Source organism: Quercus lobata, chromosome 9 (genome assembly GCF_001633185.2).
Source record: "Quercus lobata isolate SW786 chromosome 9, ValleyOak3.0 Primary Assembly, whole genome shotgun sequence".
In the NCBI taxonomy this organism is placed as follows: domain Eukaryota; kingdom Viridiplantae; phylum Streptophyta; class Magnoliopsida; order Fagales; family Fagaceae; genus Quercus; species Quercus lobata.
In genome coordinates, this window is record NC_044912.1 from 47,321,992 (window position 1) to 47,466,170 (window position 144,179).

General features: G+C 33.7%; 7 protein-coding genes and 1 pseudogene across 13 annotated transcripts; 3 read left to right on the forward strand and 5 right to left on the reverse strand.

Moving 5' to 3' along the window:
* Positions 1-7,522: 7,522 nt before the first annotated feature.
* LOC115959362 (NEDD4-binding protein 2-like) lies at positions 7,523-14,811 on the forward strand. Its single transcript, XM_031077727.1, has 3 exons — positions 7,523-7,649; positions 10,970-11,093; positions 11,218-14,811. Exons 2-3 carry the CDS (start codon positions 11,011-11,013, stop codon positions 11,636-11,638), a joined length of 504 nt encoding a protein of 167 aa, XP_030933587.1. The 5' UTR covers positions 7,523-7,649; positions 10,970-11,010; the 3' UTR covers positions 11,639-14,811.
* Positions 14,812-14,948: 137 nt separating this feature from the next.
* LOC115961884 lies at positions 14,949-23,234 on the reverse strand (annotated as a pseudogene).
* LOC115959360 (TMV resistance protein N-like) lies at positions 18,963-33,087 on the reverse strand. 6 transcript variants are annotated; one of them, XM_031077726.1, is made up of 6 exons: positions 32,495-33,087; positions 26,923-28,006; positions 26,526-26,801; positions 24,223-24,313; positions 22,782-22,909; positions 18,963-19,049 (listed from the first exon to the last, which is right to left on the reverse strand). In XM_031077726.1, exons 1-5 carry the CDS (start codon positions 33,010-33,012, stop codon positions 22,803-22,805), a joined length of 2,076 nt encoding a protein of 691 aa, XP_030933586.1. In that variant the 5' UTR covers positions 33,013-33,087; the 3' UTR covers positions 18,963-19,049; positions 22,782-22,802. The 6 variants fall into 6 exon arrangements, with proteins under 6 accessions (XP_030933586.1, XP_030933585.1, XP_030933584.1 ...); XM_031077725.1 differs by having other exon boundaries at positions 19,022-19,102; XM_031077724.1 differs by lacking the exon at positions 18,963-19,049 and having other exon boundaries at positions 20,492-22,909.
* Positions 33,088-47,683: 14,596 nt separating this feature from the next.
* LOC115962141 (uncharacterized CRM domain-containing protein At3g25440, chloroplastic-like) lies at positions 47,684-52,330 on the forward strand. Its single transcript, XM_031081028.1, has 4 exons — positions 47,684-47,879; positions 48,344-48,665; positions 50,281-50,688; positions 51,711-52,330. Exons 1-4 carry the CDS (start codon positions 47,755-47,757, stop codon positions 52,245-52,247), a joined length of 1,392 nt encoding a protein of 463 aa, XP_030936888.1. The 5' UTR covers positions 47,684-47,754; the 3' UTR covers positions 52,248-52,330.
* A 1,314-nt stretch (positions 52,331-53,644) lies between these two features.
* On the reverse strand, positions 53,645-60,890 carry LOC115959176 (protein FAR1-RELATED SEQUENCE 8-like). Its single transcript, XM_031077489.1, has 3 exons — positions 60,627-60,890; positions 57,358-57,958; positions 53,645-54,160 (listed from the first exon to the last, which is right to left on the reverse strand). The coding sequence occupies exons 2-3, from the start codon at positions 57,910-57,912 to the stop codon at positions 53,948-53,950; spliced, it is 768 nt and encodes a 255-aa protein (XP_030933349.1). The 5' UTR covers positions 57,913-57,958; positions 60,627-60,890; the 3' UTR covers positions 53,645-53,947.
* Positions 60,891-63,400: 2,510 nt separating this feature from the next.
* LOC115960535 (protein FAR1-RELATED SEQUENCE 5-like) lies at positions 63,401-68,962 on the reverse strand. Its single transcript, XM_031079468.1, has 3 exons — positions 68,780-68,962; positions 64,382-64,803; positions 63,401-63,740 (listed from the first exon to the last, which is right to left on the reverse strand). Coding segments are annotated over exons 1-3 (627 nt in total). The 5' UTR covers positions 68,781-68,962; the 3' UTR covers positions 63,401-63,536.
* Positions 68,963-73,853: 4,891 nt separating this feature from the next.
* Positions 73,854-84,914, forward strand: LOC115959411 (protein FAR1-RELATED SEQUENCE 5-like). Of its 2 annotated transcripts, XM_031077779.1 has the most exons (3): positions 73,865-73,985; positions 74,620-75,071; positions 84,610-84,914. In XM_031077779.1, coding segments are annotated over exons 1-3 (654 nt in total). In that variant the 5' UTR covers positions 73,865-73,984; the 3' UTR covers positions 84,811-84,914. The 2 variants fall into 2 exon arrangements, 1 of the variants encoding a protein (XP_030933639.1); XR_004084865.1 differs by lacking the exon at positions 84,610-84,914 and having other exon boundaries at positions 73,854-73,985; positions 74,581-74,711.
* A 4,526-nt stretch (positions 84,915-89,440) lies between these two features.
* On the reverse strand, positions 89,441-92,408 carry LOC115961885 (UPF0481 protein At3g47200-like). The gene is made up of 2 exons (XM_031080787.1): positions 92,391-92,408; positions 89,441-90,874 (listed from the first exon to the last, which is right to left on the reverse strand). The coding sequence occupies exons 1-2, from the start codon at positions 92,406-92,408 to the stop codon at positions 89,441-89,443; spliced, it is 1,452 nt and encodes a 483-aa protein (XP_030936647.1).
* Between the last annotated feature and the right edge of the window lie 51,771 nt (positions 92,409-144,179).

The following is a 144,179-nucleotide window of genomic DNA, read 5'->3' on the forward strand; positions in this document are numbered from 1 at the left end:
AATTTTATCCTTGAGTTTATCTAATTATTAAATCGCTCTAGCAATTAAATAAGATAATTATTTTTCAAATAAAAAAAATTAATCAATCGCATAAAAAAGAAAGAAACAAATCTCCAAATTGCTCTCATGCAAGTGAAAAGTGACCATAGGAATAATTATTTCAATTTAAATCCTAGCATTTTTATAATAAAAAAAAAATTATATCAAGGGAAATACATTTAACATCTAGTATATAAATACTTTACATGAAACCTAAGTTCAAATAAGATATCTTTATTAAATAAAAAATAAATAAATAAATAAATAAAGATAATAAAATTCCTTCTTATGTCCAAAAGTAGGATAGAAAGAACCCTCAAAGATAACAATATAGCCATAGTCTTCCTCTGCATCCTGAAATATTGCAACCTCTACAATTCCTACATTGAAATGAAACACCAAAACATTTTCCTTTCTCAGACTTTGAAGCTTCAATTAGGAACAAAGTTTGCCAGAAAATAGTTATTTAAAAAAAAAAAAAAAAAAAGTATCCTTCAGTTTTCAAATGTACATAATGGTGCTTTCTTCCTAATTCATATCCAAATTTATGTCAAAATAACCTCTGCCTCCACGCAATAAGTTATGGAGAGGTCATGCAAATAAGAAATTGAATAATTAATAAAATTTCTTAATTTTTGATACTTGGTTGTACCTCTGTTTAGTGGTTTATTGTTAAAATCTTTTACTTACAGGGGAAAAAAAGGAACACTTACCCAATTTTGAACAATATAACAATGTTAATTATGCACCTACAATAAGCCCATGACCCTAACCGCACAATATTAAACTCATCTTTGAATTAAGTTAAGTAAGATTCATATTCTTTTTTGCAAATAATAATGTAGAAGTGACACTTCAAACATTGAGTTGATGAAGGTGTAAATTTCATTTTAAAGAACAAAGATAAATATTAAAAAAAAGTTAAAAAAAAAAAAAAAAAAAAAAGGAGGAGGGAGAAGTTTAAATTGTTGATTTTCATGTCCTGTTAATTTCTCAGTTTAATGACATTTTTTTTTTTTTTGAAAATCAATTTGTAATGACATTATGAAAGTAAAGAAATCTGACACAAAATAACAACAAAGAAAGTACCAAACCCATAAAGAACGATGATTAATGTTTCTAAGCTTTGCAGTGAAGTCTATAAAGGGCAACAATAAGATCAAAATTGGCTTAATCCTATAAAATGAAAAAAAAAAAAAAAATGCATACTAAGTTACTTCAAACAATATATAATTGTATAATTCAAATATCACAAACATATAAAAGAAAGGAAAAAGATTTATCAAGAATGCCTGTTTTAGGCTAGAAATTTATGAACAAAAATTATTACTTTTTTATGGGAAGGACTCTTCTCTACTTTGAAATGTGAAAGAAAGGTTTTGAAGTATTAAAAGTTTCCCATTATTATATGTCAGGCCTCAGTCATTGGCCACGGTTCCAATATGAATAGTTTTGTAACAGTACTATAAAGCAAGTAAATTTTATAATTTTATCATACTGTCTGTTGTGGAAACGATGGTGTTAAGGAGAAGGCCTAAATATTAATTAATTAATAATTCCCCCACTATGTCATCCAAATAATTAATTCATTATTATTATTATTATTATTGTGGACGTCAAAAATAAACATTGTATGAATCATAGTGACTAAGTAGCTGACCTGACAATTAATTTATAAGAAATACGAAGTAGAATTTCAATAATGGGAGATCTAAACAACTGACTAGAAAGGAAGGAGGATCAATAAGACTATTTATTGATATATAAACTGTTTTCCAGAGGTACAAAGAGTTGGAAAGAAAGCTGAAAACCCTTATCGCTATTCAAATATTACAATTTTCTCTCTCTTGTTCTTCCTCAAGTTTTCTCTCTCAATATTTTTCAACCCATTCTCTTGGTGCACCTTCTCCCCTTTTATAGACATCTCTCCCTCCCTTATCTCCCTAGCTGGCTTGCTTCCAGCTAGATTTTGGGAGGATACTTGTCATATCACCCCTCTGTTTTGCCTCCCTTTCATCATGAGATAGGACTTTTGGAGGCTTCTACACTATTCAGGCTAGTCTATCTACATTTAATGTAGAAGAGATTAGATAGAGAACATTTCATTAATGCGGAAGTGCCTGCCCCTGTGGCTCTTATCATTTTAGGATGTTTCTCGAGGCGAGTCTAACAATGGTGGCATCTTGGACCGAAAAGGGGAATTGGATACCTGTGGTCCCTTACATATCTGTCCACTACCTCAGATAAGAGTCTCAGCAGTGATGGCTAACTCGGATCTCCATGGGACATATCCCAGGGAGTTGTCTTTTATTCCTCAAGCACCCTTACTCCTATCCACATTTTTGGGCCTGCCCCATCTCTTAAATTATGATCTTCTGGGCCTATGGGCTTCAACCTGGAATCAAGTTCATCCCCCACAATTATATATATAAAGACACACATGGTCTTCAAATTATTTAAAAAAAAAAAAAAAAAATACTTGACCCAACATAATGAGTCTCTTTAAATATTCTTCACTAAAAAAAGGTCTCTTTAAAAATGTTTATTACTTAAATATGTATTTAATTCAAGAGTAATTGGATTTCCTTAAATTACTCCAATTATTTAACATTTTTTAATAAAAAAATGACACTAAACTAAACATGTAAGTTTTATGTTTTTCCTCTACCATTCTTCTTATTCCATTGTAGTAATTATCTATTAATTTATTTAAAAATACCTATTAATTCACCTAAAAAAAATTAATGGGATTTAATAATATTATATTATCAAAATCAGTTACATGTTAAGATGAAAAAAAAAAAAAAATCTTGACATCACTTCCTTCTCAGCCACTTCCAGCGAATCAAGGTCAACCATGTGTATCGGGAATCGATTAGATGTGCAGACAACCTGGCCAAGGAATGCTGCTCCTTATCAGTTGATTTTGTTGTTTTAGACAGTCCTTATTTTGCTGAACTATGTATAATTTTGGATTTAGATGCTATTGGTTTGTACCCTCTAAAGGCTTTTAGCCATAACTCTGCCTACTTTGGCTGGTTAATCTAGTCCACTATCCTTTTAACCAAAAAAAAAAAAAAAAACTGTTAAAATATACAATAGACACGCTTTAAAAATATTGAACAATAAAAAAACACAATACAAAACAAAACAAAAAAAAAAACAAAAAAACAAAACATATATTAACTTACTTTGTAATTTTTCAGGAACGTGAGTTTTTTTATGGTTTAACTCTTACAATTTCATAATTTAAAACAGTAATAACAATTGTGAATCGAGACTTGCTGTGTTTTCCTCATTAATTTCTCTTTTGTATGCCCAGTACTATTATCCCATTAGATCAGTTCCTTAAAATCCTCCCATTAAATTAATTTAGTGCTTGTGATGCTAACATTAACGGTAGAATTGATGGAGCTCTTCCAATGGATTTGGAAAGTCATTTACATAAGAAAACTTTCTAGCTTTCTTCATAACCTTCAATTGATATATAAATATATATATATATATATATATATATATGTATATTGTGATAAATAAGGATATCTAGATCTATTCGAGTTATTATTTCTTTAGGAATGTGCAGTCGTCCTGTCCCATACACATCTGGTTACAGAGAGGAATCCCTTAGGGATTATCCAAAAAAGTTTCGAACTCAAGATCTTATAGACATCAAGAAATCTTAGAAACCACCTATCTAATCCCTTGGGTTACCTTCAATTGGTTTGAAGAGTGTGAAGTTGGAAGTTTTGGATTTAATAGATAGGGAAATTTTTCTATTTTTCTCCAATTAATGCATTTCTTTTCAATGAACTTGAAAGGAATATATGTTAAGCACACAATGTCACAATCCTTCACTCTAAAATGCTATTATGACATAACCATGAAAGTTTTCATCATCCTTATCGAGTCTATGTGAAGGCAAAGTCAAATAAGTGAAGATGAAGGTAGACTCTTCGTGTGGAAAAGTATGAAGTTTTGCCATGTGAGCAAAAGCGGAGGCACATATAACATTAGAGGGGCCATGGCCCCCCAAAACTATTAAGACCCTTTATAATAGTATATAAAAATAAGCTGCACTTCTTCAAAAATAAGCAGGGCTTTAACAATTGTACCAATTGGCCACCCCAAAAAATTTCATGGAAACCTGTCCTCCCTTTGAAATATGGCAATGACACAACACTCCATTGTTAGTTTTTATGAAACCCCCACCCAAATAAAACAATCGCTTTTAACAAAACCTAATAAATGCCTAGTTGCCATGTGTCCATCTGTTTTATATTTTATAATAAGAATGCTAAAGTGCTATGTATTCTATGTTCAATTTTGAAGTGCATTGTGCACATTGCATTACTTGAACCTATGAGGTTTAATTCGCACACAAAATTGATTTTTTTTTAATAATTATTATCTTTTATTTTATTTTTTTCCTCTAGCTGATATTATCTTTTACTTTTGGATTTAGGTGCTTGATAGGTTGTGCTAACATTGAATTTTTTATTTTATCTTTTTCTAGAAGAAAATTTAGGTTGCAATAGAGATTTATTTATTTGAAGATTTGAAAAGGAAATCTTATAGAATTGATAATGAATAAATTTTATTCTATGAAAGATCAAAGTTGAAGATAACTTTTATAGGAGATGCCATTTTTTTTTTTTTTTTTTTTTTGTGTGTGTGTGTGTGTGTTCATGTTTATAGCAAATTACTCATTTTTATACACTGATTTGAGTTTAGAAATATTATTTGATTTCAATGATCATTGTATATAATATATGTATGAGTTATGACTAACATATGCTTATGTAATTCAGCCCCCAAAATAAAATAAAAAATCCTGCCAATGCCCCTGCATATGTGGCATTTCTTAATAGTATTTTATTTATTTAGGCTTCCAGCTAGACAAATTAAAGTTTACATTTATATCAAAGTCTTAGTTCCTTAAATTAGCTAATTAAGTAAATGCATATATTAATTATCGAAAGTTGTGTAAACATGGCAAAACGGGTTAGAATTTGTTGACTTGACCTAACTCAAAAATACCTGACCTAAACTTGAATTTGTTTACTCAAAGCAAAAACAGGTTGACCCGACCCAACTTGTTTCAACCCATTTTTTGCAGGTCAACCCAATCCAATCCAACCTAACCCATAACTCGAACCATTTTTTAAAACTTTTTTTGGTAAAAAAAATAAAATTGGTTTAATTGTTTGTTGTGAGTTTTAAGAAAATAATTGAGACTTTTACATAACTGTATGTAAATGAATTGAAAAATGAATGATTGAGACATTCTATAATGAGTAAATATTTTTAAACATCAAATAACAAAGTACGTGCCAAAATAATTTGGTTATAGTAGAGTTAAAAACATATATTTAAAATTATAGACATGTATGAGAAACATTCATAAGTGTGAAAAGAGTGAAGCCAAAGTATCAATAAAATCAACATAAATTATGAATGCTTAGGCCTATTTTTTAACAATTCATGTAAAAATAAACGGCTTTTTAAAATAAATTATAATATTTCTTGGAGTATGTGTTGCTCAACAGTGACAAGATATTCATAAAAGAGATCATATATAAATAAGTAAACAATCAAACTTTCATGTATATTATCAAATTGAAATAGAGTGTCAACCACAATTAATAATAGATTATAAAATTACTTTTTAAGAATGTAAAATTTCTTATATGTTTTTTTTTTTGGGTCAAATTATCAATTATCCAATAAGGCATTTGTAATTTTGTTTTATATTTTGGATGTTGATATTTTATAGAAATGAAACTTGTGCATTTGTTTTACTTATCCTTTGTGCTATTTTGTTTTGGTTAGTAATATTAGAATTTGTATAATTTTAAAATTATTAAACAAATAATAATTTGTTTAGCTGAGCTTATTTTTGATATAAATGGTGAATTCAAAGTAATGCATTTAACATCAAGTAATTTGCTTATTGACTTTTCAAATGGCAAATAAATGTTATTTACTTTAAAAAAATATTCATGTGGAAAATATGAGTTAACTCGACCCAACCTACTGCTTGCAACCCAATTGAACTGACCCGTTTCTAACTTGCTTAATATAACACATTTTTTTGACCTCGATTGACCCACAATCCAATTGATTTGACTCGACCTGCCTGTTTGCCATGTCTATAAATATGCGTTAGTTTTTTATATTAAAGGAATTTATATGAATATTTTTATAAATTTTATACAACAAATTATTTTTATTTGGAATAATAATAATTGATTTAGAATATGATATTTTCCTCATGTTTAACTACTTTTAACATTGTTGTATTTATTCTATTTAATTAGAAAGATTATTAATAAAACAAATACATTTATTTTGTTATATTAATTATTTTAATAAGTGAAGTGGTTTAAAAAAAAAAAGTGAAGTAATTATTTAAGTATAATAAATTCTGATGTCATTTTCCTAAGATAAATAGAAAATTACAAAAATTGATTGGTGTCTTATTGTCTTAGTACGATGAATAAGAAATCTGGGGAGTGTACTCGAAACTCTCTATTAAAAAAAAATGACACTAAACCAAAAAAAAAGAAAAAAGAAAAAAGGCAAGTAATAATAAGTAATAATTTTTTTTTGAGAAAAATAATAAGTAATAATTAATGGAAAGGATTAATCTAAACATAAGTCTTATCTTAGGAACTAAAATATTAAATACCATCAATCAAAAAAAAAAAAAATATATATATATATATTAAACCTAAAAAAAATATATATATATATATATATCCTTTTAAAAAAATAAATAATAAATAAATACCCGAAACCGACCGAACTAAGAGATACCATGTAACTATATATTAGTACAGTCCTATTATTTCGCTAAACAGACAAGACTTCATTTTGCTTTTCAAAATTTCAAATTCTCGAATCTCCAACGTCTCCTTTTCCCTCCGCCACCGTCTCCGTCGTTCGCCCCGTCGTCCGCTCTGCCCTTCACTGGTAAGTGTTAAGAACCCTCTCTTTTCTCTGCACTTGGGATAGTCTTCTCTTTATGTTTAATGTTTGTTTGCTAAGAAAATATGTTAAAAAGAAACCCTAAAAACTGACCGAGCACCGATAGTCGCTTTTGGGTTTTTGTTGTTGTATCAGTCTTTTGGGTTTTTGTTGTTGTATCGGTGTTTTGGGTTTTTGTTGTTGTTGTTGTTGTTGTTGTTGTATCGCACTCCATAGCTTTTTATGCTTCCATTAGATGGTACATGTGTTTGATGCGATGGAAGAAAGGGCAATCCAACCCAAAATGTGATGGTAGCATGTGACTTTAGGCCTGTTTGGATTGGTTGGTCAATTGTTGGTTACAATGATATCTTGTGTGTGTGAATCTGAAAGTACTATATGATAAATTTATTTAATTTATAGGGAAATACTAATATACTATCTAGTTGATTCTAGATACCCTATGATAAAATGCTATTTGCAGCCATACAAGGGAGCTAACACACCATCTTGCAGATATTTGACGAAGAAGCGGGGGACTAGAGGATCAAGAGGCATACAAGAAAATTTTATCAAACTACATCACAAGGGTTCAAGCAATAGCCTAGTCATATTGGCATCTTTTGTGGTGCTCCGTGTTTGTGGTTTGAATCTCCTCTCTCACTACTCTACTTAGAGCTTTGCTCTTTGCCATTGTGGCCCCCCGTCTCTTCCTCTCAGGACGTCTGGCTTGGAAAGCAATTGATCATTTGTTGATGTTATTAAGATTGTAATGTAGTTTGACTAGATTTTTTATTGTAATTTTCTCTAAGGCACTATGTTTTCCCTAGTATATACTCTCTTTTGTAAATATTTTATTATCAATATATCTACCGATATGTTACAAGAAAAAGGTAGTGATGAGCAGAAAAAATGAGATCTTTCTCTAGATGATTGTTTTTAGTGAAAACATCTCTGAATTCATTTTTGGGTTGTAATTTTTAGTACTTTTCTTTTTATAGATATATTTTTTAATATCGTGTAGCAATTTAAACATGGATTATTGGTATGTACATGATTTTCTTTTTATTTGAACCAATTTGAGCTAACATTGCATAACACTTAACTCTTGCACTATTGTTTTATGTGTAAATGAGTGTTGCACAAAGCAGCCCACATGTTATCATATGAACAATTCACTAATAAATTTAATGGGTGTTAAATTATTTTATAAAAAAAAAAAGTATACACACACACGAAAGGGGTACATTCAATACTTTAGATGGGTTCCATGTTAAACCATATGGTGGATTTTGTGTATTTTTATTATGTTGCATGCCAAATACCTCATACTTTTTATTTGAGTAATTTCCACAAGTCAGTGGTTATTGCTTGCTTTTAATATAGAAGATGTCATAGAAAGAGATAAACCCAAATTAGTCAATACCCATTTTAGTTTAATAAGAGTAATGAAATGTTTCAATACAATTCAATATTGGTATATCATTTCGAGATTATATTCATAAACTAATATATTTTATTAGACTTGGAAATTAGAACCCAAGTATTCTATAAGAAGTTAATAAATATTCTATTAATTTGGTTCAATATATATTTATTTCCATATAAATATAAGAAGAAGAAGAAGAGTTGGGGTTGGATCATGGTGGTTATCTGTAAGTATTGACAAAAGCAAAAACTTGAAGCCAATGTCATGTCATCAAGGACTCCATTTCCTTTTTTATCCACTATATAGGACTTTTACTCCTCTGGTCCCTTTTCAGAAATCAAAACTTGATGACAAATAATAAGCCTTTCTCATTAGTAATAGTACTATTCTAGTTTCTTTTTTGCATGCAACTTTGATAGAGAATGAGAATTACAAAAACCCAACACTAGTTGGTTGATTCTAGTACTGGAACAATGTAGCAATAAGGAAGAATGCAACAAAAACAGTCATGTTTTGGCTGTTGATTAGCTCAAAAAAAAAAGCTCCACCATTGGCTGACAATAGCTTGATTAAGGATATCTTGTGTTAGTAGGATCCTACACTAACTGATATGGTAACTGATATGGTTTTAGAGAGAGAGAGAGAGAGAGAGAGAGATCAGAAAGTCAGAGAAAGACAAGAAAAGTAGGAAATATCTTATTGTAGGACTAGGAGCACACACTCTTACAGTCTTACCCCCCTCTGGTCCCTGGTCAAAACTCAAAATAAAACTTGATGACAAATAATAAGTCTTTCTCATCAGTAATCATACTTTCTGGTTTGGTTTGCAGTCAACTTTGACAGAGAATGAGAATTACAAAAAACCAACACTAGTTGGTGATTCTAGTACTGGAAGAATGTAGCAATAAGAAAGAATGCTACAAAAACAGTCATGTTTTGGCTGTTAATAGCTCAAAAGGCTCGACCATTGGGCTGACAATAGCTTGATTATCTTGTGTTTGGATCTTGCACTAATTGATATGGTTTTAGAGAGAGACCAGGGAGTTAGAAAGATAAACAAGAAAAGTAAGAGACCTGTTATTGCTTGATTCCTCTATTACTTAAGGATTGTAATGGAAATTTTAGTGCATGAAATTGAGGCCTGATTTTAGACTATTAGTTGACCTGTTGTATAATGCAGCAGAAAGTATGGGCAATTGGATCAGTGTTTCTTATGACTTATCTACTTTCCCTGTTTTGTTCTGTCACTTAAACTGTAATTGGTTCCTCTTTGGAAGTCGGAACTCAAAAGCTGGAAATATTTATTCCCACATCACTGTTGAATTTATTTTCATGGAACAAAAGAGTCTGTGCAAATGTGTAAGTTTGTGTACTTTAAAATGAACTTGCTAGCAATTTGAATGGAAATTTTTTTTAAGAATCTTGAAGCAAATTAATTTTCTGGAACAGTCCCTCCAGAATATTGGAATTTGGTTAACTTAGAAACCTTGTAAGTTCTAAGTGAATAAGTTACTTGTATGTACTAGTCAGTCTATCTTTCTGAATGTTTATTTGCCTATTTGACCTGAATTTGTAATTTCGTGTACTGTTGTTCTGTTTGTTGGGGTTTGCTGATGTGTCTGCAAGTTGTGACTTTGTGTCAATCAAAGTTTTCTGAATTATACCACCCCAAAAAAAAAAAAAAAAAAAAAAAAAAAAAAAAAAAAAAAAAGGAAAAAAAGAAAACAACTTTCAATTGATTAGTAACAAGCTCCTAGCTTTTTGACAGCTCACTAACAACTCACTAGTTAGTCACATGCACATGTGAATTATTATATGTGCTATTAGCAAATTAGTTATTGGCAATATCCTCCATTTGCTATCATCTGGCACACGCATATATCTGATATCTATACACAACCTTAACCAGTGCAAATCTGCACACTGCTGCACTAACTCTTCTGCACTGCGGCATTGCTCCACTTATACAACATTGCTCCAGGCTATAATTATGACTTTAGTACTGCTTTATTGGGATCCAGCACCATATAGCAACCATAGCTTGGCATCACAGCAACTTAACAGTAAAAGTTTCATGACACTTGAATCACTTGAACACTATGCACTTGCAATAGGACACTAACAACTAACATGCTCCCTTGAGCAGCAGCATACACAACACACTGCACACACACGAACTCACTACTGCAGTCACTAACACAGCAAACAGCAGCAAAGCAGAATCAGGGCACTTACACAGTGGCCTCTTAGCCCAATCAGCAGCATCAATAGCACAGCACCAGCACTAAGCATGATAGTAAGCTAAGCTAATGTCTCATAGTAGACACAACCTTAGCACAACAACACATTAGGTTCCTAACATCATTGCAGCTGCAAATAATAATATGGATAAGGCCTGCCAATGACAGCTTTGAAGAGAATAAACAAACAACCAATGTGGAAATGAATTCTACTTCTAATTACTTGTGAAAATAAACTCTAATTCTAATTAATTGCCATGTGAAACTAATTACTTTCCATGTGACAAAATTACAGACAAAAGTTTTTCCCTGTGGAGAACCGGGATCATTGCTGAGATGATGGATACTAGAAAGCTTTCTGAGTGTGAATTGGATGATGTCTACAAGTTCTACAGAAAAGATGCGCAGAAAATGATAAGGTAAGTATGACAACATGTATTTGCATGATAATGATTTTTTTTTTTTTTTTCCTTTTTCCATTTAAGTTTTATGTTATTACATACCACAAAAACTTCTCTTCTCATCTGAGATTATCATTAACAGGACAGTATCCCAGTACTCAAGAGCAGCCAATGATGCATATCGAAGAGGTGATTGTGTTTCCGGTCATCATTACTCATTGATGGCTCAAGAAGCACAATTCGCTGCTAATTGTCTCAACGCTAGGGCAGCCATGGAAATTTTCAAATCCGTGAATAGAACGGACGATTTATGGAGATTGGATTTGCATGGTCTTCATGCAAATGAAGCCATTCGAGCTTTGCAATGCCGTCTGCAACAAATTGAACTATCAGGGCAGAGGCCAAAACCATTAGAGGTCATCACAGGTAGAGGTAAACACAGCCGAGGAGCTCCTGTCATTCCAGCAGCTGTGACGAACTACCTTAAGGAATGCAGATACCGTTTCTATGAATTGCGGGCAGGAGCAATAGCAGTTCAGCCCAAGTTTGTAGAGCTAAAGTGAAGAGATTCTTAGCTAGCGAAACAATTATCTGAGCTGCTGCTAGTTGTGGAGGTTCTTGCTTGAATAATTTATTCTTTGCAAATGATTGTTGCATCTTTGGGAAAGCATCAAGTCTGACTTGTGATGAGATTCTTCGTGTTTTTTACTGTTATGAGAAACTGTTAGGTTGTTAACAGAGCAAAAACCCAAGTTTTCTTCGGTTCAAATGTGCAGAAATCCGACCAGGATTCATTTACAATTCTGTTGGTTGGTCAAGAAACAAACAGTTTTGATCGTTATTTGGGGTTCCAGCTTTTATTGGTCGCTCTAGATGTGCCGCATTTGAAGGTTTAAAATGCCAAGTATTGCTGGGAAGGAAGTTTTGATAAAGTCTGTCATACAAGCCCATCCCTTCTTATGTGTTTCTCCTAACTCCCTGTGAGGTTATGTAAGGAACTCACTTAAATGACAGCTGCTTATTGGTGGGGGCAGAAGCATTCAGAACTGAAGATGCATTGGGCTAAATGGGACAACTTATGTGTTTCTAAACGCAATGGTGGATGGGTTTCAGGGAGCTGCAATCTTTTAATCTTGCTATGTTGGCTAAGCAAGGGTGGAAATTTTTGAATGATCCAGACTCAATCATAGCAAGAATTTGGAAGGCCAAATACAAACCTCAGTGTTCTTTCCTTCAAGCCAAGTTGGGTCATGCTCCATCATATACTTGGTGAAGCGTATTAGCTGGAAGGAAAATACTGAAATAGGGATTGTGTTGGTGGATTGGAAATGGGGAGACTGAAGTTTCAAAGATAGATGGCTTCCTACTGCTGAATCTCATCGGATACTATCACCTGTAGTTACTTTCATGGTGCAGACTGTTATCTTTGTTGGAGTCTCTCAACTCTTCATTCTGAGGCTTCTCCTTAATATGGACCATGATTATGGGGTGATTCTGAAAATGCGACTCACACTGGTCTGGATGGTGCTTCTTCATCAATGAACCAAGTAGTTTCTGAAATTCCTGTTCCAGCAACCGCTACTGATGGTGGTTCTCTGATTGGAGCAGTTGAAAACACTGATGACAGCTGGCTACGGATGATGACAGGGTACTGAGAATGCTCTGGTTGTTTTTTGGGCTCACATATTACTCTGCAACGTATTTTTATGCAAATGAGTTGGAAAATTCTTCTCAGCCTGAGATGAAGCATCCAAAACTTGAAAAAGGAAAAAGATCCCAAGGTTCTGTTTTTATCCAAAACAAACTTCTTGCTATTGCTTTTTCTCTGAATAAGTTGGTCTTTCTGGTGGTTTTGCTTTGTATTGGTCAGCAGACGTGGATCTTACAGTTTCGTCTTATTCTCAGTCTCATGTTGATACTGTTATTAATGATGTTGGAGGTGCTTTGCGCTTTACTGGTTTTTATGGCCAACCAGATTCCTTAAAATATAAGGAAAGTTAGTCGCTGTTAAGGCATTGCATGGAATTCAGTCTTTGCCATTATTATGTGTAGGTGATTGGAAAGAACACTTGGGGCCTCATGAAGCTTTGGAGGTGCTGTTAGACCATCATGGCAATTTAAATCACTTAGGAGAGTGATGCAGGATTGTGCTAAGTTTGAGTTGGACTTTAGAGGCTCCCCTCTCACTTGGTGTAACAATGATTTTGATTCTACATGGACTTGTGCTCACCTTGATAAAGCATTGGCTTTTGCCTCTTGGATTGAGTTGTTTCCTTCTACTGTTGTTGAGCATGTTCCTTCAACTGGTTAAGACCACTCCGTTATTTTTATTCCTCTTGACTCTGGTCCTTCAGCAATGTACAAGGAAGCATTTTAGTTTTGAAATGGCTTGGTTATCTGATCCAAGTTGTGAAGCACTAATTGAGGAGGTGTGGACTTCTGTGAGTGTGATGGGCAGCCCCTTGTATAGAGTTTGCGAATGTTTGTAGGCCTGTAGAAGACATTGGCAGAGACTTCACTTTGGTTATATTTAAAATCAAATTATTACAGGACAACAAGAACTTTTATGCTAGAGATCACTCTCCCAATCCTGTGATTGGTGTGCAAGCTAACACTTTAAAGAAGCAGATTGAAGACTTTTTGGATAAAGAAGAAACAATGAGGTGCCAGTGCTCAAGGATGAGAGACAATATGAGTAGAGCTTATACACGTCCAACCCCATTCAACCAGGTGTATCCCTGATATTGCAGTCTCTCTCTCTCTCTCTCTCTCTCTCTCTCACACACACACACACACACGCACGCACGTGCGCACACACACACATGTATAACATTTTATATGAATTGTATTTTTGTCTCGATGAAAATAATCTAGTCACAGTGCAGACAAAAAATTAATCATTTTACTTTACTAATGAATATCTATGTATAAAAGAAAAATTATAACAGAAAAAGTAATTAAAATAGATTAATAAAGCATAGACTTCCATTCAATTTATTGGCAGAAATCCATGCCCCAATTACAACAATAACCAGAGAGACAAAATTTCAAAATCCACCAACGCAGGATGATTTCTGAGTTACAGGTGTTAGACATGCTTTTGTCATCTTTGCACCTGGTACCATCACAATGTGCTGTACTAATGCTATATATCTCGCTCCTAATATTCTTTTCATCACAAGGCTGTCTGATATCCCATACCACATTCTTTGCCTTATCCTCAATCACCTTACTAAATTGAATCAAAACAACAAAACTCTATTAAGGTTTAGCTTTATCTCAATCTCTTGAAGAACGAGGCCACCCTTCCAGTCACCACCTTTGACCTCCAAAATGCTCATTTCAAGTTCCCCATGATCTTCTCCTGATCCATTGAAGAACTCACCCAACTCAGTCTTCAGCCACCCATCTACTCTCTCCCTGGGATACCTGAGGCCATCCAGCTCCTTGTTTTCTCTAGGCTGTGGCTGTGGTGCTTGAAACACCAGAATGCTGCTGCGGTCACAGTTAAAAAACCCAATTCACATTGGTACTATCTGGTATCGCTGCCCCTGCTCTCTTTCTGCATCCAAATAGACAGTTTGCTTATGAATTTCACCTCCAACCCCATTCAACCAGGTGTATCCCTGATATTGCAGTCTCTCTCTCTCACACATGCGCACACACACAGACATGCATGTATAACATTTTATATGAATTGTATTTTTGTCTCGATGAAAATAATCTAGTCACAGTGCAAACAAAAAATTAATCATTTTACTTTACTAATGAATATCTATATATAAAAGAAAAATTATAACAGAAAAAAGTAATTAAAATAGATTAATAAATCATAGACTTCCATTCAATTTATTGGCAGAAATCCATGCCCCAATTACAACAATAACCACTGACCAGAGAGACAAAATTTCAAAATCCACCCACGCAGGATGATTTCTGAGTTCCAGGTGTTAGACATGCTTTTGTCATCTTTGCACCTAGTACCATCACAATGTGCTGTACTAGTGCTATATATCTCACTCCTAATATTCTTTTCATCACAAGGCTGTCCAATGTCCCATACCACATTCTTTGCCTTATCCTTAATCACCTTACTAAATTGAATCCAAACAACAAAATTCTATTGAGGTTTAGCTTTATCTCAATCCCTTGGAGAATGAGGCCACCCTTCCAGTCACCACCTTTAACCTCCAAAATGCTCATTTCAAGTTCCCCATGATCTTCTCCTGATCCATTGAAGAACTCACCCAACTCAGTCTCCAGCCACCCATCTACTCTCTCCCTGGGATACTTGAGGCCATCCAGCTCCTTGTTTTCTCTAGGCTGTGGCTGTGGTGCTTGAAACACCAGAATGCTGCTGCGGTCACGGTTAAAAAAACCCAATTCACATTGGTAATATCTGGTATCGCTGCCTCTTCTCTCTTTCTGCATCCAAATAGACAGTTTGCTTATGAATTTCACCTCCAACAAGTCCAACCACAGCCACAATAGGTTGGAATTCAAACACATATCACCCTGTAGTTGTCTTGAACACAAGGTAAGCTGTAGACAGTGTGGCCGGGGACAGCATTCAAGTTTTAATCCTGCCATGGATTTCCAGCCAACACACACTGATAAGTTCAGCCACTGTAGGGAGCCTGTTTAATTTGTGCATGTAATTGAAGAAATAAGCTAATCATATATAGCAAGTATGCTGCCTGAGTGGTTTCCTTCTTTGGCTTAAAAATTAAATTTGACAAACCTTTAAAAAAAAATTGTAATACTAAAAAAATCGTACATAAGTCAAATGAACTCAATAAATTGACACAAAACTCTGTCAACAAATTGTGAGTGCTTATAATAATAGTTACATATTATTATTATGATTAGTAAAGCTTTTATGATCAAGTTGTGTGGTTTTTTCTAAGAATGATGATGCAGAAAGTAGGATTTGGTGAGAGCTGGATCAATTTGGTTCCGTGTGTATCTCTACTGCTACATACTTGGTTTTAATCGATGGTTCTCCAAAAGGTTTTTTCAGTTCCAGCAGAGAATTAAGCCAAGGTGACCCTATCTCCCCATATATCTTTCTTCTTTGTGCAGGACTATCAAGCCAAGTAACACAATCTGAGCAATCCAAACAATTATCTGGAGCTGCCGCTAGTTGCAGAGATTCTTGTTTGAATCAATTATTCTTTGCAGACGATTGTGTAATCTTTGGGAAAGCATCACGTCTGACTTGTGATGAGATTCTTCATGTTTTTGACTGTTATGAGAAAATGTCAGGTTGCTAACAGAGCAAAAACCCAAGTTTTCTTCAGTTCAAATATGCAGAATCTGACCGTGATTCATTTACAACTCTGTTGGTTGGTCAATAAACAAATAGTTTTGGTTGTTATTTGGGGTTCCAGCTTTTATTTGTCGCTCTAGACATGCTTCATTTGAAGGTTTAAAATCCCAAGTATTGCTGGGAAGGAAGTTTTGATAAAGTCTGCCATACAAGCCCATCCCTTCTTATGTGTTTCTTCGAACTCCCTTTGAGGTTATTTAAGGAACTCACTCAAATGACAGCTGCTTAGTTGTAGGGGCAGAAGCATTCAAAATTGAAGATGCATTGGGCTAAATGGGACAACTTATGTGTTTCTAAATGCAATGGTGGATTGGGTTTCAGGGAGCTGCAATCTTTTAATCTTGCTATGTTGGCTAGGCAAGGGTGGAAATTTTTAAATGATCCAGAGTCAATCTTAGCAAGAATTTTGAAGGCCAAATACAAACCTCAGTGTTCTTTCCTTCAAGCCAAGTTGGGTCATGCTCCATCATATACTTGGTGAAAGGTATTATCTGGAAGGAAAATATTGAGATAGGGATTGTGTTGGTGGATTGGAAATGGGGAGACTGTATTTTCAAAGGTAAGATGGCTTCCTGCTGCTGAATCTCATTGAATACCATCACCTGTAGTTACTTTCATGGGGCAAAGACTATTGTCTTTGTTTGAGTCTCTCGGCACTTCATTCTGAGGCTTCTCCTTAATATGGACCATCATTACGGGGTGATTCTGAAAATGCGACTCACACTAGTCTGGATGGTGCTTCATCAATGAACCAAGCAGTTTCTGAAATTTTTGTTCCTGCAACCGCTACTGATGGTGGTTCTCTGATTGGAGCAGTTGAAAACACTGATGACAGGGTGGCTATGGATGATGTCAGGGGTACTGAGAATGTTCCAGTTGTTTTTTGGGCTCACATATTACTCTGCAACGTATTTTTATGCAAATGAGTTGGACAATTCTTCTCAGCCTGAGATGAAGCATCCAAAACTTGAAAAAGGAAAAAGATCTGAAGGTTCTTTTTTAATCCAAAACAAACTTCTTGCTATTGATTTTGCTGTGAATAAGTTGGTCTTTATGGTGGCCTTGCTTTGTATTGGTCTGCGGATGTGGATCGTACAGTTTCGTCTTAATCTCGGTCTCATGTTGATACCGTTATCAATGATGTTGGAGGTGCTTTCTTTACTGGTTTTTATGGCCAACCAGATTCCTCAAAACATAAGGAGAGTTAGTCCCTGTTAAGGCATTGCATGGAATTCAGTCTTTGCCATTGTTATGTGCAGGTGATTTTAAAGAACTCTTGGGGCCTCATGAAGCTTTGGAGGTGCTGTTAGACCATCATGGCAATTTAAATTATTTAGGAGAGTAATGGAGGACTGTGCTAAGTCTGAGTTGGACTTTAGAGGCTCCCCTCTCACTTGGTGTAACAATGATTTTGATTCTACATGTACTTGTGCTCGCCTGGATAGAGCATTGGCTTCTGCCTCTTGGATTGAGTTGTTTCCTTCTACTGTTTTTGAGCATGATCCTTCAACTGGTTCAGACCAATCTGTTATTTTTATTCCTCTTGACTCTGGTCCTTCAGCAATGTACAAGGAAGCCTTTTAGTTTTGAAATGGCTTAATTTTCTGATCCAAGTTGTGAAGCACTAATTGAGGAGGTGTGGACTTCTGTGAATGTGATGGGCAGCCCCTTGTATAGAGTTTGTGAACATTTGTAGGCCTGTAGAAGACGTTGGCAGAGACTTGCTTTGGTCATATTTAAAATCAAATTCGTACAGGAGAACAAGAACTTCAGGTTATTGATCATTCTCCCAATCCTTTGATTGGTGTGCATGCTAACACTCTAAAGAAGCAAATTGAAGACTTTTTGGATAAAGAAGAAACAATGTGGTGCCAGTGCTCGAGGGTGAGAGATGATATGAGTAGAGCTTATACACGTCCAACCCTATTCAACCGGGTGTATCCCTGATATTGCAGTCTCTCTCTCTCTCTCTCACACACACATACACACTCACTCACACACACACACACATATATAACATTTTATTTGAATTATATTTTTGTCTTGATGAAAATAATCTAGTCGCAGTGCAAACAAAAAAGTAATCATTTTACTTTACTAATAAATATCTATATATAAAAGAAAAATTATAGCAGAAAAATTAATTAAAATAGATTAATAAAGAATAGACTTCCATTCAATTTACTGGCTGAAATCCATGTTCCAATTACAACAATAAGCAGAGAGACATAAAATTTTAAAATCCACCCATGCAGGATGATTTCTGAGTTACAGGTGTTAGACATGCTTTTGTCATCTTTGCACTTGGTACCATCACAATGTGCTCGTACCCATCTACTCTCTCCTTGGGATACTTGAGGCCATCCAGTTCCTCGTTTTCTCTAGGTTGTGGTTGTGGTGCGTGAAATCCCATAATGCTGCTGTGGCCGCTGTTAAAAAACCCAACTTGTGTTGGTAATATCTGGTATCGCAGCCTCCACCCTCTTTCTGCATCCAAACAGACAGACTGCTTATGAATTTTGCCTCCAACAAGTCCAAGCACGGCCTCAATAGGTTGGAATTCAAATCCATATGATGCTGTAGTTGTCTTGAACTCAAGGTAAGCTGTATACAGTATGGCCAGGGACAGCATACAAGTGTTAATCCTGCCACAGATTTCCAACCGACACACACTGGTGAGTTCAGCCATCTTAGGAACTTGTTTAATTTGTGCATGTAATTGAAGAAATCAGCTAATCATATAGAGCACGTATGCTGCATGAGTAGTTGCCTTCAAAACTTTGAAAAAAAAAAATAACACTTCAGAAAATCGTACAAAAGTTAAATGAACTCTATAAATTGGCACAAAACTCTTTCAACAAATGCTGAGTGCTTATAATAATAGTTACATAATTATATTATTATTATTTTTAATTATGATTAAAGCTTTATGATCATGTTAAGTGGTCTCTTCTAAGAATGATGGTGCAGAAGTTAGGCTTTGGTGAGTGCTGGATCAATTTGGTTCTGGAGTGTATCTCTACTCCTACATACTGGTTTTAATCAATGGTTCTCCCAAAGGACTTTTCAGTTCCAGCAGAGGATTACACCAAGGTGACCTTATCTCCCCATATATCTTTCTTCTTTGTGCAGGACTATCAACCTGATTAACACAATCTTTGCAAGCCAAATGATTATCTGGAGCTGCTGCTAGTTGTGGAGGTCCCTGTTTGAATCATTTACTCTTTGCGGATGCTTGTGTCATCTTTGGGAATGCATCAAGTCCGACCTGTGATGAGGTTCTTCATGTTTTTGGCTGTTATGAGAAACCTTCAGGTTTGGTTGTTAACAAAGCAAAAACCCAAGTTTTCTTCAGTTCAAATGTGCAACAATCTGACTGTGATTTATTTACAACTGTGTTGGTTGGTCAAGAAACAAATAGTTTTGATCGTGATTTGGGGTTCCAGCTTTTATTTGTTGCTCAAGACGTGCTGCATTGAAAGGTATAAAATCCCACATTTGGAGTAGACTATACGGTTGGAAGGAGAAGAATCTGCCTATTGTTGGGAAGGAAGTTTTGATAAAGCCAATCATACAAGCCATCCCTTCCTATGTTATGAGTTTCTTCCAACTCTACCTGTGAGGTTATGCAAGGAACTCACTCAAACAACAGCTGCTTATTGGTGGAGGCAGAAGCATTCAGAACAGAAGATGCATTGGGCTATGGGACAACTTATGTGTTTCTAAACGCAATGGTGGATTGGGTTTCAGGGAGCTGCAATCTTTTAATCTTGTTATGTTGGCTAAGCAAGGGTGGAAATTTTTGGATGATCTAGACTCAATCTTAGTAAAATTTGGAAGAACAAGTAATATCCACACTGTTCTTTCCTTCAAGCCAATTTGGGTCATGCTCCATCATACACTTAGCAGAGTGTATTAGCTGGAAGGAAAATACTGAAACAGGGATTGTGTTGGAGGATTGGAAATGGAGAGACTGTATTTTCAAAGATAGATGGCTTCCTGCTGCTGAATCTCAGCGGACACTAGCACCTGAATTTACTTTCATCCAGAAGCTAAGGTTGCTGAGTTGATAGATATGGACTCTGGAGGCATGATCTTTTAAGGCAGTCATTTATGCCTTATGATATTTAGAATATTCCAAGAGTCCCATATGTTTTGGTATTGTTTGGAGTTGAAGATAGAAGTTCAGGTGCAGGAATTTTTGTCTAATGCTGAATCCTCCTCAAATGGCTTATTGGGCACTAGCTTATGAAATTAGATTTGGAATCTACTCGTGTGTTTGCAAGGGAGCTTAACCAGCAGAAGACAACCTGCAACGTTGAAAGATCCTTATGGAGAATACCTGTGAACATTGAAGGGCTCATCAAGAAATCTATTCATGCATTATGGTCAAACATGCTCAATTGGTTTGGCAGGAGAGAACTTTACAATTGGACCCTGTAACAGGGGATTACCGAGTATCAAGGGATTACACTGGTGGCTCCTGCATGAGCTATTTGATCAATTATGGTCTGATGAGCTGTGTTTGTTCTGCACAATTTTATGGAAAATCTGGACTTTTCGAAACCTGTGCCGAGTGGATGGTCTGTGGTGAGATCATTCTGTCATACTTCCACAAGTAGTTCAGCAGTTTAAGGAATACTTGATAGTTATTCAGACTCAACAACAGCAGACTCACCATTAGATACCGCCCTCTCCAAAGTTTCCTCCATCACAAGGCTACTTAAAGCAAATTTTGCTTGTAACTGTCGTTCAAACTTGAAAGCGGGGTTGGGGATAATTGTTCATGACTATGAGGGATTGGTCCAAGCTGTCTTTTGTTCACCACTTCAAAGCTAAAGGTTGTGAGACATGCCATTTTAGAGAATATTTTTTCAACTACTTGTTGATTTAGATTTAAAATGTAGCATGGAATTTCTTAGTGCTGTAATCAGTTAACTGTGGTAAAGTTGGCTGTTATTGCAGTGTTTTTTAAGTTGTTAGAATCTCTTAGATAAATAGTTTTCAGTCTGTTAAGAGGTAATCTCACTTTGTTGGAAGATATTTTATTGATTACTGTTTCATTTTACTGTGAATTGTATAGTTTTATCAATTAATGAGAATTGTGTGTTTTCTTATGGCTGGATTTGTGGCATCCTGATAATACTCTTTATACCAAGTATGTTTACAGAGTAGTATATGATATCGCAAGTGGTCTTAGGGCAAAAGTTTTTAGTGTATTGGAGGAAAAAAGCTAGGTCTAGAAGCCACTTTTCCCTGATGGACATTGGAGAAGTAGATAGACGGCCTATACCAGCTAAGAAAACCTGGAATCAAGTTCCATTGAGGTTGTCTGAGCTTAATTGGTGGAAGCTAATCTGGTTTTCTACCGGCATTCCTAGACGTGCTTTCTCACTTGGCTTGCTATGAGAAACAAATTATCCACTTGGGATAAACTCTTATAGTGGGGGGTACAAGGGGATATTTCTGTGAATTCTGCAGAAGTTGTATAGAAAGTAAGAGACCTTTTATTTTTTTTAATGCAGTTTGTTAAAAAGAATGTGGAGGAAAGTTATGAAGAGATGCCTCATAGACTCTCTTGAAACAAATTAGAAAAAAAAAAAGTTGTTGAATGGGGCTGGAATGTTTAAAAGTTAAGAGCCATAAAGCTTCCTTATCTAAGTTAGCAATAGGGGAGTGGTATACCATTTATGAAGTGACAGAAATTCCAGAATTTATGAAGGAAATATTTTAAGTGAGGAGAAGTTGAAGAAATGGGAGATCGGTATAAGGATTTCAGCTAGAGGGAATTTCAAAGACTAGCATACATATATCCCTCTGTAATAGCTGGAATAGTATTCCATTATCTTTTCTCCAGGTGAAGCCAGGGAGTCCTTTGTAGTAGTGCTGTGGTATTTCTTGCTACATCTGTTATTTCTCTACTAGGTGATGGTGTGATTGTATTTGATGCCCTAGTAAGAGTCAAGATGTCACTAAGAATAGCTACTTTAAATTTGACTTGATTTTTTTTCTGCTTTAAATTTGTCTGCATCATGTCCAGTTGTCTTGTTGCTACAACTATGCTGGGTGTGGCTTTGTTCTGAGTGTTTTTCTTAATAACATATATTTCATTCATCCTAAAAAGGAAAACCAAGTCCAAGATAATGTAGGTACACAACTTTGTAAAATTTGATCTACAGGAAAGTTAAATAGAGGAAATAAGTAAATTTGGTATAAATTTCTGCTAACTATTGAAGTTTTCATCCTCAACAATTTTTGAAAATGAGGCAATTCTAATGTGAGTTGAAGTCTTGGGGGTGGATGACATGCCAGTAACTTTAAGGAAGAGCTCAAAAGTAATAAAGGCAGTATTGCAAGCAGAGGAAAGGTAATTACACCTCGTGTCTTCAAGCATGGGGTCAATGGGTACTCTTGAGTCTTTTAGGTTGAACTTGCTCATCGCAGATTCTAGTTCTACTGGGTCTTGCTTGACCATTGCAAATTTGCTTGTTTCTTTCTCTATTATCTATAATCATTGACAAATGTGACCCAATTAATTTTTCTAAAGAAATTTATCTAAAGAACCTATTGAGACTAGATTAATTTTTCTATTCTTCTTCCTCTTTTTTTTATTTTTTTTATTTTAATAATTAAAGTTGTTCATATTCAAATGTATATTTTCAAGTAGACATTTATAATTAAAAACTATTTATAACTAAAAAAAAAAATTCTATCTATAAAATTATAACAACTAGAATTAAAAAATTTCAACCATAGATAATAGTACCTGACTTATGAAATGTAGTCCTGTAGCTTTTTAACCATTAAAGTATCATATACTCTTAATCTGCATAAATAAAGACTAATATATTGAAATTTGATAAAACAACACAATACAACTAAAACAAAAACTATCTATTGAATTAGCCAACCAATTACTAAAAAAAATTATGATTGAAATTTTAATGAATCTATATTTTTTTTCATGTTTATGAAAATCAGATTAGATTAGTTGGTTCAACACTTCAACTGAGAATTGGACTTTCAACCAATCCGATAAAAATTGTAAAAATCAGTGGTACAACCGTAAAAACAGCCGGTTCAATTGATAAAAAACTAAAAGCCGAATCTTTTTTGGTTTTTTGACCGATCCAATTTTTAAAATCATGATTTTGGTATTTTTAAATTAATTTTGATCATAACCATATCTACCATTCATAATTAATTATAAATTTATTTAATGTTTTCTTTTCCATAAAACTTTGTTAAAAACCGGTATATCCACACATAAAGCAACAACCAAAGTTTTTTTTTTTTTTTTTTGAGAAACAAGTACCAAAGAAATTAACAAGTTAAAATTTTAATTTATTTTTTAAAAATTTCGTTGTGGACTGTGGACCTATAGACTATATTATTGATAAAACCTATGTTACTGACAATTACTTATGTATCTGTGTAAAGGAGAGTGTGGTATGTAGGTAAAAAATGGTCCACACCCCATTTTACACAAATAAAACTGAAAACACCACTGTCTGTTTGAACAAAATTTTGCTGGCTTAGACGGAGAAGGAGAAAAAGAAATTGTGTGAGAGCTTAACACAAACCATGGAGAGATTTTTCCTCTTCTTTTTTCTTCTGTTTTTTCTTTGATATAAAAATTTATTTTTGATACATTTGAGCTTAATTAATACTCCTACACATTTCAGTAATATATATATATACCTACCCATAAAAAAGATATACCTGTTGGTCCATATATAGGGCCCTTGTTCCAGTTAATGAAAGAAAAAAGCCAATTCACATGAGAGAGAGAGAGAGAGAGAGAGAGAGAGAACAAACCTCTAGGACAAAATAGTCCAAAGTTTCTTCTTCCGGTCTTGATTTTATGACACAAGAGTGGCATGCATATATTGCATTCTCCTATAAACAACTGTAGTAAATATTAGTAAGGTTAAACTTGTTGCACATAAACTATTTTATATATCCTTAAGTCATAATTTCAGTTGCTTTTGAGAGTGTATTTAAACAGTTTGTGTATAATAAACACTGCTATATTAGTATAAACAGATAACACGAAAAAATTAAATTAAATTAAATTAAATTAAAGAGGAGAAAATGGTTACTTACAAAAAAAAATTGAGCTAAAAAATGTTTAGTAGCTAGCCTCTTTCACTCTCCTCACAATCAGTGCTACCAAGCCTACAATGCATAAATTCCCAATCCCAATTCCGAAACACAGATCGAGTCCTTCAATTAGATTATGGAGTTGAGTCGAGTCGAATCTTCTTTGGGTGTAGTGGGCCAGTGGCACGCCTACGTTATTGGAGGTACCTTCTCTGCTAGGTCCAGCCCCTTCCCCATAATAGTCTAGGTATCTTTTTATGAATTGTCTAGACTGAGACTCGGCCTGAATTTGTTTGAGTTGTTCAATGTCATGCTCGTATACCAAATAGGCGGCGCAATTCCAAACCTCCAATCCTGGACTAGTGGTATCAAAAAAACAATTAATTTCACTGATTCCATTAGCATCGCGTTTACTCGATGCTTTTTTCAAGTCCCCATAGAAGTGTGGACAGGGTACATATTCCGTCCATTGGCCATACCATTCACGAACATTATATTTACCAACGACAGAATAATATTCTTGTAACTCTTCAAAATATTCTTTGTTGACCTCAATAACCCAACGAAGTTTACAATCTTTAACATCGTATTCGCCAGGTGGATGGTGCTGGTTGAATCTAAAAGAAGCGCGCATGAAGATTCCCGCAATTTTGTTACATTCATCTGAATGCATTGTTAGAGACACAGAACCCACCTGATTCCAATTGTCATCTAACTTCACATGCAGTTGTGTATATTCTGAAGCCTCCTCATTTTGCTCTATGGCCCATTCCGGAATGTTGACAGCAAATGTCCGTCTGCCTGGTATACAAGGATCCTGAAATATACAAATCACGATGCTTAGAACTTCATAAGAGAGAGAGAGAGAGAGAGAGAGAGAGAGACCTTAATCAAATCACGTCTTAGCATCATTGAAATCATGTCATAATAGCCTTCCTCCGTTATTTTGAAGCAGTTGACAAGATTAAGCACCTTCAGAAAATCATATTCTGGTCTTATTGGTATTGTTTCCAGTGATATACACCCGTCCAAATTAATCCTCCTAATATTTAACGGAAGCCGTGGCAAAGATTGAAGATCCGTACAATCATACAAATAAAGCATATCCAAATTAGTTAGTTGAATGATGCTTTCAGGAATGCAAACAAAATAATTTGCTCCAAGATATAATACTTTTAAAGACGACAAGCAACCGATAACATCGGGAATTACCCAAAGATTGCAGGAAGTTAGCACTAGTTCGGTCAAAGAGCATAAGCCTGATAAAGTATGTAGGAGCTTATTCAATGATTCAGAATATGATAGCCCTACACATCCAAGTAAATTTAGTACTTTGAGCTTTTCCAAGAGACCGATGGAGGAAGGTAGTTCTCTTATAGCAGTACAACTTACATTGAGCACCTCCAAACCTTTAATATTTCCCAAGCTCTCTGGTAGTTTGTCAAGTTTTGAGCAGTCAGACAAATTGAGAGATTTCAAATATATCAAATGACAACTGGCATCAGGAAGACTTGAAAGATTCCTACATTTACTTAGATCCAAATTAATAAGGACAGTTAAATGCTTCACAAATGCTGGTAGATGTTTTATAGGAGTCTCGCTCAAATCAAGTTTGGATAAATGTGACATATTTTCCACACTCTTTGGAAAATTCTTCAATCTTGAACACCCAGAAAGAATAAAAACTTCAAGAGATTCCATGTTTATCTGGTCTGGAAGGCTTTCAAGCCACTTGCAACCATTCAAATCCAATCGAATAAGCCTTTTGAGATTCCAAAGAGACTTATGAATCCTAGACAAAGTTGTACAACGTTGAAGAATCAATTGCTTAAGATTTGGCACTCCACTGAAATCTGGAGTCTCAATCAAGTTTTTAGAGTCACTCAAGTCAATGAGTTTTAACTCGTCTGAAATCTATTATAAAACAACAATAAAATGGAGAAAATTAAACCCTTATAGATATAATTTTTGTTTTTAAAAAAAAAAAAAAAAAGCTTTTGCATTAGTAAAAATCTTACCTTGATTCCTTTCCATAGTCGTTTCATGAGGCTGCAAGGCATAATAAGTTCAACAAGTTCTTTTGGCTCAAAAATTGTTGGCAAAGATTCTGAAGTATATCCATCCCAATGAATATAACGCAACTTACTAGGAAGATAATTGAGACCTTGAGGAAGGTGCACATTACTGAGTTTAAGTAATCTCAAGTTTTTCATGTTTGAGAAAACTTTAGCATTCAATTGTTCCTTATTTTTTGGAGGTGCATTAAGGAATATGCCTGTAACTAAATCTGTTCCCTGGTCATAAAAAACAAATAATAATAATAAGTTTAATACATACAAGATATTAACAAAATCTCATTTGATTAGCATAGATATATACCATCACAAAGTTTAAGATTTTGCCTGATCAACTTACTGTGTTTTCTTTGAGTACATGAAAGACATCCTTAATACTCCAAACCCTACTGCGTCGGCCAGCCTCCTCAATGGATTCACGACGAACAATTACCCTACCCAATTTTTGCAATAAATCATGCATTTGAAGATATCCCCCTGAGATAGTTATAAGAGACTTTTTCAAAAGGACATCTATATCCGTGTCTAGTTGGTCATGGAGAGTTTGTAGTATATTTATTTTGTACTCTCTATTAAAGAAACAAGCAATATCCAGAAATACATTTTTCTCACTTTCCTCTAGGCCATCAAAACTTATTTGAAGCACCTCTAGAATACCTTTTGGAGGATTTTCTTCAATTTTATCTAGGGTGCTTTTCCATAGACCTACATTTCCCTCAGGTAAGGAGGAACCCAAAACTTCGAGAGCTAAAGGAACACCTTTAGCATAATCTATAAACTCCTGGGACAACTCTTCATAACCTTCTAAAGGACTGTCATTCTTGAAGGCTTTTCGACTAAAGAGTTTAAGAGCTTCATTATTGTTTAATTCCTCAATTTGGTATATTTTATCCACTCCAAGTTTGATTAAAAGTTGTTGATCTCTGGTTGTAATAATAATTCTACTTCCAGGACCAAACCAATTTTTATCACCTACTAGTGCTTCTAATTGCTTAGGATGATCCACATCATCAAGAATGATTAGAACCTTTTTATGACTTAATCTTTTCCTTATCTCTTCCCTTCCCCAGTGAACATTTGAAAAATCAATGCTCCTTCCAATCAAGATATCAGAAAGCAATTTTTTTTGTAAAGAAACTAGGCCAGGGCCTCTGCCTTGTTCTCTAACATTGGCAAGAAAGCTGTTGCCTTCAAAATGATTAAGAAATCTTCCATGAACAACTTCTACTAAAGTTGTTTTACCCATTCCACCCATTCCCCAAATTCCCATAAGTAGAGTATCTTTCAATCCCATGTCTAATAAATTCTCCAGTTTCTCCATACGAGAGTTTATTCCAACAAGATCACTGGGAACAATTGAGGATGTTGATTTCAATTTACCAAGTATTTCTCCAACAATCTTTTCAATAACTTTTGCTTGATATCTGCATCGAAGATAAGACAATAAGTTTCCATAAAGAGATAAAAAGGTTCAACAAATGTACAATATTTAGATTCATTCAATAAAGATAATAGAATTCTTTTTCTTTCTGAAATAATTAAAATGCATTACAAATAGACCGAATAACCTTGTGCTACATATTTGGGCTTCTAGCCCAAGTGTTTGCCTTAAACAATTTTTGTCTTTGCTTTTCAATGCAGTTTTCCAGAAAAGTATAAAATGGTAAGCTATTGTTGGAGGCAAAGAGAGAAACTGCAATCATTAGGTGGATACGATCTATGTAGTGTATTAGCAATCTTGATGAAGAACGGTTGAAAAGTGTCAAACACCTTTAAGTATGAATTAATCCACCTTCAAGAGCTTTTAATAGTGACCAATTTCAAAAAATAGTGACCAATTTCACGATTCTTTTATTTGTTGTTAGTATTTCTATGATTTTTTTTCATTTGTTGCAGGTATTTCTAGATGATACCAATTTTGTTACAAAAAATTTACAAACTAAAATGAAAATGAGTGTGATTAACATTATTTCAACAACATAATTATGCCGTTTATCCTCAAAAAAAAAAAAAAATCATAATAAATAAATATTGAGATTACTTTTTGTGATTAATGACATGTCAATCAGTAACTTTTTTTTTTTAGAGTTTAGTTTTCCTCCAGTACTTTTTTAACTAGAATATCTTTCATTTTAATAAGAAATTGTCACATCATCCAATAACAACTACTTGACAATGTATATTTTAAATAATAGGAGATATCTAGTTAAAAAAGTATTAGAAGTAAACTAAATTTTTTTTTTTTCAATTCAATAGTTGGGGTTAGAGTTTTTTTTTTTTTTTTTTGAGAAATAGGGTTAGAGAATTTGAACATTAAAATTTGTACACTCTTTCTTCCTCTTAAAAAAAATATATTGCTTTTTCTAAATGAGTTCTTCTCAACAAAAAAAAAAAATGTCTTCATTAATTGCAAAAATTACACATTTTTCTAATCATAAATTTCTCAAAAAGATTTGAAGGTTCAACAACATTTTTTTTGGGGTCAAAATCATGATTAAATATTTACTGCTTTTCATCTAATTAAGTTTACCTAATTAATATCGTCTTTTTGTTTCCAAAAAAAATAGCATCTTAAATTATTTTAACCTTAAGTTTAAAAATTATCATTTGACAATTACGCACCCTTAATGTGGTGGTCACTCCACAAGTATAAGTACTTGTGAGGTGTGAGAGAGTTTCTCATACATATACACTTAGATTAAGTTAGAGTAGAAATTCTATCTTGTATAAAAAAAAAAATAAAAAAAAAAAATTATTATTAGGATTGAATAATTTTGTAGGCCCAATCACTTTAGTCTTTCCATCTATTGTTGCTAAGACAACCTTGTTCATATCCTTAAATATATATATATATATATATATATATATATATATATTTGGAGAAGAGTGTTAATATCCTTAATTAATACGACATTGTTTCATCAATTTTAGTATTAAAAATTTATTTAAATATTATTGTATTAATTTAACTAAATTAAAGAAAATGAAAAAACGAATATATTAATTACAGTCCCTGGACTCGTAAAGTAATTTTGTTATCGCCAAAAGGAAAACTCCATTTGTTCCGACGGCCCAGTCAGTGCAACCAAAATCTGAAGAGCCCCATGAGAGAGAAAGAGAGAGAGAGATGATTTTAAATTTTTTTTTTTTAAAAAAAATTTTAATAAAGTTTAGCTGTAACTTAAAACTACAACCTTATTCAATAAAAATAGACACATGTCATGATCGTAACGGGTCCGCACTAGACAAAAACCGCACCATTTTAAAAATCTAACCATTGAATTGTATGTTCCTTACCCTGTTAATATACATGTCAAATTTAAAATTAATCGGATATTATTTACTATATAATCTATAAAGTTATATTTTATAGATAATTTTAAACTACAAAAACTTGCAATTTAAACAATTTATTAATGACATAGCAATCGATCTTCAATTTTCTAGAAATTTTGCAAGAAAAGAGGATATAACAAAAAAAATTTAATCCAATGATAGATTTGTCAAAATTTACATCTAATAAAAAAATATTGAATAATGTTGTAACTTAAAGCTACAACTAATTTTGTAGCTAAACTTTGTTAAAAAAAATTATTATTTAATTGTTTTATTTTGAAGATTAGATATTTGGAGGTGGAGATTGTGATTTGTGGTTTGTTTTCTCCGAAGGACTCAGTCTCAGATTTTTGTTCTAATTTTATTTGAAAAGATAAGAGAACGAGAAACAAGTTTTGACTGCACCCAAATCTGATCTCATATCTAATCTTTTAAATATCTTAATTTTGGTTCATTTGGGTTTAGAATAGAAAAAAAAAAGAGGCAAGAGAGAGAAATCAGATTTTGCTTGAATCAAAAATAAAAATTACAGCAGATAAGGATTATTTTTTTATTTTTTTTGTAATGTTGTTAATTTTTTTATGAAATAATTTGGTTAAATTGGTATAAATTGTTATATTTACTTTTAAATAGCAAAACTAGGGTAAGGAGAAAACATACCATCTATCCGCTATATGGGGTGGATGTCTTGCAATATGTGGGCCCCACCACTTTGTGATGCCTACGTGTTATTAGAGGGTTGCTGCATACATTGGATGCGTGCAGGTAAAACTTTCTCCATAATAAGGGTTTAAACAAAACAATGATTGGAAGAACTTTTTTTTTTTTTTTGGTGGAGAAAAATGATTGGAAGAACTTAATATACTGAAATGACAATTTAACAAAGTTATTAGATGTAAACTGAATTTTTGACCATTTATTTTCACTATAATATTGTTTAGAGAGAGTGAGAGAATTGCAAGAACTACCTTAAAACAACTGAAGCTATTTAAAAAAATAAATAAGTAAATAAATAAAGAGTGCTGTCGTGTTAGTGCAATAGGCTCTATGAGAGTTAAGGCTTTTTTTTTTTTTTTTACCTTAAACAAAATGAAATTAATTAATAATAGTTAAATTACAAATTACATCCCTAAAATTTAGAAATGTTTGAATTTTACACTTTAAAGTTTCAAAATATGAATTTTATTCTCTAAAATTCTATTCTATTTGCATTAGTAGTATTTTTATCCATATTTTTCATTAAGTGCCACGTAACCTTGTAATACGTGTTTAGTTTATTTAATAAAATGATGTCATGTCATCTTTATTATACCATGTTATTTTTAATTATTTAATTTTAATAAATTACAAAAATTATGTGACATTATTTTATTAGATAAATTAAACTCGTGTAACAAATTTATGTGACATTTAAAAGAAAATATAGATGGAGGGCTGTTGAGACCATCGGAATAGAACTTCAAAAGGTAAAATCCAAATTTTGAAATTTTTGAGTGTAAAATTCAAACACTCTCAAATTTTGGAAGTTTAGCTTGCAGTTTAGCCATTAAAAATTTAGTGACGAGGAGATTAAAAGTTTTTTTTGAAAATAAATAAGACAATTAGGGAAGAAACTTATATATTTTTCCTATAGCATGATATGGAAGAGTTATACTGCGGTGTGAAAGATGTGTGACAAGACTTAGCCATTGGTTGCAAAAGCAAAGTTTAAAATAAATAAATAAATAAAACTTATATTGTCATCGTCTTCTAAACGTTGTGTAACGAAGGATAAGGTCATAAGGATATCTCTAACTGTCGTGATAACATAGAACGAAGTCACTTTAATAGTTAATTGGTTAAAAAATTAGGAATTGGAACAACATTGTAGGTTGTAGAACATTATAAAATAAATAAATTAAAAAAAGTACAAAAAATTTAATTTTGGGTCCAAAACTTCAATATACTTAAAATTTTTAAATATTTATAATTGCATTTAAAATAAAATAAAAAAATCAAGCCTAGTGGGGCTACGGCTCCCTTGACCTCTTTGTGACTCCACCATTGAATCATCAAGAGTATCTAATACTGTAATTTTTAGTTGAAGCATTCGTCTATTACATACTTGACAAATAAATTTTTTATTTATACTTTTATATATATATATATATATATATTGTGTCAAATAAAATTTTAAAGTCTCACAATTTTATATATCATTAATATATATTATTAATTAAATTTATGCTATAATCTATATTTGAACCCTCCAATATTTACTCAAAAAAAAAACCCTCCAATAAAATTTTGACATATTATATTTTCTTTAAATGTTATAATATATAGTTTCGTCTATTAATGCAATCATTATAAATATTTAATGCTAGAATATATAGTTTAATATATCTACAAACATTTTTTGAAGAATAATATACCTACAAACATGATTATAATAATTATCTTTTAATAATTATTATAATCATCGAAATTTCAATTTTAAACAACCAATATTTTTATTAAAAAATCATATTAATATTAAAAGGTTGGCACTAAAGAACAAAAACATTATTCAGGATACAAAACACAAGAAAACTTACTGATCCCGTAAATCCCATCCAGCAGCATTAGCAACTTTTGTCAAAGCAACTCTCCATTTTTCCACATCTGCAATAGTCTCTTTGAAACGCTCTTCATGTTTAGCAAATGCTTCAGCAAAAGTCCCCGTCTGATTCCTCACATCACTAGGATCCACATAGTGGAAAACCGGTAAAACTGTCAGCTTCTTCATTTCCATGCACTCAACGATGTCTGCTAGTTCAGTCAAGCACCAACTCGACGAAGCATAGTCATTTGAGAGAATAACGATAGCAAATCTTGATTTTTTTATTGCTTTAGAAAGCTCTTCATTAATGGATGTTCCTCGCTCGAGCTGTTCATCATCTCTAAATGTATATATGCTTTTTTTATTCAAAGCAGTGTATAGATGATCTGTAAAAGTTTTGCGGGTCTCGGCCCCTCTGAAACTGAGAAAGGCATCATATTCATAATTGCATCCAGAGGTAGAAGAAGAAGAAGGTGAAGAGGAGGAGGAGCTTTCTGTGACCATCAAAGCCATTGGAAATATACTAGAGATAAACAACAACAACAACAACAACAACAACAAAGGGATATGCAGTAATTAAATATTCAAAAAAAAAAAATTTTGAGGGAAAATTAAATATTCAATTAGCTTTGAAGATTTTTTTTTTTTTTTGAAAATAATTAGCTTTGAAGAATTAAAAACACACAAAGGGAAATAATTTTTTTTTTTTTTGAAGAAAAAGTGGGTGGGGGGCGAGTTGGAATCTAAAGGAAAATAAATTACGGTTTGTGAAATAATTTTCTTTTTTTTTTTGAAGAAAAAGTGGGTGGGGGCCGAGTTGGAATCTAAAGGAAAATAAATTACGGTTTGTGAAATAATTTTCTTTTTTTTTTTTTGAAGAAAAAGTGGGTGGGGGGCGAGTTGGAATCTAAAGGAAAATAAATTACGGTAGAAGAAAGGCTAGAAAGCAGATTTTATGTATATTCTAAATTCAAGAAGGAAGAAAAAGAATTTAAAAAAAAGAAAAAAAAGAGAGATGGATGTGCTTGAAAAGTGAGTTCACAGATTTGCGAAATATTGTGGAGATGACGAAAAGCTCAAAAAAGGTATTAAAATTGCAAGTGACCAGAGAACATCGCCTGTGAATCACACATATTTATACAGTGATTTTCGTGTTTGCTTAGAAAAAGAGAAAAAAGTGAAAAGTGAGAAGTGAGACAGTGGGGTTCGGTATTCACATTATATGTCAACCATTCACACGTATAAAAGGCTGGCTTCCTCGTCGTTTCCTGCTTTTTCCGGTCTTTTCGTCTTTTGCTATGGAGGGGGAAGAGTAGGTAAAATAACGACAATTGACTTGACTGCTAAAAGAAACATAAAAGTAAGCCCTATAAAGAGGATAAGATAAAATAAAAAATAGAAAATCATTATCCAATTCCAATGCTCGTTTGGGAAGCGCAGTAGAAAATCATTATCCAATTCCAAGTGTGCGTTTGGGAAGCGCGTTTTGCGCTTCCCAGGCGCGTTTGCGTTCCTGCTTTTTTTTTTTTTTTTTTTTTTAACAGAAAAGTTTCACTTTTTAATCAATTTTCAATAACATGTGTGTCTTGTATATTGTTTATAAACTCATAAATTTCACTTTTTAATAATTTTTTTATTAAAAATAAGTTTTATAGTACTATTTTTATATTTAAAAATTATTTTACTACCATATTTTTTAGTTTTCAATTTTTAATTTTTAGCTATATCTAAACAAACTTAACCTCTGAGAAATTTTCTAGCAATGACACGCTTCTTCTTCTTTTTTTTTTTTCTTTCTTAAAAAGGAAAAAAACGCATGATTTAATATATATATAATTATATATATATATATAGAGAGAGAGAGAGAGAGAGAAGTGAGACAGAGGGGTTCGGTATTCACATATGTCAATCATTCACACGTATAAAAGGCTGGCTTCCTCGTCGTTTCCTGCTTTTTCCGGTCTTTTCATCTTTTGCTATGGAATGGGAGGAAAGTAGGTAAAATAAAGACAATTGACTTGACTGCTAAAGGAAACATAAAAGTAAGTCACTCTAAAAAAGATAAAATAAAAAAATAAAAAAGAATCACTATCCAATCCCAAGCCTCCTAGAAATTTCGTAGCAATGAGTCATGACATTATTTTATCCTTTTTAGAGTGACTTACTTTTATGTTTCCTCTAGCAGGCGAGTCAATTAAAAAAGTATGTCATTGTTAGGAAATTTGTAGGAGGCTTGGAATTGTGAGTATGTCGTTGTTAGGAAATTTTTAGGAGGAGAGAGAGAGAGAGAGTCAATTAAAAAAGTATGTCATTGTTAGGAAATTTTTAGGAGGCTTGGAATTGTGAGAGAGAGAGAGAGAGAGAGAGTTAGGAAATTTTTGGGAGGCTTGGAATTGAGAGAGAGAGAGAGAGAGAGAGAGATTTTAGTTTATTGTCACATTTTGTCTCTAACTTTTTAGAATCCCATCAATTTAGTTTATATTATTATATATTGGATGAAAATTGATAACATGTCAAATAGTCATAATAAAATTTTAGTGTATCGTCACATTAACAAAAACTAATTTTTTTATCTCAGCCATTAGACGCATCATCAATTTTCATCCAAAAAATAACGATAAAGACTAAATTAACATGGTACCGAAAGATTAAGGATCAAATTGATACAATTGAAATGTTATAAACCAAATACGTAGTATCCTATATATATATATATATATATCCACAAAGAGTACCAGAAAAACCAGTAACAAGTAAATTAACAATTTCAGATTGATCAAGATCATGGTTATTTTGATAAGTAATACCAACCATAGGCATATGACTCATTTTATTAATGATTTCTTGTTCAAACAAACCATCAATATTCCATTCGTAAAGCTTATCAGCGAAAACAGAAAACTGTGTTTGAAAAGATCTTTCTTCAAACTGCATATTAGGAGGAGTGGGTTTTGAATACTAGTTTTTAGTAAAAGATATGGGTTTGGAGATTCCAACAAATCTTTTAATTTCTGGTAAATCATCATCAAAGATTCTTTTTGCAGAGACAAATGAAACAGTATCATAATTTGTATTTTCTTCAGAAACAATCTCTTTTTTGGAAATAGTTCGAGCAGCTGAAGTACTTGTAAAAGTACCCTCAGTTTTAACTTTTAAATCAGAAAGCATTTTTTCAACAATTTTAAGAGTCTTAGACTGAGAAGTTTTAAACATAACTTTTTCTCTTTGACTGGGTAAATCAATCAAAAGTTTTTCAATTTTAACAAAAACAGATTTTTCAGAAACAGGTTTTTCAACAATTTTTTCTTCAATACGGTCAAGCTGTTGACCAATAATATGCAAAGATTGATTAGTAAAATTGTTTTGTTCAATAAAACTAATAATAGGAGTTTGATCATCAGCAATTTTGAAAGGAGAGGCCTTCACATCCTCTTTTGTCACTTCATCCTTCTTAGTAGTTATCAAAATTGGCTCAAGAATAGAATGACTAGACCTAATAATGGTTTTATCTATTTTAACAAAATTTGATTTCTTTATCACATTTAAATGTTGGTTTGAAACCTCATCTTTTGAAACATAATGGTTTTCAAGAAAATCAAAAAACAAAACATGTTTTTTCAATTGATTCATCTTTTCCAACCATTTTCTCTTAATACGGTCTTTTTCAGACTGAGCAAAATTATTTTGGAAATATTTTCTTTTAGGTTTGTTTTTTGAAAGTATAAACTCATTGTACAAAGAATCCCAATCAATCTCAAAATCATCATTTAAAATAGTCAAAACTCTTAATTGATTTTGGTAAACAGGAGTATTTTCAATAGGAGGAGAATCAAAGTCTGATGGAGTAGCAGATACAGAGTCTTCTTCATCATTATTGGTGCCCAAATGAACCAATCACAAGAAAAAGAAACTTTGTCATCTTGTGCCCATTGAAAATAATTATTAGGAACCTTCAAAAGCATCATATTGGTGGGAAACAAGCTTCTAGCAGTAGCAAATATTGAAGCATTGGCCATTGTGCAGGCCAGACAAATAGGAGAATCAAAATCTTCCGCAAAATCCGGAGCATCATGAAACAGTTCCAGATTTTCAGCAACATATTCGTCAAGGACAATGAAATATTTTGGCTTTTGCAAACCAAACAAATAAAGTAGCATCAGTTTTATAATAATAGCAACCTCAGGAATAAATTCATCAATCAGTAGAGGGAGCATCAGATGGATAACCATCAAAAGGATCAAAAGGGCCTTGTGGAGAATCACATTCATGCTCATGGTAAATAGCATATTGGTTACAGAATCCACAATATAAAATAGTCTCAAACATTGGGGTTTTCCCCGGGATGAGAAGACTCCTTGGATTAGAATGATCAGCAATCCGCAAATGAGCAACGGCATTACAATATGGTCTGGGACCAAAGACAGAAATCCTATCTATGCTTCCTATGCAATTATAATTTTTCCATAAATTCTGAGCAACATTAATAATTTGGTTATTAAAATAATTTCTCCAACATTCTGCAAGAGCAAAAGGATTATCAAAGGAAAATTAAGAATTTCCTTTAAACCATGGCCCTTAGTGAATGTGACCATTAAGGAGAATGAGATGCTTTGAAGGCTGGATGTTCATCCAGTTATCTCTTTCCCATTTTGGCAACGTACTCCAACATCTGATGGAAACAAAAGGACTGTTAAATTCTTTAATAGCATCCTGAATAATTTGTGGGAGTTGGCTGGCTTGATAATGGCTTGTTAATTTTATAGATCTGATAAAGCCATATTCAAACATTTGTGAAAGCCAGTTAGGGTTCCTGTCATCATCATCATCTGAATCATTAGCAACAATTGAACCATCATCATAATTTATCAAGAGGCCAGGAAATGGGTGTTTCTTTTCATATACTCTGAGAGTACTTCCAAAGTGTTCTTCCTAATCAAGCTGAATAAAAACATTATCACCTTCATCTAATTCATCAGGATCAGGAATAGTGGCTGTGACAAGTTTCTTAAAACATTTGAACCATAGGTCGAAAGACTTAAACATAGCCTTACTTCTCAGAATACGGGATTGTATATCTGATGGCAAGTTGGCAAAAGCACTTCTTATCATAGATTGAGTCTTAAGACTCAATCTAGCATAATCAGTGCCCATTATATTCATTTTATCCTTTGAATGGATATCTTCTTTGCCAAAGAGTTAACTAATGTAAGAATCAATTGTAATATTTGGATGGTCAACAAGATGGCTTCTAAAAGCCTCATATTCTGAAATAGGAATATTTCCTGGAACAAGGTTTGAAACAAGGTCATTTTCCGAAGCAAGGATTTTTTCTGAAATAAGGTTAGCACAGTGGCTTATATAAGCTTCATTTTGAGCAGTAAGATTAACAAGGTGGATTTCGAGAGCTTGGAGAGATTTTTCAAACAAGGAACGATTGTTTCTAGTAAAAGCAGCATAGAGATTATCAAGAATATATTTTATGGAATCGGGTAATTCACTATAGACTCCATTATGAAATTGTAAGGATCTAGATAAGACTTCCTGTAAAGCAATTATCATATCACCACTGGAATATGTCATTTTGGCTGGGACATATCCCTGAAGGGATGTTGATCCGCTGGGTTTTACTCCAGAAGATTCACCTTCATGCATTGCAAAAGGTCCCGCTGGGAGTCTCTTGGTTTGAGAGTAGTCCTGTGTAGGAACTTTTCCCTTATTTTTCTTTTCCATAATAATCCACTTACTAGTGGTATAAATATGAATATTATTATTATTATCCCACTTATTAGTGGTATTTATCCACGCATCATTGTCCGATTCCTGTAAAGAATCATTGATAATGTTAGGATAATTGATAGTATTTAACATGTTAAATTTGTTTTTTAACTTACCAAGTTTTACTTTACAGTTTTTACTAAAGTGTTCAGGTTTACCACAATTAAAACATTTACCTTTACCTGATCTTTGTTTAATATATTTTTTAGAGACATTTTTCTTCTTAGCATAGAAATCATTAGGTTTAACAAAGTTATTTCTGTATTTTTTATATTTTTTATGGCTTTTGTCATGTTTTTTACTTTTTTGCCTAAAAGGAGCAATAGGAGGTAAACGATATTGTTCACAAAAATTTCCCATTTCATATTTAGCTTTTCTTTTATTATTTAATTGGTGTTTTAACAATTTTTCATCATTACACATATTGATACCAAGTTTTTTAATAGTACTGAAAATATCACCATAGGTTATATTATCATAATCAATAGAATCATTTTTTCCCATTAATTCTTGTTTTACCTTATGAGCAAAGATAGGAGGCAGACCATCAATAAACTTTTCTTTCCAATAAGGCTTATGACAATCTTTCTGGAGCATCACTCTGGAAGTAAAAACATCTTGATACTATCTGTAATCAAACATAGTAGGACAATTCAAATTATTCAAATAATCAGAAACACGAGATGAAATTCCCTCACACTCAACGTATTATTGCTACTATTTCTAGAGATTTTTCATCTGCTGCTGCTTTGCCCATTGCCAAGGATCATTCCCTAGTTCAAACCCCTGCCCCTGCTGATGCTCCTTCTTCTTCTTCTAGCAAGAATGTTAAGCCTCCAACAAAGAATAAGAGCTCCCCTATTGACAATTTGAGAAAAAATCTTGATGCTCTTCTAGCTTTACTCAAATGGACAGAAGAAACTATTGCTGATCAAGAAGAATCCAAAGCCTCTTCAGAAGAATCTGTTGCCCACAGCCCCTATTTCCCATATGATCAGGAGCTGTTCGGACATGATGAGGATAACACTCCAGATCTTCAAGAAGATTGAGCTTATTTTTCTGACCTGCACAAAGGCCAAATGCTACACTGTTTACTTACTGATAAAATTCCACTATTATTTTCCACTTATGATGATAATGTTCTGAAAAGATGATTCTCCATGTTTCACATGACTTTTAGTCACACCAACTTTTACTTTTCACTGTTAACTTTTATTGTTCACAAGTACTGTTTACTCGGAACTTTGCCTATTTAAGGGGGGTTGTCCCTTAAGGGTTCTTCAAGTCAAGTTTTAGTTCATATTTCTCTTCCCTTAGGACTCCTTCCCTTAGAAAGCCTTCTTAGAGAGAGAATTCACCATACTACTACTACTACCACCTTGTTCACTACAAAATTTGTAACTTTACAAACCTTGTAACTAGGACTAGTTCAAACTTTGTAACTATTAACTTGTAACTGTTGAGATCTTGTATTCACTACTATTGTAAGTGTTTATCCTACTTTCAATAACAAGTATTTTCAGTTTTATGTTCATTGTTCTATTTGTTGCTACCGCCACCTTGGATGGATTACCACCATAACGACGGTTCTATATTGCTTTCATTTACTTTGAACTATTTTCATATATACTTGGCTGGTTCTAGAGCCTTATAATTGTTCTTACTTTCAAGTTATTTATTTTCTTGTTACGTACATTATTTTTACAATATTACTGTGCTTCCGTCTCTTCCCTTCAGCTGTGCGTCCTTCCCCCTTTATGGTATATATATATAGGGTACTCCAACAAATAAATCATAAATATTTAATTTATTTTTTTGCAATTAGTAATATAGCAATACATAAATAAGATTTAGGATAAAATACTATTTTGGTCTCTAAACTTTGATAAAAGTTTGTTTTTTATCCCTAAATTTTAAAAAGTTCATTTTTCATTCCTAACCTAAACTATTGAAAAGTTCGTTTTTCATCCCTAAACTATTGAAAATATTTTATTAATATCCTTAAATTTTGCTAAAAGTTTATTTTTTATCCTTAAACTATTGAGAAAGTTCTTTTTCCATCCTCATTTTTGTTTTTATAGTATTTAAAAACTCTTTACAAAGTTTAGGGATGAAGAAAAAACTTTTTAAAATTCAGGGACAAAAAACAAACTTTTAATAAAGTTTAGGGACCAAAATAGTATTTTACCCTAAGATTTATAAAGTAAAATTTATATTAATAATTTTTAACATAACTCCTTTGTAATCTTATATACTTGCATATCTTAAAAAGAAACAAAAGGAAAAGATTTAACCACGAATTATGATTCTGAGTAAAGATTCATGCGGTACTTTAAGGTCCCTCTAATGAATAAAGAAAACTTTATCCATTAGAAAACGTTAGTCTTTTATTAATTAGTTACCATTTAAACTTTTAAAGAGTCTTTAGTAACATGAAATTTTATTTTGTAAATTCCTTTGCACAACAAACATTAATAATGTCATCAAAAAAACAAACTCTAATAACAATTTACAATATTCTCAAATTAGTTTACTACCCTACACAAAGACTATTAATAAAAAAAATTAAAATTAGATTGTTGAATAGGTGCCCCATGCCTCACGTTTGGTTAAAAAAGAGAGAAATTTTTACACCGTGTTGTCTGGAATATGCATCTGTCATGGTGTTTTCAGAGGCTTCCTCAATTCAAATTTACTTCATGTATACTTTCCCTAAAGGATTTGGTACGCGTTTCTTGGACAATGAAAGGAATTGGTACTATTTGCGCATATAATTCAATATATAGAAAATACAATTTTGGCTTTTATTTTCATTTAGGAAAAAAATTATATATTTGTCCACCCTAAAAAAAAAGTTGTGACCACCTAAATATTTTTAGATCCAATAAAATTAAATGCTGGTCCGTAATTTGGTCCCCTTAATGATATATTAGACCTTTCAAACTTAAAGAAAAAGCCCAAATTTTTTTATAGAACTAAAACCTGAAAATTAAAGAAAATTCACCGTCTCTATTCCACTGTCCCAGCCCAATCAAAAAAATTTTATAGAACTAAAATCTAAAAATAAAAATTAAATTGCTATAAACCAAATACCCAATCAAAAAAAAAAAAAAATATATATATATATATATATATATACCCAATCAGATTTTAAACCAAAAAATCGTAATCTAAAAATGAAACAATTTGAAAAAAATACCCAATTTTGGCTCGGGCCCCTTTCCTTGCCAAATGGCATACCCATTGTCTTTGTCCCACTATCCTAGCTGCAGCCACCGTTGACCCTAGACTCACTGACCCAGCCTTCTGCTTTCATTGCCTCAACCTCAAGCACTCAACGCATCTCATCTTAGTTCTCTTTTTCTCTTGAACTAAACTACGGTATTTTCGATTTATTGAAATATATGTGCAAAAATATGCATATGAATTCCTTTCATTGTCCAAGAAACGTATACTTGGCTATATATATAATATGAGTAATGTTATATCCAAAACCTTTTCACAATAAATCATTTGTGGCAAGATGTTATTAGTTCTAATCTAGCTCACCACTAAAATTAATTTTTTGTCCACTAATAACAATCATTAACTACTTTTCACTTACAATTTGTTGTGAAATTATTATGAAAATACTGTGGACATAGTATTTCTCATATAATATAATTCGTTTGGAAACAACTTATTTAACTTTTTGTTGAAAGTATAGTAAAAAAAAACTATTATAAATATTTTTTTAATAAAAAAAAAAGGCAAAAAGATTGCAAAAGTCACTTTTAATTTTAACCTTTAAATAAAATTTTTTTTAACCCTCAACTTTTTACCATTTCACTTTTACATTTTATTTTTGGGGTAAGTATAGTAAACCCACTTGTGGTTTGGCTTAAGTTCACGTTGCCTACCCGTAGTTTGAAAAGTGTTACTTTGCTCACCTAAGGTTTGCACTGCTAGCCTTCCGTAACCCACATCTCAATTTGCCGTAAAAAAAAACACATTTTTAGACAAAAATAAACATAACTTTGAATCAAAAGGATAGGGTTTGAAAATTTTTCAAAAATGGATGAACATTGAAAATGAAATTTCAAACCATTACAAATAAGCACTTTGCCTTCTTCCTGTAAAACAAAATTATACATAAGCAGAAAAGTTTCAACTTTCAATCATCAATCCCTTGCATCCAAGCATTCAAGAATTTATTTTTCGAGGGAGATGCTCTAGTCATCATCAATCTACTGTAAGGGGAGGATCTTTGCACTTCTCACTTTGGTAATATCATTAAATTAAGATTGCAAAGCTTTAGCCATTTTTGTTTCAACCATACCGAAAGGAATTGAAACTATGTTGCTCATGACTAAGAAAGCCAAGAATGTTGACATTTGGTTTGGCTGGATGATGTCCTAGCTGAAATGGAATCTGATGTAACTTGTGGTATTTCATTGTAGTTTTGATGAAACACAATACCCAACAATAGAAAAAAAGGCCTCACCTAATGGTTAGATCTACCAATTTGAGCTGAAAATTTCCACTAGAGGTTACCAATTTCATTAGAATACAAACCAATCTCAACCACAGCCGCAACTCCACTGGATTCTTCAAAGCAGTAGAGAGGTCACGTCTTTTCCCGAGACCCAATGGCACCAAATCCGACACCACCACTCCCATAGCACCCTCAAGCCAACAAACCAAACCCCCACGCATGCATTCAATTGGACACAAACAAACATTTTTCTAAAAAAAAAGAAAAGAAAAAAAGACACAAACAAACACTGCCATGCCATCCCTGTCAACTAGTCACCATTCACTCCAAATGAACAAAAACCCAATAAAAGAATTGAGGAATTGCCTCTATGAACAAATTCCCAGATCACGAGCGGCTGGTCAAGAATAGGCTCCAATAATAACTAGTAGCATAACACAAAGTATAAAAGTTTTTATATATTAAATTATTTGTTGGTTTGGTTATTCTATTTTTGCTTTTGTTCTTCTTTTAATTACATTACATTTAATTCGTTTTCCTCTTTTAAAATGGAGTTATGGTGGTGGGTGAATAGTGTTACATTTAAATTTTACAAAACCCTCACTTTTGATCTTAGTTTCTCTTGTCTTTTTAGGTTTTTTTGTTTGGAGAGGAGAGAGACATAAAAAGTGAGCAAAAATACATTTTTATCCTCATTTGTAACATAGGTGGATTATGGAAACCTAACGGTACAAACTTCGAGTGGGGTAAAGTGACACTTTTCAAATCACGAGTACACAAGGTAAATTTGGACTAAACCACATGTATGTTTATTGTAATTACCCATTATTTTTTTTACCTCTCTCACACATCATAGTTAATTGCATGGTGTAATAGCTTTTTGCTATTATACCGAATTTCAATCCTTTTAAGAATATATTCCCTCCCTCTCACATAGAGATGGCCATGATAAATAGAGCCCACCTCTATGAGACAAGGGAGGAAGTACCCAATAAACTTCCGTGCAAGTGGGCTCAAAATTACACTAGCAAATAATGTTTTACTCCTGAAAGGTCTAGCATGTGGGCCCCCCAATAATAAATTGTGTCACATGGGCTATATGAAATAAGCTAAAAGCTAGTTTTTTTTTTTTGGGGGGGGGGGGAAGGGCTTGTGTTCGGTGAAAGTTATCACTGGATACGTTAAGATTTGGACACGTGTTTAAGAGTGGACACATGTCAACAATCCAATGTGTCCAATGATAACTTTTACTGGACACAAGCCATACCCTTTTTTTTTTATGTTCCCAAATGCAAAAGTGTTTGTTTGGGTACAACTTTTAAGTTTAGTGTTTCGCTTTTAAGTGCCCGCAAATTCATTGCGTCTCTTTTGTTAACAAACTTGTGAAAGTGCATTCATGCAATGCAGTAGTGCTTACAACTTAAGGAATCGATCATTATTAAATATTGTAAGAAGAAACTTGTTGAGCTCAAAATATTTTTTTATTGTAAATATTTTATGGCTTTTGTTAAAATTGATTTTTTTTTATTAATATAGTATTGTTGTTTTTCGGGAGTAAAAAAAACCTTGGTAAAGTAGCAGTTAAAGTGCCAGTGGAGCATAAAAAATCGCACATTTTACAACGTGACCGAAATATCCTTTTAAAGTTCTTCCCTCTTCCTTTCCTTTATCAACATTTTCAACTTGGTTTTCAATTTATCAGCCTTTTCTTATGTGTTATGTTATCCATCTATTCTTTCAAATACTCGTGCACTTGTACATGGGGGAGGACACTGCTACTAGGTAGGATGTCTATTTGGAAAGAGAAACTGAAGCACACCCTTCACTTAGTTGAAGGTACTACAAAAAAGGTATCTAAGATTTGAAGCTTCAAGGCTCTGCCTAGATAGAAGCACATGCTAAAGACACGAAGAACATGCTTTAAAAAAATCAAGACTAAGCAAAGATGTTCTTTTAATTGTCTAAAAGCCAATTACAGCCCCCTAAGAAATTTAACAAGCGTGTGAAGGTTGCAATGCTTCTCAGAGATCTAAGCACATTTTAAAATGCCTATGAATTCTAATTCTAGTTGCACCATTATGTCTTGTAGAAATGAGATAATGCGTGAAATCACGACTTGAAGATCTACTGGATGAGAGTATAACTTAGAGATAAAAAGAAAGACATTGGCTATGATCACCTATCCAAAGCAACAAAGAAAATTTCCTTTGCAACCAAGCACTACTTCTAAAGGAAAGTAAAAGAAGATTAAATTAACATCTAATTAACCTATGATTTTTTTTGTTATTTTTTTTTGTATTTTTATTAATTTTAACTAATTTCTTTAGATTTTTTTGAAATATTATTAATTTTAATTGAACCTATGATTGGATTAGTGATCCATACCCACTAAACAATGCTAATATCAAGTCAAGTTCTAGTCTAAATTAACATTGCTATTTTGAAAATTTAATCATTGGATTGCATTTTCTTCGTGTTCTTAACATGTATATTAAATTTCGTTCCAATAATCGGATGTTAATTATTATCCGATCCATAAATTTTTTTTTTGCATAATTTAAGACTACAAAAGTTAAAATTTAAACATCTGATTGATGACGTAGCTATTAATCTTTGATCTTCTTGAAATTTTGCAAGCATAGAAAATATAATAAGAAAATTCAATTTAACGGTAGATTTATCAAAATTCACATCCAATAAAAAAATATAAGATAAGTTTTAAGGATTTTTCCTCCAACCTTTGTCTATGTCACACACCAGGTTTGACATAGTAGCAACTCACACCAATCTAAGTATTTGGTGATCTGTTCATTGGACACAAATTTTGTACCATAACTCTTGCCACAATTATAACATGTGTGATTATGAAATGGTGGGTTCATATGTGAAAAGTTACCATAACTTTTAAGTGGAGTTGTGGTGTGCCTTTGTGTTAGAATCTCTTTCCCTCTCCCCTTTGTGTGTGTGTGTTTATTTCTCAACAAAAAAAAAAAAAGGGTAATTGTCCCACATTGCTTAAGAGAGTATATTGTATGTAGTATAACTTGCCCCACCCTCCTTTAAACGTTGTTATTAAATCCGTTCCGTTCCGGCCGGAATGGCTAGAATTTCTCGTACCAGGATGCAATCCGAAACGATAATACCACTCGTTCCACCTCGGGTCCAATTCTGGCCAATTTCGGATCATTTCGGCCATTCCGGCAAATTTTGGTCAATTTTCGCCGGTACCATTTTTTAGAAGAAAAAACAGGAAAAAAGAAAAAAGAAAAATCCCTAAACTAACAAACTCATTACTTAGCACAGCATGTCATTACCTAGCATCGATCGCCTAAAAAAAAAACCCAGCCATCCCAGAGGTCGCCCTTTCTTCTTCTTCTTTGCTCCGTCTCAAACTTTGCCAGTCTGCTCTTCTTTCGTTTTTTACTTTAGTTTTTGCTTTGTTAAGTTTTTGCTTTGTTTCATATTTGTGTTTGCTTGGTAGACTTTTAGTTTGCTGACCCCACCCACGTGACAAAGTTTTGGAAATGACAAAACTCAAAAAAGCTGACAAAAGAGTTTGATTTCAAACATATATTTATTGAGTCTTACCTCTTCCAACGTGAGATATATATATATATATATATATATATACTTCTTGTACTGTTTTTAGTTGTTATTTTTCATTATTTAATTACATATTTATGTTTTAATATTCTAAAATGATGTTTGTTATGTAATAACTAAACGATTAGTGTTATTTGAGGTTTACTTATTTGGATCAATAATTTTATGTTGTATAAGAAAATATAAATATATATTATTTTTAATTTTTTTAGAAAACCCGAAACACCTTAAAACGGTATGCCGAAATAGACCAACATCGAAATATTTCGTTTCACTAGATAAACCGAAATGGGATCCGAAACGGTATTCATAACATTGCACTTAAAAGTTACCAGACTTTTGAGTGAAGTTGTAGTGTGCTTTTGTGTTAGAACTCCTTTCCCTCTCCCCTGTGTGTGTGTGTTTGTTTCTCAAAAAAAAAAAAAAATGGGTAATTGTCCCGCATTGCTTAAGAGAGTGTGTTGTGTATAGTATAACTTGCCCCACCCTCCCTTAAAAGTTACCAAGGTTTTTGAGTAAAGTTGTGGTATGCCTTTGTGTTAGAATTTCTTTCCCTCTCCCTTGTGTATGTGTTTGTTTCTATAAAAAAAAAAAAATGTTATGTCGATAATTATAACAAATGTAGTGGTCCTAACCGAACTGGTTCATTGTTTCAACAAAGAAGTTTAGCTTGAATTTAATAACTATATAATTAAAGTAGCACTCAAATTGTGTGTTTGTTCTAGGGAAAAAAATTAAAATTTAAAAGGTTACCAACTTACTATGACTTTTTTTTATAATTCCCTAAATGCAAATTGCTCCTCTAAGTTTGATTGAAATTCATTTTAAACTTCTAATTTTATTTTTGTTCAATTACATTTTCAAATTTATTCAATTTAGACCTTATGTTTAATTCCGTTAAAAAATTGTTATTAAATATGCAATTAACTAATGAAATTTTTTTTTATAAAAAATCACATAAAATATTTATAAAATATTTTTATTAATTTTATATTTTTTTTATGTGAGAAAAAATATTTTAAGCGGTAATTTTTAATGAAAATGAATGAAATGTTTAAATTGGATAAATTTAAAACTTCAAATACTTAATTGAGTGAACCTAGAATTAGAGGCTTGAAATGAACTTGAATTAAAAAAAAATTTAGACTCTCGGTCAAATTTTAAAAATACAATTTACATTTTAGCCCCTTTTTAAAAATAATTCGATAGTTAGTGAAAATAATTTAATCAAGTTTCGTTAACACAGCTATTTATTTCTCAAAAAAAAAAAAAAAAATCACAGCTATTTAAGAAAAAGCAAAATAAAAAGAAAAACAAGCTGTGGATGTGGATTGCGGAGTCGATTTTAATTTTCGGGTTTAGGAAGGTACTACAGTGCTGAGGAAAATAGAAGAGAAGTAAAAATGTTTGTGAGGGTTTTAGCTTCTGGGGCTCTCTCCAAGTCTCATCCTTTCAAGAATCTATTCTCCAATGCTTTCTTCTTCACTCCCTTCTTCTTCTTCTCCAAATACCCACTTCGCAAAACCAGGTATCTCTCTCTTTCTGTACTGTAACATAGAGTTTTGCATTCAATAACTGTTTTTTTTTGGCTCTGTTTGGTAGCTCCCAAATCACCAAAGATTCAATCTTTACATTTACAACTCAAATTTTGTAATGGGTTTTTCATCATCTTCTTCTTCTTCACTCAGTGGATGAATAGAAGGGAGGCTTTCAGTTTCAAAAAGATTTTGACTTTGTATGCTACTGTCTCTTTGTAGACTTAGGACTCTAGAGCATTTCAGTTACTGAAAGTGAATGTTTGAGTTAAAGAATTTAGATAAATATTTCATATCGAGATTTTTGAACTAATATATGTGTGTGTGTGTGTGTGTGTGAGAATTTAATTAGAGGTTGAAGTTATGTTTTCTCATTTTTGGTGAGTTTTGTAATTCATATATTACTTAGCTCTTACTGGAAAACAATGTGCCTAAAGATTACCTCACACTGCAATAGCATGGGTGATTTTATATGCAAGGTACTGGGTCAGGAGCAATCTGCTTCTCGGATCCTCTGCGATGTTAAAAGTTTTCCCATTGAGGGGCGTCGATGGATTCATTCAGACCCATTTTTAAGTTCGGCTGACAAAGTTTTGGAACCACTGAAGCAGCCTGAGAAGAGCGCAATTGTTGGTGGTACTGTTGATACTAAAGTGAAGAGAAAAAAGCTAAAGGGTAAAAGAGCAGTTGTAAGGTGGCTGAAGTTTTTTAGGTGGAAGAAGAAGAAAGAGTATGAAAGAATGACTGCAGAAGAAAAAATTCTTTACAAATTGAGTAAGGTAAGTCCATTTTTTTATTTGTCCCCTCATTTTTATAGTCCAAAAGAAGAGCTTCCTATTCTTTTTATTATTATGTAAATATATCATGGATTAGAATGATTTAAGTTACCCAATATGATAGACAACAGAACCTATCAAATTCCCTAAATTTTTTCAACAGGTGATAAATGCTCTTAACAGGATGATACTTCTTTATTTTCTTAGTAACATGTCATATATCAATTTTTTAAAAGTTTGATAGAGTCTTATTTTTGTGGAGTAGTAGCCACATATGCAGTTTTGAATGTGATTTTTGAGTTTTAGATCACTTTTCTTTGGAATGAGAGTGTATTTGGGTGTTGATGTTATACAAACTATGTAGCTTGGTTTGCTTATCAAAAAGACAGGCAAAAAATATCCATACCATTGACAGTTTAAACTTTGGGATGTATGCTCCAACACTTGCTTAACTGCTTTCTAGCTGTTGGTCTTGCATGTCATCTTACTTTTTCCAAGCCTAATATGCACATGGCTAGAGTTGTACTAACATGTCATAACTTTAAACTTAGAGGCTGGAGGAGTTTCAGTGGAGCTAATTGGCTTTTTGGGTTAAACTATTACATTTATGAAGGTTGCTATGCTTGGATGAGTTATGCTATTCTATATTATATGATATTCTGATGGATGGGGAGATACCTAAGGGTATCTTGCATTTGGTGGAAATGTCTCTGATATATAGATAGTGGAGTCCGTTATTTGGCCGACTTACATTTGTTTGAGTAGCATGTTTTAGTTCTTTACTGCTGTTGTGTAGAATCTATACAAGATTTCAATTTTGAATGATGGAGATTGTAGAGGTTTAGACTTCATAATGTTATATTTGCTCTTTTAGAGTATTCTTTGATACATTTTTTTTTATAAGTAAGAAAGATTCTTTGATAATTTTTATTAATAATTAAGATCAATTGTTTGAAGTAGACAAACATTACAATGGGCAGCATGGAGTATACCAGCTGTATACTTATGGATCTCCCTTGATTTTTTTTTGGATGGGTAGCTTGATATTTTGGTCAAAGGTATCCATCTGCTTTGTGCCAAAGACTTGTCTCAAGTCTTATTAGTGAGTGTTGCAGAAGACAATTCTAGCAATGGAGTTAATGTTGTAAGCTCAAAGTGGACTATACTTCTGTTAGACAGTATTTCTAAAATATTTTTAACACAAATTTACTCATTAACAAGTCAAGGCCAGAGCTATAGGATAAAATATTATTTATATTTTTGTAGCAAAATGAACTATTAACCCAGTTAGCTTACTTGGAAGTACCCTGGAACATTTAAAACACTTATCTGATTTTCAAAGTACATAGATTCTTTAGTTTTTTTGTATCTTTACATTAATAGCTTGCACTAATTTACAAACTAAATTGCTTAGTTTAACCTAGATAGTCTTTCCATGATTTTTGGGATCTTCTGTCTACATTTGCAAGTAACATATATGAAAATTCAGTATTGATCTTCACTTATTGAGGCTGCATCAATCATAAATGACTTACTGATCTTAAAACTCATTACTCTATGTCTTTCTCTATCTTCTTTTTATAAATGTATTTATATTGCTTGCTTGGTCTTTTTCCAGGCTCGACAGAAAGAGGAAAGATTTGTTGATGGCCTTAAGAAGATTGAGCCTAAAGAGACATCAGAAACAACTCATGATCCAGAGATATTGACCCCAGAGGAACACTTTTTCTTTTTAAAGATGGGTCTCAAATGCAAGAATTACGTGCCTGTTGGAAGACGGGGAATCTACCAGGGTGTAATTTTGAACATGCATCTGCATTGGAAAAAGCACCAGACTCTGCAGGTGGTGGTCAAGACATTTTCGCCAGAGGAGGTCCGAGAGATTGCTGCTGAGCTGGCAAGATTGACTGGAGGAATTGTGCTTGACATTCATGAAGAGAACACAATTATTATGTACAGGGGGAAGAACTATTCTCAGCCGCCAACAGAGATTATGTCACCCAGGATCACTCTCTCCAGGAAGAAGGTTCTGATCTCTTTCTTTTATATTACATATTAGATGTAAAATCAACTGTTAGAGATGTAAATGCATCAACTGTTATATTACATATGAGATGTAAATGCATCAACTGTTAGAGATGTAAAATCAGTTCAGATGTCAAAGCATCCTTCTTGTCCAATCTTGTATCGACTCTCTTTTCTGGGGTTTGGGACATCTTTTCTTTTTTTTATTTTTCAACATAGTTCTGGGTGGGTTGCTGTGGTAGCTTTCTTTCCCAAAAGAAAGGGGAGGGGTGTGTGTGTGTGTTGGGGGGGGGGGGGTTGGGAAGAAAAGGTAGGTGTTTAATTTTCTGCAATATTAAAGAAGAGGAATAGGAAATGACAACCACTGTAATAACTTAATTCTAACATCTAACCATCTGTGTCTTTGAAGTCATCATTCCCTAACGGTATTCTTACATTGTCTGGATCAATTTCTTGCTGCCAAATGCTCTTGTAAAATAAATTGCTTGAACTCTTCTGAAAGGTTAATAATCAAGCCCTTTAAAGTTCAGTAATTATTCAGAGCATGTTCCATTGTCACATAAGCCTTCTATTTGGTTGGATCCCGAGTTATCACTCAAGAAAACTACATGCATAAATGGGTTGCCCTTGGTTATGTGGAGTGCCTGTTTTAGGCATCTAAAATTTGGAAATGGGCTTAAAGCTGCCCTTGGACTCTTTGATGCTTAATTATATCCTTGTTCAAATGTCTCTCTTCACTGACATAAAGGGTTTTTTCTTTCTTTTTTTTCCCACAAAAGGGGGGGGTGTGAATGATAGAATAGCTTTTTACCCACATTTTTCATCTTTTCTTTTCAATAACTGTTGATAAGTTTCTTTATCCCACATGCAAAGTGGATTGAATCCCATGCCTGCACCTTACTAATCTAGTATTTTCATATATCTTAAGTATAAAGCCTTTCAACATTTTTTTGCTATGAATGGCTTTCATACATCATTGCTTGTTCTCATACTTCATTTTCTTCTCTCTTCACTCACCTGCAGGCTTTGGATAAATCCAAATATAGAGATGGCCTCCGAGCTGTAAGAAAATATATTCCAAAACTTGAACAGGATCTTGAGTTGCTCCAAGCACAAGCTAAAAGTGTGCCTGAGAATATTCAAGAGATTGAAGGAACTGAAATTGGAAGAATTGATCCCGAGAGCAGTTCAAACTTCCAATTGAACAATTCCGATAAGCTGAAAGAAATATTGAATAGAAACAAGGAATGCTCTGAGGATGATCCTATGATGGATACAGGTATGGCATCAGATTCTGAAGATCTATCAGATATTTTTGAGACTGAATCTGATTCGGAGACTGAGAATAAGGCGGAACGACCTCTTTATTTGGATAAGTTTGAAAAATTCCCAGTTGAAAGTGATGGAGAATGTGAAGATTTTGAGGAGCACCTGCGTCAAATATCTGCAGACTCAAAAACTGCCAAATCATGGGAGAAAGATTCTGACTCACCAAATTTTGATGAGGTTGATCGTATATTTCTGCGTGCTGCTTCACTCTTAAAGAAAAAGAGACGATAGAGGGTTTTAAATTATGTATGATTGCCTGATTGGTATCGATGTGGTTAATTAGATGTTAATTTAATCTTCTTCTTCTTTCCTTTAGAAGTAGTGTTTGGTTGCAAGGGAAATTTTCTTTGTTGCTTTGGATGGGTGATCACAGCCAAGGTCTTTCTCTTTGTCTCTAAGTTATACTCTCATCCAGTAGATCTTCAAGTTATGACTTCACACATTATCTTATTTCTACAAGACAAAATGGTGCAACTTGAATTAGAACTCAATAGGCATTTTAAAATGTGCTTAGATCTCTGAGAAGCATTGCAACCTTCAGACGCTATTTAAATTTCTTAGGGGCCTGTAATTTGGCTTTTAGACAACTAAAAGAACATATTTGCTTAGCAATGATTTTTTAAAGCATGTTCTTTATATCTTTAGCATGTGCTTCTATCTAGGCAGAGCCTTGAAGCTTCAAATGTTAGCTACCTTTTTTGTAGTACCTTCAACTGAGTGAAAGGTGTGCTTCAGTTTCTCTTTCCAAATAGACATCCTACCTAATAGCAGTGTCCTCCCCCATGTACTCTATAAGCATTGTAACTTTAAACCAAGATATCCTACACTTCAGTTTTGCCTTATTTGGACATCTTTTGGGAAGGCAAGGAATGGGAGGAAAGAACTTTTCTCTTGGAAGTATATGTGTTTGGAGTGGGGGGGGGGGGGGGTGTGGAGAGAGAGAGAGAGAATAGCTTCTAAAGTGAAGGTAGAAGCAGAGCCAGAAAAGATAGAAAAAACTAAAAAAGTGCACGAGTATTTGAAAGAATAGATGGATGACATAACACATAAGAAAAGGCCAATAGGCTGGGGAGCAAGTGGACACCACCAAACGGAAAATATAAGCTCAATGTGGATGGGGCATTTTTTTGCATGATCTTCATGGAACAGGAGTAGAAGCAATCATACAACATAAAATGGTCAGTCTATAATAGCTGTGTCTATGAGAGAAAAGATGGTGAAAGAAGCAGAGGAAATAGAAACAAAGACAACAGTCAAAGCAATTTGTTCCACATAAATTGCGGGTATTCCAGCACTACAGTAAAAGACATTGGTATTAAGAAGATATCTCATGCACGATATATGCATCCTCCCTTCCTGCGCGTGTAGGCCACACACAATTATGAAATCCACACACTATAAGAGCAAGAATACATATATGAGATACATAACTACATAAGATATATCTTATTAGTGCTTTAGGAATTGGAAGGAATCACATGTTGGAAAGCAAGGCTATACAGGCTGCTAACTTTAGCCAGTGTTTGGTTGTGAGACAGTCCTTGTTTTGTGAAAGTACTCTATTGAAAGATGCAGCCGATTTGATTCAATCAAACTTATCTACTTTTATCAGGTAAGGGGAAAAAAGGTAGAGTAACTTAGTGGCTACCATGGAAATTGCACTTCGAGAGTTGAGAGTCGAGATTCTTTTCCATGAATACAATCAATAGCAAACTGCAGTAATGTTATAGATCACAATATATTATTTCTCCATGCAATTTGCAGCGTGATTCCTGTTAGTAGAGAGGAACCATCAATAAATGGACACCATTCATCCTTCATAAGTGTCCATCAAACCTACACAGAATGGCCTAAAGTAATTCCTGTTAATTAGTGATATCAAGGGTCCAATGAAGTCAAAAAAGAGAAAAATGTTCAAGTTCTAAATCCTATTATAAATCAGAGTCCTGCTGCTCCTCCTCCTCAAGTTCCCTTACATTCTGAACTATATCTTGAACTCTTCTTGACATGTGGTCAGTGTGCTCCTCAATATATTTCAACACCATATGTAACTGTTCTTGGTAAGCAGCACAGCGACGTTTACATCGTTGTCTCTCATTGCTAAGTTCAATGGCCAGCTCTCGAATTCTTTGATCCTTCTCATCCTGCATGTAACAACTGCAAGGTAAAAACATATAGATAGATTAAGGAGAACTACATTAGAATAGGAAGCATTTGACCTTTCTAATGTATTTCCCATAAGCAAGCAATATTAGCCATCCTACCTTTAACACCATTTTTTAAATATATAAATGAAACTAAAAAAGAATTTTATTCAATGAGGAAAGCTCACATTATACTATTACAGACTCCTAAAGAATAACAAATGACTCAGCAAAAAAAAAATGAAGAGAGATCCATGAAATAAACTAAAGTAGTAGCACTCCTAATCGTAATACAACATTGAATCTAAAAGTGCAAGAAATAGACAATCTTAACAACAAATAGCTCCATGCCTTTGAAAGTAAAATTATCCAACTTTCTCCAAATAGTGCGCATAAGAAAATGAGGTATTGCATCCCAAATTACACTATTCTTATGCCAACTATACAATCCCCTCCAGCATAAGTAAACATCTATGACATCCTTTGACATCATCCAATAAATCCCAATAGTCAAAAACACAAATGATCAATCACGGGCAAATGGGCAATATATTAATAAATGATCCACTGATTCAAAACTACCTTTACAAATGCAATACCAATTAACCAGAACAATATTCTGCTTAATTAGATTATCGACTGTCAAATTTTACGCAAGGCTTATGTCCCATACAAAGAAATCCACCTTCTTAGGCACATTACCTCTCCAAACACAAAGGAATTGAGTACTAATGGTCCCTCTTAAACGCTCATAATAAGAGCACACCTCAACTGAATATAAATCACAAATTGGGAACAATAGGTGAATCCCCACTATCCACAATCAAATGTAAATCTGGATATAAATTTTTACGGGAACTGTAAGGTCCATATGTTTTGGTGTTGTCAAACCGTGCCAAATTATGTCTTTTAGTGGAGACAATCATCAAACCATACATCATGCCAAAATCTGATCCTTGTACCATCCCCCAGTATGAAAAACAAAAACAGAGAACAACACCCAGTTAGCTCTAATACCCTTCCATAAACTACACCCATGAGGCTTCTAACAGCTCTGACATCCATTCACCCCACTCCTACCCATATTGTGCTCCTCGTGAGACCTCCATAACCACTTATCCAATAAGGCATGATTAAGGTGCTCAATTTCCTCACTTCCAATCCACCAAAATTTATTGGAGAACACATGAGGTTCCAATTGACCAACTGGAACTTAAATTCCCCTTCTCTCCCACCCCACAAGAAATTCCATTGGATCTTTTCTATCCTATTAGTCACATTAGTAGGAATAGTAAACAAGAACTGGAAATTTGTCGGAATTCTAGACAACATACTCTTAAGAAGAGTAAATCTCCTACCCTTTGATAAATACATTTTCTTCCATCCAGCCAATTCTGATATTTTGGGAAGCCATCCATCAATTTTATAGCAATAAACAGTTTTTTTACGACCATGGAATTAAAACCTTCAAACTTGCAATCTGATATATTTCATCTGAGCTTGCTTGTTGCCTCGACTACCTTTTCAGAAACGGTTTTAATCCACGCATTGCACTACTTAATAACCTCCTTATTTTTGTATCTCTTTGTATCAATTGTCCCAAGTCATGTACTAGAAAAATCTAATCAAAGGTTGGAAAAGGTAAAACGTTGCAAGTGCTACATGTCTCCTCAGTGAGTTGAGAGCTACAAATTGATTTAATCTTGTTCCCACTACCAAATCTTTTGTTACTTCAACCTCTTGTAAATGGTTCAACAGATGGAAGGGTATACAACGGCCAAGAAGACATATCATCCAAAAATCTTTATATTTAAAAAAAATGTATCCAAAATTAAAACTCTGCTCACCGAATCAAATGATGCCTGGTCCAAATTGTCCCAAATATCAGAAACCACCTTGATTTATCATGGAATCTATTGCTAAAATCTAAATTGGTAGAAAACAAATAGTTATAACCCATTCTTGAAAGAAGTGAGAACCTTTCACTAAAGAAATAAAAAAAAAATTTCTCTCAATTACGGATCAAATGGCTTGGTTGAAAATATGCCTAATGTTCTTAAGGTGAAGAAGATAAAAATCTTATTAATGTTAGCTACAGACACTGTAGAATAATGTCAAATATTTTTAAATTTTAAGCGGCAGGGTAATTAAAATAATTAGACTGCATATTATATTACAAACATGTGCATTTTGGACCTTTTGTATTAGAAATATGCCATAACTGGAGACAAGAGAACTTAGATCTAGTGTAGAAGGGTTTAAGACAAAAGTCCAACAAAAAAACAAGATTTAGCATAGAAAAGATAATAGGATTGATGTTGGAACAATCAAATATCAACTTCAAAGGCTCCTACAATGAACCAAAATAATGCTATTTATAATACTCTTTAATAATCCTAGAATCCTAATCCTCCATCTCACATAGAACAGTGAAATCCTAACATCCAATTTGTTAAAATTCACGTGCCTCACATGAGCTTTTAAAATACTAAAGACATAATCATAACAAAACATAACATAGATAGATAAAAGACAAGAGGATTCACAATTCCAAAAAAATATATGTAATCAAGATGCTATGGAAAATAAGACATAGAAAGCATAAGTTGTTCACGATTTTTGTCACTATGGTTTTTTTTTTTACCTTCCATTGTATGTGTTAGAATCTTTTCTTGTAAGTTTTGTGTGAGATTTCCTGTTAATCGAATTATTTATAATAAGAGGTGATGGGTAAGTTCAATGGGTTCATATGTGTGTGTGTGTGTGCAAAAAATATGAAATTGTATTATGCTGTACATGACTACATGCTATGGTTCATGGTGCATTTTGAGCAAGTGGGATCAATAGAAATAACATAACAAAGCATATAAGTTGACATATATCACATCATCCAACACTTCAAAAGCCCAAAAGGGCTAACAAAACCAAAGCCCAGCATAAAGTATGTTGAACAGCTCCACAGAGCTGTGGGTTTAACTTGAAAACCAAGACCAGTGCATGAGGTCTTGAGACAAGTTTGCAACTGTATTATCCTGTTCTTAACAGGCTAAAGCAATCTGGCTTGAGCCAAGCAGGTTGCCACCAGTAACAAAAAAATTGTCATAACCAATTAACTCCGTACAACTGAAAAATTCAAATTGACATCACAATAAGCAACAATACCTATCATATCATAGAGAATTTCAAAAAAAGCATACCTCACTTATCATACTTTTCCCAGATCCTCTCCATGGAACTTTACTCGGAGATAATAATGTATGATTGTGTTCTTGTATAAATTTGGTAACAATCCACTTTTCTCCATCCCTTAAAGCTAGCCTCAGCATTGCAGGACAACCTTCTCTGGTGAGAGGAGGTGAAGGAAGAACTCTATCTTTCCTGTACACATACTTCTTTTCACGAAAACCTTCTTTTGAACAAACAAAATCTTGACCAATAACCATGTTATTCATTCGTGAGCGCCGATTATGATGAATTCGTACCGTAAACCCAATACGCCTACCATAAGCAATATAAAATTCTCGAGCATCATCTCTTGACTTGAACTCCATGCCTATGTATGGTTCTAACACATTGCCTATTAACGGAAAACTTTCATTTGGTTGTTCTACTATCTTATCAATTTCACCTATACAAGCATCAACATCCTTTGAAAGATCATAATCAGCAAATTCATGCTCAACGAAGCTTTCAATTTGCAAACATTTTTCACTCTCATCTGAATCAAAAGCTTGATTAGATGGGCTTTCCATTATCCTCCCAGAACAGATTTAGACAGGCTTCCAGTCCATTATGAAGCTGCAGGCAGAAGGTCATATTAAATCAACACTATTTCTAATATCTTTTTTTGCTGAGAAACTCTATTTCTAATATCTTCACAAAGATTGGACAACTTAGCGTAAAATTAAAAACCAAAGATGCCACAAGAACATAGTTAATGAGAACAGAAAAACAAAACACGAGGCATTCTGCATTTGGTAAACCATGGTGAAACAGAATAAAGGCATCATTCTCAAGGCAGATAAGAAAATGATTATTAGAAGAAATCACAATTTTCTCAGTGGTAGCCTTATCACAATTAGTACACAAACATCAACTGCTACATTCCCCCCCCCCCCCCCCCCCCCCTCCTCCTCTTTCCTCCTGTCTCTTTGGTCTTAAGAATGCTGGTTTCAAGAATGAGTGATTACCCTTCTCTAACCCTTACTATGAGATTCGGCATTTTTAAACCATGCTCAGTTTCCATTGGAAACATTCCTCTAATGAATTCCTTGGTAGCTTCTAAAGTAAATGGAATATACAGAATTGCAATCAATCAAATATTGCAAAGCCCCGGTATCTATTACCAGAATTTTGGATTATACAGGTTCCATAACATCAGATTGGGGGGTATTCAAAATAAAGGAGAGCACCTTGCTATCATGAGAATGCCAGATGTTACCCTAGTGGGTGGGTCAACGATTCATTTTTACTCTGAATTCTAGGCAATCAAATTGTAGCAATTGCAAAGTTTTGTGGAACTAAATTGTCATATAGCCAAACACAACTTCAGCCCATAGGTGAACAATACAGTAGCACAGAGCACATCTATTTATTAAATGCAAAATATCAGGCTCTTAGTTTACTCTTATAAAGTAAAAAAAAGATTTAGAAAGCTTACATTCCTGGCAACAATAATTCTTGTGCATGCACCTTTCTTGACTAAACACTAACAGTCATTAATGGTTAAAAATACTCCTATCCAAATTAATCACAACGATATTAGGTAACTGAGTCAGGTTTGGAATTTTTTATGAGATTTGAAGTGTCTTGGTTTATTTTCTTCAAGTCCAAGTTCGTGTTCATTTAGATTTTATTGAGTCATTAGTTTACAAGTCCAATTAGGATTTCCAATGCTACTAGTACAAGAAAAAGTCCTTATATATATATGTGCTCAATGTACTCAAATTCAGAGACCATGGAATGATGAGTGTTTTCTCTTGTTATTATTTGGCACTCCATTACTGTTTATACAGCCCTTAAACAACAAAAAACTTTCTATCTTTCATTCTTTACAAACCCAAATCAAGCCCTTCTCCTTACATGCCTAAAAACTTACATACTTTCTCAATCAAATGGCCATCAAATAACCCCTTGAGAGAACCCTAAAACTATAATCCTAATCTTTTTCTTTTTCTTTTTTATTCCTCAATTCCCAGCTCTGTCAGCCACCAAAAATTGAATCTTTTCAAACCCTAAAGCCTTTCCCTTGCCATAACTAACCATGAGATCATAACTTTTCCAAACCAAAAGCCCACCACAAGCAAATGTAGATAGACTCTCTAAATATGTCCCGTGTCACGTTCATTTAAGTCTCACTTTCACTTCTAGAAACCACGCATGCCTTCATTCAAACTTTTAGTAGTTACAGAAGTAAGGGTGTAAGTGTAACCCTGAATGCATGTTTTGTGCACGCAAGGTGGATGATGGTGTATACATGAGCGCTTGATTTCCCGAACACACATGCATATGCATGTATGCTTCTGCGAATACAAATATTCATATTGTATTAATTAATGTTAATATTATGAATATTAATACAATTTCTACTATAAGTAGTCAAAAATATTCAGAAAGTGAACAGTTAGTTTATGTGAAAAGCTCTTTTCTTCAAATAAAAAATCGAGCAAGAAAAATGGTATTGATTGCATAAAAATTTCATTATTTAAATGTCAAAATAAGAAACTTTTTATATTTTTCTTATTAATACAACAATGACTTTTTTAATAGGTAGAAATCATCCCAAGTTTCTGCAACATTCCATGGTTCTGTCACGACAGACTTGAGTTCTTTCAAAAGAGAATGACGAACAATGACAAGGTTTTAAGTAAAACAAGCAATCCAGATTTAAGAGCATGAGTACAACCTAATTAAGCCAAGGAGCTCTAGCTCAAATGACATTTCCTCCTCCCTAATAAAGGATGGAAGGTAAGATCACCCGTGAGGTGCATGTGTGACTTTCCAATAAAAAAATTAAATCAAGAAACAAATATTATATAGAAGCAAGCCAACTTGAATTACACCTACAACCCGACATAATGCAACAATTCTTCACTTATAAAGAGAACAAACAAATCAAACAAGTCATTAGTTGAGTAGCAACAAGAAACGAAAAAAAAAAATGAAATGCAACTTCCTAATCCATTATTAGTTGTTAGTAAGATGGTAAAAATCCTCTTAAAACTGAAACAATTACTGAAGAACTGCAGGGTGGGAAACATTTATATATCAAAATTGTGAATTTGAGAGATTGAACAATAGCTTTTACAATTACAATGCAGATGGGTGTAGCAAAATCAAATTTTGCGACACAAACTATCAGCCTATAGTTTTTACAAAGCCAAAAAATTTCAAATTTACACAGTAATTAGCAAAACCCAACAACCATACATATTGAAACTTTAAAGATAAGAACTTGGGTCCATACCTGACATGGGTTTTCTCAGAGCATGGTGTTTGAATAAATGTGGCTGAGAAAATCAAGGTAAAATCACTAGAAATCAGAACCCTCCTCTCACCCAAACTCTTAATAAAGCAATTTCGGATTGCTCTGGTTAGAGTTTTTATCTTATTTTAATTCAAGATGGTTTCAGCCCCAAGACTCAAAGTTTCAAATTTTCAATCTTTTTTATTTTCCCACGTTTTCATGGAAACCAAACGAAGCGGGTTTAGACTTTAGATAGAAAGAAGAGAACAAAAATATTGTTCTTTTGATGAGACACAAAAAATAGTAATTTAACACCTGATAAAAAAATTAAAAATATACTACTTACTTTTAAGAAAGCAGTGAAAATTTGAAATTTTTTTATTTTTTTATTTTTATAGCAATTAATAGTTGGTGTAAAACAGTAAAAGATGGAGGTTAAAGTTAAAAAAAAAAAAAAAAAAAAAAACCTTAAAAATTTAAAATGTTATATATCTTTTGTTTAGAACTTTAATATAAAAAAAATAATGTGATTAAAATAACATTGTTATTTATTTCTATTACGTTTTACTCAAATGTTAAATTCTATTTCCCTCCATAATTAGAAACTTTAGGAGAGAAATGAATTGATTTTAATAAGCAAGTTTAATTTTGGTTCAACCTTCTATTACTACCAATTCTAAGCTTGTAATAAGCAGTAATATTACTCTTATCAACTCCATCACTTCCGCCATACCCACCTACATCATGCAAAGCACCCTTCTGCCCTAACAAGTCTGCAAGGAAATTGATAAAATCAATAGAAACTTCCTTTGGGGTGATACTGAAGCTTGCAAAAAAATCCACCTCAAAAATTGGAGCACAGTGACAAGCCCAAAATTCCTTGGTGGGCTAGGAATCAGAAAAGCCTATGCAAGAAATTTAGCCCCTCTTGCTAAAAGAGTGTGGGCTCTTCGAAAAAACTCAATGGACATTTGGGCCAAAACTTTGTCACTTAAATACCCACCCAACCATTCAGCCTCTAAAAATATATCTACAACTTGGACTGGTATGCTCAAGGCTGACCACATTTGCACTCTTGGCACTGGTTGGAGATTGGGCACCTGCTCCTTGGCAAATTTTTGGGCTTATTAGGGACCATTGAGGCAGCTGGATTGGAGGATTCTCTAGAAACATTGGCTTCACCCACTCCCTTGCTGCTGAATTTTGGGGTTTAAGAGACGGTCTCACTTTAGCTAAAAATCTAAACATTAAGAAACTCTACATTGAGCTTGATGCCAAAGTAGTCACTGACTTTGTCACTGCCCAAAACAACATCATGGCTAACCATCCTTGCAATGCCTTAATCTCTGATTGCAGATTGCTCATCCAAACCTTTTAAGGAAGTGCTTGTGTGCCACACCTATTGCGAAGGAAACCATTGTGCTGATCTACTTGCTAAAGAAGGTTGCTCCATTAGAGAAAATTTCCTTTTGTATTCTCACCCCCCCTCCCTTTGTTTTGTACCAACTATTGGCTGATGCTTGGGGTGTGGCCTACCCTAGACTTTGTAATTCTTAGTTTTTAATATAAGTTTCCTTTTAACCAAAAATAATAATAATAATAATAATATAGAAAATTATTATTTTAGATTTCTATATTATGTTGTATTGCACAATGAAAAGTGGAATGTTAATTTTGCCTAAAAAAAAGGTGGAATGTTAATGTGTATTGCTAAATTGGTTGTAAAGTAAATTAAGTTACTTTTTGAGATTAAAAATATAATTTTTTACCTAAAGCTAATGAGAAAGCTTTAAGGTCGGTATTAACTTCGATATTATTAAAAGCTTTTTGAACAAACATTATTTGTAAGGCCGAAGTGTATCATTTAAAGCAGAAATAATTGGTTTTATTTCATCCCCCAAAGAATAAAAGGAATTGGGCCCATCTATGATTCTATGTCTTTGAGGCCTGTTTGGTTGTTTATTATCATATGGGCTTGTTCGGTGGTTTTTCTTATTTATTAAAAAAATATATTTCTTTTATAATTAAGTTTTTTTTGGAGAAAATATAATTTCTAGCCACATAAGTCTAAAATCACAATAAACATATTTCATAACAAATTTCACAAGTGTCAAGGTGACAACTTGTTAATAGCAGATAATAAAAAGATGTCAATAGTGAACGTATATAAAATAAAAAATAATCTATTAATTTAATAATTGTGAAATTTGTTGAGTAAAATATTGTGTTAGTAATATTACTCAATTTGTCAAAATAAACTCTACTTCAGGAAATGCATTCCCCGTCCAATTGTGCTATCCTTGGAGGTTTGATAATTTTTCACCTTTCAAAAAACCCAAGTAAAATAAAAACTCAGAACCATTGAAAAACAATGGTTTTATTTTTCTAAACTGAGAATCAAAGTTAGAAATAATATATATATATATATATATATATCGATTTCATATTCTATGAAAATATAATTGTTTTCAATAAAAGTTTTTTGTAAATAATTTCAACATGTCATATGGTAGTGACTAGTGAGGTATGTTACGTATGTACTTATCTTCTTCTAATTTTGAATTTAAAATATAGACTGTTTCAAAAGCAAGAATCAATTCTGGCTCTTTAGGATCTATACTCTCTGGAAATTTTATTAGTACAGTTAGCAATGTAGCCAGAGAAGAAAAAACAAGAACGAGAGATATCCTGAAATTACGTTGAGAGAGAGAGAGAGAGAGAGAGAGAACAATTATTGAACTTCCATTTATACTAACAAAACAATTTAAAGCCGGTACAATGTTGAATACAATCTGGACTTAAATAGAAACTGATTCTAGTAAGCCCTAGAGAACACCAGAAGGATTCATGAAACTCAATATGGATTATACACAATCTCAAATCTAGCAAATATATACTTAGATGCCAAGGCTATCTATGGCGGGAATGTTTTTGCACTTCCGATTCAACTTTCCTCACATTGTCAACTATAACTTGGATTTTAGAGGACAGTTCTTCTGTTTCATCTTCAACATTATTCATAAAACTGAGTAGTTTTTCTCGATAAGCAGCACACAGCTGCTCCTGACGCTCCAACTCCATTGTAAGTTCTTCAATTTTCTTATCCTTATCACCCTGACAGAATGGATAAATATTTCTTAGCTGAATCAGAAATGAATCAAAAACTATACAGGAAAGAAACCAAAAAGATAAGACTGATCCACAACATAGTATTTTTTTTTTTTTTTTTTTTTTTGGGTGTGGGGGGGGATAGGTAGATGATGGGTGGGGGAAGAAGGGATGGAGTTTGAACAACAGACATGGAGCATTGCAAAGGATGTCATTACTGTTGGGCTATCACTTGAATCTCTAGTATAAAAATGAATCTTAAACAAATTATATGTTTATCATCTGGAGTCTATGAACACCCATTGAGTCTTGACACATGATCTCACTCTCCAGTTCATTATTATAGGATGAGGAAGTGCCATGAGCTAGCTCATGGATTCCACCGGTGTGAAGTGAGGAATTTGGGACGGAATATGCCATAACTGGTCTACTTATAACAACAAAAATTGACATCAATTTATCAAGTTCAGAAACAACTCAATAACAGTCACACAAATGAATGATATGGAACTAAGATTTTGAATGAACTCGCAAAATGTGGAAAAGCTCAAGCAAGAAACTCAACGATTAAAAGAATTAAGCTAAGAAATAATGAACAAGTGTGAAGTTAATCAGCCTTAACAATTACTTAAGTCAGGTAAACTTACCGATGTGCTAAATCCATTGGCAGTAACAACCAGAGGATGGTTATGCTCTTTTTCAAATCTTGAAACAACCCATTTCCCAGACTTTTCCATCTTCACCAAAATAGTAGCCTTGCATCCTTCACGTGCACTAGGTCGTGGTTTTTTCTCTGGTCCAATTGTCCCCCTATGATTAGGAGAGAAACCTTGTTTATTACATCCAAGTCGACGGGCAAGTGTTCTCCCATCAATCCCAGAACGGCGGCGTTGCATTATTCTCACAATAAATCCTACCCGTCTAGCATACTCAACATAGAATTTTCTTGCAGCATCTTCAGAATCAAATTCCATACCCACATAAGGTTCAAGAACTGCACCTTCTTCGAATGAACCTGTGTTAACTTCAAGAGAGCTGTTTATTACCTCAACTTCTTTCTCCAAATCCACTGCCACAAAAATCCATGTAGATATCATCATTTATGTTGGTGAGATACATCAACTGAAGATAATACAACTCATTTCATATTTTTGAGTAATGGCGTTATCCAGCCAGAATTTGGAAAATAATAATGACAATAAAAAGAGTAGAGCCATTTCCTTTATTGTCCAATCAAAATTCTGTTTTTTATTTTATATAAGTATGTCCAATCAAATTCTGTTTGAATCTTTTGCTTTCAAAAGTTTTAAATTAAAGCTTATCAATCAAGAGTTTTTCTTTTACATTCAAACTTACTAAGAAAATTATTAGAATGGCATTGCAGTCAAACAGGCAATTATGATGCGAAGCTTTCTCAACCACATGGTATGTGTATCACAGGTCATTTTTCAAGCTTTACCACAGTTGCAAAGAAGTAGTGCACAATAATAAAGGAACTTGAGAAGTGTTTCAAGCTTGATAACATAGTTTTTAGTACATAAATATACCAACTCATCAAAACACCTTTGACCTCCTTTGAGATAGGACCGCATTTTTAAGGTACAAATCAAATATATATCTAGAAGGAAAGTAATGATCAAACTACCTGTTAAACTAGTAATGTCTACTTAACTACACATTTAAAAATGGTGATCACCTATCTGTGAATCCAACTTGTGTAAGAGTGAACAAGGTGATCAAATGAAAGGAAAGTGAATTGTCAGACAGTGAGAGACTATCAAGTTAAGGGTATTGAGATGGTCGATTCCAGTAAAGAAGTTGAAGAAGGCCAAAGATGACAAGCCAGAGTCATGAAGGGCCAAGGAACTTGGAAGTCTTTCCTAGAGGAAGAGAAGTTGAATTTCTACCCCTTCTGGACACAGGTGCAACTTAAAGAGTCTCTAGTCTAAGGGAATCAAAGTGCTTGTGTTTGCGAATCTCAATTGACGAGATTTAGATTCAGACCATAGATTCTAAACTCTAAAGCTAAGCCATTCCAAAGTATCATTAAGGAAGTCCACTTGGGTTGAACTTTGGAGATTAAGGATGTCCACTTAACTTTGAAGATGGAAGGGAGAGTGGAGATTCAATCACTGAGATAGACAACCATCACTTGGTAATGGGACTAAAGTCACTAAACTTCATGAGGCAGATGATGCTGTTCCAATGCTATATTTGAACACCCACATTATCCAGGGAGTGTCGATCTAAGTTTTGTGGGTCTTGCAGCAACCTGGGGAATTGAAACTTGGACTTGGGGCCCTTCAGCTCATGAGGACATAAGCAAGTAGGAGAAACTTGTTAATATCACCTACCTACCTTCTCAAGGCTCTAGAGTTCAAGATGGTAGAACAAAAATCACTACGTTGAAAGAAGTGATGAAGGCCACGACAAGAGAGTCACATAATACAATGCGAAGGATGTCACAAACAAGCTTGTCCAGGGTATGTGACTTTGCCTATGGCCATTTGTCTTGCAATATTTCTTGGCTTATGTAACATTTTTATAATTAGTTCTAGGATTAAGGCTGTTTTTTAACTTATGGGATTACTGTCACCCAAGCATATTGATATACCATCTCATCAGTAAGGATTCTAGTTAGAATGCTATTTTGTGGGATGGTGACTAATTAGTATAATGTTGAACTAGCTTAGTAGTGCCAGCTAGTTTTGAAGTTACTTCTCTTCCCACCTCATTGTATGATAACTGTGACGACAACAAAAAAGCTTGAGTCCCAAAACTTTGGGTTTAGCTGTATTATAAACTGTTCATACTATTAAAACAAAAATAGCCATATTTCTACCAAGTGCATGTTTTGCACCAATATAGCTTTGAGTAAGTCACATGGGTGCATTGTTACCAATAAAATACCCATTAGTTTGCTTGCAACCCTTGTTGGGACAAAATGGCTGCACAGGTTAGCTAGCTGCCCACTAAACCCATGATAGTATGCATATAAGAATTTTATCTTCTTGTTTATAATAATAAATAATAAAAAAAGTAAGAATGCTATCTTCTTAGTTTAAAAAACTTCCAGTTTATTGAATTTTCACTACTCCTCTTAAACTTTAGGTCAGAACAGTGTCATTTGACTTATTTCAACATATTGTGTGCCCCAGGAAATTTTCATTTAAAAATGTTTATGAAATTGAAGAAATAGAATAGATTCAAGTCTCCTTAGGGCACATTCACTTACTAGACCTATGGTTGGCCTACTTAGGCAAAGGCACCCAAAGCAAAATCTACTTGATGTTAAAACAAGTGTACTGGATTGTCCGATTTGGTCTGATTATGCATACTATGGCTTTTGATTAGAAGAAGGCTTTGTCTACAACTTTTACCAAGGAAAGTTACAACATACTGCCAATGAGCTACAGCTCAAGGGTGGAGGGCAAGGCTTTGGGCTCAGAGTCCACTAGGTGCGTGTGTAAACTTACCAAAAAAAAGTACTACCCCACTTGGACCCACCTGAGTTCACAACTCAAGGACCATGAATGCCTTGGTGATAACTTAGGCATTTATAAATCCCCCCCCCCCCCCATTTTAGTAATTTCATGAGTAATCCAAGTCATTGTGTATTAGAATGCAATTTTTTTTTCTAAATGAAATTCTTGTGCTATAAAAACAGTTAGACTGTAGATTTAATTGGCAAGACATAAACTAAAGAAATAGGCTACGCATATAGGCACCACAGCTCAAGTTATCTACGGGTAATTGAGTCTTTCTGGTTTATCATTACAATGTATTTCTAAGAAAAATTGGGGGTCATGATTAATTTTTTTTAGAGATTAGTTTAAATTTCTTTTGTTACATTGCTAAGGAGATTTTTTTTTCCTGGACTCGGGGTGGAAAGGGATTTTGTTCGTCACAAGAGTGGTATGATTTGGAGGGCAGTTCTCATTTATGCTGATGATTTGGCAGGAAAGAAATCATCATACTTTTAATTACGTATAACTTAATGGAGACTCTCTCAAATCCATCTTCCTAAGCTCTATATTTGACAAGTTCCAAGCTTAAGGAAATGTTCTTTGTGACTCTTTATTTAGATTCTATTGCTCAACTAAAATTCAAAAGTATAATTTCTTCAAAGAATGTCCTGTCACATCTTTTATACTACTTACTCCCCCATTCTCCAATGAACGCCGGCTCAAACTGCACTTCTTCCTCCTATGAGAATAGGTAGAAAGTGAAGTTGCGCGTTCAAAACCTACATACTATACCCTAGGTTCTCCAATTAAATTCAACCATATGGTTGCCAATAAGTCCAGAGCCACAAAAAATTTCACAATTGTTAAGGTGGCAAGTTAATATTGGTAGGTAAAAAAGTGATGTCAGTGGTGAGTTCAAACAAGAACTAGTAAAAGCTTGCCAACCCACCTGTTGTGTCTTTAACATTACTCGCCGGTTGCATTGACCAATGAATCACACAGTTTAATTTAATTGTACTTTAAAAATTTAACATTACTTTTACTACATTGGTCAATACAAACCATATGGTTGAATAGCATCTAAGCAACTGAACCCAAGTTTTTCCCTAAAAAATTACTATACTTACTATAAAAAAAAATCAAAATTTTTTATTGGGTATGAAAATACTAATAATAATTCAAGGTGTAAAGAAACATAATTAGCAAAAAAGAGTTCACGGAAGTGATCATAACAAGCTTTCCCTACCTTATCAGAATTATAAACCCACAAAAATTAATACAAATAGAATAAGACAAAATGGGCCCATTCATATACTTTGTATTGTTTTTTCAAAAAAAAAAAAAAAAAAAAAAAAAAAACCACAGACAATAATCAAATAGTACAGTTTTCAACATGTTGATTTTTCGGAAAGTCTGAACAAAGTTTCAACAAATTAAAAAGAACTGCATATATCAAATTCCCACACATTTTCTCTTCAACCAAACAGAGCAGAAAAAATTAGCTCATAATTACAGAGATATAAAAAAAAAAATAAAAAATAAAAAAGAACTAAAAATGAAAAAAAGAAAAAGACTTACTGTATGTGTGCGCGATGGTACGGAGTGGGAGAAGTGAGGTTTGGCTTTCATGGACTACGGAGAATTGAGAATTGAGAATTGGGTTTCAAAAACTGAAGCAATAGATTATAGAAAAGAGAAGAGTGTGTTTGGGTTTTGAGAAAAAACGTGGAAAGGAGTCTTGGGTGTCATGTGACACAGAGAGAGAGAGAGACTCTTTGGCAAACGAGGACTTGGGTCAGTTGGGTGTTCGGCTCATAGTCATGTGGGCTTTGTGATTGGATTCTCGATTTGCTTCTTTAAAATAAATTAAAAAGAATTTTTTTTTTTTTTTTTTGGTTGATGTCTCTAAATTTTAGGTTGCTGTTATTTTAATCCATTGAGTGAAAATAAATAAATAAAAATAGCCTCAAAAAATGGATTTAAACCCCAAAAAAAAAAAAAAAGAAAAAAAAAGAGAGAGGAACAAATGTGTGTGTGTTTGAGTATGTGAAAAACATGTCTATTCATGTTGGAAAATCAGCATATTAAAATGGCGGGTCAAGTAAGGTCAAACTCCTTTTAGAATAATAAACTCATTATTTCCATTTTGATTCATGACTGGTCCTCTCTTTTTAGGCCTTCATTCTTACTTAGTAATTGAAGGAGATAGTGTATGCTTTTTTTTTTCTTTTTTTCTTTTTTCCATCAAAATAGTCGCCTAGGAATTAGGATCTCCAATTGTGTTTCGTTGTTGACAACCTTGATTTAAATTTTTATAAATATATATATATACACACACATACAAAAACCCTATCAATCACTCGTCTTCTCTTTTAAGAGATTTAGTCTTGCCTAGTAATTGAAGGAGATAGTGTATGCTTTGACTTTCTTTCGTCTAAACAATCACCTAAGATCTCCTGTTGCATTTCGTCGTTGGCAATCTTGACTATAATTTTTCCATACAAAAACCCTACCCATGACTCATCTTCTCTTTTTAGATATATAGTCTTGCTTAGTAATTGAAGGAGACCATATATGCTCTAATTTTCTTTCATCAAAACTGTCACCTATTAGCTCTCATTGCATTTAGTAGTTAGCAACTTTGACAATGATTTTTTCATACAAAATCCTTACCATGGCTAATCTTCTCTCTTTAGACCTTCAGTCTAGTTAGTGATTGAAGGATATAGTGATTGTGTTTAGTAGTTGGCAACCTTAACAATAATGTTTTCATAATTTATTTAAAAAAAAAAAACCTACCACCGCACACCCTTGGTACGATGGTCACTCCACAAGTATAAGTGCTTGTGGGGTGTGGGAGGCAAAGGCTGGGGTTCAAGTCTCCAGGAAGGAGATTCACACATATATACACATAGATTAAGTTAGAGTATAATTTCTATCTTGTATTAAAAAAAAAAAAAAAAAAACCTTAATTAATAAGGCTGAATTGGTTATTACATATTCGGGATTTAGGTTAAAAACATTTTGGTAGTTTTATTTATGGTATCAAATTATATACTGTTGAGGTCTAAAAAATCACAGTACCCAAGCCCAAAGAAATAAGCGCAAGGGGGCCACAGGAAAAAAAAAAGAGAAGAAATAAGCCCAAGAGGCTTGAAGCCCAAAAAAGCATCAAGAAGGAAAAAAGGGAAGCCCAGAAGCTTATGAGAAAAGAAGAAAGAAAAGGAAAAGAAGCCCATGTCAAAGGATTGAAGAAGAAAGCTAAGCCGGGATCCTCAGAGATGACCAAAAGGCTCGGATCCTCCTAGGCGTGTAAGCACGGTCAACAAAAGATTAAGACAGTTCGAAAGAAAATGACAAAAAAGAAACACAAGAAACAGAGGAGAAGCCACGTCCTTCTCAAGCGCCAAACGACCTAGCAAGAAAAGAGGAAAGAATCAGCGACCTCTCATGGCGCAAGTGGGAAACGCCTCGGGGAATCAAAATGAAGAAGTATAGAAAAGGGAATAGCAGCGGAAGACTTTCAAACCGGTAGAATGAGATTCCGCTAGTCTGAGAAAAAAGATAAAGAAGAAGAATTGCCAAAAGTGGGATCGAGAAAGGCATGACCTTAGCATGTTCGGAAATAGGTAATCAACCATAGACTTTCAAAGAAACCAAAACTAAAAGGAAGGAAAGGATGAAGAAGGGGGAAACGGAACCTGCTGAGCGATGGGCACAATACTTGCTTTGTTGACTAGAGGACAAAACAGGGGAACCAATGGTTCCCCTGGGACTCCAGAATATCACTATAAAAAGGGGGGAAGGTTTGCGAAGAGGGACAAAGAAATTAGAAAGGGGAGAACCATTGATAAAATTCTGTCAAGAGGAGAAAACTCAGAGAAAACTAGTAGAATTACTTCCCGGTATCTTAGAAAAAGCCACTATAGCACATACTCGGATTAAAAAAGAATCAAACTTTGCAAGTTTTAAATGTTAGAATAACCATTTAAGACTGTAATTTTTGAGCTTGCTTGAACCTTGTATCACATCTTAGTGAGCATATTGTAATCGTAATAAAGAAAAATTCAATGAAATACTTTCCACTGATTTAAGGATCCCTAAACGTTACTTTGTGCTTTTATTATTTTGTTCTCTGCATTTACTTTGCTGTTTTGATTTGTTGTTCAATACAAATATCTTTGCTTGTCAGTTTATATGTATTGTAGGAAGCATGCCCTGTGCACTACTTGATTCTTAAACAGCCCGTTAGCTGCAGTGAATCAAAGCCCGGTCCACCAAACTACAACTATTCGGCCCGGGATCCTTGGGCTTGAGTGTTACGGAAAAGGCACTCTCACATATGCTATGTGCTATCTTTCTTTAATCGGCAATTGATGAATTTGGCAAGTACTTCCTATAGTATTTCTCACATAATTTCATAATTTTGTATTTGTAATTTTTACCCTAGGTTGTTGGCTTATTGCTATTACTAGATTATTTAGTTATTGTATTTGCATGTTTGACATTGAGATATCCCTGCTTGTTTGAATTTGTTTATTCCAACTTTGATCTCACTGGAAATTAATTATATGGATTTGAGAGTAATACTTAATCCATCACAGAAAAACCATAGTTATAGAATCTAAAATTTTATCTCTCTATTGTTAAACCATTTTCATTGTATACTAAACCTTATATAAAATTTCTATACTATTTATTAAAATACTAACACAATTGCTCACAACTTGAGATGCAATCCCTAAATATTAATATTTAGAGCTCTGGATCTAATATTAACATTGAGTAGATTAAGTAGTTTTCATAAGTTTATTTATAGATTTCCATATTAATTAATTACTTTTTGTTGCCTATCATGATATTTTTTATTCTTAATGCTTTATATATTTAATTATTTTTTGTAGATGATTTAAATTTATTTCATTCTTTAAACTAGTGAATCTTGGACACTAAAACATAAGAATTTAGGTACTATTTAACTTTTATTTTTAAGTGTTTTCATTTTTTATTCTCTTATTTACATTGAAAGGAAGACAAAAATTATATACTTAAGTTCCATTTAAAAAAAAAAATCCTCATTTGAAGAAAATGTTGGTCATACCAAATTGACCTAACCCAACAAAGAGAGAGTAAGAGTCACAGATTTTGCAACCCAATTTAGTTTGATATGTTTCAAAATTATACTCAACTAGATCAAACTCGAACTTATCCGATCCGACCTGCTTATCGAGTCTATTTAAAATCATTGACAATGTGATCCTTTTACCAATATACGTTAACTATAAAATGTTGAATATTCTAAAAAGATAGAATTTTTTTTTTTAAATTTTTACTTTTACTATAAATTATAGTTTTGGGGTACTTTAATAGCTCAAACTTAATGGATCTTGACAAAAAGAAACCACACAATTTCTAATCAAAATGCACAAATTCCTTATGTGGAATCCCTCTAAAGTTCGGAGCCTAACACTTAATCCCTAGTGGTCATGGGTAAAACATTAAACATTTGTGAAAACAAATAGTGAGTTGCTTATATACTAACATATTTACATGTTGTTTTAACATAAAACAAATACCATAGGTGATTTTATTTTATATGCAAAACCCTAGATTAAGTGTTACCCACAAAACTTACATAGTTATGTGGACTAAAATATATTATAACTTTTTTTCTTTTTTTTGGTGGCCTGAGAGAGAGAGAGAGAGAGAGAGAGAGAGAGATTTGTATGAACTAAAATTGTTTTGATTTTGAGTTTTATGTACAATTGTATGAACCAAATAATCATAATAGGTTAGAGGTTAGGTTCAATATTGAAAAAAACAAGAATTTGATCTATTATCGTTTTCAGTTTTACAGTTTTAGCACAAACGCACTTCTTACTAGAAAGATGAATTATCTCAAAGTCTATTGTTTAAAAACAAGATTATTTTATTTTATTAATTAAAACAAGGGACACCTATTCTGTGCTACTTGTAGGCAAACTAGAACTATAAAGAAAATAGCTTCCATTAAGAAAGGTTAGAATATTTGTATTGATCTATTCATAATAAAGTGACTAAATTTTATGCTAATCATTAATAACCGTAACTCTCATCTTTTGCAACAACATATGATTTGGTATTAACGAACACTTGGTTCAAGAAGGGAGAGTCTCACTTAATTACCTTAAGAGGGGGGCAAACGTTAGTCAAATAAATTTAATCACTCAAAAAGTTGATAGAAGAGTGATAAGTTCAATGGTTCGAAACAACCTCAAACAGGTCGAGTGTTAGGTTGCCCACTTGAAAATCTGACCAAACTAATCCATTTGATTGATGGCGGATCTCATCCTTCACTAAGGTAATCGTGTCAAGTGCCAAGTCGAGTCCAAAACTAACTCAGCTTCACCCATGGACATCCCTAATTAAGAGTTGTGAACAAACTTAAACTCCTTTAGTACAATATCGAAACAAACTTACAACCTACCAATTAAGCTTACATATCCTGTTAAAGAAAGAAAAAAAAAGTTCAAGATTTCCATTTTCAACTAATTTTTTGACTGAAAGATTTCAACTAATTAAGGCTATTAAACTATAAAAAAAATAAGCAAACAAACCTATTTCAAGAAAATAATTAGCTCTATTTAAAAAATAAAAATAAATAAGCAAGCAAACCAAAACGGATGCTGACGTGGCAGGACATAAGAGTAGTAGACCACGCACACTGAAGTCTGAACTGAACTCTGCGTTCCGAAGAATCTTCCTCCCTAGCTGTTTGCTTTTGGGATTTAGATCTCTGATTCAAGTAAGAATCACTCACTCTTCTTTTTTTCTTTTTCGCATGTCATTTCAATTTGATATATATATTTTGAGGATTTTGCAAACTTAGTTGTTTCTGTTTGCTTACCCCGAAAATTTTGGGAAATCAAATTCTAAGTCCGGAAAATTGTTTTCAATGTCAAACCCAGTTTTAATTTGATATCATATTATGTGGGTTAGTACTGGTTTTTGGGTTAGCTTCATAGATATGCTATAAAATCGTAATACCCATTATCCAAAATCTGCATAATTGAGTTTCTGCAGTCACTTTTTTGTATAACATTTGTTTTTGAATAGAAGAGCTTGTTGTTGAATTTGTTTTGTTTTGTTTTTACTCATTTGCAATCCTAGTTTTAGCTTGTTATATTATGTGGGTCAAGACTGGTTTTTGGGTTAGTTTCATAGATATGCTGTAAATTTTTGTACCCATCATCCAAAATCTGGTTAATTGATATTTTGTAGACATTTATCTTGGGTATCTGTTTGTATATCATTGATTTTTGAATAGATGAACTTGTTGTTGAGTGGGGATGGCCTTGACATGATTTTATTTTGTTTTATTTTACTTTTTTTTTTTTGAGATTGGTTGTTATGAGGGGTGCAAAATGGTTTTCTGGCAGTGGATGAACACCATTCTTCGGGTGAGGATGGGGATATGATAGAGAGTTCTAATGGGAAGGATTTGGTTTCAACTGAAGGGAGTTCAGATATGGAGCCGTATGTGGGTATGGATTTTGATTCTGAGGAGGCTGCCAAGGTGTTCTATGATGCATATGCCACTCGCATGGGGTTCATCATGCGCGTTGATGCATTTCGGAGATCAATGCGTGATGGGAAAGTTGTTTGGCGTCGACTTGTGTGTAATAAAGAGGGTTTTCGTAAGTTGAGGCCCAAAAGAAGTGAAAATAGGAAACCTCGGGCGATCACAAGGGAAGGTTGTAAGGCAATGATAGTGGTGAAGAAAGAGAAAACTGGGAAATGGGTTGTTACAAGATTTGTAAAGGAGCATAATCATCCATTGGTAGTTACACCTGCTAACGGTAGACGAAGTGTGCTTCTATCGCAAACACCCGTGAGTGCTCAATTAACTTCTATAAGAAAGTTGCCAATATGTTCTTTTCTTTTATAAAAATTGCATTATCTTTTTTTTTTGATAAGTAAGAAAGATGTATATTCAAGAAGCTACCTCATGAAAAAACATAAGGCAGAACAAAGAGTACAGAAAAAGAAACAAACAGACAGAAAAAAAAAACAAAAAACTAATTACAAAGGAGAGAACTAAGGAACAAAGGGAGAGAATCACTAGAGGTGAGTTCCCAAGCCCTAGACCAATAAAAAAGAGAACCACTAAAAGAAGCAAGCAACTGGTCATCGGATTTGCCCATGTCCTCAAAAGTTCGCCAATTTCGCTCCCTCCGAATACACCACATTAGGCACAACGGAGCTAAATTCCAAATGCTAGAAGAGTGCTTTCCAAACCAATTCCGCCAACCAAAAAGCGTATCTGCACTATCTACTAGTATAATGTGATTTTAAACCATTATATTCTTATACTGTTACAGTAGCATCATAGAAAATTTCAAGTTGTTATGACTTGGTTATCAAACAGATCATGGAGGTAGCTTTATGTTAGTTGAGTACCAAATTTTTTAGTTCTTAATAAGGTTAAATTTTATTCTAGTTTATGTTGTTAGCCAAAAGCGTTGTAGCTCAATTACTAGGCACCTCTTGGTGTGTCCATGACATCTATGGTTCAAATCCCCCCTCCGTTGTAACTAAATCTTGCTAGCTAACTAATCTTTCCCTATTTCCAAAAGTTAAAAAATGTTGTGATCTTCCTCCTAACAGTTATTCTGATGCTTTCATAATATTTCCCTCTTAGAATGCATAAATAATGTATGTCCTGTAGTCATGCAATAGAACCTGAAGTTAGGTTTAGATGATTTGAAGCTTTTACTTGTTGGCAAATTGGTTTTAGTTACAAGATGCAATTATGTTGGTAGATAATAAGGTTAATAAGATGAATTTGTTTAATTATATGTGCTTACAAAGGTTATCCTTTCTGCAATAAGCATCAAACCCTTGTCATGTATCTTTATTATTGGATGATGCTACTTGTGACATGGAAGGATATGTTAATGGTAGTTGGTCTCTAAAATAATAAATTTTCACTTTTTGTTAAGGTAAAAATTTGTGGAGAGATTTTGCAGTGTCAATATACTGCTTATGTTTGGAGTATAAATGAGAGAAAATTTGGTTCAAATCAGCATAATGTCTAGTACCCGCATCAATTCCCCTAGGTGGGAGAGACTTGGTCTTTTGGAGTATAGCTATAGGTAGTACCCTAGTGTCAATTAGTGTTGAGAGCAATCCTCCACCATCCAACCGCAAGGTCATTGGATGGAGTTAAGGAGGGCGCAGGCTTACGCATAAGTAATGATTTGGGTTTTATTTCTTCTTCTTCTTCTTCTTCTTTTAAAAATGGGTTAGGTTAGGGTAATGGGTTGGGCATTTAATGTGTCAGGTTTATTGGGGGACTGATTTGGGCTGGGCTTGAGTGTTGTTTACCTTTCAAATGGGTTGATTTGAAGGCTTGTGGACATTGGGCCTTTGGGTACAAATCATGCTTTGTTTTTTTTTTTTTTTTTTTTGGGTCACCCTTGGCTCCAAGGTTGAAGTTCACGAGTGGTGAATGGAGTTTCCAAGAGCCAACAGGGGAATGATGGGTTTGATGGCAATGGTGGGGCTCATGGCAGGGGCTTGGGCTATGGATTTCATAGATGGTGGCAGGATGGGTTCTTGATGGAGGTTGAGCTCTAGTGATGGGTTGGAGCAAGGTGATAACTGTGGATTTTGTGCAATTTGAGTCATAGATTTAGGTGTTGGCTGACTGTGGGATGAGACTTTGTGGTGTTTTGATCACTGTGGGTGGTTGGATTTGGGCAGATTGGGTGAGTTCAGGTTTGTGGGTATGGATGCGAATTGGTTAATATTGTTGGTGCCAGTGATGGTGTCTTGGATATTGGTGTGGAAAAGCAAAATTGTGATGGATTGAGGTTTGCTCTGATACTAAATCTGATGCAGCACTGGTAGATACACAAATAGAAATTAAAGGGAAACAAGGGAAATGGGCACAAACTCTAGGCTTTAACTACCTAGGACTGCTTGGAATCACCACCAAGCTAGAGGAAACTCAACTGAGTATTTTTTATCCATTGCATTATTCAAAATTCAACTTCCCAAACATTTACTGGAACCTCTTTTAATAGGGTTTTCAAGCTTATATCAACAAGGAACATTATAATCATGCCATGAATACAATCCCATAAAATCCTCAATCAAAATAAAATCAAAATCATTCAAATTTCAAATAAGCACAAATTTGGTTTAAATCAGCATAATATTTGGTGTCTGCACTATGGAACCTCTTTTGTTCATAAATCATCTTCATTTGAGGCCTTTTTTTTTTTGATAAGTAATAAGAATTCATAGATAATAAAAAATGATACACCCAAGCACACAGGGAGTATACAGGGGGGAACAAGTCAAGAACGAAAATTACAAAAGTCAAGTAAATCCAAAATAGAAAAAGGATGGTTTCTCCACACAGAGAACCATTCAAGTAAGGTTCGAATGAAAAGAAGCTTGAGGTCAGGCATAGCACTCTCAAAGTCTTCAAAGCATCTACTATTCCTCTCCTTCCAAATACACCACATCAAAAAAAGAGGAACGACCTTCCAAATAACTCCATTGCGGTGGCGACCAAAGTGACCTTGCCAGCAAGCAAAGAGTCCAACAACAGACGAAGGCATGACCCAACACACTCCAAATAAACCAAAAACCATATCCCATAACTCCGAAGCAACCGGGCAATGAAGGAAAAGATGGTCAACACTTTCACTACTACACTTGCACATATAACACCAATCCAAAATGCAAACCTTTCTTTTCCTTAGATTGTCAATAGTCAAACATTTCCCCAAGGCTACGGTCCAGGCAAAAAAAGCCACTCTAGAGGGGATCTTCTGCTTCCAAATACTTTTCCAAGGGAAAATATGCTCACTATGGCTAACAAGAAGATGGTAGTAAGCACTAACCGTGAACCCCTTACTCTTACAAGGCAGCCAAAATCTCTTATCCTCCTCGATTCCCCTTACAGGAGTGCTATAAATGGAGTTGATGAAGCTCCTGAAAGCTTCGAATTCACGATTATGCACCTCCCTACAAAACTGAATCTCCCAATGGAGGACTCCATTGGAGAATCTCATAAGATCCGCCACACTTGCCTCTTTGCTACAGCTAATCCTATATAAATCGGGATAGCGGACAGCGAGAGAGGAAGTCCCACACCAACGATCTAGCCAAAACTGCACTTTTGAACCATCTCCAATATCATACATAATAAACCGAGATAAAGAGTGCCACCCCCTGCTAATATTTTTCCACAAACTGACACCATAAGGACTAGAGGAAGAGCTAGAACACCAACCACCCCAATCACAACCATACTTTACCTCTATCACTTGACGCCAGAGAGCATCCCTTTCTTGCCCGAATCTCTAAAGCCATTTCCCTAAAAGAGCTATGTTGAAAGTTCTCAGGTTCCTAATCCCTAAACCACCTGAAGAAAGTGGGGTACACACCGTGGACCAATCAACCAAATGAAATTTGGGCTCATCTCCTAGGCCACCCCACAGGAAGTCCCGTTGAAGTCTAGCAATACGGTTGGCCACAGAGGCAGGAATAGGGAATAAAGAGAGAAAATAAGTAGAAAGGTTAGAGAGAGTGCTTTTAATTAAAGTGACTCTACCTCACTTAGATAAATATAATTTTTTCCAGCCTGTTAATTTTCTTTCCATCTTCTCAAGAATTGGATTCCAAATAGACTTGTCTTTGAATTTTGCCCCCAAAGGAAGACCCAAATATTTCACTGGGAGAGACCCTTGTTTGCAGCCTAAGATAGCCACCAAAAGATCCATGTTATGAACAGCCCCCACAGCCACCAGCTCAGACTTACCCAAATTGACCTTCAGACCAGACACAGCCTCAAACCAAATGAGCACCATACGGAGAATCAGCATTTGATCAATATTAGCATCACAAAAAATTAGAGTATCATCAGCGAAAAGGAGATGAGAAACCATCAAAGATCTACCAGCAGAAGCACCTGCATTAAAACCTGACAAGTGACCTTCATGAACAGCCTCATCCAACAATCTATTGACTGCCTCCATAGCTTGAACAAATAATAAGGGGGACAAAGGATCACCTTGCCGCAACCCCCTAGAACTTCCAAAGAATCCATGGGGAGTACCATTAATAAGGATAGAAAAACAAACAGTAGATAAACAAAAAGAGATCCATCGCCTCCACTTATCAGGAAAACCACAACGCTCAAGCAAGAGAGTAAGAAAACTCCAGTTCACATGATCGAAGGCTTTCTCAATGTCCAGTTTACATAACAACCCTGGTTGACCAGACTTCAATCTACTATCAAGATATTCATTAGCAATAAGAACAGAGTCGAGAATTTTCCTATTAAGAATAAAGGCATTCTGAGGAGCAGAGATGATCTCGCCTAAAACCACGCGAAGACGAGAAGCCAAAACTTTAGCAAGAATTTTATAAACTCCCCCAACAAGGCTAATGGGCCGAAAGTCTTTTATTTCCACAGCTGCGGCTTTTTTAGGAATGAGAGCAATGAAGGTTGCATTCAAGCTATTTTCAAACTGGCCAGTGACATGGAAGTGATAGAACACAGCCATGATGTCTGTTTTGAGAATCCCCCAGCAAGCTTGAAAGAAAGCCATCGAAAAACCGTCAGGCCCAGGAGATTTATCCCCATTGAACTCCTTGATGACTTCTAAAACCTCAGATTCCTCGAAAGGTTTTTCTAACCAATCCACATTGTCCCCAGAAATACATGGGAAATCCAATACATCCGGAAAAGGGTGCTGCACTTGCTGCTCAGAGTATAGGTTTATAAAGAATTGTTCAACATGGTCAACAATCCTATCCTGGTTGGTAGTCACAGCCCCATCAATCATAAGGGTTTCAATACAATTATTTCTTCTATTAGAATTAGCCATTATATGAAAAAATCTCGTATTGGAATCGCCCTCCTTTAAAAATAACACTTTGGACTTTTGCCTCCAACTAATCTCCTCAAGCAAGGCAGCCTTCTCAAGATCGGCGCGAAAGGAAGCTTGATCCAATTTTTCCTCTTCAGATAAGGGTTGAAAGTCCTCTTTTACATCTAAAGCATTCAACTTACTCCATAGCAGCTGCTTCTTTACTGTGATATTGCCGAAATCGGACTCGTTCCACTTCTTTAGGTCCGATTTTAGAGCATTCAACTTCTTGGCAAGAATGTAACTAGGGTCCCTTGAAAATGGTAATTCTCCCACCAGGACTTCACCTTATCTAAGAACCCTTCCGCTTTCAACCACATATTCTCAAAACGAAAAGGGATTCGCCCTCTTCGATGACTCCCACTCTCCAAAAGAATAGGGAAGTGATCGGATAACACTCTAGGAAGCCTTTTTTGGGAGAAGTGAGTGAAGTGATCTACTAGAGCCGGAGAGAAGAGAAACAGATCAATTCTAGAGGCTGAGGTGGAGTTAGACCAAGAGAAGAGACCTCCCTCTAAAGGAATATCCATAAGCCCATGAAGAGCAATAAAATCCGAGAAGTCATACATGCAGCGAGAGAATCTTCCTGCCCCTAATCTCTCTGAAGGAAAGCGGATGACATTAAAATCACCTCCCAAACACCAAGGCAAATTCCACCAACTGATCAAGCCTGCCAGCTCTTCCCACATAAGATGACGATTCCTGTTTAAATTTGGACCATAGATACCAGAGAAGGCCCACTCAAAATGATCATAGACATTTTTGAACTTACATGAAATCGAAAAATTCCCCACTGCTTCCTCTAACTTTTCCACCACCCTTCTATCCCACATGAGAAGGATACCACCGGAAGCACCCTCAGAGCCTAAATATAACCAATCAATGAAGGGACAACTCCAAATGCTTCTAACTAGGCCTCTAGTAACCCATTCCAGTTTTGTCTCTTGCAAACAAACAATATCAGCCCTCCAAGAGCGTATAAAATTGCGAATCTTGAGCTGTTTAACTTTGTCATTCAAACCTCTAACATTCCAAGATATAATCTTCAGATTCATTGGGAAACAATATGAGCCCTATCCTTACCATGACTAGAGCGTCTTGAAGACGCGGAACCATAATTGACAGAGCTGAATAAGCCCCTTAATTCCCTTATTCCTTTCCTCCCTGAGCTCTTCTCGGCTTTGTCAGTTTTATCCTTAAAGTCCCTCTGCTGTATCTCAGTTTCAACAGCCAACAAGAATTTGGTTGCTGGCTCTTCTAAACCTTTAAGGGAAGTCCCAAGAAAATCATCAAAGCCACGGAATTTATCCTGAAATCATTCCGAGTAACTGCCCTTACCCAGCAAAGTCTCTACTACCAGAGTTGCTGGCTGATCAGAAACATCCGTGGCACCCCTGGTAAAGAGAAAGCCAGAGGATCGACATTGAGGGGTGGCGAAGAATCAGTGAACTGAGAGGCATTCTCGGAGGAAAAATCTGAAGACCAATCCTCCACAATAACATCAATCCCTTTTTCCGACTCAGAATTGAGCTCCTTAGATTCCGAATCCTTTGCCGGAACTATCGCTAAATGGTTTGAGTTGTCCACTCCAACAACGTCATCTCCCGGAGGCAAAGAAATATGAATCGGAACTGCCACCCTCTTCCCATCTCGTAATTCGAGAACCCATTGCTCGGAATTCCCCCATTTCCTGATGACATCGTCTGTGTGCTGATGAATGATCTGTTGGATGTTACGTTGCAAATCCACATCATCATCGGAGCACCAGGAATCATTTAAGGAAGCATCGGAGGCCAAAGACTCTGTGACGGAGGCGTCGGAGCTGTCAAGAACTGAGAGAAGCTTGTCGGTGCCTGTCGGATCCATGTGGGTCAGAGGCAGCACCGCATCGGACATCTCGCTACCCGTAAATGAAGGTGATGGAGAGAAAGGGAGAGTGGGAGGGACTTGCGAGGAGTAAGGATGAATCTGGTATTGAGTCAAAGAGGTCCGGTGGGGTTTGGGCTTCCATATATAGGTGGGTTTAATATTGGGCTTTGGGTTAGAGGTTGGAAGGGCTTTGGGTTTAGAATTAGGCCACCCGAAAGCTCTGGTTTGAGTGGGCTTTGGGTTTGAGAAAGGCTTAGGCTTTGGGTTTGAGATGGGCTTTGGCTTTGGGTTTGAGGCTTGAAAAGGCTTAGGGGTTGAGTTTCGGCCAACTGTAGGAAGTTTGGGCTTAAAGGGATCAGTGGGTTTTGGGTTAGAGGGTTGGCTAAGTGAGGAGTCCACCTCAGTGACATTGGACCAACTGATCTCCCACGTACCAAGAGGCCCACGAACCAGTCTAAAATAAATATCTAATTGCACCTCACCTTCAGTCCCATCAGAGGAGACAGGAGGGAGTTTCGTCCTGATCAGAGTTTTCTCCTTCCCAAGGAAGCTCTCGCGAGAATCCTGGGCCTGAGAACCCAGAATTGCTAAGTTAGGATTTCGAGAGTCCAACAATAAATGCCCAGGATTTACTTTGTCGCGAGAATCCTGGGTCTGAGGAAGCTCCTCCGCTGCCAACCTGTGAGTTTTGGGTTCACTCCGACGGCCTTGCACCACCGCTGCTGCAAAGGATTTGGAGGCTTGAAGTTCAGACCCAGGTAGGAGTTTAGGGGGCAGATTAATGGCAAGATTCCCCGGAGCTAAAACCTTCTTCAAATGCCCAACAAAACCTCTCCAACCATTGCCCATTCTTCCTTCCGGGATTACTAAGAAACCTTTCTGACTACCATGTAAAAGTTCAGAAATCATAAGAAAAGAACCATGAGCATTGGAGCCTGATTGAAGAATAAACACCATCTCTCCCTCTCTAACAGTACGAGCATAGTGTCCAGGGGACTTAGAGTAAATAAAATTCTCCATTAAAGAGAACAATCTCTTAGCACTCTCTTTGCCCAAGAACACTGATCAGAGAGAATCTCTACTTCTCTCAAAGATACGCAATAAGAAAAAAGAACCCCCTTCTTCAACAGAAAATTCAAAAGATTTTGACTCAACGAAGAAAAAGAGAGAGCCACCCATGGTTCAATGCAACTAGAAAGTTGTTGAGTGTAACAAATCACCTATACTAAAACTTCAGTACAGGAAACCATAAATCTGGGAAAGACACACTGAGTTTCTGTACATCTTGAAATCTTTAACATTGTTAAAATGAAAAAATTTCTGATTACCAAACTATTATTTTCTTTAATTAAGGCCTTTTTGAAGCAGTATTAATGCTGTTTATGTTTAGATTTCTATAAAAGATAATGATATCTTTGAATGAGTATTAATTAGTCATCTACTGAATAAGATGCTCAAAGTTCTAGATGCTTGAAGAAAAGAAGGCATATATTCTTGTAATATTCTCTAAGGAATGGTCAATGTTGTTAAAAGCACCTAGGTGCAAGTGTGCAGAGGATGAAGCTCTAGGAGTGAAGCACTTTTGTTACCTGAATGAAGCACGTAAGGTGCGCTGGGAAAGTTCAAACTTTCAAAGTATATGAATCAATTACAATTAACTGTTAGATCATAAAATTAGCTATTGGATTATAAAGAACACTATTCTTAGGCTGTGCTAACTACAAACAAAAATATTTCTTATTATATACATCAAAACCTACAGGATAAGATATAGAAGAAAATAAAAGGTTGTCGATTAGCAGATAATTTTTTTAAGTGATTTACTGGCAAGCCTCAAGGGATTTTTTTGGTATTATTACCCAAAATATATTGCTATTTTATCTTTGAAATTAAATGTTATGAATATTTCTCCAGACTTTAGATTATATTTTAAAGAATGTGCACTTCAATTGAATCAGGCATGCCCCTGCACTTTGCATTTTCTGTCTAGGCTTTAGGAGGCATTTGCATTTAAATGCACCTGGAACTTTTAACAACACTGAGAATGGCTGGAAGTCAATGATTTCAAATTTGTAGATTCTGAAAGCTTGGAAAAGCCGTAGCTCACTCTTGAGATATTAATTTGTTTTGTGAAAAAGGTTAGCGAAGTCCTGCAGACCCTGGCTTCTCTAATTCACTAGATGACACTTGAACAATGAGATGATTTTTTATAGCAGTCAATCATTTAGCTTAACCACTATATGAATAGAAGAGTGGGAAAATTGGTGGCATTATCTTTTCCAAGTCCCCTTACACGTAAGAAAATTTAGTGCTTTGAATCTTTTAATCAACTATCTTCATAAAAATTGTTGTCTTTGACAATTATGTTGGATATTTTTCCTGATAATTTTTCCTAATAGATAATTGAAGAACAAAAATATTAATATCGTTGCTCTCTCTCTCTCTCCAGCAAATGAATTCTGACCTTGAAATGGGTACCTTAATTTTTATGCTCTCTTTGATTTGATAATTTGATTGTTCGAGCCATAAAAAATACATTATGTTTTTGTTGGAGAAAAGTTTCTTTACATTTTACCATCAATATGTTTTTGGTGTTGATATTTCTTTCAGGATGAAAAAGATGAAAAAATTCGAGAATTGACTGCTGAGTTACAGCGAGAGCGAAAGCGATCTGCAGCTTTTCAAGAACAACTTGATATGGTTCTAAGAGATATGGAGGACCATTCGCATCACCTATCTAGAAACATTGATGACATGGTTCAAAGTGTGAGGGAAATTGAATCAAAGAGGTTAGCCCTTTCACATAGCTAGTGGCTGCAGTAGATGTTCAATTTGATTTGTTTCTGTACAATTTCTTTGATTATGTATCATTTATTTTCAAGATATAAATTTTAGTTGTAGGTTTTTCTTTTTAGTCTGGCATTGTAGGTTGAACTCCTCTTATTGTATAATAAATAAGACAAATAAAATTTGGTGAGGTGTTTAGCGAGTTGGTGCTGGTTTTTTGTTTTTTGTTTTTAATAAATCTAGTTGTAACATTTCCACAACTGTTGGGATGGCAAGTTAATAATGGTAGACACTAAAATGGTGTTAGTGGTGGGTCGATATGAGAATCAATAACAACTTACTAACTTAGCAGTTGTGAAAGATATTGTGTTTATAGCATTACTCTTTTGTTTTTGGTTTAGGTTTAACAGGCAGGATTTGAACCTAAGCAATCTACTAGGCATGCAAACTAGTTAGGTGTAGGATTGTGAGCACCTATTGAATTTCTTGTTCCACTTTATGATCCCTGCAAAAAGAGAGCCAAAAAATTTACAGGACATCAAACATGAAGATGAAGTTAGAGCCAGAACTTCAATTTGAAAATTTCCATTTTAAGCTGCATTTTCATTCTCTTTGTTGAATTCTATTGTGTTCATATTGTTGGGGATTGGAAGTCTGACTCACAAACGAGTTTTGCCTAAAAGGTAATACTTGTTGATCCAAACCTTAGGTACTAAAATCTTGTTAATCTTCCAATTATATAGTATTGTTATTTATCTTTCTGATATGCTAGTAAGGTTACGCATCAATATATACAATTCGATTTTGAATCCACAAATGTATTCTTGGTGCTTTGACTGAAATTGTGTTTAGCTTGATTTGTGGCATGGCTACTGAAAATGAAACCTTCATCATTTTTTTTTTTTTAAAATTTTTTTTATCGGGGTTTCTTAGTCATTTTGATTCAAATCTATGAATTTGTACCTGATTTATTGTATTTACCATTGAGTAAAAACTGAAATGGCACATTATGACTCCAAATAGTAAAACCAGCCATATATAAATAACCAATACAATTTCAGGCCCTTAGCAGCGGTATTTTTACAAAATATGTATATTCAAGTTTCAACCAACCATCCTTGCTGAATGTGGGGCCTTCAATAAACTTTGCACTTTGCAGTTGGGTGCTTGCTCTTCCAATTCATGGCATAGCAGAAAAACTTTGATTAGCAAATTGGCCATTAGTAGATGCTTGATAATAATATTAAGAATCTAAATGGCTGGCTGGTACTTTACATCATAAAAAAAGAAAAAAGAAAAAAAGAAAAAAAAGAGAGGATGATGTGAACTATTGATTCAACTGATACTGTGTGAGTTCTACTTGTGGAGTATTAAGCAGCAAATAAACTTTGTTTGGCATCGCCACTTTTCTTTGTCTTTTTCATTTTTTTGAAAGTAACTTTTCAGTTTATTTGTTTATGTATAACTTTTTAATGCCTCACTTTTTCCAGGTATAATTATTTTTTAATAAACTTTCAGCAAATAAACAAATATACTTTCAGTAAAAATCTGCATTTGAAGGCACTCTAATCACCACCAAAAGCACATTAAAGAAACAATAGAGGAATCCAGTTTCTACAGGGAAAATTTCAGATTGTATTACACCAAATGCATAACTTTGGATGCTTACTAGGGTTTATACCTACAAATCTGCGCTTAATATTTTAAGGGTAACTCCGGATTAATATATTCTGGCCATTCTTCACTCTCGTCTTGTCTCATTTGTTTTCTTTCGTTCCAAACATACTAGAATCTATGATATTTTTAAAGGAAATGAATAAATAATGCTTTACCCTTTAATTGATAACATTCTGACTAACTGATTGCATTTGCATTATCCTAGTAGAAGATTTATAAATACCAACTTTTAGCCATGACCACCATTATCAAAACAAAGTAAATAGTTGAGTTGGACCTTACTCAAGCTGTGAATCGCAATGTCCCTGTCCAAGCAGAAGTAGAGGCGATTTGAAAATGCAGTTTACATGGCTATGCATTGCAACCTGGTCACGGTATGCATAGAGGGTGATTGCAAAACTTGTATTCAAGCCTTCTAGGGCTATCTTCACGTGTCATTGTTCCTTGGGAGAATTGTAAGCATTATAGCTGAATCAAAAGTTTAGTAAACTGTAATTACAATAGACCTATCTCTTTTGATTGGGTCCCAAGAGTTGCTAACAGGGCTGCCTATATATTGGCCCACTGGTATTTGCTGAATAGCATTTTTGGTTTCTTTGGCCCAAGCTCAGCTCCTCTGAATCTTTTGGATGTACTTTTGGAAGATGTTGGTGTTGTTTCTCAACTCTCTCCTTAATAAAAATTTTCCATTCAGCAAAAAAGAAAAAGAAAAAAGAAGAAGATGCAAACTCAAAAAAGCCACCACCTGGATAACTCCAAATTAGTTTGACGATTGTGGCAACTAACTGGTTGGAGCATCATGCAAGAATCTTCTTTGAATCAAGACACAAAATTTGAAAGGGTGTCAAATATCATACCACAAAGAAGTGCTTTTCCCATCTCCAATTTTTAGATCTTCTAAGTGTAGTATTAAGATCTTCTTCAAGACTAAGAACAATACTTCTTCTTCTTGTCAGTAGCAGACCATAAAACTCTCCTAATTTTCTTCCGATATATTGCTGAACACTTGTTACTAGCTGAATGAAACAGTCTTGTTTTAGTTGTAATAAACCAGCTAAAGAAAAAATTCTTCTTGTTACTCTAAGAGAGTGAAGAAGTATAATGGGCAGTGAGAAATTGAATGATGTATCAATGAGTCATAATTAATCCCATTTTTTTAGAAAACATTCGAAGGGAATTGCAATTACAGTATTACTAACAATTAAGACTTGACCAGGACCTAGCTAAAGGAACCACATTCTAAAAAGAAGTTCCTTTAAGCATTGGGGACTTTGATAGAAAATATGGTAAGCATGTTACGCATTTTATTTGATAGTCAATTTTTATCTCGCAAAAAAATAAAAAATAGAAGTAAATAAGCTCACAGTACATTAGTTGGTGGCAACGCTAGTTTGTCTTAGGTGTTTTTAAAAAAGAAAAAAGAAAATTGGTCTTTTTAAAAAAAAAAAAAAATTGTCTTATGGTTTCTGTTAATAGGTCTTTTTAAAAAAAATAATAATAATGAACAAAAAAGATAGGAGGGGTACCCACTAAGAATGAATTTTATAATATAATTGATTCTTTGTTTTTATTAGTTTTTGCTATTTTCCAAATACAGGTAAGAACTTTTTGAAGCCTCCTTAATGAGTGTACAAGGACACCCGTTGACATAAATCTATCTTAATTTAAGGTTACGCCATTTTATGACCATCCAAATAACAACATAATAATATGTAGGAATCAATAAATTAGAGACAAGGATTTTCATTTCTATTTGATTTTTTTTTTCAAAAATTTTTATTTTATAAAAGTCATATTTTGGTGACTATTTTTATAATTACAATTATCGTCCTAACAAGTAACAAAAAAAGTGTTTCGGATGCTTCTTTAGTAGCATAGAAATAAGGATAATAGCTAGAGGAAAAGGTTTCTCTTTAAAATGCTTCCCCTCTCCATTCATGCAATTAATAAGGCTAAATAGCTTGCCGATAAGCTATTATGTCGAACTTGGACGTTCTAGAGTTATATTGTGTATGGAGAATCTTTGCTAAGAAAGCAGCTGAGTTTTGAAAATCAATTCTTAATTTAGGTGAGCCTCATCGGAGTATTTGAATTGCAGTGGCAAATCAAATATTTGAACTTCCAAAATTAGTGATGACCATAAAATGCTATTGCCTACTCTCTTTTTTTTTTTTTTTTTTTTTTGATGAGAAACTATTGCCTACTCAATAACTTGTAATCAAAAATTAAAATTTGGAAATGTACAAATCAGCCACGGTTTTCTTGGCATACATGGTGCATGATGTACAAATCAAAATTTCCCAGAATCTGTACAAAATATAACATGCTTATTTATTTATCTGCCTAATGCATAATAAATATTTTATAGTATTTTTTATTTATTTAGAGGACCTAATGCATGATATTTGTTTTTGACTTGCTAATGCAAATGTAGACCTTAGAATAAAAATTCTCATAAAATTCCTTACTTTCCACTTCAGATATTTTCATCAGTGATGTATTTTCCTCTGTACTTCAATAGGAAATAGAAAACAAAAATTCTAGTACTACAAAAAAATACACAACTTTTACCGTAATTCTCTGTGATTGATTGTGATTAGTGAAAAAAAAGAAAGATTAGTCCACGTGAAAATGACAAGAAACCAGTCACAATTTTGTCCTTTCTCCCTGCAACCAATTTGAATATCTGATAAAAACCAGAACTCCCAAATAACAATTAAAGTTTCTGATAAATTTTCAGATAAAATTATTATTGAAAAACATGTAGTCTTAAATAGAATTACAACACTCAAAGGCTAATTAAACGGATATAGATCATAAGCACTATTCTTATCTGATCCAAATCCAACACTAACACACTCAAAAATACTTCTTAATGATAAGGATAAACCCTTATTCAGAAGTGTAACAACTGAAAACAAAAGATAATTAACAGATAACAAAGGCTAAAGTGATCAACAAAACTGCTGCATATCTGTCACCAGTTAGTGGACTTTAGAGCGCATATAGTTTGTATGGCCGTGAGCACAAGAAGGATAATAGCAGCACTGGTAGAAGCAGCTCTCCAAGGAGTGCTAAAATATTGACGCCATAACGTTGCCCTCCATCTATGCCAATGTTTCTTATAGAATGCATTCAAACCTTCACATATTTCCGAGTATTTAGGGTTCATAAAATCCCATAAGATTTTGGTGTTAAGACTGTTGATAGCTAATGCCATTGCGTTGCTGTCACCAAGGTAATTAACAAGGATTCCCTTATCACAAAGTAAGTCTACATCTTTGGAATTATCGATAAGGAAATCCAAGATGACAAAGAAATCCGTAACATATGCGTGCCCTGCATAAAGGGATTGCTCTAATGCAATAATGTTTCGAATAAGACGGATTCTCTCATCATTTAACGTAATGCAGGGGATTTCCAACACTCCATTGTTGAACCTTATCTCAAGAAAGCATCTAGGAGGTCTAATTTTCCGCATCACATCTCGCCTCAACCAGTAAACTACCCCTCGCGGCAGGAACCTTAGGTCAAGAAACCATCTACGCAATCCAACATGTCTCACATTCCTACCATCCCTACCAAACCTACTGTCAGCAAAATATCCAATCGTCTCAATAAACTTGACTCCCTTCAACTTGACTCCTGCCTCATGCAGCTGGGTTGCAGAGTATGACAGTTTAACCCCTCCAACTTTTCTATCCGGTAATCTTTCACTTGCTTTTAGATAAAACAATCTAACCAGATCTGTGAAGTGTTCTATGTCCGCATTGAATTCCTCCAAGTCCATCATTTGAAAGTTGTAACATTCAAAGAATTTAAAAGCAAGTTCCCTTAAAGAAAGGGGTTTTAACCCTAATTCAGCCGGAAAGTTTGCTTGCTTGAACAGCGTCTCTAAAACAAAAAAGGGAAGCTGATTTTCAAGTAATACCAAGTCAAATTTCAAAATTGGACGCATCCATTGCGCTATCATAGCATTAGCATCATTCTCTTCCAAATGTGGGTTAGATTGTCTCAAGAAGTACTCAAGAATGAACATCCCATCCTCCACGATCATTGTCACAAAATCATTGCTGCTTATGCTGGACACAATAGTCTCTGCATAGTAAGAGCGAATTTCTTCTTCCTTCACTCTTATTATGCCTTCTAAAAGCTCCGAGGTTGTATTAGCCCGTTGAATGAAACACTTAGAAAACTGTGCTTTACACTTTTTCATGTTTTGTAATTTTACATTGGAGTGGTGAATAGGGCCAATTGAAATAAGCAGAGGAGTGAAGGCTTGCTCATCCACTTTGCGAAGGTGATCTGGAACATTCATCAAACCCCCAATTAAGAATTGCTGCTTCGAATCTCCTAATATTCTTGACCTTACCGGATTTCCAATTCCAGTTGCAGTTGAAGACTCTCCTACCTATCAAGATAAGAGCCACTAGGATTAAAAACGCTAGGTGAGGAACAGTGTGAAGTACAATACACTATAATTTGACTTCAAAGTTCATTCTATGGCACAATCTTTTAATATGTTAAAATGCACTGCTGTTACAAGAATAATGATCATTTTATATTTAATGTTTATAAATTTTTATAATAAATAAATAAATTTAATCGTCCTCCTTCATTGTCCTGTAAAGCTGATTACATAAAAGATTTGCAAATATTTTAACTGGATGACAAAGGTAATTTTGAATGAAGAATTTTAAAATGGCTTCTTTTTAAACAATAATTAATTGAACAAATAATTTTGGTACTTAAATAATTTAATTTAATTTTTTTTAATAGATGATTTCACTGTAGTTTGATAATTGATAGAGACGTAGAGTAATTAAATAGCCGGATTGAATTGTTTCATTTTAGTAGGTAAAAGAAGGTACTTTTTGATATATTAATCACCTTTTCATTGAATTCAAGTTTTTAATCTCTCATCTAAACAAAAAGGAGGAATTTTTCAAAAAAAGAAAAACTTAAACAAAGACACAAGTTAAAAATAAATAAACGGCTCCCTAATTTCTTTTACAAAAAATAAACAAAATAAACTTCCTCTTAATCTACTAGTTTTTAAACTTACCCACCAGTGTATCATTGTTATTTTTGGGGGAAAAAAAAAACCACCAAAAATCCGTCCACCTTTTTACCTATGTACAACACTAAATGCCCCATTATCTAGCATACATACATATGATCACCTATTTTATTTGAATTCAAATTTCATACTCCCCCATCTAATCCCAAAAAAAAATAAAATAAAATAAAATGGCTATCAGCTACTACGAGCTTTAAATACCTTGCTTTATTTGTATATATTTCACGTTTCAGCTTTTACTTTCTTTGCACAAAGACTTGATTTCCTCATGTTCTTTTTCTAATTCATCACCATCTCTTCATTGAGAAAGGTACATTTGCTTTGATATTGTTTTAATTATGCTTTGTATTTTTCATTGTATTTTTTCTTTTGGTTGAACCAATCTCATGTTTGATTTAATCTCCTATTATTTATTGCCTTTTCATAACTTTTATCTCTCTTTTCCAGGTTCTTCATAGAACTCCATTGATTTGCTCTAATTTTATTTTACTTTACACCGTCTCTTTTTTAGGAAAATATTTTTTTATTAACTTTTTAAATATTCATCACTTCTCTAGAATTTTGGTGAAAAGTTTTGTCCTAAAATATAAAAAATAAAAATAAAAAGAGAGTAACACGCACAACATGTGTACTTAAAGGCTAGTTATTATTATTATTCAAAGATAAGACATGTTGTCTGTTAATAAAAAAAAAAAGGATAGAAAATTTAGCAAATAATTGTTGTATGGAAAGATTTAATTAGTATAAAAAGAGATGATTTTCAGCAAGATAAATAACAAGAAATTAAATAAATAGATAGATAGACAATTGGAACTTAACGAGGAAATATTATATTATGAAAGCATACCTCAGTTATACTTTCCATGCTGTTTGTGTAGCACTAGCAGTCAAAGGCGCGATAGGAGTGCCAGTCCTGCTGGACCGAGATGCGATTTGTGGGAAAAGAAAAAGAAAAATATGAGAGAGGGCTTTTGAGATTGTAAGATACCATTTATTAACTACATAGAAAGAGGCAATGCTGGTGAGTTTGGTTCAGTTTTTTGAAAAAGTGCATAATGAAAAAGTGGAGTTTCAAAAAGCTGAGTGTTTGGTAACAACTGTTAAAAAGTGCATAATGAAAAAGCTGAGTGTTTGGCAAAAGCTGATAAAAGTGGCTTTTTGAGGGATAAATGACCAAAAAGGACAATGTATATATAAGGGAATTTATTTCAAACTTTTTTTTTTTTTTTTTGTGGATGTGAGTTTATTTCATACTTATTAAATCATCTATTTCATATACTTACTAAACAATAATAATAATAATAATATTAATTAAATCTAAATAATTTCCATCAACATGAAGCACAAAATAAAAATGTAAAAAGATGATAAAATATACACCAATAATCTAAGTTTAAATTGTACTACATAAAAATGTAAAAACATATAAAATACATATCAATAATCTAAGTTTAAATTGTACAACACAAAAATGTAAAAAAGATGATAAAATACACAATACCACAATAAAAAATCTCCAAACTAAAAAACTATAACCATAGTCAAATAGACAAATATAATAGTAATGATTGTTATGCCCAAACCAATACATTACAAATGTCTACAATATCATCATCCAAAGAATAAAAACTACCACCCAACTAAGTCAATATCATAATCGAAGTTCCAATCTGTTTAATAAATACAGTAAAACACTTGACAAAGTTCCAATCATTACAAAGTTCCTTAGTCAGTTATTTGTATCTAATCCAATTACCATGTCAATAACATAGTAAAATCTACTCGTAGTTAAGCATAATAGCTTATCCTCTCTAATTGCGTCTTAGATCATAAAGAGACTCTAATCCCCTTTATTGTAGTATGCAAGCCTAGCAGACATACACTGAAGATTGAAGATGGTACTTATTAAGCTCATTAGTGTATAACAAGAAGTCAAATTACACATGCTAGAAGCTAGCTAAGATTAATCTCGGCTATTTCAGATTCACAAACTATACTCATTAAACACTTCATTATATATTAAAATAGCACACTCGGTAAAAAAAAAAAAAAAATTCAGATCAGTGTTAAACACTTCATTATATATTTTTACTAACTAAACACTTCATTATATATTCCAATCAGCAAAAAAAAATAACAAAACAAGTAAAGGAACAATACCCATTCATAGCAAGATCCGAAATTTTTTTTCCCACACTCGGTAAAAAAAAAAAAAATTCAGATCAGTGTTGGTACCTGGTTTTTGGTAGCAGATCAGTGTTTTTGGTACCTGAGAAATCAAAACCCACACACCAAAAGTGAGAAATCAACCAAAGAACAGAGAAATCAAACCCAGATCCATGAGAAATCAACCAAAGAACAGAGAAATCGAAGCCAAAACAACCCAAATCAGACCCATGAGAATCAACCCAGGTTCGGTCCAAATCAAAACAAACCATACCCATGAGAAATCAACCCAAAGAACACACAGAAAATCATTACCCATAAAACAAACCACAATCCAAAACTACGGAAAGACTTACGGAGAGAAAGAAAGAAAGAAAGAAAGAAGAAGAAGAAGAGGAAGACGAAGCGGAAGAAGAAAAGGAAGACAAAGAAAAAAGACAGAGAGTAGAGAGACTTACGGAGAGGGCAGAGCAAGGCAGAGAGAAGAGATGGAGGCGTCAAATGCGAAGGGAGAGCAGAGATGAGAGATGAGGGGCGTGAGAGAAAGTGCTGGGTATTTCGGTCTTTTTGGTTATTGCAACGGTAATATACAAAACGCGCTATGCGCATTTTGATTTCCTTCCGCGTTTTCCTCAGTTTTTATAAAAGTTCAAAACGCAACTTTTATAAAAAAGTTGCGTTTTGAGCTTAATAAACGCAAAAATTAGTTGGGCTTTTTTGAAAACGCCCTTTTTAGGCTCAAAAAGTGGAACCAAACGTGGCTGCTCCTCTGAATCTTTTGGATGTAATTTTGGAGGATGTTGGCGTTGTTTCAAAAACAAAAATGAATAATCACACATACCCATTTTGGATAATCATCTTCTAATAAAGACAAAAAAAACAATATTTTGTTTTTTTTTTTAATACTAGGCTAATAAGGAATTTTTTTTTTTTTTTAAGTTAGAGCATTTACAGTGGTGGTGCTAAAAATTTTAGCTTTTAACATCTTAAAAAGTTACTTCATCTATTTTTCTACCTCACTTTGCAATATATACCCAATATCAAATGTTCTATTTTTTTTTTAGTCATTTCATTTAAAATAATGTAAACAACTCATTAAAATTATAAATGAAGAAAGAAAATTTGAGTTTTTTAATTGAAAAAAGATATATAATCTTAATAAAATATTGTATTTTTATTTTTAACAATTTACTATAGTTAACTGATATTTATACCAGTTTACTGTAGTTGTAAAAAATTTAAATTTAGCTTTTTCAATAACACATGATTTTTTGGTTCTTTAGTGGTAAAATAGTTTTTTTTTTTTTTTTTCTAAAATACAATCATCATTGTGAATATTTTTGTTATTTTTGTTAAGTTTTTGGGTTGGATAGTTGCTATCTGCCTATTTGAGTTATGTTAGTTAGGCTGATGGGGGGAAGGAGGGCCAATGGTTTTTGAATGGGGCTCAACTACAAAAATAAAATATAAAAAATTGGACCCAAGGAGGGCCCGGACCCTCACCTAGGTCTATCTCTAACCTTAACACATACTTGAAATGCACTAAAGTCTTGATTTTCAAGGACCAAAATGAATATTTATCCCTAATTTAAAAACTATGTAGCAATATATCATTCTTTTGAAACTATTTAACAATCTGCCCATATTTTTAAATTCGATTTTAGTAAAATCGAGTTCCACGAAGAACTAGATATCATTAAAATCAAGTTTCATATAATTTGTGCGAAAGTGAAAGTCACTGATGTGGCTTTGCATTAAAAAAAAAAAAAGAAAAAAAACTTGATTTAAGTAGTATTAAATCTGAATGCTCTTAGATCTGGCTTTGAAGAAGCCTATCGCTATTATAGGATGCAAAGCCGTAGTCTACACTTTCCAGATTTTTAAAAAACTTTTGTTCTCTGTTTAGGGGACCACACAACAGGACAAACATTAAAATTTGAGTTCGTTCACTCTCATGGTGGACAGCTGGAATTTGCAGCAATGCAAGAACTAGAACAGCAACAAAGTCGGGCCAAAGGATTCATTGGGATCTTCGTACTTTTTATTTTATTTTTATTTAAAGAGAAAGGTATGTACGCGCCGGGTCCGGCTCCCCTCCCGTTTGAAACCCTCCTGTTTTCTCCATTTTTTTATTTTGATGAAGGACACGTGGCAAAGAAGTAATCTAACGATTAGAAAAACACCAACTCAATCTCTCTATTTTTCTAATCTTCTTTCCATCACCTCTCCTCTTCTCTCTGCAAATTACCGTCATCACCTGAGCATGAGAGACCCATCAATGGAAACTTTATTCAACACAGGATTCCAAAGGAAATCAAATCCAGTACCTCTCTTCTCTAGATGTTTACCCAGAAAGACAAGAATTAAAAAGAAAAAAAAAAAAAAAAACAGCCGCGAAAATCATTGTTAAATATAACAATATAAAAATCCGAAGACATTACCATTATCAATTTATTTGAATCATATAGACATAATATGGATCACAAAAGAGGGAATATTACTACATAGCAGAAGCACTATGCCCAACCTCCAACGGCAAACAATCCCAATTAGGATTTTGATGTCTCCTATCTCCAACTGCAGACCCATCCACACCGACGAGCCACAGTTTGATTTGCTTTGAAATCTGGTTTTGAATCATAGCTTGCAGTGTGGGTTGCGTTTGCAGTTGCCCAGTGACGTCGGTAATGTTGTAAAGAGAAGAGGACAGCCAAAGAATGAAATTAAGATGAGAAAAATTGAGTTGGCATTTTTCTAATTCTTGAGTTGGTTTTTTACTTTTTTTAATTCTTGTCTTTCTGGGTAAAAGATCTAGAGAAGAGAGGTATTGGATCTGATTTGCTGGATTTGATTTCCTTTGGAATCTTGTGTTGAATAAAGCTTCCATTGATGGGCCTTTCATGCTCAGGTGATGCGGTAATTTGCAATGAGAAGAGGAGAGGTGAGGGAAAGAAGATTAGAAAAATTGAGAGGTTGTGTTGGCGTTTTTCTAATCGTTAGATTACTTCTTTGCCATGTGTCATTCATCAAAATAAAAAATGGAGAAAACGGGAGGGTTTCAAACGGGAGGGGAGCCGGACCCTGTACGCGCCTATTGTCTCGCTAACGTGGGAGTCCCACACGCATGCGCTGAAAAAAAAAACAAAAACAGTATCTTCTGTATGTCTTGGCAAAAGATTGTAGCGGCATTTATGTGATTGCGTGACTGGCTTGTGTTGTCCTATTCCCTAGTCTAAAATATAAAGTAAAATATTAAGACTCATTGACTAAAAGTCTGAGTGGGTGACAGTAACCAGAGGACCAGAAACAAGTGAAAGCTTCCGTTGGGTTGATTTGAGGAAGGATAGAAAAGGGTGATGGAAAATAGGAGAGAAAACATTTGTTTGGATTGTTTGGTTGGGGGAAAAAGGAGAAAGAATTTGGTGTGGTTTTCCTAAACCCACAAATCAATCAACAATCCTATGGATAGATATATCATATATGGAAAACTAGATTGGCTCAGGATAAAGGGAAAATTACTCATTTACCCGTTGGTTGTTTAATTGTTTTGTTTTGATTTTTATTTTTTATTTTTTTTCATATCAAACGGTAGTTTTATTTATTTATTTTTCTTTTGCCTGATATTTTATTAATTGTATTAGTTTGTAAATTTGTAGTAATTAAAAAAATTACTTTATAAAGTATTAAATTTTTTTTTTAATTTTAATGTAATAGAGTTGTAAATATAAACTTATACAATTTACAATTTTTACCCTCTCGTTTTCTTTATAGCTTCACTTTTTAAATCATTCTAACCTAACACACGTAAAAATCTAAATCTATTATATTCTTTCACTTTTTTAACTTTTTACTATTTTTTATCCACTTACTAATTTATCACATAACTTATTGAATTATTATTAATATAAAGAATAAAATTTAACCCATATAAATATACTTATAAGTTATTAAAATATGAATTTTATTAACGTATACTCATATAAACGAGAGATTAAATTTATTTATCTCTTTTGTAATTTTTTATAAAATTAATAATTAATATATGTTCTAGCATATATTAATGGACCCTTAAAATATTTATTATTAAGAAATATAAGTAGGGTTGATAAATAAAACAGTTTCTTCTACATGTACTTGGCAAAAGATTATAGCAGCATTGATGTGATAAGAGAGGAAGCCTCAAAAGAAGAGCAAGAAAGCTCTCATGCTACCGTGCCTCATGTGACTGGCTTGTATTGTCTTATTCACAGGTCCAAAAAAAATGAAGTAAAAATTTAATGCGAACCAGGGCTTCAGTCAGTAAGAGTTGTTTAATTCGCCTCACCCATTTAAGTTTGAGTCTAGCTGTTAATAGGAGTTTGTTGATAAGCATTCATAAGAGCATCCGTAGCAGACGTTCTAAAAATTATGTCATTTTACCACATCAAATGCTCTTTATTATTTTACCATATTATTTTATAACATTTCATTTATCAGATGTTCTATAATTCAATTTTATACATTAAAATAATATTTACTACCTATTAAAATAATATTTACTACTAATCAACATAATCAATAGCCCTCTGCCAACAACCAACAGCCACCACCACACAACCACCACATCCTCCGCAACCAAAAACACAACTCAAAGCAAACCCCAGCCAAATCCCAACCCAAACAAATCCAGCTAAAACCCAACCCAAACAAATCCAGCGCTGCCGCAACAAACAAACCCCGACAAACCCACCGCCTCCACACCCTCACCCACAACCACTTCTAAACCCAAACCCATCAAACAAACAAACTCAAGTAACCACCCAACCCATCAGACCCCAACCAACCCATTAACAAACAATTCAAGTAACCACCAAACCAAAACCATAGCGCTGCCGCAACCAACCTCGACCCACAATGCCGCTGACCCAAAACCTTGATCCACAACCTATAGCCCACCAACACCAAATCGGAAGCCCCACCACCACCACCACTACCACCACCTCAAACACAAACCTCGACAAACCCACCGCCTCCACACCCTCACCCACACCCACTTCTAAACCCAAAACCTTCATAACCCAGACTCCAAACCCACTATCTTCATTGCCGTCATCGTCATCGCCGACCCACACAACAGACCCACACCGGCATCGCCGACCCATAGCCTAGCCCATCCGAACCCACCCACCTCCATCGGAACCAAACCCATCAAACCACAACCAAAAAAAAAAAAAAAAAAAAAAAAAAAAGAAAAACCATTGTTAGAGAGAGATCGGTGTCGGCGTCAGCGTGGAAGTGATTGTCGGCGTGAGCGTCGGCGTGGGTGTGAAAGAGCAGTGAGGATTGGGGTGAGAGAGAGAGGAGAGGATTGGGTGAGAGAGAGCTAAGACCGACGGAGAGAAGAGAGAGAGAGAAATAAACAATCAATAAATATTATACCACATTTGTTCCGTACCGTGGCAAATTTGTCACGGTACTGTTCAATATTGCAAAAAATATAACATATCCCACATCTGCTAAATGGGTTCAAATTGGGTTTGGTGTGGGATATGTGCCAAATATTTAGCATTTGGCACATATCCCACATCTGCTGTGAGTGCTCTAAGGGTTGGCTGCATCCAAAAAAGATAAGCTATACTACTACTGTTTATTATACATACCTTAACCAAGAACAGATCTAGGATTTTAAGCTAACGAGGTCAGAGTATTAAAAATTTTTTTTGAAATAGTCATCCATATAGTATTAAAAAATTATAAATATAAAAAAACATTATTTTTAAATACATTAAGATGCAATTATCTACTAACAAAAATAAAAATAAAAATAAAAATAAAATCAAGTTTCATATAATTTGTGCCAAATTGGAAGTCGCTGATGTGGCTTTTTCATTTAAAAAAAAAAACCACATAAAATTTGATTGTAGTATCGTCAAGTTCTGTACACTTTTTGAAATACTTTTTGACTAGTGTCTATAGCATTTGGTTTTTTATTGGGTGAAAACCTTTTCCACTGAAAGTAGACGGGCTATGTGTGATTATTCATTTTTGTCATTTTGTGTCGGTTGGTATTGTTTTCATCTTCTAGTGTCAGCTAGCATTATTTATGAATAGTATCTTGTCTGCTAAAACTGTGCTGAATAGTGACCGAATATGGAGCTGTTTGGAGCTATTCTGAGTAGTGACTGGTGCTATTAGAATAGCCTAGGGACTATCCAAATTATGGCCCTCATAAGGATCTTGAGAATCTTGAAAGGGGTCAATTGGTTGGTGACTGGTAAATGCTTCAGAAGAGGCTGGAGAAACCTTTTCTTCTTCTTCTAATTGAAAAGCTTGGAGGAGCAACTAATCGGCAAAATCTTTTAATTCTCTGCTAGATTTTTCGGCGATTGAGACGGATTCTAGGTTAGAATGAGACATTGTATTCTGGGTAATGGCTCTATAGACTGGAGGAGGGAAATCCTTATTCAACTGATTGATGATTAGATCAATTTTGAGGCTATCCCACTATTTTATTGAGAATTCTCTGTCTAATAGATTGTTGCTTATTGCATAGGACCACATACTGATCCAATGGATTTTATACCTGATGGTCATATGCAAAATGGTTGGAAACTGGGAATTGTGATTGTTGACTTGTAATCTTGAGCTGAAATACCTGAGGGCATCCTGGAAAGGATATGGGGAAGATCTGAGGGATTGATCCAAACATTTCCCACCACTTTGGGAACCATGTCGGGATTTGATTATTGAAAATTTTGTCAAACATTAAGAACCATGAATGGTCAAAATTCTTATTCTGATATAATAAAATCTTTTCAAAGGCGTCCATGTAGTCATAATAACTATATTGGATTTTTGAACGTTCCATTGTTCTGAGAGAGAGAGAGAGAGAGAGAGAGATATATATATATATATATATATATATAGAGAGAGAGAGAGAGAGAGAGAGAGAGAGAGAGAGAGAGAGAGAGAGTATTCACTTTTTTTTTTTTTTGTGAGTAAAATATGGATTGAATGGAAGAGAAAATAACAAATTTTTATAGCAAATAAAATAGGAAGAAGAAAAGTCAAAATAAATGGAAAATGAATAGATGGAGGAATTGTAAGGTTAAGGTATAGAATAGTGGAGTAAAAAAGTAAAAGTGAGGAAATGTTGGAAAAAGTGTAATTGTAAGGTGAGAAATTAATAAGGAGAAAATTAATTAAAAATGATTGAGAAAATATGGGAAATTGGTAGATGATGTGGCTTAATAGGAGTATAGCAATAACAAATGCTACGTTTCAACTTTCAAATATACTAGTATTATGCTCGTGCGATGCACGGTTTATTCAAAATTCATACTTAAATAGTTTTTTTTTTTTAAATTAATTTACTTAAAATTAGATAATAGAATAGATAATAAAAATAAATGAATATTTTATTTTTAAGTTATATAATTGATGAATATTGTGTGAAACCAAGGTATCATAAAATGCTTATATATATATATATATATATATTGAGCTTAAGGCTCAATTAATTAGCAATGTATATTTAAATAGAAAAACCTTGAATTTAATAATTAAAAACTATACAAAACAATAATTTAAATCATATTTAAGTGGAAACCTCAATTCAATAATTAAGAACAATCTAAATTATTAAAAAATTTTAAAATAATGACAATTTTGCAAAATCAATCTAAAAAATAAACTGACTAAAAAATAAATTATTACATCAATCTAAATTATTGAATTCATTAGACTTCTTTTTTTTAGTGTAGTATATGTTGTTGCAATTTAAGATGCATTAGACCTTTTTTTTTAGTGTAGTAACTAAAAAATAAGAAGAATTAGATTATACTATGTCTAAGTTGGTGCAATTTAAGATGCATTAGACTTTTTTTTTTCTATATAAATGTTTTCTTTTTAAAATCTACTTATAGGATATAATATATTTTATCTTATAAATAATAACGAAATAAATAATTATTATAATAGGAAAATGAACAAATTGTATCGGTATATTAACTATCAAAACAATCTCACCGGCATATTAGTCTAGTAGTTTGAACATTTTCTATAAAAATTTCTATATTTTGATGAAGCCACTTGGCGCAACCACGGCATTTTTGCTCGACTTTTATCATATAATAATATATGATATGATATATAGATAAAACCAAAGCCTTTGACTTTTTGTTGATCACTAACATTACATTTTTACTTATAATAACTCTTTGGAAAATGCTAAAACCACATCAGCAGTTTGTAAAAATGTTGTAAAATAGTTTGTGTTTATAACATTACTCTTATCTTGAAATTACATTAGTAGTTAGCAAATTACTTTTTTTTTTAGGAATAGGAATAGCTATTACAAGGAATGGAAGATGCTGTAATGTAATAATTATTCCTATTCAGTTGTTTGGTAACCCTATAGTAATAGAACCCTGAATATGTATTCCATATGTTTGGTACAACATCTTAAAATGATGTAATGAAAGCTTTTTAAATCAAATTGCCTAAAATGCCCTTATTATAATAAATACATTTTTTATAAGGATTACTTTAATAATCCCAATCTGGAATGGAGACCTCTAATGAATTTTTTATTTTTTTATTTTTGGTTTAATAAACCCAATCCTTTTTTTTTGGGATTACTTTCACTTCATTCCATTAAAATTAAGTTGTCTATTTTTTTTTATTCTCAACGTTGTCTCACACTTGTAAAATTTGCCCAACAAACAGTATCACTATTTCATTATTCTTTCAACTATAAATACTACCAACAACTAAATATCTCAGTTTGAAATCACATTCATTCATTTTTATTGATGTATGTTCTTTGTTTCTATTAGAAGTTTAGGAAAAAAAAGACTAAATCTTAGACCCTGCCCCAGTAATAAAGGTATCATTTTTCCCTAATATATATATATATATATATATATATATATATTTGGTTAACAGGAACTAGAAGTATCCTGGGACAAAAGCATAACTAGAAGTATGCTTGAGCAATTTCACCAACCTTTTTATTTCTTTTAGCTAGAGCATCAGCACCAAAATTACAAGTAGCACATGAATGAAATCAAAGAACAGGAAAGATGAAACTAAAGGTTGAATAACCATTGAAAAGTCTCAAAATGCCCAAATTATATAAAATTTCAATAACATAACATCCCATTTATTTAAAAATAAAAAAACATCACAATCATCCAAAATTCTTAGGAGCCCCGTGTTCAAGTGGGATAAAAAAGAAGCATAAATGCAAATTGAATTTTCCAACCTTTGTAAGCCACTCAAAAGTCACCATTAATAAGGCCTTTCACCCATTCTTCCTTCTCAGCATCCAACATGCTCAAGAAAACATCTATTAGCTCATGTTGACAAGCAATCAATTTAGTTGCCTTGTGACGCTCCTTAGTTGTAAGGCCAGGTAGTTTTAGTAATTCATCATTGATTTTGGACCTACTTTCAGCTGCTACTACTCCAATGACTGCCTTGCTAAGGTTATCTGATGCATCCTTTAACTGGGCAGCAAGAATGATTGTAACTTCTTTCATCGCTTCTACCATATTATCTTCACCACTTTGAATTTTTCTTTTCTTTTTTCGAGCATTCTATTCTTCCCCGTTACTGCCAGGGGTGGGAATTTGTGTGCAATCCACGTCTTCAGGAATATCATCTAATTTGTCATTATTTTTCTCTGCTTCTAGTTCTTCAACAACATCTGTAGGTGCTTGAGCATCTTTACCAGTAGCATGGTCTTTTGCATACACAATGCAAAGGTCTTCATAGTGTGGAAATGACTTGTTTGTACAAGCGATTGCCCCCTTATGACTCTACAAAACAATTGACAAAAATATGAAAATGGCAAGATAAAATTAAATAAATTATGTTAAACCAAAAGAGATAAAATACATGGATCTATAAGATAGTGAACTTTTACCTGCACATATGCATCCCATACATCATTTTCAGCAGTAACACACTTCCTCACAGTGTCCCATCCAAACCCACTTGTGTTAGGCCCAGTCAACATTTCATGAATAACTTGAAATTCTCTTTTCAAAGTCCTCAATCTGGACTCAATATGTGGTTTTGCTCTTAAGCCAGCATTAGGTAATTTAGTAGAAATCTTTCCTTCCAAGATTTTCAAATATCCGGGTTTAAACTTATTTTCAGGGCTACCTTCTCTTTCATGGTGATATTCTACCAAAGCCTCCACTAACTTTATATCTTCAGCAGGAGTCCACTTTCGTTTAGAAGGATCTTGAGAATCAAGTACAGTCGTTTCCATTTCTCTCCAAATACTAACAATAAAATGGCAAGATAATAAATTAATATGCAAAAGTTTAGACACACATAATAAACAATTTAACACCAATGCAATAAAAAAAATTTATTAACTCAAGGAAAAAATACATGCAAAAGTCACAAATCAGAGTATTATATTATTAAACTATATTTCTTTCCTATTTCTCCACATATTAAACATTTCATTTGCCAAAGTGGTTCTCCATGCACTCCATTCATTTGAAGTCTCAATATGTGTTATTGGGTCACCATTAATTCCTTCTGCCAACTGCTCATCATTGTCCAATTCCTCTTCTACTGGGTCTACAGGCATCACTCTCCTTATGAAGTTATGAAGAAGGCAACACGCCATAATAATGCGATTTTGTGTCTTGATTGGGAAGAATGAAGGACTCCTAAGAATAGCCCATCGTATTTTAAGCAATCCAAAACATCTCTCTATAACATTCCTAGCTGAAGAATGTTTCATATTAAAGAACTCTTCTGCGGTTCTTGGTTGTTGTCCATCTCTCCAATCATTTAAGTGATATCGTTGTCCTCTATATGGGGCAAGAAATCCCTCACCATTTGTATAGCCAGCATCAACAAGATAGTAATACCCTATATATTGTAATGTCTTTAGTATAATGGGTGTATAAAAATTTAAAAAATAATAATATAATTAGTAGGCAACCTATTTCTCTTACCATGGGGAACTCTCAATCCATTCCTCCTACTTATTGCATTTCGAAGCACTCTACCATCAGCAGCAGAGCCTTCCCAACCAGGCAAAACATAAATAAATTGCATGTCTTGTGAGCAAACTCCTAGTACATTAGTGGCAATCTCCCCCTTACGATTTCGGTACCTAGGTTTGTCTTCTAAAGGCACTCTCACCCTAATATATGTTCCATCTAATGCACCTAAACAATTCTGTAGTTACGACAACAACAAAAAAATGCAATCAGCAATTTATTCAATATTTCTACTTCATAACTTGAAAAGAAAATTCACATTGTTGGATACCTTAAACCATTTCCATCTCTCATCTGAAGAATTTTCTGGAACTGGCTCTGGTTTCTTAAATAGCACTCCTTGTAAACGTATGATAGCATGTAACACATCATTGAAATATCTACTCACTGTCTCTCCTGAGCGCCTAAAATGGTGTTTTATGACTCGATTTTTTGCATGATGAGCTAGTGTATGTAGGAACATAGCAACTTGTTCATCTACTAACATGTGTTTTGTATCTTTTAAGCCACCTATTGTTTCAAGCATATTACATAACCTAGTAAATGCATTTCTATTCATCCTAAGTTGGTTAATGCAAGTTTCATCACTCTCATAGCATAAACGGTGAATTTCCCCTCTCCTTGAATGAAAATCATGACCATATGTTGCTTTCAATGATCTTTTTCGAACACAGTCCTCTACTATAAAGCATAATAACTGAAAAAACATACTAACAATTTGCAACATATCCAACCAAAACATCACAACCAAAACCAACTTCCTTTTCTTTATCCTATTCCTTGTGGCTAAACTCAAACGGGCCATAACTGCAAACAATAGCATTGAACAAATTCACAATACTATTAATAAAATTTGTACACAATTTAAATAATTGAACAAGATGATAATTAAAATAATATATTAAATATGAATAACCACAATACCAAGTGCATGGGTAACCCACCACCAAATTCCTTGAGACTAATGTTCACACTTCAATAGATAACTTTCACACTTGATAGATAACTTTGACACAGACCCACACTTCAATAGATAACTTTCAATTCCCTGCCTCCTAATGTTAATTAATTGATTTTGAAATTCTGAATTTTGATTATTTAAAATCATCCCCACATATTACATATAGTATATATTAGACACGTTAATATATATATATATATATATACTCTTAAATATGATGCCAAACTACACAGTTGAAATAAAAATCATGCCAAACTACATAGCTGAAATAAAAATCTTTTGTTAATATATATATATATATATATTAGGAGTATATATAATGCCAAACTACACAGCTGAAATAATAAATCATGCCAAACTACACAGCTAAAATAAAAATCTTTTGATAAAATATATATATATATATATATATATTATATTGATTTGCTTTAGATTGGCTGGCTGACCGTGATATATATATATATATTATATTGATTCTCTTTACATTTTCTGGCTGACCGTGATATATATATATATATATATATATATATATTATATTGATTCACTTTAGACTTGCTGGCTGATCACGGTCAGTGTTTCTAATCTTTGCTTCACAGAACCTCACAGCTATACAAATATCAATTATGGCAAATTTGATATAATGTAAAAAAAAAAGGAAAAAAAAATTGATATGGATAGCAGAAACAGAGAGCAGTACCTGTAGAAATTGCAGATCTATGGGCAGAAAAAAAAACCTGACAAGAGAGAGCAGCAATTGAGGGTGAGTAAAAGGAAATACCCATACAAATAGATGAGAAAAGAAGAGAGAGAGGGTGCAATACCTGTGGAAATCGCAGACCTAAGGGAAGAAGGAAAAAAAAAATTTCCTTGAGAAGAGGGAGCAGCAATTGAGGGTGAAAGAAAGACAATACCCATATAAATAGATCTCCAGCAGTGGGAAAATAAAATTTTAGAGAGGAGGGAGATGGAAAATTTAGGAAGGAGATGAAATTTTGGAGAAGATGCAGGTAGTGAGGGATTTTGGAAATTTTGTTAAAAGAGCGAGGAGAAGTTTTGGAGAAAATACAGGTAGTGAGGGATTTTGGGATTTTTGTTCAGAGCAAGAAGAAAGAAATTTTTGGAGAAGGCGGGTAGAGGGGGATTTTGGGAATTTTGGGAATTATGCTTAAGCAGAGCGTATTACGTTTAGCAAGGGAATAGGATTCAACACTTTTAATAAGGAATGTCTATTCCTCATTTTAAGGAATAGAGATTCATATGGAATGATTATTACAGGTAATAAAAACATAACCAAACAACTGTAAAGCTAAATCATAAGAATAGTTATTACATTACAATTTCTATTACACTCTACCAAACGTACCCTAAAGGTGAAAGCTTGAGTTTGGAAGGTCTTGAATGTTTAGTTTAGTGTGGTACCTATGTTGCTCGATTGACATGGCAAGATCTAGTGTCGCTAACGTGACATTGATGACGAGGTGGACGTCTTGATTGGCACGACAAAACTATTGAAATAGATAACATCTTGTATCAATACCTTGCATAGAATTACACCACTAAATAGACAAGCTATATGTGATCACTTTGTAACACTATTGTGGTTGTTTTTGTTTTGATTTTTGTTTTGTTTTGTTTTATTTTTTTAAATAAAAAAACAAAATAAAGCTTTGGACATAGCCATGAGTCCATGAAGGCCAAACGATGGCACACTCTTCTTGTAATCCTTACGTCTTGTTGAAGTGGGCCTTTGTTAAGTCTGAAGCCAAATTTGACATCTTGGTAAAGTGTACGTTTCCATAGCCCAACTAATGTATGTTGACCAGTATGTGTTGATCTTTGAAGGTCGTGATGTTTCCACAGAGAAACTCTGACAAACCTGTAGTCAACAGCTTTGTGGAGGAGATAAGAATAACGGTGGTTTCTGTTGATCGCGGCATGGAGTTGCCGAAGAAAAATGGATGGAAGGCTCTCTTTTGTCTCTGTTGCTGGCAGCGTAGACAGGCGGCTGTAAAGGAGGCTTGTGTCGACTTGAGGAGGCAGCGATGGCTACGGTGTACGTGATGCCTATTATGCGGAGAACTTGGTTGACGCCGTTTGAAGGAGGCAGTGGTGTTCTTGACTGCGGCTGCTGAGAGTTGATGTCGATGAGGCAGTGTCTGCGTGGAGCAATTGTTTTGTGGTAGAGGAGGACCCGCAATTTTTTTCTGGGGGTTTAACGTCGTTGCAGATTTGTGTGAAGAAGGCAGTGGCTCTATACCATGTGAAAGTTGCTGTGTGATTATGTGTGACACTTGAATGATAAGCAAAAACATGAACGAAATAGCATATATAAAAGATTATGTGGTTCGATCTAACGGTCTACATCCATAATGATAATAAAGTCTTAGATGGCTACATCTTCTATTAAACACTTGTGTTATAATCAACCCAATGTAAGGTTTATATATTAGAGAATACTTGACTAACCCTATACTGACTTGGGATTAATATGCTTCTTTCTCACTTGGGCCATAATATGTCTAGTCTAACACAGCAAATGGCAGCCTCCCCACATGTTTGGATCAAGATTAACGTTGATGAAGCCACGACAAAATCCCTCACAGTTATAGCAGCTGTAGCAAGAGATGATAATGGCATTGTCATCAAAGTCTGGTCAAGAACACATCACATTTGCTCACCCCCTCCAAGCCGAAGCTACTGCCATCCTATGGACTCTGCAACTCGCAAAGAATTGAAACATGGAGCCATTTTCTTTGGGTCAAGAGAGAATGTAATTTAGCAGCACATGCAGCAGCTAAATTCTTTCTTAGAACTCTTCAGTCTTTTGTTTTCAATAATCTCAGCCTTACAGAGGCTCTTGCAGCCGCTTGTAAGGCAGACTGCTTTCCTTTCCCTTCTGAGTAATAATACATTGAAGCTTATCAAAAAAATAAAAATAAGAGGCCAGACAGAAACACTAAGACAAGAGTTTGGAGCTATTCCCGGTGACTGACTACTCAAAATTGCTGACTGGTCTGTTCTCTCTCCTCAAAAACCCAACATTCTCACTATCTCTATTTCATTGATGGCTTAAATCCAATCTTAAGTTCCATATTCATACTTCCATCCAATCTTTTTATGGACCCAAGTCTTTCTTACTGTACTGTTTAGTCATTGGAATTAATATTTTCGGTTGCATTAACTAAATCAAGTTATGGAGCTTCTTGACTCGTGCTGAGATTAGCCAAGGACATAACTTTTTTGATAATTCACTTGTCACAACAAGTGGGGGTGGATACAAACTCATATTCTCCTCGCACAGGAGAATAGGCAATATCATTTATCTACTTTTTGACAATAAATAATTCAAGAAGGCCATCCCTGGCTGAAGAATACAAAACCAGTTTATGATTAACCCCCATATATGTTACTTCCCATCATCCACCATGTTCTTGAACTGCAAGATCATAATGCAGTTGCTGCTAGATTTGCTATGCCGATAAAAATAACCAAGACTAAGAAGTTGAGCAGTTGGAAACGTGTTCAATAACATCTAGGACAACTAGGCATTCGTTCCATTGATCTAAGTAAAGCTGTCATATATCTTTGAGGGTGTTATTATAAATATGAATAATATGGATGATATTAATAAAGATATTTGGTATAACCATGTAAAATCCTGTAACTTTAGAGCAACTTCTGGAAACACAAATATGGTGAGTCTCTAAATGAAATGATATTCTTAAATCATGAGAGGCCAGTATAAACCGATTGTCCAATAGCCTAATATTTTTTCTTAAATCAGTTCCCAATTCCTCTCCACAGTTTGAACTAGACCCTCACCTAAGAAGCTTAGTAGCACACAATGGTTCAGCAAAGTATTTGATCAAGACAGTTTCAAAAACAACTCAACTGGCTAAGTAAACTAAGACCACCTATTATGTGTTATAAAAAATTACCTAGTTATGCCTCATCATTCCATCAATTACTGCTTTCCTAGTTTCTGCATAACTGTGGACTCAACTGTGAGAGGGAAGACATTCAATAATACTGTCTTGCCCTTAACAGAGCAAAAACACCATCCCTTGTTTCCTTGAGTTGCCTTGACCCCAATGAACTTCTTTTTCTTTAGTTGACAAGTAAACAGCCTATTTCTTTGCTTCCAGGCTTTGTGCTCTAGACTTGAGATGGCTTCTTTCCAAAAAAATAAACAAAACAGATTGCTTTTTTCAAGCCATTGCTACTACACTACCTGCATTCTGGAAAATGAAATTTGATAGAAGCCTAAAAGCATATGAAACAAATCCAACAGGGAGAAATCCAGGGTTAGCAATTTAATCAGTAACAATTTGTTTTGACACTGGGAGGCAGAGGAACTCCTGTCCATTGAGTCCAGTCATATACAAGTTGCTGCCAGAGCAAACTCATGAAGCTATAAATCAAATTAATGAAAATTTTCTTTTACCTTCAGCAGTAGAGCGGCCAATAGGGTCAAATTGCAATGAGAAAACCATAGATATCACCTGTCTGTCATCAAGGGCCCAACTATTTGTCCCATAACTTGTTGTTCAAACTTCAAAGGGACAAGGACTCCTGGAGACACTAGTTTCATATTCTTGGTGACTGACTACTCCAAGCAATCACACCCCCCCCCCCCCCCCCTCTCTCTCTCTCTCTCTCTATCAAACCATACGTTTTTCCTGCCTCTTTTTCATTGAGGGCTTAGGTCAAGAAAGACTTGAATCCAATCTTTTATGGATTCAAGTCTTTCTTCACATCTTTTCAAGCCATTAAAATCCAAACTTTTCTGCTGCATTAACTAACAGAAGGCATGGAGCTTTGAGACTTGTGACATATTGAGATTGATCAAGGACTTAACTAACATTTAAAAAAGGCCTTCCTGGATCAGGCAACCAGCATGAGATGACTTCAATAAAATCTAGGATAACCAGCCATTTGATTTATTTGTCTAAGTATAGCCGCTATATATCTTTGAGGTAGTTATTATAGATACCAGTAGCATAGATGACAATAATGAAGGTAATAACCATGTAGGATTTGGTAACTTCAAAGGAGTTTCTGGGAACATAGATATGTACAGTCTCTGGATGAGATAGTCTTCCGAAACCTTGTAAGGCCAATATAAACCAATTGACTGAGCCAGGTAATTATGTAAAAAAGGTTTTAACCAAATATTGTCAGCCAATCATCCAATAGCCTAATAGTTTTGGTCAAAATTGTGTAAGATTAATTCCCAAGCTCTGCACAGTTTGAACTAATCCACACCCAATAAGCTTAGTAAACAATATTTCAGCAAAGTATTTGATCAAGCTAGTTTCAGAAACACTCAACTAGCTAAGTTAACCAAGTCTAGCCAACAATGTTTTTCTCCAATATGTGTCATAGAACATCACCATCCACATCGGTACAAGGGTAAGTCTAACCAACATTTAAATGTGATACCACAAACATAAATTAACAATAAGGTCAACAACATATCGAATCGAGGGGTAAAACTTAAGCTAACCAAGCTAGCTGATTATCCAAGTAAAAGCTAACTCATTTGCTAACCAATTAAGAAAATTAAATTAAGTAATACTTCATATTGACGAGGAAGATTCTAGAGTATAGGCTGGATTCCGACCAAATCTTATCATGTAAATGTGTCAAATGGCAGATCAAGTTGGTCAGGCAATTTAACTAAAACTAAGCTGATAATGGGTTGCAATAGATATAAGTTAGCTAATTATTAACAACAAGCTCAATTGGGCACAATTCTAGCCAAAACACTTTAAACAGGACTGAATTACAGGCTAATATTAGTCCCCATTAGACACAATGTGCTTAGTCATTTATAACGAATGAGGACTCCAAAACAACACTAGTCCCCATTAGACACAAACTGATCAACAAATTATTAGTACTAGTATATAATCCAGCGGAGTATAATAAAAGCTAACTCCTTTCCTAACCAATACTCTCATATTGATGATTAAAATAACTCAATAGAAAATTGATCTACCAATTTATTTGTGGGAATAGAATAACTCAATAGAAAATTGATCTAAGAATTTTTTTTCCTTTCTCCCTGCAATTGATTTGAATCCAATAAAAACCAGAACTCCCAAATAACAATTAAAGCTTCTGATAAAGTTTCAGATAAAATTATTATTGAAAAACATGAAGTCTTATATAGAATTACAGAACTCAAAGGATAATTAAACGGATATAGATCATAAGCACTATACTTATTTGGTCCTATTCCAACACTAACACACTCAAAGAGACTTCCTAATGATAAGGATAAACCCTTATTCAAAACAGTAATAACTGAAAACAAAAGATAATTAACCAATAACAAAGGTGATCAGTAGAACTGCTGCATATGTGTCACCACTTAGTGGACTTTAGAGAGCATACAGTTTGTATGGCTGTGAGCAGAAGAAAGATAATAGCAGCACTGGTAGAAGCAGCTCTCCAAGGAGTGCGAAGATATTGACACCATAACGTTGCCTTCCATTTATGCCAACGTTTCTTATAGAATGCATTCAAATCTTCACATATTTTCGAGTATTTAGGGTTCATATAATCCCATAAGATATTGGTGTTAAAACTGTTGACAGCTGATGTTGCTGCGTTGCTGTCACCTAGGTAATTAACGAGGATTCCCTTATCACAAAGTAAATCTATATCTTTTGAAGTATTGATAAGGAAATCCAAGATGACAAAGAAATCCATAACATATGCGTGCCCTACATAAAGGGATTGCTCTAATGCAATAATGTTTCGAATAAGATGTACTCTCTCATCATTTAACTTAATGCATGGGATTTCCAACACTCCATTCTTAAAATCGAAACTTATGTCAAGAAAGCATCTACCCCCTCTATAAAATCCCTTCTCCTCATCAAACTCGACTCCTGCCTCATGCAACTGGATTGCAGAGTATGACAGTTTAGCCCCTCCAAAGATTCTTTCCAGTAATAGTTCACCCAAATAAAACATCTAACCAGATCTGTTTAGTGTTCTATTTTCACTATGAAAATCTTATAGGCCATCATTTGAAGGTTGTAACATTGAAAGAATTCAAAAGCAAGTTCCCATAAAGAAAGGGGTTTTAACTGTAAATTAGCCCCAAAGCTTACTTGCTCGAACAGCATCTCTAAAACAAAAAAGGGAAGCTGATTTTCAAGTAATACCAAGTCAAATTTCAAAATTGGAGGCATCCATTCCGCTATCATAGGATTATTCTCTACCAAATGTGGGTTAGATTGTCTCAAGAAGTACTCAAGAATGAACATCCCATCCACCACGATCATTGTCATAAAATCATCATTACTTATGTCGGACACAATAGTCTCTGCATAGTAAGAGCGAATTTCGTCTTCCTTTGCTCTTATAAACTCTAATAAATTCTCCAAGTGTATTTTAGCCCATTCAATGAAACAATCACAAAACAGTACTTTAACCTTTTTCAAGTGAAAATGGCCAAATACCACCATTTTCAGAAATTTGTAGCAAAAAAACACTATTTCGGAACTATATAGGGAAATACCACTTTTCTAGAACTCAAGTTTCATAAACTCGAGTTCCAAATGGTACTCGAGTTCCTCATCAGTTTTGCCACCGTGGAACTGTTGAGCTAATTGGGTGATAAAAAAAAATAATGTGGTACTCGAGCTTGGTAAACTCAAGTACCATTCAACACAATACTCAAGTAAACCAGGCTCGAGTATCATTTATAAATAAAATGCTATTTATTTTATTTCTACAGTACTCAAGCTCACTAAGATCGCATACCTTGTAACTTTTTCTTTTTCTTTTTTTGGGATTATTGACAAATAAACATAAACATAAAACGTTGTTTATTTTATTTCTATCGAGCTCACTAAGCTCGAGTACCTTGTAAATTTTTTGTTTTGGGATTATCGACAAATAAACATAAACATAAAAATAAGTAGCTTTTTTATGTTTTTATTTATTTAAATAGAAGCATTGTAAAATATAGAGATTTAATTTCAAAATATGAATTTAATTTCTACATTAAGTAAAACTGTTCACTGTTTTCTCATAAAAATTGTTCACTTTTTTTTGCATAAACTATTTCTAGCATTCTGCATAAAATTATTTTCTATTTAGCATTATTTAAAAAATCGTTCACTTTCTTTTCTGCGTAAATTATTTTCTGTTCACTATTTAAAAAATTGTTCACTGTTTTCTCATAAAACACATAGTGAAATTGTGTTTTCTAAATTTAAACGCCAAATCTGAATGCTTTTTCATGTTTGAATTTCATAATAATCGAATCTATTTTTCTGTATTGATAAAATTTGTTTCTACGTTAATAAAATTTGCACTTTGCATATCATGTATACTGTATATTCGAATCTACTTAGTGCATTTATAAAATCTGTTTTTTGCATTAAGTAAAACTGTTCACTATTTTCTCATAAAATTTTTTTACTGTTTTCTACATAAACTATTTATAGCATTCTGCATAAAATTATTTTCTGTTCAGCATTATTTAAAAAATTTTTCACTCTCTTTTCTGCGTAAATTATTTTCCGTTCACTATTTAAAAAATTGTTCCCTGTTTTCTCATAAAACAACTAGTGAAATCGTGTTTTCTAAATTTAATAGCCAAATCTGAATGCTTTTTCATTTTTGAATTTCACAATGAACGAATTTGTTTTCCTGCATTGATAAAATCTATTTCTATATTAATAAAATTTGCTCTCTGCACATCATGTTTACTGTATACTCGAATCTGCTTACTGCATTCGTAAAATCTGTTTTTTACGTTAAGTAAAACTGTTCACTGTTTTCTCATAAAAATTGTTCACTTTTTTCTGCATAAACTATTTCTAGCATTCTGCGTAAAATTATTTTCAGTTCAGCATTATTTAAAAAATTGTTCACTCTCTTTTCTGCGTAAATTATTTTCCGTTCACTATTTAAAAAATTGTTCCCTGTTTTCTCATAAAACAACTAGTGAAATCGTGTTTTCTAAATTTAATAGCCAAATCTGAATGCTTTTTCATTTTTGAATTTCACAATGAACGAATTTGTTTTCCTGCATTGATAAAATCTATTTCTATATTAATAAAATTTGCTCTCTGCACATCATGTTTACTGTATACTCGAATCTGCTTACTGCATTCGTAAAATCTGTTTTTTACGTTAAGTAAAACTGTTCACTGTTTTCTCATAAAAATTGTTCACTTTTTTCTGCATAAACTATTTCTAGCATTCTGCGTAAAATTATTTTCAGTTCAGCATTATTTAAAAAATTGTTCACTCTCTTTTCTGCGTAAATTATTTTCCGTTCACTATTTAAAAAATTGTTCCCTGTTTTCTCATAAAACAACTAGTGAAATCGTGTTTTCTAAATTTAATAGCCAAATCTGAATGCTTTTTCATTTTTGAATTTCACAATGAACGAATTTGTTTTCCTGCATTGATAAAATCTATTTCTACATTAATAAAATTTGCTCTCTACGCATCATGTTTACTGTATATTTGAATCTTCTTACTACATTCATAAAATCTGTTTTTTGCATTAAGTAAAACTGTTCATTGTTTTCTCGTAAAAATTGTTCACTGTTTTCTGCATAAACTATTTCTAGCATTCTGCATAAAATTATTATTTGTTTAGCATTATTTAAAAAATTGTTCACTCTCTTTTCTGCGTAAATTATTTTTTGTTCACTATTTAAAAAATTGTTCCTTGTTTTCTCATAAAACACCTAGTGAAATCGTGTTTTCTAAATTTAAAAGCCAAATCTGAATGCTTTTTCATGTTTAAATTTCACAGTGAATGAATTTATTTTCCTGCAATGATAAAATCTATTTCTACATTAATAAAATTTTCTCTCTGCACATCATGTTTATTGTATATTCAAATCTGCTTACTGCATTCATAAAATCTGTTTTTTGCATTAAGTAAAACTGTTCACTGTTTTCTCGTAAAAATTGTTCACTCTTTTCTGCATAAACTATTTATAGCATTCTGCATAAAATTATTTTCTATTCAACATTATTTAAAAAATTGTTCACTCTCTTTTCTGCGTAAATTATTTTTTGATCACTATTTAAAAAATTGTTCCCTGTTTTCTCATAAAACATCTAGTAAAATCGTATTTTCTAAATTTAAAAGCCAAATTTGAGTGCTTTTTCATGTTTAAATTTCACAATGAACGAATTTGTTTTCCTGCAATGATAAAATCTATTTCTACATTAATAAAATTTGCTCTCTGCACATCATGTTTACTGTATATTCGAATCTGCTTATTGCATTCATAAAATCTGTTTTTTGCATTAAGTAAAATTGTTCACTGTTTTCTCGTAAAAATTGTTCACTGTTCTCTGCATAAACTATTTCTAGTATTCTGCATAAAATTATTTTCTGTTCAGCATTATTTAAAAAATTGTTCACTCTCTTTTCTGCATAAATTATTTTCTGTTCACTATTTAAAAAATTATTCCCTATTTTCTCATAAAACACCTAGTGAAATCGTGTTTTCTAAATTTAAAAGCCAAATCTGAATGCTTTTTCATGTTTAAATTTCACAATAATCGAATTTGTTTTTCTGCATTGATAAAATCTACTTTTAGCCATACAGTCTACTTTTCTAGGGCATCAAGTAGCTAAATGATTGTGTCTGTCTATTTGCCTACCTTCAAGCTTTGCAAGTAACAAATCTACTTTTATAAGGATGCATACACCTCTCATTGTAGTCTTTTAAAGCTGGCCAGCTTGAAGATTGTGGAGCCACTTCTTTCATACTCATGGCCTGGGTACCTAATCATTAGTATTGCACGACTGCATTGTATAAACACTAGGAATTGCACATTTTTAATTTCATTATTATGCCATTCTCATAATTTTTTAAAAGTATTTTTCATGTGTATTATTCTCATACTAAGCTACATTGTATTTCTACAAAATTGAATGCAACACAAGTGCTAAATGTCTCTTTTAGATTTCTACTGCCTATTGCTTCCATGCTTTAGAAACCTAAGGATTTTCTAGCTGATTGCTGAATGGGGAACAATACACAATATCTGGTCCAATCAGAGTCCACTCACATAGGCTTAATTTATGCAGTAAACTTCCAATCAAAAGTACAAGTTAACATTAGAACGTAACCATTAGTAGAGGAAAGTCAATTAAATTTGAAACAAGAGGTATAGAAAAAGTCATGTTTCTTTAGCAATTTTATGAAACAAAGTCTAACAAGATACATAGCTACAGTTAACACTGAATTAAATAAACTGTCTATTACATGTGGAACAAAAACTTGGAGACAATGTCACTTTGCAAGAAATAGAAGTGGTATCAACTCAAAACATAGCAAAAGTGAAATGTCCTATGATATTTAAAAGATTTTTGTTTAAAACATTCTTGTTTTTCATTGAAAAAAAAAGAGATTGTTTTGTGATGTGTTTGGATGGCTATCAAACTATCTATCATTTTGCCATTTTGGAAGGAATGTAATAGAATGATTATATATATATATATATATATATATAGAAGGATTTGTTCAAAATTTAAATTGAAAGAAATGAATCAAATGATAACCTTAAAGTGCGGATGAAATGTTTTATAATGCTTAAATTTATAAAAGATACTAGTGAAATTTCCATGCGTTGCATGGGTTTAATCTTGAATTTTCTTTATAGATATTTTTGAGAAATTATAACTAAATGAGTTATTATTACATAATTTTAGAATTATTTTCTAATTAAATGAATGATTATTATAATATAACATGCATAATTTTGTATATTTGTGCTTATATATAATATCTGTAATTAAGATTATCAATAAAAACCTTTCTAATTTTTTTTTTATAACTTCTTATTTATTAATGAAGGAGATGATTTTAACTCAAGCAATTAAATCTTTTATAATACTTGCATATTATTGTTACTTTCATATGCGTAAGTTGCAACTAAAAAAAAAAAAAAACAAAAATGTGGGGTGCAAGAGAGATTCTATGGCAAGACTATTGGTGAATGTATATAAGTTTCAAAATTTTGATAGGGAGGTGGGTTACGGAATAGTAACAGAGTGAAACACAAGTGGGTTAAGTGTCAAAAATGAAACCACGGGTGGATAAGTTAAATTTGAGACAAATCATAGGTGGGTAAAGTGTAATTTCCAGAAAAAAAAAAAATGAGTGGGTTCAAAGGGCTAAAAAACCACAATCTATTAGTTCTACTAAGGTGAGTTTGGTTCAACTTTTTCAAACAGTTCTTTTGGAAAAAGTGGAAGTTTTAAAAAGTGCAATATTAAATTGAGTTTTTTTTTTTTTTTTAATAAGTAGTATGTTTGGTAAAATCTATCAAAAAATGCTTTTTGACAAAGTTGAGTGTCTGGCTAATACTTATAAAAGTAGCGGTTTGAGTTATAAATTACCAAAAAAGACAAGATATATATATATAAATATATATGTTTTAATTACCTCTCTTAATGCAAGTTATGGACACAATAGTAGTTATTATATGGAAGTTTGGCTAGCACATTTTGGTTCTTATTTATGATTAGGGTTGTATCCTTGAATACAACTGGTATACGGGAGATACTTATTTACCACTTGATGATCCAGATGCTCTGGCTCAAGAATGGTCTAATTTCATGGGTAATAAGACTTATGAGATGCATAAAGAATTAGACAGAGGCTTCTACTTATATAGTTACACAAACAGGATAGCCGTATATGGTCCAATACCTTCACCAAGGAGGCTATTTGGGAAAAGAAAGATTGTTAAGGATCCTAGATTGATACAGATTGAAAGACAGACATATAGATCACTATTCACTGGCGATAGATAACTATTCACTGGCAACAAATCACTATTCACTGGCGACAGATCACTATTTCACTAGCGACAGATCACTATTCACCAACACGCATGACTAGCTTCTAGACAAATCAAGACAGTCCAGATAGATACAGACCATCCAGAAAAATATAGACAAATGTTCAAAAGTTACTACTGTTTACTAGCATGCGTAAAAAGAGATCTGATAGATTCCTAAGATCTGAAAGATTCCCAGACAGACGCAGACATACTATTACGCATCAGTACTAATTTCCATACCACCGACAGATTAACTTGAGTTAAATTTACCTGCATAGGTTACTTTACCACGGTTCATTTCACCTACAAAAGAGACGGACTACAAAGATAGAAGACAAATTTCTAAGTTTCTAAGATTCTAAGCTTTTAAATCCAAGTTTTAGAAAGTCTTTTGTAATAGCCTTCCCTCTCCCTTAGAAAGACTTTTGTACTCCTTCCCCATCTTGTAATCTTGTAAACTTTCTCTTCAGATAGTTTTATTTTCAAGCTTGTATCAAAGATAATAGTTTGTTTTCAAGTTTATCAAAGATTGAAGTTTTTATTCAAGTAAGATTTTACTAGTTTTTGTTTTCATATTCCATACTCCATTTTAACCTTATTTTGAATATATCTATTTTGCTATTTACTTCTTTATTATCTATTTTATCATTGTTTATACTTCCATATTACTGCTATGCTCTCTCCTGGGTAGTCATTGGTATTAGAGCATCCGGATCATAAAACATCTAATGAACAATGAATAATTTATGTAGAAAAAATAGTGAACAATTTTTCAAGTAATGCTGACTTTCCGTTCTGGGGTGTCCCTAGAGAGCTGACCTCTGACCCTTCTTCCTTCAAGGCTTCTAAACCTCACATTTTCAGACTCAAATTTTTTGGCTACCTTTCCTTTTATCATTTTTCCTAAGTGAGCTGATTCCTCCCTGCTAGGTTGAAAGCTTTCCCAGCTTCTTCCCTTCATGCTTCTTCTTTCTGGGTTCCTCGAGGTACTAGCCCCTTGTTTATGAATTGTTAGTCTCTAAGCTTTCTGTTTCTTTTCTGCATCATTGGGTGGCTAATTCCTCCCTGCAAAGTTGAAAGCTTTCCCAGCTTCTTCCCTTCATGCTTCTTCTTTTTGGGTTCCCCGAGGTCCTAGCCCCTTGTTTATGAATTGTTAGTCTCCGAGCTTTCTATTTCTTTTCTGCATCATTGGGTGGCTGATAAGGAAGCATTTGTTCTTTGTTTCTTGTGTTTTTTTGGCACTCCTTTTGAGCTGTCTTAATCTCATCCTAACTTTGCTACACATCCTGAGGACCCCAAGCTCCTGGCAGTCCTTGGGTATCTCGGCCCAGTTCTTACCACTGGACTCCCTAGTGATTTTCTGATCTTGGTGGGCTGGGCTTTTTTCTTTCTTCCCTTTGTTTTATGGGCCCTAAGGCCTATTCATTCGTGGGTCTTGGGCTTAAATCTTTTAATGGATTTGGGCCTACCATCTTTTTTTCCTTATTGCGAGCTCAATCCTTTTATTATTTTTCATGGAGTTCAACTCTCCGTGCTATTTTGGGCCTTGGAGTAGCATTGTGACTTTTTAGACCTCAACAGACCCCAACCTTCTTTGTTCTTTCTTGTGGTTCTTGGTGACATGTATGCAAAGTGTGTGGCTTGTATAGACACTGATGTTGGTGTGCATGACACTTTTTACTTTATTTTTCCCTTTTTTTTATGAGTCATTACCAACCAATGTGATAACTTAATATAGGTTCTCCTTAGTTAAGTGTTCCTAAACTAATATTACAAACGAGAGTTTAAACGTGGAGAAAAAAAGTTGATAAAAGTAAAAAGAATTACAATTACACAAAAAAATAAAAAAGAGTTAACTTTTACTATATGATCGATATAGTATATGATAATTATTCTACACCCAAACCAAAAAAGTGTAGAAAGAAACTCGCCACATAAATATATTACATTGGAAAAATGTTAAAACCACAAACTATTTTACTAACAGCTGATGTGATGAATGATTAGTAATTGGAAAAATGGTGTTAGTGGTAAGCTTAGATGAATACTAGTAAGAATTTTTCACATCAACAATTTGTTATTTTTATTTATTTTTGCTTTAATCTAGGAAAATAAGGCAAGAAAACTGAAATTTTAGTCTTTATTTGGAAACAAAAACAAGCACATAACTTTGCTTGGTAAGTAGGACTGAGATTATAAATTTAATTGAAATCAAATCTGGTTACCCTAATCCTTAATGTGAATTTGGCATGTTAAACATTTATTCTTTGTCTTCTCAAAAAAAAAAAATTATTATTATTATTATTTTCTGTCCAAGGCTGAAAAAATTGGCATACCAAATGTATTTTTGGGAATAAAATTAATTTTTCATGATAATGAATAATGATGATTGAGGATGTGAATATCATATCTGCCAAAACAAAATCAAATGTCACCCTTCTTAAATTTGTTAAATAGTAAATGTCAATTCACCATTTTACACTGTACGTTCTTATCTTTCATCCCAAAATTGTAATTATCTGTTTCCTTAATTGCTTTATAATGCATGCCATAGGCTTCTTTTTTGGGAGAAACATCCCTCTAGAGTTTGGATTGAATAATGCAGTCTCGCAATGTTATTCTTTTGTAGCCATTTTAAGTGTACATGTTTCCCACCCAACCACCTTTGTTCCTTGATCTATACTAGCCCTTTCATAAGAGTGAGAAAAGTTTATGAGAAGACAGGGAGGCTTTTATATTGGATCAATGATTTCCATACAAAAAATATACTTCATTGAATGGCATTTTCTTTGCCTAATAATTTTCAATTTCAATTATCTTAGTTATTTGATGATCAAATTTCTATTTGCAAGCTGCAAACCTTGCTGGCCAAGACGTTTGACATTTGAAAAAAAAAAAATACACTTATATATATATATATATATATATATATAAGAGGATTCTCCTCTTTCAACTGGACTTGTTGTGGTTCAAAAATACCTTCATTAATAAAGGATAACTTCATTTACACATAAGGTTATTAATGTCAAATAACAAATTTTATTTTGAATTCAAAAAGTGAACTTCTAAAATTTAGGATTTTTTTCCTTCTAGTTCAAAAAAGAAATTACAGTTGCTACTTATCTCTAAAGTTTATCATTTTTATTTTTTTGAAAAATAAAAAATATATTTCAAAATTATAATAGATACAAATTATTAAACTTTAAAAAAAAAATAGAAGAGTCTCTCAGCGCACGCTTGAGTGCGTATTCAGAGGCTAGTATATATAAGATGATTCTCTTCTTTCAACTAGACTTTTATGTGGTTCAAAAATACCCTCATTAATGAATGATAACTTCATTTAGAAATAGGGTCATAAATGTCAAATAATAAATTTTATTTTGAATCCAAAAAAAGAATTCCTAAAATTTATAATTTTTTTCCCTCCACATTCAAAAAAAAAAGAAAAAAGAAAAAAAGAAGAGCTTATGAGTACACACTCACGCGCATGCTCAAAGGCTAGTCTCTATACATTAAGAGAATTCTTCTCTTTCAACTGAACTTTATGTGGTTCAAAAATACCTTTATTGATGAAAGGTAACTTTATTTAGAAATAGAGTCATAAATGTCCAATAACAAATTTCATTTTGAATTCAAAAAAAGAACTTCTAAAATTTAGGATTTTTTTCCCCTTCACATTTGAAAAAGAAATTACTATTACTGTTCATCTCCAAAGTTTATCATTTTTATTTTTTTGAAAAATTAAAACAAAAATACTTTTAAATTATAATAGACGCAAATTATTAACCCTTATTAAAATTTAGGATTTTTTTCCCCTTCACATTTGAAAAAGAAATTACTATTACTGTTCATCTCCAAAGTTTATCATTTTTATTTTTTTGAAAAATTAAAACAAAAATACTTTTAAATTATAATAGACGCAAATTATTAACCCTTACTCAAAAAAGTAGAAGAGCCTCTAAGCATGCATGTGCTTAGAGGCTAGTTTTATATATAAAAATATCTTCTTCTTTTTTTACTGGATAAGAATATCTATTTTGAACACAAGAAAGGAGTTTTATTTTTGGCTTAACTTAAACACTTATCCTTAAGTAGTTAGGCCTCATTATATTTGCACTTTCTCATATCTTGACACATGCTTGAAAATCTGCAATTAAGATCCTTCACATAAAATCAACTTGGAAATTTTTTTCTTTTATTTATTTATTTATTTGGTTCTCTAAGTCAGAGCTTTGATGATATCCATCAAATAAGAAAATAAAAGCCCATTATTGACATTTTGGTATGCAATTGTCTTTTCCAGCAACAAGGCTGAAGCTAAGCAGGCATTCAGCATTGAAGCATACACAATTGGAGGCGGAAGCCTGAATGGGATAAGTATGTTCCTACTACTAGACCTCTTGTTTCATTCTCAATTTATAAATATTAAAAAATAAAAAAGGCATCTCACCTAAAAACATTCATTAATTATTCGTTGACTCCTTTTTGTCTTAGTGTGAGTCAATTTATGATTTATCAATTATGTTAGAACACATTTTATATGAGTAACGCTAAAATTGGATATAACAATAATTGAGTTGATAAATTTTTACTAGTCTCATCTTGATTTACCACTAACATCACTTATTAATCTATCAAGAAAAAAACAAATACCACGAAAGTTGTGATTTTTATTTTTTTTTGGTGATTTCTTATATTTTGCTCTGTTGCACATATAAAGGAGGTTGTCTTGTACTGTTGGGGACCTGGTGTTCTTTCTTCTTTTTTTTTTTTTCTTTTTCTTTTTTTTTTTTTTGTCTTGTTTTTAAATTATCTGGTGTTCTTTAAATTGGTATTGTTTAGTCTTTTTCAATGGCTGCAGCTTTCCAATCCAAGTCCTTCTTCCCACATTTTTTTTTTGATAATCTTTTTTTCCCTCTAATGGTGACAGAGAAAGTGCAAGATACACAGACAAGTTCTCCATATAAATCGAACTAGTCTATAAGACAGAAAGATTGGTTTGGCATAGGTTTTTTGTTCAAATCCAACAAAACTGCTAGAGGGGAAAAAGATATCAATAACGAAAGCTACATCACATTAATAAATTCTATATTGTCATGCTATTATGCTTCATCTCATCTTTACCATATAAAACTTCTAATTCTTAAATTGTTCACTAGACTAGCCACAAATGGCCCCATTTCTAGTTTGATTTGAAATATTTTGTTAAGTGTTTACCATTATTCTGTTGCTTCTTCATCCTTTCCATGTAATCCATCATGCTTTTCCCCTATTTTCTTAGCACTTAAGCTATAAAATTTCTCATAATTGACACCATTAAACTAATATTTTTTCTTCCTTGTATCCAGAACAAATTACCCCAATATCATGGTTATGAGTATAATGGATGGCACATGTAGCTTTACTACAGTTAGGCTTTATTGTAGCTTAAAAAGGCGTGATAAACCTAGAAATAGGGTTTATTGAGGCTTTAAAAGGCACGATAAGCCTGGAAATGTGCGGAAGGGGAATCTCTTTTTTTTTTTTTTTTTTTTTTTTTTTGAGAAATAATTACAACATGCTGCTAACCCAGCAACTCAAACCCTTTTCCCATAGATCCCGAAACACTTTGTGCATGGAGAGGTGCCAATTTAGCTACAAAGCCTTTGGCTTATGGAAGGGGAATCAAACATGAGATTTAAAGACTTCGGAAGGAGGGGCAAAATCAAATTCAAAGGCTCGAAAAAATTTATTTTCCATTCATGTTAGAAATGTGGTAACCAATCTGAGTTATGTTTATCCCAACAACAAAATTTTCTGGTCAATAAGTCAAGGTCTTGTATGGTCATTTATCCCTACGTATTTATGTACCAATATAATTATTCGATGTATGTTTACAAATAGATCAAACAACAAATTTGCCTTGTCAATAGTTCAAAGTCTAGTATGGTTATTTATGAGTAACAATTCATGTACCAATACAATTGTCCAATATATTTTTATAAATAGATCCAGTTTACTAGCTTTACATTCTCAGGGAGGGAAGTGTTCTTTGCTCTATATATGCCTAATGTCAACTTCTTCAAGCTATATGTCTATAAATAGATCAAGTGTGCAAGTTTTAGTGTTCTCTTCCCTGCTCAATGTCAATTTCTTCAAGCGTAGATTATGTAACTAATGTAATTTTTTATGAGACAATTAATCAATATATCGTTATGGAAAATATCACCTCTATGACATTAAAAATTGATTACTAAAATTAAAATTTTACGTCATATTTGGAAGGAGGTTGCATATTTAGCTTGGTTATAGATTAAAATTAGTTCTCAATAATGGGGAAGCAAATAACTTTCATCTGCCACCATGTCAGCCATTTTGGGAATGTGAGTTTGAAGTTGGAAGTGGTAAAAACACAAAAAAAAAAAAAAAAAATGACAGTTTTTAGACCCCTTAAACAATTGATTAAACCTAGGTAATTAGCCAAGTTGTTACTTAGTCCAATTAAACAAGTCTAGGTTATCACAATAACAAAGATCAAATCATGCAAAGCAGCGGAAAATAAATAACACACGATATGATCATCCAGGAAACCAAACCGGTAAAAACCTGAGGAGAATTTGACCTAGTTATCCTCAAAGTAAACTTGAATCCACTATCAGAAAGAATCGAAGTTCATACAAAAGGACTTACAAGCACCCCCGCTCGACTTTCTAATGCTACCAACCGGTAGAACTTACTGACACGACCACGTGCAATCTTTGAATCCACGGACTCCTTCTTTCTTTGGATTCCCACCAGCTACAAGCACCCCCGCTTGTGTATTCTTTAAGCTTTAATGGCAGCAACTGTTTTGATCATCAAGGTGTAGAGAATATCTTCTCCTTGAAAACCCTAAGTTTGTGTAAAGGAAAGCTCCTCTAGATCTCACAAGAGATTTACACAAACCGCAATATGAGCAACACTAAAACGTGGCTAGGGTTTGCCTTTTATACTTAGGACAAATAAGAAACCCTAAAAAAGTTTTAAAACAACTAGGGCTGAGTTGGAAAATTCTGTAGAAAAGCAATCTGCCCGACGTTCGATCGGTCGAGCCTAAGCTTCGATCGATCGAGCCAGGTCGAAAGCCACAGTGCTTTCTGCTTTACACTCGATTCCAACTTTACATTGACATACAACTTTGAGCTAGCTTTAAACATTTCTAAACACATTGTTTTGATCATGGTTTGCCAACAATACAAATTAGAGTTCTAAATACATAAAGTCCTACACTTTAGAACCTAACAAACTCCCCCTTTGGCAATCCGTGACAAAACATAACTTAGAAGCTCAAAGTTTACAAAATGAAAAGCCCTTTACAAAATAATGCTCATAAACAAAAATTCAATCCTAACTACTATCCATCAGTTGCAAGTGTAGACAGCAGCTCAATTGAATCAACCTGTATATTTCCTGAAACACTAAACAAAATGCATAACCGCATGTGTGACAGAAAAACAAAAACAGTAAATCAACAAATATGCAATCTAACTCTCCCCCTAAGTTAGATACATCAAAAACAATGTTAACTCAATGTTAACTCCCCCTAAACAGAACATTTTTGTATTTTCCACACATTTCATCTAAATCTCTCCCCCTTTTTGTCACGCATTGACAAAGACAACTCAAACAAAAAATTGACAGAAAACATACGCAACAGAGTAAGAGAAAATAGAGAAAGAAGGGAACACAAAACAATTCAACTCTATAGGAAATAGAGACAACTCCCCCTATGAACAACAAAGGTTAAAAACAAGCTTCTCCCCCTATAAAAATAGGAAAAACAAAACAAGTTTTGGGAAAAACAGTTTTGAGGAAAATAAAGGAGTTGGGGATAAATAAAAAGACATAAACCAAGTTTAAAAAAAACTAAGTTGAGGATACACATGAAGAAAAAATATTCTCTCTTTCAATAAAATGCAAACATGGCACTATGTGACCCATAAACAGTTGCATGAGTAGAGAAAATATTTGCACATTGATTATCCATCATATCTCTTAAGAAAATAATTTTCTACAATTCACACATAAAAATAGCATATACTAGAAAGTACATAACTCAAAAATTCATCAATCAATTTTTAAATCAAGTTGAGTACCCAATTTAGCAAAGTGTATGCATGTTATGTGTGAAAACAATGAGAGATATGACTGCAAAACTACAAGATGGATACAGAAAACAATGCAATGCATGTGAATCCTAAACATAAATGATGCATGAAAAAATCAAATTTTTGAAAAAAACAGAGCAATTTAATGCAGAAACTCCTCAAAGCACAATATTTCATGAATGAAATGCATGAGTATGAGACGAAAAGTTTTTCAAAAACACTTGAATTCAACCCAAATCTTCCAAAATCAAGATTTTCAATCAATTTGTCCTCAAAGCACAAACATTAAACATATTTTGCATTAAAATCAAGGAACTTTTAATCTTGGATGGCCACAACAAGATCACACACAATATAATGTGCCAAGTTTAGCAAAGAGTAACTTGTGTAGTGTGTGCAACTAGCAAAAACTTGAGATACATGTGAGGTGATATGTGAATAGTAATCAATCACAAAGTTTACAAAATTCATCACATAGAATTTAAAAGAGACTATCACCTAAAGTGTTACATCATATAACTCCCACATCTCCTAGATCATAAGCTTGCAATCATGTAAGTTTCTTGAATTTATGCCTCAAAATATACATACCAATTTTAAGTCATGTGCGTTTGGCATCAAGCCTAATAGTACACACCAATTTTAAGTATTTAAGCAATTAAACCGAGGCTACACCTTATGTTCTTTTTGTGCATGTGCTACACTTTCTCGAGTACAAAATCTTATTATATGCACTAAGGTGTTCATGATTGGCTAGTGAACAGTGGTGAGATGGTTATTTATGCCTTTCTCAAAAGGATCAAGTCCGACAGTCAAATAACATGTGACTTCAAGATTAAGACAAAGTGATAAATACCATAAACATCTTTCCCACACAACATGCACTACAAAGCTTCAACTAGTAAAGTGCAATAAATAAGCTCATCAAAGCTAAACAAGGTACATAAGCTTGTTATGTAAAGATAATATGGCCAATCCTTGATTATAAATCCAAGATGTGAAATACAAAATGCAAAAATCTTTTTGGTTTTAAAAAATTTATGACCAAAAACAAAAAGCACACATTATGCTAAATGAACAATGCAAATGCAATGCATGACAGTGCTTAACTAAGCTATAGAGGGTACACAAACAAGAAATATCAATTTCTTAATTAACCCATGAGTACATGTACAAACCAGTACATACTCATACAAAATCAAAAATAGCTTAGCACTTATATAACACATACTGTTCAAGTTTCTCCACAATGTCAAGCATGTTCTAAATCAAGAGAGATATCATAATTCATGTAATCCTCAAAACAAATAAAACAAGACACAAAATAAAATATTTTTGTCTTTTTGAAAATTTTTCAATGTTTTTGAATTTTTTATTTTTTATTTTAAAAAACTTAAAAAAAAAAAAAACAACCAAAAACAAAAACAAAACATGTCCACAAACAATTGAAAGAATTAAATCAGGGACAAGTCAGCAATACTCACCTTAGGGAATTTTTTCTCACCCATATAGCACGAGTCTTTGGCTTTGTAGGTGAAAATCCATGTGAAGCAGAGTGTATATGAGGGATTACACCAATCTTCTGAGAAAGACTAAAATCCTGCAAATTCCTTTCACAAGCCAACAAGCTTAAATTTTTCAAAATAATATGAAACAATTTATATGGACTTATGGTAGGAGAAATATCATCACATATCCTAGATTGAAACATAGAATGCTTAAATTTCAATTTATGACAATTAGGACGAATGTGACCGGAGACACCACAAAAGTGACAAACAGGAACAAATTTAGGAACATCAGTATTCCTATCAACAAGTCTAGTCTCAGATTTTGCTTTTTGCCTCAACAAAGAACAATTTGGTCTAATATGACCAACTACACCACAAAGGTGACAGGTAGGCACAAAAACAGATTATTATGCTCTTTAAAAGTAGGTTTAGACTTAGGTTTAGAAATTTCAGCGTCTACATCAGAACTTTTACCTTTGTCTAACCTAGCAAAATAAGCCTTTTCTTTATTATTCCTCTTGAAAGGAGGGATATAAACTTTCTCAGTTTTAGGCTTAAGAGAAACAGAAACACTTCTGTTATCAACAGCAGGCTTGGTATTAGTCAAATTTTCAATTTTAGCTTTAGATTCATCTAACTCTTGTTCCAAGCTTTTCATCTTCTCTTCTTGAGAGGAAATTTGATTTCTCAAAAATTCATTCTTTTTATTAGAATCATCTAATCTAACAATCAATTCCTCTTTTTCAAGATTAGCCAATTTTAACTCTTCCTTGAATTTCTTAGCAATTTTCATAGATTTCAATAATTTCTTACGAAGAGTTTCACAGGCATCAATAAAATCAACAGAAGCATGAGCAGAAACATGATCAGAAAGACACTTCAAATTATCCATGACAACAGGGGTCAAGGATCAGCTCAGTAATCAAAGGATCAACAACAAAAGAGCTACCCGCTCTGATACCACTTGACAGTTTTTAGACCCTTTAAACAATTGATTAAACCTAGGTAATTAGCCAAGTTGTTACTTAGTCCAATTAAACAAGTCTAGGTTATCACAATAATAAAGATCAAATCATGCAAAGCAGCGGAAAATAAATAACACACGATATGATCACCCAGGAAACCAAACCGGTAAAAACCTGGGGAGGATTTGACCTAGCTATCCTCAAGGTAAACTTGAATCCACTATCAGAAAGAATCAAAGTTCATACAAAAGGACTTACAAGCACCCCCGCTCGACTTCCTAATGCTACCAACCAGTAGAACTTACTGACATGACCACGTGCAATCTCCGAATCCACGGACTCCTTCTTTCTTTGGATTCCCACCAGCTACAAGCACCCCCGCTTGTGTATTCTTTAAGCTTTAATGGCAGCAACTGTTTTGATCATCAAGGTGTAGAGAATATCTCCTCCTTGAAAACCCTAAGTTTGTGTAAAGGAAAGCTCCTCTAGATCTCACATGAGATTTACACAAACCGCAATATGAGCAACACTAAAACGTGGCTAGGGTTTGCCTTTTATACTTAGGACAAATAAGAAACCCTAAAAAAGTTTTAAAACAACTAGGGCTGAGTTGGAAAATTCTGTAGAAAAGCAATCTGCCCGACGTTCGATCGGTCGAGCCTAAGCTTCGATCGATCGAGCCAGGCCGAAAGCCACAGTGCTTTCTGCTTTACACTCGATTCTAACTTTACATTGACATACAACTTTGAGCTAGCTTTAAACACTTCTAAACACATTGTTTTGATCATGGTTTGCCAACAATACAAATTAGAATTCTAAATACATAAAGTCCTACACTTTAGAACCTAACAAAAATTACAAGCAATCCATAATACTGCCAATTGCAAGAAATATGAGGATAACTTAGAGCCAGCAATCGGCAGCTGAGCAGAGCAAATGAACATACATCAAACATATACCATGAATATCCTTCATCAGTTGTCTCTTTCCCTTTCTATTCTTCTAACCTTTGCTGAATGCTGTGCATTCTAGTTTTTGAAAGTGTTTTCATGGACAAATTAGTGATTAAACCGTTTACAAGAGTTGATACCAAAACATATGATTTCTATGTATTTCATTACTCAAGAAATCTGAATATATAATTCTAGTGCCAATCAACTTTGAAAGTTCAATTAGTGTGGAAAACACTAATGAATGTTTAGACCCTCAATTATAAAATTACCAACACAAGTTTATAATCAAATAGTATATGTTTGGAATATGAAATATAAGCTATATCCAAATTGGAAACACACTTCATAATTAATTACGAACACAACAGCAATTAAAAGTTAAAGAGAAAGGAAAGAGAGATGCAAACACAAAGATAACACCAGCAAGTGCTATCGAAGAGGAAACCAAAGAATTCAGCGAAAAATCTTTCCGCCGCCCTCCAAGCAGTCAAATGATTCCCTAAAGAATATAGTTGGGATACATAAATAGCAGAAGACCCTCCAAGCCTAATATATCCAGTGCATCTAAGCCTTCCAAATTTCTTGCTCCAACAGGGTTATGTCGAACCTTGTCTTCTTTAGCTTCCCGAATCCCGCAATAAGCCCATTGAATCAACCAAGTAAGTTGATCCTTTTAGAATTGCTTCCTAAGTACCAAAATACCTCCTTACTGATATGGGTAAGGTGAGATAAGGATTTGGCAAAATGTACCTCTCAAGGATATGTCAATGGAGAGGGTGAAAGTAGAGGAATTTGGAGAATTAAATGATAAAGATTGTGGATGAGTTAATCTTATTTTCTCTAGGGTTTTTCTCTCAAAATTCTCTCTAGAATCTCTCTATATTTCGTGGGTATAAGGGTATTTATAGTAGTGTGTGTGAGGAATGCGAAAAGACAGTTTTCATCGAAATAGGGAATTCTGGTGACTTAAGCTCACGACTGGAACAAGTCGCAAGTCTGAGTCATGAGCTAACTGCCTAGCCAGACTATAGATTTTGACCTGTAGTGCTCTAGCTGTCGTGACCCTTCAGCTTCTCTACATGCTTCACACGTGTGCCACTTTGGGGACTTGCCAGTCATGAGTTAGTCGCGAGATCCAATCCTGAGACTCCTTTGATTGCACACATCTTGAGTTTTCTTCATATACAACCCTTACATAAATCCCACTTAAATATAGGGTATCTAATTGCTAAATTAAAAGTAAATTTGGTATGGAATAAAGATAACACATGATTGAATAAATTCAACTTTACAATCTCCCCCTTTGATTATTTCGTGACAAAACCCTAAAATAGACTCTAGACTTAAAACATGAGTTGGGAACAGTTACCAAAACTTACTCACACCTAACTCTAGAAACTGTGAAGCTCTTGAACCATATGAACAAGTTTTTCCTAAAAACAATAACATAAAATGATCATTGTAAGCAAAAATCTTAAAATGCATATGGAGAAAGCACAATGGGATCAAGTAATAAAGACTATAGCAATAAAACATGGCTTGACCAAACATGAAAAATCACTATAAATAGTGATCACAATGATCATTCACACAAGGAATGAACATCCAGACATGCAAGCTAATAAGCTCAATGCAAACATGCAAGCTAATAATCTCAATGCAAAGTATCATTTGCATGTCCAACACTCAACTGATACAAAAACACAAAGTAGTTGCATCAAGGATATAAAATCCAACAAGGGCACAAGAGTGATGTACTAAAGAAAATGTATAATATTAACTAAAAGTACTAAGCTACAAAGCAAAGGTACATATTAAAAAATATTTTAAATAGCTAAGCATTCAAGTATTCACAACACACCATAGTCAAGTATTAGAAAACCAAGTACTAGAATTATAGATTTCAAACCAATGAACTTAACAAAGTTCTATGAAAAACCATAATTGAAACTGAATCCAAACATAAACAACATAAACCATAAACAATATAAATTAAAAGTGCTTAAAGTTTCTCCCCCTCAAAATGATGCTCCCCCTCAAGAGCTAATCTCCTCCTTTTTGATTGGAATGGCCAAAGGGCTAATGTTGTGTAGTGAAGCTAGCAAACTTGGCTTAAAGCATATTAATTTGGTCTTGGATAGCAATCAGCCTATCAGATTGCTCATTTTGGACATCTCGCAGGCCGTTAATCCTCTCGAGGATGATTTAAAATGCATCTAGAGTGTAAGGTTGGATTTAATCAACCATTTTGTTGGCTTTATTCCGTGCCAATTTGCTTGTAATTCAGCATTTAGAAACCTTGTATTTAGGTGGGAATCATGTAAGGTAGTGTGTAAGAGAGTGTGAAAAAAAGCTCAAAAGTGTACTCTTAAGCAGGTCCTCACGACTGGATCTCGCAACTGGCTTGCGGCTGGTAAGTCACCAAAGGAGGCACACATGTGAAGCATGCAGAGGAGCTGAAGAGTCATACCAGCTGGAGCACTACAGGACAAAACTTCCAGTCTAACTAGGCAGTTAGCTCATGACTCAAACTCGTGACTTAGTCAAGTAACGAGGTCAAGTCACTAGACCACTCTGTTTAGGAAAAACTAACCTTTCACATTCCAAACATACACCAGTATAAATACCCTTTATACCTACGTATTGTTGAAAGCTTCCAGAGAGAATTTTAAGAGAGAAACTTGACTTATCCAAAATCTTCATCTTTTAATTCTCCAAATTCCTCTAATTTCACCCTCTCCATTGATATATCCTTGATAGGTACATTAGCCAAAACCTTTTCTCACCATACCCGTATCTGTGGGGAGGCTATTTGGTACATGGGAAGCAGTTAGGAAGGGACCAATTGATATTGGTTGATGCTATGGGCTATAGCGGAATTTGGTAAGCTAGAGAAGACAAAGGTTCGGCGTAACTTCATTGGAGCAAGGACCTTGGAGGGCTTAGGTACACTGGGTAGATTAGGCTTGGAGGGTCTTCTACTGTTCATGTATCCCAACTTCATTCTCTAGTGAATTATTGACCGCTTGGAGGGCGACGGAGACATTTTATGCCAAGGACTTTGGTTTCCTCTTCGATAATGCATCGTTGTATTGTCTTTGTATTTGCATCTCTCTTCCCTTAATCTTTGCCATTTAATTTTTGCAATGGTTGTGATTTTTGTTAGGTTCTAAGAAATTAGGAACTAATGTATTAGAACTTCAATTTGTATTATGTTGGCAAACCATGATCAAAACATAGAGTCTAGGTTTAGACTTGCTCAAAGTATGTTTATTTGTGAAATTGGAATCGAGTGATTGCAGAATTTATTGGACTAAATCTGCAAGGCTCGATCGATCGAAAATTAGACTCGATCGATCGAACCACGTGCAGATTTATTTTTCTGCAGAGTTTCAGTTCAGCCTAAACTCTACTTAAACGTATTAGGGTTCAAGTAAAACTCTCCTATATATAAGGAAAACCCTAGAACATTTTTTGAAGTTTTTTTTAGAGAGATTAGAGTGCCTCTTGTGTCACTTTTTATTTTTAGGGTTTTGTACCCAAAGGCTCTCTAAAGGTTGCTCATATTGCGGTTTGTGTAAATCTCTTGTGAGATCTAGAGGAGTTTTCCTTTACACAAACTTAGGGTTTTCAAGGAGGAGATATTTTTCTATACCTTGATAATCAATTCAGTTGCTGCCATTAAAGCGTAAAGAATACACAAGCGGGGGTGCTTGTAGCTGGTGGGAATCCAAGAAAGAAGGAGTCCGTGGATTCGGAGTTTGCACGTGGTCGTGTCAGTAAGTTCTACTGGTTGGTAGCATTAGGAAGTCAAGCGGGGGTGCTTGTAAGTCCTTTTGTATGAACTTCGATTCTTTCAAGAGGAATTGGTTGTTAGATTAGATGAATCTAATAAAAAGAATGAATTTTTGAGAAATCAAATTTCCTTTCAAGATGAGAAGATGAAAAGCTTGAAACAAGAGTTAGTTGAATCTAGGACCAAAATTGAAAATTTGACTAGTACCAAGCCTGCTGTTGATAACAGAAGTATTTCTGTTTCTCTTAAGCCTAAAACTGAGAAAGTTTATATCCCTCCTTTCAAGAGGAATAATAAAGAAAATGCTTATTTTGCTAGGTTAGACAAAGGTAAAAGTTCTGATGTTGATGCTGAAGTTTCTAAACCTAAGTCTAAACCTATTGTTAGAGAGCATAATAAATCTGTTTTTGTGCCTACTTGTCACCTTTGTGGTGTTGTTGGTCATATTAGACCAAATTGTTCTTTGTTGAGGCAAAAACCAAAATCTGAGACTAGATTTGTTGTTAGGAATACTGATGTTCCTAAATTTGTTCTTGTTTGTCACTTTTGTGGTGTCTCCGGTCACATTCGTCCTAATTGTCATAAATTGAAATTTAAGCATTTTGTGTTTCAATCTAGGATTTGTGATGATATTTCTCCTGCCATAAGTCCATATAAATTGTTTCATATTTTTTTGAAAAATTTGAACTTGTTGGCTTGTGAAAGGAATTAGCAGGATTTTAGTCTTTCTCAGAAGATTGGTGTAATTCCTCAAATACACTCTGCTTCTCATGGATTTTCACCTACAAAGCCGAAGACTCGTGCTATATGGGTGAGAAAAGATTCTCTAAGGTGAGTGTTGTAGACTTGTCCCTGATTTAATTCTATCAATTGTTTGTGGACATGTTTTGTTTTTGTTGTTTTGTTTTTTAGTTTTTCTTATAAAAAAAAAAATCCAAAAACATTGAAAAATTTCAAAAAAAAAAAAATTTTATTTTGTGTCTTGTTTTATTTTTCTTGAGGATTACATGAATTATGATATCTCTCTTGATTTAATACATGCTTGACATTGTGGAGAAACTTGAATAGTATGTGTTAAATAAGTGCTAAGCTATTTCTGATTTTGTGTGAGTATATACTAGTTTGTACATGTACTCATGGGTTAATTAAGAAATTGATATTTCTTGTTTGTGTACCCTCTATAGCTTAGTTAAGCATTGTCATGCATTGCATTTGCATTGTTCATTTAGTATAATGTGTGCTTTTTGTTTTTGGTCATAAATTTTTTAAAAAACCAAAAAGATTTTTGTGTTTTGTATTTCACATTTTGGATTTATAATCAAGGATTGACCATATTATCTTTACATAACATGTTTATGTACCTTGTTTAGCTTTGATGAGCTTACTTATTGCACTTTACTAGTGGAAGCTTTGTAATGCATGTTGTGTGGGAGATGTTTATAGGTTTTGATCACTTTGTCTTGATCTTGAAGTCACATGTCTTTGACTGTCGGACTTGAACCTTTAGAGAAAGGCATAAATAACCAACTTACCACTGTTTACTAGCCAATCATGAACACCTTAGTGCATATCATAAGATTTTATACTCGAGAAAGTGTAGCACATGCACAAAAAGAACATAAGGTGTAGCCTCGGTTTATTTGCTTAATGCTTAAAATTGGTATGTACTATTAGGCTTGATGTCAAATCACATAATTAAAATTGGTGTGTATATTATGAGGCAAAATTCAAGAAACTTACATGATTGCAAGCTTATGTTCTAGGAGATGTGAGAGTTATATGATGTAACTCTTTAGGTGATAGTCTCTTTTAAATTCTATGTGATGAATTTTGTAGACTTTGTGATTGATTACTATTCACATATCACCTCACATTTATCTCAAGTTTTTGCTAGTTGCACACACTACACAAGTTACTCTTTGTTAAACTTGGTACATTATATTGTGTGTGATCTTGTTGTGGCCATCCAAGATTACATGTTCCTGGATTTTGATGCAAATTGTCTTTAATGTTTGAGTTTTGGAGACAAATTGGTTGAAAAAATTGTTTTTGGAAGATCTGGGTTAAACTCTAGTGTTTTTGAAAAACTTTTAATCTCATACTCATGCATTTTATTCATGAAATATTATGCTTTGAGGAGTTTCTGCATTAAATTGCTCTATTTTTGAAAAATTTGATTTTTCCATGCTTCATTTATGTTTAGGATTCACATGTATTGCATTGATTTTTTGTATCCATCTTGCAGTTTTTGCGGTCATATCTCTCATTGTTTTCACATATAACATGCATACACTTTGCTAAATTGGGTATTCAACTTGATTTAAAAATCGATTGATTAATTTTTGAGTTATGTACTTTCTAGTATATGCTATTTTTATGTGTGAACTGTAGAAAATATTTTTCTTAAGAGATATGATGGATAATCAATGTGCAAATATTTTCTCTACTCATGCAACTATTTATGGGTCACATAGTGCCATGTTTGCATTTTATTGAAAGAGAGAATATTTTTTCTTCATGTGTATCCTCAACTTAGTTTTTTTGAAAACTTGGTTTGTGTCTTTTTATTTATCCCCAACCCCTTTATTTTTCCTCAAAACTGTTTTTTCCAAAACTTGTTTTGTTTTTCCTATTTTTATAGGGGGAGAAGCTTGTTTTTAACCTTTGTTGTTCATAGGGGGAGTTGTCTCTATTTCCTATAGAGTTGAATTGTTTTGTGTTCCCTTCTTTCTCTATTTTCTCTTACTTTGTTGCGTATGTTTTCTGTCAACTCTTTGTTTGAGTTGTCTTTGTCAATGCGTGACAAAAAGGGGGAGAGATTTAGATGAAATGTGTGGAAAATACAAGAATGTTCTGTTTAGGGGGAGCTAACATTGAGTTAACATTGTTTTTGATGTATCTAACTTAGGGGGAGAGTTAGATTGCATATTTGTTGATTTACTGTTTTTGTTTTTCTGTCACACATGCGTTTATGCGTTTGTTGAGTGTTTCAGGAAATATACAGGTTGATTAAGTCATGCTGCTGTCTACACTTGCAACTGATAGATAGTAGTTAGGTTGAATTATTTTTGGGCTATATGTAACTTTGAGCATTTCATGTTTGTGATGTGTTTTGTCACGGATTGCCAAAGGGGGAGATTGTTAGGTTCTAAGAAATTAGGTACTAATGTATTAGAACTTCAATTTGTATTATGTTGGCAAACCATGGTCAAAACATAGAGTCTAGGTTTAGACTTGCTCAAAGTATGTTTATTTGTGAAATTGGAATTGAGTGATTGCAGAATTTATTGGACTAAATCTGCAAGGCTCGATCGATCGAAAATTAGACTCGATCGATCGAACCACGTGCAGATTTATTTTTCTGCAGAGTTTCAATTCAGCCCAAACTCTACTTAAACGTATTAGGGTTCAAGTAAAACTCTCCTATATATAAGGAAAACCCTAGAACGTTTTTTGAAGTTTTTTTTAGAGAGATTAGAGTGCCTCTTGTGCCTCTTTTTATTTTTAGGGTTTTGTACCGAAAGGCTCTCTAAAGGTTGCTCATATTGCGGTTTGTGTAAATCTCTTGTGAGATCTAGAGGAGCTTTCCTTTACACAAACTTAGGTTTTTCAAGGAGGAGATATTTTTCTACACCTTGATGATTAATTCAATTGCTGCCATTAAAGCTTAAAGAATACACAAGCGGGGGTGCTTGTAGCTGGTGGGAATCCAAGAAAGAAGGAGTCCGTGGATTCGGAGCTTGTACGTGGTCGTGTCAGTAAGTTCTACTGGTTGGTAGCATTAGGAAGTCAAGCGGGGGTGCTTGTAAGTCCTTTTGTATGAACTTCGATTCTTTCAAGAGAGTGGATTCAAGTTTACCTTGAGGATAGCTAGGTCAAATCCTCCCCAGGTTTTTACCGGTTTGGTTTCCTGGGTGATCATATCGTGTGTTATTTATTTTCCGCTGCTTTGCATGATTTGATCTTTATTATTGTGATAACCTAGACTTGTTTAATTGGACTAAGTAACAACTTGGCTAATTACCTAGGTTTAATCAATTGTTTAAGGGGTCTAAAAACTATCAATTTTATCTAATTTAGATTGCTTTATCAATTCTGTTTTAGCTTATTTTCATATTTCGCATATACATTGTTTGATAATAAGCTTGAATTGGTAATTTGTAATTTAGGGGTCTAAACGTTCAAAGTGTTTTACACGCTATTTGAACATTCAATTGGTATCAGAGCGGGTACACTTGTTGTGATTTAAATACCTAAGTGTGATCCTTGACCCCTTGTATTTATTTGTCATGGATAGTGCTTTGTATGCCTCTATGCATGTTTTGGTTAATGATGAATGTAACATGCCATGTGTTTGTGAAAATGCCTTTATAAGTGATAATCCTCATGATTGTGATGCTATGCTACTTGAATCTATGGATGTTGTTACTATTCCTAACATCAAACTCTTGAAAAAAAAGGATAATAAGTTTAATAAGGATTTGAACAAGTTATTTTGTGAAAATGATGATTTGATTGCTAAGCTCAATGAATCCAATAAATTGGTTGAAAAATATAAGAAACTTGCTGAAAATTTTCTTGAAAAGCTGAAAGAGTTTGAATGTTTGAATATAGACTTGGATGCTAAACTTGTTTTGTCTAACAAACTTGTTGATGAGCTAAAATGTGAAAATGAATCTCTTAAGATGCATGCCAAGTGTTTGATTGTTGAACCTATTTCTAAAAAGGATGAAAATATTTGTTGCAATCATGTTGTAGTACCCGATTTTGTGCCTATTGTGTGTTTTACCTCAAAGGACAAATCAGTGTACATTCCTCCACGTAAAATAAATCAAAAGGTGGAGAGAAAGGTTGTTAAGTCGAAACCTCTATTTAGGTCTCAACCTAAGGTTTTGGATGAATCTAAGTTTGTTCCAACTTGCTACCATTGTAGTGTGATTGGTCATATAAGACTTTAATATCATAAGTTGAAGAGAGAACAAAACCATGTTACTAAATCCCTTCCCAAAAAGCCTAGTAAACCTAAACACATTGTGTGTCACCATTGTGGTGCTTCTAGTCATCTAAGACCTCATTGCTCTAAGTTTCATGCTCTTAAAAGAATCAAAAGAAAAAAGAAACTTGAGCTTCATGGAAATTGTACTAAAAAGGGTAAATCAGATTTGAGTGAAAATAGCATGTTGTTAAAGAAAGTGCTCTTAACTTCTTGTCTATGTGCATCTTCAGTTCTCATTCTTCCGACCCTCGTCTCACTTCTCATGAGATACTCATTTCAAACAATCGTTCTGTTTGGATGAGGAAGGGTTCCTACGGTTGAGCTTTTGCTCTTTTGGTCCTTGATCAAACTCTTTCGATCTTTGTAAGACTCTTCATGCATTAGATGCTATATATTCATGCATTTTTGCATCTTGGATTTATTTGTATGCATTGCTTTTTTCTTTGATCTTACTTTTTTGTTTTTGTTTTGTGTGAGTAAAAAATCCAAAACCATATAAAAAGTGAAAAATTCAAAAAGTTTGATCATCTATGTTTGAGTACATATCACATGTGAGTTTGGCCTAATACCTCCATACAAATGGCTTAGTGCATTTATAAGCTTAGTTTTTTATGTATGCACATCTATCTTTGTGGAGAAAAAAAAAAAAATCTTAACATTTATGTGTGATTGTTGTAAATCGATCTTCAAGCTTGTCATAAATAATTAGTCAATAGTCACGTTGGTTTTGATACATGCACAGACTTGTACCTATATCTCTTCCCATTATTTTATTTTTTTTGCTTAAAGAACTCAACCAATGTAAATCTCAAAATGAAAAGAGATAATGAGCTGCAAAAGCCGTCGCACATATTAGTATTTGACTAGGAAACAGCGAAAGCGACTTATATGAAAATGTATGATGCCCAAAAAGCCAAAGGCTTGTTCATCAAATTGAAATATCAAAAATTTCAGGCATCGATTTCAAAAAGAGATATAAAGATAGAAAATGATCAAATGTTATGAATTGTAAAGAAGCCAAATGAAAAGCTTCAAATATATGTAATTATTTTCTTGTGAAAGGTTACATATGTTCATTTCTATAATTGAGATAGACCACTTGACTTAATACTAGTTGTGTATGACTTGATTGAATTGATCATTGAAACTTCACTCTAGACTAAGAATTATTCCACATTTAATACACACACAAAACACACATGCCTAATGTTCAATGAATGCCTTATTCATTTGTTCGATTGTACTTATTTAAATGTGATGTGTGTGTGCTCTACTATATATGGATCAATCTAAAAAGATTTTTGATCATTTTATATGTATTTGGAAGTGATTTTTATCACTCTTTGTGTTCATATTTAGTGCTCACTTTTTTTCCATTGTTTAAACATGTTTTGTGTTGAAAAACAGGTGTCAGAGTTTTTCGCAACTCACCTCACGACTCGCGAAAATTTTTACGACTCATCTTGCGACTCATAAGTCATGCAACGCAAGTCGGGAGTTCATCCAGAAGATTTTACGACTCATCTCATTACTTGCTCGTGACTCGCGAAAATTTTCGCGACTCACTCTATCACGAAATGCCCAGAAACAGCTTTTTAAAGGGCTTTTCGTGGGAAACCTATTTTAAACCTCTCCCGTCCTCTCTTTAACTCCTCTTTCAATATTTTTACATCAAAACCCAATCAATTTGAAAGGTTTTTCATTTCATTAACATCTCTAAAGTAATTTTAAACTCTTTTCATTGTTTTGGATGCTTAGATTATGTTTTGGAATGTTTTGTACTCTTGGTTGGGATTTTCTTCATAGGAGTTGGGAAAACTTAGTTTTTTGTCAAATTTTTGTATGGGATTGGTTTCTTTTGATTATTTGCTTTAAATGTTAGCCCCTAGTGGCAAAAATAACATGTATTAAGGGTGGATTTCATGATGTTCATGCATTGTTTTACATTGTTGGTCATAGTGTGCACGTCAAGTGTTTGATAAAATGTCTCTTAGGCATTTTCTCACTTGTTTGGACTCTGATGAGTACCAAACTTTGGGGTTTCTCATGTTTCCTCATTAGGAACATGTTTGGTTCATTGGTTTAACACACCTTGCCTCATATGTGCATTTTCCATGCTTTGGTCATGCATTGCACATTGTTACCTTTTGCACACACCTTTACTACCCTTGTCATGCATTGGTCTATACCTTGTTTCTTCATCCTAGCATGTCATGTTTACCTTATGCTTTGTAGCACTCTATTTTGTCTTAAGTTTGAGTTTCATTTTCTCATTCATCTCGCACCCCTTATGCATTGTTATCATTATTCATATGTTCATCTCTTACCCTCATTTTTCCTTGACCCTTTGTCTATTCCTGACAAAAAGGGGGAGAGTATACTCTAGAGAGTATATCGGAAAATTTTGTCATTTCTATATAACTCTTGTGCACATCCTTAGGAGAAGAAATTTTATTTCTTATTCACATTTGTAGGGGGAGAGATATTCCATAAGGGAGATGCATGTACCAAGGGGGAGAAGACATTGTGTTAATAAGAAAACATTGTTTTGTTTGTGTTTCTTTATGTTTGTTTTCTTGTTTGCTTTGTGGTTCTTTGAGTTATGTTTAGTATCTATGCTTTTGTTGTTCTTATTGCATCGTGTTTGTATATTGGACATGCATACATTCTTATGCTATTGTGCTTCTTTGAATGCATATTTGGATGATCATTTACTTTGATATGTGATCATTGTAGTCGTTAATTTTTTACTATTTTGGTGTATGGTCAAGTTGCTCATATATTTTACATCATTTTTACTTGATCACAATTTACTTGTTACATTATACTTGTCCTCTTATTACTTGCTTTACCTTGAAGGTCTAATGTGTTTTGTGCAAGTGTTTCAGGTTACAGGTATATATGTTCCAAGTTCATCACAACTCCTATGATTCATGATAAAGGGAGTGATATGATAAAGGGAGTACTTTATATTTGTATCCATTCTTTGTAGCCTAGTACTTATTGTTAAATGTTATGCATTTCTTTAAGTACATCACTCTTGTACCCTTGTTAGATTTTATATTCTTGATGCAATTACTTTGCTGTCGATCATCTTCCAGCCTTTATACTCCTTGATATGCCTCATAAGTTGTCACATGTTCTCTAGAGGCCTCATAGTCAACAACTCCCGTAACTCTGAATCCTTCGGCAGACCCAATCTGAAAGTGCTAGCTGTGACCTTCTCATTACCTCCACCAATCTCATTACACAACTCCCAATACCTGTTAGCATAACTCTGAAGAGTTTCCCCTGCTCCCATCTTCATAGAGAACAACACATCCACTAGCTATGGTACTCAGCTACATGTCATGAACTGAGCACCGAACTCTTGAATTAACTCGCCAAAACTGTGAATTGACCCCTTCCTCAACCCATTGAACCACCTTAAAGCAGTTGGCCCAAGATTGGAGGGGAATACTTTACACATGAGTGCGTCGTTTTGGTTGTAAAAGGGACATCATTTGAATGTAATGGCTGACATGCTCGATAGAATCTGCTTTTCCGTCGTATGAAATAAACGGTGGTCTACTAAACCTCCTCAGCATCTGGGCATGTTCAATCTCATCCAAGAACGATGACTGAGCCGTCCTACATAATGCACGACTCATGGCATCCATTACTATGCTGCAATGTCTACATCACTTGGGAGAAACCAACTCCCTGTCGGCGAAATCCTAGGATCTCTCTCTCGATTGACGAGAACCAAATCAATGAGATGCTTCTTCATGACTATACCTAACACTCATAGGTCCCTCGGGAGATTCACCGCAATTCTGCCTTTGACACCTATCCTACACCTCCAACCCCAAATCCCTAACCAACCTACATAAGCACTCTAATTCTTGGTCCCTCCTATCATGATGCTTTTGCTTAAAGATGTCGGATACCGAATGGTATGTCTATGAAAACCCTCTCCCGAGCCAGAGTGTTCTCCATCCTAGTCGCGTCATCGGTCTTCATCTCTCTTATGCCTTCTTTCTCACCAACTTGAACTCCTGGATGAGCCCCTAGAGCCACTATCGGCATAGCTTACTGAAAGATGGTTGGACATGTTCACTTAAGTGAACCTTGTTAGAACTACATCTAAGTAGGAAATTCCCACAAAAGGCGCCAATTATGCACACCCAATCCCTTGCTACGTGTTTGCCTAGTAATTGGGCTCATAATTTATTTCTTTAAGTGGGCTTTTACGTATCCTACGATGGGAAGTTCTTTTGAGATTCACTAAAGGCCTGTTAAGGGGGCTGCCCTATTTAGCCGAACACTCTTCTGTCTTCTTTTGGTTACTTTCCTTGTCCCTCTCCCTTTAGTGTCTCCTCCTTTTTCCCTGTTCTCATCTCCTATTTATAGGTCTCTCTTAGTGGCTTAGTCATGATTGCTTTATAATGCCCCTTGTGTGAGTGGGTCCCCCTTTAATTTCTCCTGACTAAAATGGGCCCACTTTAGGAATTGGGAAGTGATCGTTGGAATTGGTGCTAGACGTCAAACAATGCTTGGTAGCGCTAGGGGTGAGCAGTGACCGAACCTCACCGAAAAAATCGAGCCTCACCGACCAAACTGCATCGAACTTTGGCCAGACCAAAAGAGCCAATACCGACAAACAGAACCCAGTGACCCTTCCAACGTCGGTGCGGTGGCACAGTCAGAGTTGATTTTCGAAACCAACCCACAAACCATACCGACCGATGCATATATAGAGATAGAAATAAGGGAAAAGAAGAAAAACATTCTTAGAAAATAACTAGAAAGAAATCTTCCTTATGCGGCAACCACATCTTTTTTTTTTTTTTGCCTAAGCCTCTAGTTTTCTGCTCAAATCTGCCACAATTTTGTGCAAATCTTCCTCTTGCCCTTGCTATGTGCATAGCTCTAAGTGGTACAGTACAGATCTCCCACTCTCTTTGTGACTGTGCAGTTATCTCCATGTATTTTTTTTTTTATCTGCATAATGCTATCTTATGATTTTGAGTACTCTGTTTGCTTATGTGAGAGTGCTTTTTCTGCAACACTCAGGCCCAAGGATCCCGAGCCGAATAGTGGTGGGCCAGGCTTTGATTCAACTCAGCTAAAGGGCTGTTTAAGAATCAAGTGGTACACAAGGCATACTTCCTACAATACATATAAACTAACAAACAAGGATATTTGTATTGAACAACAAATCAAAACAGCAAAGTAATGCAGAGAACAAAATAATAAAAGCACAAAGTAATGGTTAGGGATCCTCAAATCAGTAGAGAATATTTCATTGAATTTTCTTTATTATGA

Bases quoted from the DNA above. Each gene is read 5' to 3' on its own strand.
- LOC115959176 (XM_031077489.1), bottom strand. From the start codon at position 57,912: ATGGAAAGCCCATCTAATCAAGCTTTTGATTCAGATGAGAGTGAAAAA. The intron at 54,161-57,357 runs GTATGCTTTTTT...TGTTACATGCAG, and splicing joins GGAAAAGTATGATAAGTGAG to GATGAGAAGGATCAAAGAAT.
- LOC115959360 (XM_031077720.1), bottom strand. From the start codon at position 33,012: ATGGCTTTGATGGTCACAGAAAGCTCCTCCTCCTCTTCACCTTCTTCT. The intron at 28,007-32,494 runs GTAAGTTTTCTT...TCTTCGATGCAG, and splicing joins GGATGGGATTTACGGGATCA to ATATCAAGCAAAAGTTATTG. The intron at 26,802-26,922 runs GTAAGTTGATCA...TTTTATGACCAG, and splicing joins ATGTACTCAAAGAAAACACA to GGAACAGATTTAGTTACAGG.
- LOC115960535 (XM_031079468.1), bottom strand. The intron at 63,741-64,381 runs GTAAGTTTACCT...CCATTCTGTCAG, and splicing joins CCAATGGATTTAGCACATCG to GGTGATAAGGATAAGAAAAT.
- LOC115959411 (XM_031077779.1), top strand. The intron at 75,072-84,609 runs GTGAGTGCTCAA...TATTTCTTTCAG, and splicing joins TGCTTCTATCGCAAACACCC to GATGAAAAAGATGAAAAAAT.
- LOC115959362 (XM_031077727.1), top strand. From the start codon at position 11,011: ATGATGGATACTAGAAAGCTTTCTGAGTGTGAATTGGATGATGTCTAC. The intron at 11,094-11,217 runs GTAAGTATGACA...TATCATTAACAG, and splicing joins GATGCGCAGAAAATGATAAG to GACAGTATCCCAGTACTCAA.
- LOC115962141 (XM_031081028.1), top strand. From the start codon at position 47,755: ATGTTTGTGAGGGTTTTAGCTTCTGGGGCTCTCTCCAAGTCTCATCCT. The intron at 48,666-50,280 runs GTAAGTCCATTT...GTCTTTTTCCAG, and splicing joins TTCTTTACAAATTGAGTAAG to GCTCGACAGAAAGAGGAAAG. The intron at 50,689-51,710 runs GTTCTGATCTCT...ACTCACCTGCAG, and splicing joins TCACTCTCTCCAGGAAGAAG to GCTTTGGATAAATCCAAATA.